General features: G+C 36.3%; 1 long non-coding RNA gene across 3 annotated transcripts; it reads left to right on the plus strand.

The window, feature by feature from the left end:
- The first annotated feature begins 26,277 nt into the window (after window positions 1–26,277).
- Window positions 26,278–52,919, plus strand: LOC149804424 (uncharacterized). 3 transcript variants are annotated; one of them, XR_016415662.1, is made up of 9 exons: window positions 26,278–27,371; window positions 27,871–27,992; window positions 32,896–33,010; window positions 49,787–49,912; window positions 50,231–50,347; window positions 51,200–51,396; window positions 51,897–52,054; window positions 52,250–52,356; window positions 52,809–52,919. It is a non-coding gene; the product is annotated as an uncharacterized LOC149804424 (long non-coding RNA). The 3 variants fall into 3 exon arrangements; XR_016415661.1 differs by having other exon boundaries at window positions 50,258–50,347; XR_016415663.1 differs by lacking the exon at window positions 50,231–50,347.
- Window positions 52,920–118,055: the final 65,136 nt, after the last annotated feature.

Below are 118,055 nucleotides of genomic sequence, written 5' to 3' on the forward strand. Positions count from 1 at the left end.
CAGACAAATAAAGACGTGCTTATTAAAATATATACACACATTTTATAATATTGTATAGTTTTAATTCTATACTTCAGATCTCTAATATTAGCATCGAAGTATGTGCTACAATCACAAAACGGGAAGGGTGTATTAAAGTAGCAAGGATATGAAGACCGGTAAAGTCGCACCCGATATTCCGTAAAAAGTGGAACTTTTTTATTTTGTATTTTCACACACGTCTATTGGCACAAATCGATGTAGGTAGATGAGAACCTATATATTAATATGAAATTTGTCAAAAGCTGTGTTTGTTTACTATTGGTATAAATTATTCACCTATATGGAAACCGTTCGGATAGGAAGGCATCGGGTGCACAAACAGACATATGAAACCGTACTTAATAATATACATACACATATTATTTAATGTTGTACATCTTTAGTTATATCATTCAAATCTATAGTATTAGTATCCAAGTATGTGATACTATGGCTAAACGGGAAGGGTAGATGCACATATCAAGGATATGAAGATCGGTAAAGTCGCAAGCCATAATGAGTCATAAATACCAACTTTTTTATTATTAATTTTCTCGACTTTTTGGGGGGACAGATCGATTTAAACTGATGAGAAACCTATACATTGATATTATATATGTCGAAATATATGGTTGTTTAAGATTGGTACAACTAATTTACCTATATGGAAAATGTTTGTGTTGGAAGGCATTTGGCGCACGGAAAGCCAAATGAAGACGTACTTAATAATATATGTAAACATGTTATATACTGTTGTTTAGCTTAAATTTTATGCTTCATCATCATCATCATCATCATCATCTTTATTTCCTTCCATGGAAGATTACATGATATAAGAATAAATCATCTGAATACAATCAATAAATATAAAAAAAAAAAAAAAAAAAAAAAAAAAATATTCTATATTGGAATACAAATTCTTACACAATATCAATCAACAAAGTGTTCGTCAACTCATAAGTTGCAAGTTTCAGTACCTTATTTACAGAAGATAGCTGCACACTGCATGACAAAGTATGCTGCATACAGGACGAATAGCTTGGAGTTTTCTTTGTCGATTACTCCTGATGGTAACCTTTTACCTAAAAGATATTGTAGTTGCAGTTCATCTTCTGCATTAAATAACGTAATGTGCAGGCTCAGGGGAAATTTATCAGTAAGGAAATCCCAGAAAGAATTTCGAAAGTTCGACATATAAGGACAACTAACACAACAATGAAGTATCAAGTCTGTATAAACATTCCCACATCTAATACACATATCAAGCTGTGTTTGTGGAACAGCAGCCCATAGTTTAGCTACATATGTAAATACCTTAGTGTGTTGTCTAGTTTTAGCCGACTGCCACACTGAGGCAGGTCGTAAGTATTCGTGTATCGAAGAGAATCTATCAAAATCTGCTTGATTAGACATACGAACTCTCCAGAGGCTATTTTCAAGACCAACAATTTTTGACCTTACAATTTCTTTCCAATTATGTTTATCTGGAATTTCAGAATAATGTAAATAATCAGTTAGATACCCGAGCAAGTCAAACTTCTTTGAGGTATAATATAAATTTGAAATTAACCCGCAGCTTGACATGCATCCGCTCAGAATGAAGTGAAATAACGCAACGTTAAACACACGTTTAGTATGTACATTGTTAGGCATCAAACACAATCTGTGTAAAAACATCAATTTTCTTCTATCAATTTCGGACTGCGCTGATGTCCATCCTAGCATTCCCAGGGCAATGTCTGATCTTGTATGTATTGGAAAACCTTGTAAATGTTTGGCAAAATACCTCAGAGTTTTATCCAATAAAGCGAGGTCACTTTTTGAAATGTTACACCATAATTCACTTCCATAAAACATTGAAGGGAAAATTACCTTTTTAATTACATTTGCAGCAACCAAAGGATTTAAACCATTCGGTTTAATGCCAATACCAAACAGACCGTGAAAAGATTTTTTCCCTTTCTTGCATGCATCGAGTATTGCGTCATGCGACGTCAGCTTTGAGTTAATCCGGTGACCCAGGTGTGTTGCCGAATCGGTGACCGGCAAACATGACGGGCCAAGATACCATTTCATATTGATAAAATTCTTGTATTGGGGTCCGAAAATGATAATGTATGACTTTGTAACACTAAGCTCGAATCGCCACTTATTACTGTAGTCGTATGCTATATCTAACAGCTTTTGTAGATTGCTAGGATATATAGCCAAAAGTGAAATATCATCAGCTAGGGTTGGATTTCCCACAGCTAAGGATCCAATCTTTGCTCCAAATCCACTATTTTCTAACTGTAGCAGCAAGTCATTTATAAATATTGTGTACATCAAGGTTGACAAAACACCCCCTTGTCTCACTCCTTGGCCAATTGAGAACCAATCTGAAAATTGCCCATTTACAAGAACTTTACTCTGTAAATTTGTATACATGTTAAAAAATATCAAAAGGGATTTACCCGTAATTCCCAACGTGAATAATTTAAAAAGCAGTCCTTCGTGCCACACGGCATCAAATGCCTTTTTTGTATCAAGAAAAGCAGCAAAAACCCGTGAACCCATGTTTACATTATATTGTACTGATTGCAACAGCACAAAACTCGCTGTTGTGCAGCCTAAACCTTTTTGGTAACCATGTTGTTGTGAACTGGGTATACTAGAATTAGTATCTTTGAGCCAAGTTACCAAACGTTCATGAATAATTTTCTCAAAGGTTTTGTAGATAACAGGCAGTAAAGTAACAGGCCTGTAACTTTCGAGGGAGTTCTTTGATTTTCTGTTACCTTTGTACAGTGGTATTACTAACCCTTTTTTGCAATCTACAGGTATGTAAGATTGATCAATCATCCGAGTAAATAAAATTGTCATACACTCGATGAGGTAGTCGCTGCCATAGATCAAATGTTCATTGCAAATTTGATCATGGCCCGATGCTTTTGATTTCTTTAGACCTTTAATGATTTCTCTTACTTCATTTAAACTGATACTGGTCTGTAAGGCCTCGATATGGCGTACTTCGTCCTGTAGACCCCGATTTAATTCTCTCTCTATAAATTCATAAAAGTTTCCGTCAAAACTATGGTTTAAATTCGGCGTGTGAATGTCCTCATAGTATCTAGCAAAGCCATTTGCGATGGAATCATCATCACGGACACAAACTCCATCAGTTGATAGTTCCTGACAAAAATTTGTATTGTTCCCTCTCTTAATGTTGATCATTTTCCAAAAGTGTCTTACATCGCATTCATGTGCTTTTTCAATTTCTTCATACACCTCCCCCATATATTTTTCCACAGCCAGTTTTTGAACGTTTCTAAAGTCTCTCTTCTTATCTTTATATTCTCTGTAAGAATTAAATTGACTACCCCTCGGTCTTCCCTCATTTATCCAAGTATACCTAGCTTGTCTTTGAAGTTTATGTGCTTCTTTGAGTTCATTTGACCAATATGGTTTGGCATGATAATTGAATTTAGACTTTGGAAGCGCGATGTCGCTTGACTGCTGTATTGCATTAACAATGTGCTGGTAAAAGCTATCAACATTGTCCGAAATAGTATCTATATCTAAAGTTTTCAGGCGAAGGTCCAGCTCAGATTGATAGTTTTTCAAGATATCAGCGTTTAATTTATTCCAGGCTATGTTGTTTCTCTTCATAGACTGTCTGAAGTCTCTCCCACAGGTCACTGTACGAAGGGAAGTAAGGATAGGGAGGTGGTCAGATATCGCGTGCTCTTCGTGATCTGAAACAATGTGCACACTTCGTAATCTACCTATGCATTGATCCGACAGTACAAAATGATCAATCATCGTTCTTGCTGGGGTGAACGTATAGCGGGAACCAGTGCATATTATTAAATGTCCAGCACTCACTAGATTATTATATCGCAAGAACTCATGAAATACTCTATCTTTGTAATCTCTGAAAGTGGCTGGTTCAGCTACTGCATTGAAATCACCAGTAAAATACACGTCCCCCAGCTGTGAGTACTGATCATAGAGATTTTGAATCAACTCAATTTGCGCTTTGTAACAATCTATGCCATATAATAGGGTCGGCATATATACACAAAAAATATATACATTTTGCATATCAGGAAATTTGAATTCTATGCCAACAACTCTGTCACTATTAACTTCATCTATAAAGTTAGCATATCTCATGAGAGAAGTTTTGCAGAAGATTGCAACTCCTCCTTTACCACATTTTATTAACATACAATTAGAGGAAATATCCTCTGCCTTAGCAGTGCATTTATAATCAGAACGAATAGTATCGCAAAATGGAAGTATGTGCTGTAATAGTTTATGTTCAGTTACGCAAGCTACGTCAACATTATATTTATCCAGCATTGCACTAAAGCTAAGAGCAGAGGACATAATTCCTCTAACATTCCAGGTCAGTATATTAAGATTCATATTAACTTGCAATATAGGCATATTAATACTTATGCATCGTGAAAGCAGGACTAAAATGACAAAGATGACAAAACACATTAACTTACGACAGAACATAATGGCAAATTTATGAACAATTAACTGTCACCCTAGTCACAGAATATCGCATCCTGCACCTTCATTTGCCTCCTGATCGCGATTGCTAAACCTGTCTCGCCAAGATTGATTCCCATACCACCTTCTTACATAAGCACCTTTTGGCCATGTTACATCATTTTCAACAGTGTCGCAGTCTGAATTATATACAGTCAGCTTGGCCGATAGACAATTACGTCTACTGTGGATAAACTTTATGGATAACGGATCTATATCGTATTCTTTCAAGAATTTACCGAGGCCTTCAGCAGTAGATTTGACGCCAATGCCACTCACATAAAAGCGCCTTGTTCTACGTCTAACTACACCTTCAAATACAACATTCTCATTTTTGTCATCAACATCCTCATGTCCAAATTTTATGCTTGAAATCAGTAGTATTAGCATCGAAGTATGTTGTAACCCCCCTCCCCTTAGTACGCTACTGCAAGCAGACTTTGTCAAATGCTAAGAGACACTAACTTGCTGGAAAATTATAATTTTAATAATTTTGTGGACTCGTATATTATAACCTTATAATGCGCCTTCATTTTCCATCAGGTAGGTCTCCAGGTCGAGTTGTCATGAAAAACAGGAACCAGTATCGTACATTCTTTTCTAAGCGACTTCTCCGATGGTGCAATGTGTCTATAGAGCGTCCGCCTCGGATGCGAGTGGTCGCGTATTCAAACCCCGGCCGAATCATACTAAAGACATAAAAAATGGTACTAGCAGCTGCCACTTTTGGTGCCGATCATTAAGAGGTTAGTGTTCGGATTAGCCGGCCTGTTGTCAGGATAGTGTGACTGGGTGGGACAAGTTTGTCTTGTGTCCGCTAAAATGCAAAAGCCTACTGAACCAAGTCGAACAGGATACGTATTATACAACTTATTTTCGACGTTTCAGCGCCCCCCCCCCTTAAATGCGTACATTTATTATCAGCATACCTCCATACGCAAGCCTATGCATTTGGGTTACCCCCCTCCCCCCTCTATGCGTACATACTAAATGGACGGCCCGTAACCATTCATGAGATGGTATTGATTCAAATTTATGAGTGCGATTGTGATGTACGCATTGTCCTACACAAACACGGGATGGTATTATTCAACCGTACATGTCCACAAAACTATATATATTTATAGATATATGTATACAACCATGGTACAACAATTAGGTATCTAATTACATAATGACAGTGTAGTGGTTAGCAAATTTGAGAAATATACTTTTTTATTCAGACACCATGCCAAAAGGAAAGAACTAACTTACAGTTTACTCTAAACTAAATTAAATTTACTATTTTTGTTTCCATCATGGTCGGAATATGTTTAAATGTTTCATATTATGAAACAATTTGCATTATGGCTAAGTATATCTTAGAAGGAAATAAGATGTTCTTACGAACTCTTATTTTGTTGGTGTATTGGTTACCTCTCAACATATGAACCATTCTTTGCCATCTCACGATTATAATCCGTATGTACTTATGTGTTGTCTCATTTGTAGTATTAATTTTTAAATGTATACTTTGCTTGTAAAATGATCCCACTTTATATAAATGTACAAACACCGCAATCGTGATGTGCTTACAGGAATACATTCTTCTGAGTTCTACTGAAGTCAATTATTCAGTATAATTTGTAAAACGATATGGACTGATTGATAAAAGTGACTGTTTTCTTTACTTTGGTTTGTCGCAATATTTTTCTAACACAATACTAATATACACTGGTCACACATGACGCCCCAAAGAAGCAGTTGTAGTTAATTCTTTTTTCCCTGTAGTAATGGGATTTTTACAATATATGGCAGTGGCAGATGTACGTCGATTATCAGACAATGGTCGGCTTTTGCATTATTCACTTATTTCCCTACTGCGAGTGCGGACTGATTGACCGTTAAGCAAAATCTCAGTTAATCTCTGCGATTTATGTGTTATCATTTTGATGCAACGTACGATATTGTCCCCAGTGTTTATTTAATTCCATCATCGTTTAACAAGACTTCTTTTCTTATCCACTCTAAATCAACTTTTGTTGACCAAAGACAATACATTTTATAAGCAAGGCAGAACGCAAAATCACATTGCCCATTCACGAGTACAATGAAAATATATAAACAAAAATAGTTAATAAAATTCCAAAGTATGTATAATATTGTAATATATTTTGGAGTATGCGCATTTGTTTACAGCTCTCCATTTTAAGGATTCATTATATACTTGCTTGAATATGGGAAGTCGGTGCTGGGATTATAGTCTTTAGACCGAAATAATTAGCCAGTTACTAGGGGCAAACGTTACGGAGTGAAGTGTAAGTGAGTTTCAAGATGACATGGTTTACTTTTTGGTGAATTCAGGTCAGAGCCGCATGAGTGTCCCTGTCACTCAGTAGTCCCTATTCAAATCTAGTTGCGTGAATTGATCGTGTGACTCCAGGTGCAGTATTTATGACTGGAGATTGGTAAATTATACAATGGAATCAACAGGAAAGGACTGTTCCGCCGTCGGCAGGCGCCATTTATTGTTGCTATGGTGGTAAATATATTACAAAGTTACAGGCGTAATTAAGCAAAACAATCATGATTTAAATGGCCTAAGGTGGCGTAGTAAAAACGGTTACATTATTGATAGAATGGACGCGTTGGACTTTCCAGTTTGCAGAAGTAGTTGTACAGGATTCCTTTGAATCAGGGGAAACTTATGACTCGTAGCGGGATTCGCGCAAGGGCTTGACATCGCTCGGTCAAGAAACCCCTTTGGTTGATACAATATTTCTTGCGTGAGCATAATGCAAATATGTATACTGGCTTGCACTGTTTTCAGCTATGATGTACGATGTTGAGATCTCAGTCGGTCAGAATATTCTTTAACAATGGTATCTTTTATCCTAACACGTCTTTCAATACGGTTCCATTTCAATAGGGTACCATTTACCCCTTGCAATAAAGTATATCAGTTGGAGGTTGAGGATGAACTAATCGATATTGAATTTCTCTAAGTACTGTTTGGTCAATGTTCGGATCTCATTATCTTGTTATTGCAAAAAATATATATTGGTTATAATCAATTACACCTTTAGTTTTATGATCATTTAGACATTCTATTTAAATCCAGCATGGTATTAGTTAATATTTCGACGATATTATTATATGTGACCAGTACATCTGAACAGGTATGATTATAAACAGTAAATATAGGCATTTAAACTGTAGGATAAAAAATTCTACTGAAAAATGTTTCATCAGCATAAAAAAATAAGGATTGTCAAATCCGAGACTAGACAACATTTTATAGTACCTATATTTGCTCTTTTCAGGCCAAGTTCTCACATAATGGCTTGTTTTAGTAGATGTTTGCATTCACTTGCTTGTTTTTGTGTGGGGTTTTTTGTGCTCCCACACAAAATGCGCATGCGCGGAATTTAATTTCCGTTGCCATGACGAATAAAAGTTACCGGCCATGCACCAACATTTTTCTTTTTGCATCAGATTTGCATAACATGATTAAAAGTAGTTATACTTGAACAAAAAGAACCAAAAAAAAAAACTATCAAGTGTACAGAAAAAATAATTTAATTTCTCGAAATAAAAGTATACATCACTGTTACTTAGCTACGATTTTCCACCTATAGAGGACGCCAGCAGGAAATGACGTACATTTATCCCCACAAGACGAAGTACTGGGGTGGGTGGGGGGTGAGGGGCACCAGACAGATCCCCCCCACTTTTCCAAAAAATTATGGTGTTTTATGTGTATTTATTCCCCCCCCCCCCATGTGTTGTATGTTTTATATTATACAAAAGAATTTAGGTAAAAAACAATTAATTCTAATTTTTAACGGGGTATTTTTTTTTAAACTTAGTTTTATCTATAGGGTTGTTTTTCCGAGTAGGTTTCCATCTTTCCATCACCTGACTTGAAATCCCTTCCCTATACTCTTGGTTGACCTTGGCTAGAGGTCGCCTATATCCCGTGTGTGCTATATGTATATATGCTATAGTTTGTGTATGCTATATTTTGCTTCCATGTTGGGATATCCTATATTTTTTTTTTCCCAAATCTCCCCAGTAATCTTAGGACCTTATAATCGGATCAAGAAAAGGTTTATTTTTATTTATTTAATATATTTTGGAATTTTGGCGAAGTAACGGTGTATTATAATTTAATTAAGAAAAAAAAACCTTAATGTGTTCTGTGTGCAAATATATTGTGTCATTATTCACATATTGAATTTGTAAATTGAAATCCGCTGTACTCGAGTTGGAGTCCATACACGTTTTTATTTGCTTGTATTTCTCCCACCTAGAGTTAGGCCGTCTCAAATTATTCATTGGATTTCTGCCAAAATCTCTAAAAATGGTTGTTCTTCCCCCCCCCCCCCACACACACACACAGTGGGGATTTACCGTGCAGTGCGAGAGCTGCACATTTAGAGCGAATAGAATTAGAAGAGAGACTTATTAGATCCTTTGTTTTCGTGTTTGTATGTAAAGTTTCCTATATGGGGTGTTTTCCCCGACTCTTTCATAGCCCATGACGTCATTATCTCGTACTTTTCCCATATAGTTTCTCTGTCCCGATAATTAAGATTTGTGATAGGTTGCGTAATATAATTAAAGTCTATTTAATTATTTAATTTTAATTTTAATGGATAATAAAAAGAAACTGAAGCTTTTTAGGAAAATTTATAAGAAATTAAAAGGGTGGCGGCTACAGCAGATTCCAATCCGGGGTGGGGGTATGGGGGCAAGGGTTCACTTTGTGGTGGTCCCCTTTAAGGGGAGACTATCCATTGCCCCATCTCCCTCCCCTTCTTTTCACCCTTTGCAGCCCCGTCCCTCCCATTCACAAATCTTCCTAGAAGGTCTTTTTTCTAATTAATTTGAAAGGATTACAAAAAAATTGGCCTATTCATTTTTTTATGTTTATGACTTGGTCACATGCCATCATGGTTTTAGTTATGTAATCTGTTATTTTTCCTATTAAATTTTTGTTAAAGTTGCCATCTTGATATAAAATTTGGTTTCTTCTGTATTCTTATTTCTTGGATATCTCCATAATAATTGTATCCTGTCTTGTTTCCTAAACTCGCACTGTGCTATCGCATGATATTTTGTGGAGTTCGCACATTTGCACATGAGATATTTTACATGTATGCGTATCATTCTCCTTCGGAGTGCCACTTTACCAGTCAGCCATATGTCGTGTAGATATTTGAATATCAAGCTTTGTATTTTTGGAGAGCCGATGTTGGTCCAGTACCTCCAAGGTCTGTCCCAATTAACCGAGATATTTCCTCCTCTACTTTATTTTTAATTTTAGAGGTTAAGTTTTCCCTTATCCAATTATATGTTTCCTTAGTTTCAATTCCCCAAAGTTCCTCATTTTCCCTATATTTACATAAAAGTTCCTTTATACTTCTAAAGGTCCTTGGTTTTTTTGTCTTTTTACCAGTTTATTATTTTTGTAGATGTCACTTACGTTTTTCATGCTAAAACCAAACCCGTAAATGTATAAAGCTTCCTAAGGGGTTTTGGGTTGGATATTTACTTCTTTTACATTATAAATGAAATACTAGAGAGGAGGCCTAACTCGAATTGGGAGAAACACAAATAATTAAAGAAAGTGCGGACCCTGACTCGAATACAACCTGCCTCATTTTGAAAATAGACTTTAATGTGAGAAACGCCACACCATAGTCACTCACATAAAACAATAGGTTTTATTTTAATTTCAACTGGTAGTATACCGTTCATCTCGCCGGAATTCTAAATTGAAATTAATTCAAAAGCAACTAAATTTATACCAGGACAAACAAATAAATTTGAAAAGTCCATAGAAAAATATATATTAAGACAACAGGGACAAATTTGACATAGTATTGCTGTCCCTATACACAGACTATGTAGCAAACACACACCATAGCATTGATACACATAGCATACACGGAACATAGGAAATCCTTGGCAAAGATCACTAAAAATAAAGGATATGAAATCTGAAAATGGGAATAAGACCCATGTTTCAGACTACTACCCTTTAGAAAACACTGGGACTAATTATAAACTAAACGTTTGATCAAAATTCCTTTTTTAAAACTTTAAACAAGCACACACATCTTGGGGTATACAAGAGTACATGAAAACACTTTATTTTTTGTGGTGGGGGGTGCATCTGTCTGGTGCGTCCCCCCCAAAAAAAAAAAAATAAATAAATAATAATACTTTCGTAACCCATACTAGCGAAAGATTATCATTTGCAGTCACATTGTATGTTCTTTAAAATAATGATTTTTTTTTTATTTGCGAGATATCGTCGTATAGTTAACCTGGATACAATACAATCTTGGTCCGTTTGCACCTTGTAACTTATCATGCGTGAATGGCAGGCGCCTTCAAGCAATCTGGTGATATTTTCGTTTCTTTTGCGATATTTTTTTTTTATTTGACATTAGCGATACACACACAGTAAGGATGCATACGCATGCCGGCATCCGCTACATTTACGGAGTTCGTTGATATATTTTGTTCTCTAAATTTCGCATGATGAAAAAAGAAGGAATACATTATAACAATGCAAGGTTAGTTTCTTTTATTTTATTTTCAATCAAGTGTTTGTTTATTGTACCGTGCCGGGGTGGGGTGGGGGGTGGGGGCACAAATTCAACACAAAATTAGTTCCTTTCTTATCTGCATGGAATAATGGAGCAAATATGATTGACGATATTGACTAGTAATAACAAGCTTTCAATTTACACACACGAAGACAACTTGAAAAATAGAAACAAACAATAAAATTAACTGGTAACTTCGCACTTGTTCAAGGTTTTGTAGTTACAATGGGGGGGGGGGGGATTTTCTTTGCTATTCTTTGGTTAGGCATGACTATTTCGCAGAAATACAAACAAATCTTTTGAGATGAGCATAAAAGACAATTTCTTTTCCTCCATACATTTACGATGCTCTCAAAGGACCCACATATTTAGGTAAAATTATGACCGTTACCAGGCGTTACTGAGTTGAAAAGATGCCGAGTAAACTTACGAATTACGCCACGTACAATGTATAAACAACACTTGGCAACTTTTAATGATAAAAGTTGGTGTTTTTATTTATCTACTTTTTTATTTAGTTATCAGAACTCTTTCAGAATAACAATGTAATTGCCGATTATACAGCTCGCCTCTAAGAAGATTTTCGTAGTTTCCAACTGCCATGCATAAAATAAGTTTATGCCAAAGTGATCGTGACCTGCATAATGTTGGCCATTGTCACAGGGCATAACATTCATAAAACAATAAAGAGCATTCCTTTTTGTTCTATCAAAGCAGCGGAACCATAATGAGTTGATAAAACACAAGGATATTTGTTGTTGTTTTGCAAACCATTGCTAATAAAATCAGCTTCAGAAACTATTATTATTGTCCGCCCTAGAGGAAAGATTTTACAAGGTGGAAATCACTGACTGTCAGTATCCCTGGAATGACAACCAGTATGACAACTCTAACTAGTTTGTGCATCAGTAAATAATCTTGAGTAGCCACTGCACCTGAAATGCATGCAGTCCATTCATCGAATACCTCCTATTCATTTATTGTATAATACACATTTTACTTACTAAGAATACCCTATCACAGTATAAATGTTTAGTCATAAATCGGGAAAGTTTACAACTGGATATGCATATTTATTTCTATTTTAACCGTACTGTCATAAAAGTACTTCTGTGGAGGCTAGTGTGTATATGTCATGATGAAAGGTTATGTCATCAATAGTTTTCTTTCTTTGCTCTTTACAAAAAATCAAAATAATAAGACTTTCGTTCATCTTTTGTTAGATTTCATATTTTCTTGAGAAATTTTTTTAAAATGTATCTGGAAAGTAAACATAAAAAAATACGATAATTTAAAAAATGAAATTTGGGTCTCCATCTAAAGAATTTATATATTCTTAGTTACTACTCAGTAATTTTTAATTATTCATAAATGATTGTAAGAGAAATTAGTTTTACAATGTAAAAGTGCGAGTTTGCTCCGTTTACAGAAGGGTTTACTTGCTTTTCTCTTTGTATAATTCTCCCAGCTTTAAACTGCAGAGACAGAACATTACATAAGACAACGAATTTCAGTCTTAACCTAAAGCTCGATGCTGGAGAAGAGGTCACTAAATTACCGTTTCCATAGTTACACACTGATCAGATAGAGCAGTCTCCCGCAGGTATCATTCCCTATAGATGAATTAGAGGCCAAGTAAACTGCCTTCATTTCATGAGCTATACTAGTGTAGTATAGATGAAATAAGTTTTAAATTGCAAAAGTTGTCTCTTTTGTAACAAAGTTGTCTCTTTTGTAACAAAGTTGTCTCTTTTGTATAACCAAAGTGCAAATCAATAAAGGAATATAATGACATGTAAAATTACATGAACAACAATGAAGGATCTTTTACGAGAGTCGCAAAAGATTGAAACTATTTAATGAATTTCTTAAATTTCATTTTAAATAATCTTAAATGTAAGATTATGTTATGTGTATCACATAACAGAAATGATATTCAATAAAAAGCATAAAAATAGGTTACATAATTGACTTTAAATTACATTCGTCATTACACCTTCAATTCATATGTCGTCATGCCGGCATTTGCTGAGTTATTGGGTGTTATTAAACGTATCATATAGTTACGTATGATACTGGAAAATATCATATGGGTATATTAATCTTAAGAGGAGCCACATTGGCTCAGTGGTTAGCGTCTCAGACCTGCGACCGAAAGGATGCAGGTTCAACCCCTGCCATCGGATCAAATCCTCGACCTTATTGGAAAATAATGAGATAACAAGTACATTCTACAAAGACATGGAACCTATTACTTCCACTGAAACGTACGAAATGATCATCTAAATTTGCAAAAAGTGATCAGGAGAAGTGCGATCTGTTGAACTCGCAAGTTTGATATGTTACACGTTTAAAAAATTATGATAAACAGTTACCGCATTTTGAAGTTAGAAATCAAACTTTTATTTCTGCCATCATTATATATAAACAAGAAATTATTGATGTAATAACTAGTCTTGACCTAAACAAAACCGCTGGAACCAATCCAATAAGTAATAAACTTGTACAAGTATAGTTGAAGAAATGTATGTTCCATTGCAAATACTTTTAAATAAATCACTCCCAGCCAGCGTGTTCCTAACATAGTGCAAGCTAGCGTATGACATACCGATGTATAAGAAAGGAGATAAAACACTACCGTCTAAATACAGACTAATTGTTGACTTCGGCTAAATTATATACACTATTCATAAGTCCAACCTTAGAATATACTTCTGGAGTCTGGGATAATTGCTCTATTGAAGATTCGGAAAGATCAGAATAAAGGGGGGAAAATCAGATGGAAGATGCACGGATCGTTCCAGATCTATACCCATTAATTCTTCTAGATAGTCTCTTTATGCGGAAACTCTTTGGTTTGCACAACGAAGGAAAAGGAAGAGATTATGCATTATGTATTCGATTATAAATACTCAAGTACCTAACTATTTAAGCGAACTTCTTCCACAAAGGAGATATGAGGCATCTAATTATCGTCTACGTTACTCTCAAAGTATCACACCAATCTCTACCAAACTTTATATTTTCACACGACCTTTTACCATATACGATTCGTCTTTAGAACTCTCTCCCTGATGCTATCCGAAATCCTCCAAATCTTTCTATTTTTAAGAAACGTTTCTCTAATTTAACTAACGGATCATCACACAAGCAGAAAGACATCTTATTGTAGCTGGGTAGTCACGTCACTTTTCAATGATAAATCTAGACTTAACCAAGAAGTGTGTTGAAAGGTAGAGCGAAAGAGCTGGGATCTTTGGCATTAGGTAAGGGGCAATAGACAAAGTGCTCAACTTCTTCATTATCATAAGCACATGCACACGTGAAAGAGTTAACTAAATTCACCATGTAAAGGTCGGAATTCAGGAGACTACCTGCTTATCTAAGTTTAGTATGTAGGATATTAAGATGACATTTGTCAGTAGCATAATTTTAGCGTGATGACCCGTTAGTTGAATTAGAAAAACGTTTCTTAAAAACAGAAAGATTTGGAGGATGAGAAACCTATAAATTGATATCAAATGTGTTAACATCGGTGGTTCTTTACAATTGGCATGACTTATTTGATTATATACAAACCATCAAAAAACGGCAAGGGTAGAAGCGAGTGGCAAAGATATGAAGATCGGTAAGTCTCAAGCAATACCGAGACAAAAAAGGCAACTTTCAAGGTAGCATTTTCACACATTTATATTGACACGGGTCGTTTTAGACTAATGAGAAACCAATAAATGGATATCAAATATGTCCAAATCTTTGGGGTTTTTTTACGATTAACATGACATATTTAGCCTTATAGAAAACGATCATGTTGCAAGGATATAGGCGCACGGACAGAGAAATGAAGATGTACTTAAGATACATACACATAACTTTTACTGTTTTATTGCTTAAGTATATGCTTCATATCATTAGTATCAGCATCGAGATATGTGATACCATCGCAAAACATCAATGGTAGAGGCACGTAACAAGAATATAAGATTGGTAATAGTAAAGTCGCAAAGGATAATGGGTAAAATATATTAACTTTTCTAGGTTGCATTTTCACACATTTCTGTAGGCATATATCAATTTAGACTGATGAGAAACCTATCAAATAATACCAGATTTGTCAAACTCTTTGTGTGCTTACGATTGGTATGACTTATTCGACTCTAAGATAAACGTTCGTGTTGTAAAGATCTAGGAGCACTAACATTCAAATGATTATCATCGAACTATATGGTACCATCTCAAAGCGGCAAGGGTAGAGGCACGTAGGTAGAATATGATGATCCGTTGATGATCCGTAATATCGCAAGCGACACCGAGTAAAAAATATCAACTTTTTTTACTTGCATTTTCACACATTTATATATTTCACAGATCAATTTAGATTGATGAGAAACTTATCAATTGATATCAAATTCTTCTAAATCGCGTTTTTAAAAAAATTACTAATGTTGTAACTTATTTGCTTATATGGACAACGCACATTGAGAAAGACATTGAGCTGACATACAGACACATAAAGATGTACTTTATAAGATGCATACACATATTATATACTGTTGTATAGCTTTCCCTATATGCTTCAAATCTATACTATTAACATTGAAGTAGGTGGTACCGTGGCAAACGGCAATGGTTGATGGACGTATCAAGGATATGAAGATGGTTAAAGTCGCAACCGATACCGAGCCAAAAATATAAACTTTTTTATTTTGCATTTTCGCACATTTATGTTGGCACAAATCGATTTAGACTGATGAGAAAATATCAACAGATTTGTCTAAATCCGGGTTTATTTACTATTGTTATGACTTATTCACCTATATGGAAAACGATCGTATAGGAAGAGAGGGCGAAAGGACAGACAAATGAAGACGTACTTAATAAGATACATGCACATATTATTTACTGTTGTACAGCTGTAATTACATGCTTCAAATATATAGTATTAGCAACGAAATATGTGGTACGATCGCAAAACGGCAATGGTAGATTCACGTACCAAGGATATGAAGATCGGTAATGTCGCATCCAATATTCAGTAAAAAGAACAAAACGATTGATTTTGCATTTTCACACATGTCTATTGGCAGATCGACTTAGTCTCATGAGAAACCTATCAATTGATATCAAACTTGTCAACATCGCTGGTTGTTTGCGATTGGTATGACTTATTCACCTATATGGAAAATATTTGGTTAGGAAGGCACTAAACGCAAGGACGTACAAATCAAGACGTACTTCATAAGATGCATACACACATATTATTTACCGTTGTGCAGCTTTTATTATATGTTTCAGATTTATAGAATTAGCATCGTAAAAATGTGATACGATCGCAAAACGGGAATGGCAGATGGACGTAGCAAGGAATCGATGATCGGTAACGTTGCAAGCGATACTGAGTGAAAAATATTAACTTTTCTATTTTGCATTTTCACCCATTTATATTGGCACAGATCTATTTAGACTCATGAAAAACTTGTCAACTGATATCACTGGACAACAAATTTTTACAAAAGTCATGTTACTGAAATAAAATTAGTCAATTCTTATCAATTTTTATGTGCTGAACACGAATATGACAGTCAAATTGCAAAATTGGCTCTAGTTTTTTTGTAATCTGCAAGAAATTAATGTTTACATAACGAAATGCATTCCAACAGTAAAAGGTCAACTATAATAGCCTACCTATAAAAAATCAAGTCATTGACTACATCTTAGATTTCTTCGCCTGTCTCTTGTACAGCTGTTCGGGAGCATCTCTGAGGAGTGTCCAGCAGTAGTCAGCCAGCATTGTAGTGGACCATTTTCCCTGGTATCTTTGTTCCATTGTTGCGATATCTTGATGAAAACGTTCGCCGTGTTCATCACTAACAATACCACAGTTGCTAGGAAAGAAATCCAAATGGGAATGAAGGAAGTGAATCTTTAGAGACATATTGCAGCCAAGTTTCTTATACTTCATCAACATGTCTTCTACTAGTTCCTTATAGTTTTCTGCCCTAACATTTCCGAGGAAGTTTGTAGAAACTAGGCGAAAAGCATTCCATGCTTGTTTCGCGTCACCTTCCAGCAAGTTGTTGAACCGGTCATCTTTGAAAAGCTCTCGAATCTGAGGACCCACAAAAACTCCCTCTTTAATCTTTGCTTCGCTGAGTCGAGGGAATTTTTCATGCAGGTATCGGAATGCTGGCAAAGTCCGGTCAATGGCTTTCACGAAGTTCTTCATCAAACCTAGTTTGATGTGAAGGGGTGGTAGCAAGATTTTCTGAGCCTCAACCAGAGCTGGGTGTTGGATATTCTTCTCTCCAATGGCTACATTCTGCCTGTGAGTCCATTCCTTCCTCATGTAGTGCATTTCCCTTGCTCGGCTATCCCACTCGCATAAGAAACACATGTATTTTGTATATCCTTGCTGCAGTCCCATTAAAAGGGCAACTACCTTCAAATCACCACAGAGGTGCCAGCTGTACTTGTTATACTCAATGGAATTCAGTAGCTGCCTTAAGTTATCGTATGTCTCTTTCATGTAGACAGCATACGCTACTGGAATAGATGGAAGAATGTTTCCATTGTGCAAAAGCACAGCCTTGAGACTCAGTTTCGAAGAGTCCACAAATAGTCTCCATTCTTGTGGGTCATGAGTGATTTTTAAAGCATTCATGAGGCCCTCAATATCGGAACAGAATATCAGATTACTTTCCTTTCTGAAGAAAGGCTCCAATTGCTGGTGGCGCTTTCGATATGCAGTAATTGTGACATCTTCTTCTAGAAGATTCCATTGTTGGAGTCTTGATCCTAGCAGTTCTGCCTTGTTCTTTGATAAGTCCAAATCACGAATCAGGTCATTTAGTTCTTCCTGTGTTATTCTGTGTGGGGTTGATGATGCACCACAGTGAAAATCTGGATCACTGCATGCTGATGGACCAGGAGAAGAACAGGTCGACTCACCTTTGTCTTCGTCAGATGAATCAAGAGAATATTCTGCTGGAGGTTCTGGAATAGGAAGTCCCTCACCATGTGGAACTGGTCTCAATGCAGACGGAATGTTTGGGTAGACTATTCTCGACTTCTTTCGCTTCGTTATTCCGCCGGAAAGAGGAGGAACCAAGCAGAAGTAACAGTCATTTAGGTGGTTGCTTGGCTCTCTCCACACCATTGGGACTGCAAACGGCATTGATGACCTTTTGCAATTCAACCACTGTGAAAGCTGTGTTGTACATGTAGCACAGCATATATGCGGAGCCCAAGGCTTGTCTTGGTCACCAACCTTGCATCCGAAGTAAAGATGATATGCCTTCTTCACTTGAGAATTGATACTTTTCTTCTGGTTGGCAAATGTCACTTCCCCACAAATATAGCAAAAATTGTCGGCGGTATTAACACACTTTCGAGGCATTACTGTTCTTTATTGTACGTAAATGGATAAAATAATAAGTTTTATGTAACAGTAGCTTGAACTGTCTCGCACAACGTCTAAAATATTTTAAATGCTGAACCTATCTGATTGGGCTTTATATAGTACACTGCTTACGTCAGCTTCAGCAGCCGCCTGGCATTAGTATAATAGGCCTACACATGTATAGTACACTGCTGACGTCAACTTACTTCAGCAGCCGCATGGCATTAGTATTGCATTGCATCAGAAAATGATGCAATCAACTGTGGATGATGTGAGCATGATGGTATTATGCAATGTTACATCATTATTCCGGATGTTGCTGCAGTCCTACTGGAGAAATTTACACAGTGAAACATAGAAAATGAGGTATATGAATATCTTCAAAACGAGAGCCAATACAAATTTTTCACGGTTATATTCGTGTTCGGCACACCAAAATACTACAGATTAGGGCCTTTTCAAGTCAGTAATGATTTCACTGTTGACCAGTGTATCAAACGTATTAAAATCGTTCTTTGTTTGCGATTGGTATGACTTATTCGCCCATATGGAAAACGTTCGTATAGGTCAGATGTAGGCACACGGAAAGGCAGATAAAGACGTGCTTAATAAGATACATACACATATTTTATAATTATGTACAGCTTTAATTCTATGCTTCAGATCTATAGTATTAGCATGGAAGTATGTGCGACCATCGCAGAACGGGAACGCTGTATGAACGTAGCAAGGATATGAAGATCAGTAAAGTCGAACCCAATATTCAGTAAAAAGTACACTTTTTTGTATTTTGCATGTTAACACATGTCTATTGGCACAGATAGAGTTAGACTGATGAGAAACCTATATAATAATATGAAATTTGTCAAAATTGGTGTTTGTTTACTATTGGTATAACTTATTCGTTTATATCGAAACCGTTCGTATAGGAAGGCATTGGGCGCACGAACATATATATGAAGACTTACTTAATAAGATACATACACATATTATTTACTGTTATACAGCTTTAATTATATGCTTCAAATCTATAGTATTAGCATCCAATTATGTGCTACCATCCTAAACGGCAAGGATGGAAGCATCAAGGATACGAAGATCGGTAAAGTCGCAAGCGACAATGAGTCACAAATAGCAACTTTTTATTATTCATTTTCGCCATATTTTTTTATTGTGTGTGTGTGTGTGTGTGGCATAGATCGATTTAAACTGATGAGAAACCTATAAATCGATATCAAATATGTCGAAATCGGTGGTCGTTTACGATTGGTACAACTTATTTACCTATGTGGAACATGTTCGTGTAGGAAGGCATTTGGCGCACGGTAAGACAAATGAAGACGTACTTAATAAAATATATTAACATGTTATGCTGTTGTTTAGCTTTAATTTTATGCTTGAAATCAGTAGTGTCAGCATCGAAGTATGTTGTAAACTCCCCCTCCCCTTAGTACGCTACTGCAAGCACACTTTGTCAAATTCTAACAGGCACTAACTTTCTTGAAAATTATAATTATCAAAAAAATTCTGGATTCGTATATTATAACCTTATAATGCGCCTTCATTTTCCCTCAGGTAGGTCTCCAGGTCGAGTTGTCAAGAACAACAGGAACCAATATCGTACATTCTTTGTTAAGCGATCGCTCCGGTGGTGCAGTGTCTCTACAGAGCGTCCGCCTTGGATGCGAGAGGTCGCGGATTTAAACCCCGGCCGAATCATACTAAAGATTTGTAAAAATGGCACTAGCAGCTGCCTCTTTTGGCGCCCATCATTAAGAGGTTAGTGTTCGGATTGGTCGGACAGGTGTCAGGATAATGGGATTGGGTGGGACAAAATGCTGTATGTTTGTGGCATGATGCCACATTGCTACACATCATTATAAACTGTCACAATGCAGACATGGTAGCGATATGATTGCATTTTTTTAAAGCTACGTAAAAAATTACACACACACACACTTTACTAGGGTATTTGCTATTTAAAGAGATGGAATCTTGTTCATATTTCAACCGCTTTTTATTAATGATCATAGCTGTGACCAACATATACGATAATAATAATCCCGATGATGATGATGATGGTTGCTGTTCATGATTTGTTTTATTACTACTGCTCCATGGTTTTATTATATATCGAACTTGAAAACAGAAGCACTACCAGCAATAAAGTAACTTTGAAAACAAATCGCACTTAGTCGATATAAATAATATTGACATCAAAATGAACGTCAAATGCTCTTGTGCAAATGTATCGAAATGAACTATCACAAGCCGGGTTTTTATTTTATTTTTATAATTTTTTTTTTTTTTTTTTTTTTTTAATTTACATTTCTAAACCGAAATAAGTAGTACTTCAAGGCTCTGTCTATGGTATAAATATGTTCATGTACACTTTTCCATTGTAACTTTAAGTGTATAGACTGCAAATACGATGAAGCACAAATCGAGGACGTCGAGTGGTAACATTGGAACAATATTACTACTTCGGTCCAGAAGGATAGCGACCTATATATATATTCCTGCCCACTACCATGTAGGATGTATCAAACTGTATATTACTCAAGCGCTCTTTGTCGAGCGTGCTGGTGTGTGTGTAAATATAATAACTTTAACTGAAATATATACAATTAAATTATATTTAAAAGTGATGCGGCACCTGGGAGTAAAGCAAAAATGGAAGAAACAAACTTCCGGATCGCTACTATCAACAGCAAGGGGATATACAAAGCGAAAGCAGACAAAATAGCCAAAGAAACAAACTTTGAGATAATAATGATACAAGAAACACACTATGGAATTAAGCCAGAATTCAAAATTTTAGTAGAAGACAAACTTAACGCAATAAAGATATGCAACAATTTTACAAACAATGATATTAGAGTGGGTTGCAACAATAATATTTTTTTAATAAAACAGGCAGTAAGCTAGTAAAGGTTTGAGGTGGGGGAATTTTTTTAAGGGACGGTTGCTACATGTTAAAATGTTGAATTGCCATATTATAAATGTGTACATGCCAGCTAATAAAAATAAGAAACTAATTTTAAAGAAAACTTACATACCTACCTACAACAATATTCGATGGAAAATCTAATCATAGGGGAAGATTTCAACTGGGTAGGGGACGAAATTGACAGAACGGCTGACCTAACAAGTAACAAAATATACCGAACTGAAATGGTAAATTTATTAAATAAACACAATTTACATGACATTCATAGAAAACTGAACATTTTAAGAAGAGAATTTACCTTTAACTATAAATAAAACCAGTCTAGCAGGTTTTATAAATTTTACGGGAATTTTTATGATCCATTAATATATATTAATGCTGCAATAACCAACCAAAAACTATCAGACCATTTCATGTTCACTATTGACCTAAAAATGAAAAAAAAAATAATAGAAAAATATGGGCCAAATAATAAAATAAAAAAAGAAATTGAAACCTTCAAAAATGAAGAAAATATTAATATAATAATTGATTGGGATGTTTTTGAAAAACATAATGAAAAGAATATATATTCAGTACTCAAATAGAGGGCGGAAAAACAGAAAAAAGACAAACACGAACTCAAATTTGAACTAAGCAAAACAACAAACGACGATGGAGAAAAAAAACGATTGACAGACAAAATTATAATCGTTGAAGAAGACGAAAATCAGGGGGGAATAATAAGGGCGGGAAAATTTATAGAGATCTACAACAAGGCAAAAAACTTATATAAACGAGAAGAATTTAGAAAAGGGGGTGATACAATTTTAAACAAAATCAAAATAAACAATGTAACCCATACTGTAAAAGAAGATATCCTAAATAATATTTCCCAATATTATAAAGAACTATACACCACACAGAACATATACTTCAGCACAATCGACAGCTACTTAAAAAATGTCGACTGTGAGATGACATCAACAGAACATAGAGACCAATGTGATGACGTCATCTCAGATCAAGAAATCACAAAAAGTATATCTACACTCACAACAATCGCCAGGGAACGATGGACTCACCGTGGAATTCTATCAAAAGTTCCACGGTGAACTGACCCCGATCTTAAACGCTTTGTATAACAATATATTTTTAAGTAAAAATAAAATGACTAAATCTATGAGGGAGGGAGTTATCACACTTATATACAAAGGGAAAGGGGATAGAGACGAGATTAAAAACTGGAGGCCCATATCACTTTTAAACACGGACTATAAGATTTTAAGTAGTATTTTAACAAATAGAGTAACGGGTAGGATAAACAAAATAATTATTGTAAATCAAACTTGTGGGGGAGGGATATACAAAACAAAATTTTAAACATTAAAACTATAATTAACTACATAAATGAAACATGTATGATGAGTGTTATGGTACTCTTAGACCAGGAGAAAGCTTTCGACCGATTTGAACAAAACTATATAAAGAATGTTTTTAAAAAATTTGGTTTCAGACCCAGTTTCTGAAATGGACCAAAATCCTACAAACTGGGATAATTTCATGTGTACAATTAAACGGGAAATGCACGAAATAATTTGAAATAAAACGATCAGTGAGACAAGGATGTCCACTATCAATGCTACAATACGTAATGGCAATAGAAATCCTAAGTCACACGATAAGAAACAACCCAGAAATACAAGCAGGGGCGTATTAACCATTAGGCAGACTAAGCACTTGCTTAGGGCACCAGGGCCAAAGGAGGCACCACAAAGTTGAGAAAAGGGTGAAAAGAAAAAAAAAAGCGAATGAAGATTTGTAAAAACAAATTGATAAAACTAGTGCCAATTGATCATAATGTTCTGTTTCTTGATCATGGTACACCCTAGGGTTATCTTCCCAGGTGTACGTTGAAAGGAGGGGGTCACCAAGATTTGTCAGTGCTTAGGGCACCAGTGAGCCTTAATCCGCCCCTGAATGCAAGGCATACAAATACCAAACCTAAAAAAGAATAAAAAATGCTCTAACATGCATATGATTGCACCAACTTTATAAGAGAGGGGAAATGCTATATGCATCTAGTAGAAGAATTTGAAAAATTTGGTAAAGCGTCGGGTTCCAAAATAAACCACAACAAGCACGAAATCTTAAAAATAGTTAACTGGCGGGGCAACCACCCTGGATTGCCCCCCCCCCCCAACACACACACACACACACACCTACTGAGAGACACGGTAAAGGCTCTAAGGGTTTACTTTGGTAAAAAAGAAAAGAAGCTGTAGAAAACTATGAACATATTATCAACAAAATAAGAGAAAATATGAAAATCTGGCCATGGCGCCATTACGTATCATGGAGCGGGCCCAAGTGGCCAAGACTTATTTATACTCAAATATTAACTACATAATTAAATCCATATATACGGATAATACTATTTTAAACAAAACAGACAAGGAAATAATAGATTATATATGGAATCATAAAATGCATTATGTAAAAAAAAGAGACATTATATAGGGCCAAAAGTAAAGGGGACTTGGGGTTGCCGAGCCCCTTACTACTATAATTAACTAACATAATCAATAGATTAAAAAATTGCAATCAGACCCGGTTACAGCGTGGGAAGCACTGTACATCTACTGGTTCGGCTTCACCTTGAGAAACCGACCAGAGATATACAAAAATAACAAATTAATATAAAAAATTGAAGTGCCACGCAAATTTAAATATATAAGAGAACTAATTTTAAAATATAGAGACAAAACAGATTTATGGAAAATAGAAATAAGTAAAAGTGACGCTTGGATTAGGGAGGAGGTAACCAAAAATATAAAATGTAGATTAGAGCAGGACAACTGGGGGGTAAATTGGACAAACACTTGGAAAAATTGGTGAAAATAAGATCTGTCAAACACAAAGTATAATTTTTTAAATACCTGCACAACACCTGGCTAACAGACGAAGAAGCAATCAAACGTCGTATGCTCAGGATAATGCCGAAATGCCCTTTATGTAAAACAGCGAACTTCACCAAACTACATACGATTGCCCAATGTAAAAAAAACTAAACATAATAGGATAAAGTTAATAATGGAAATTTGCAAAAAAAATATAAGTATAACAAAAATAACATTTTATTCATAGATGTAGACTACGAAAACAAAATCGTTCTAAAAATGTATAGACTATATAGTAACTACGATGATATCCTGTGAACAGGTGATAAAGATTTTTAAATAGGATACGCCGTAAAAATAAGAATATTAACCACAATACGAACTCAGTACGTCTTACGACGAACAGATACTTACCGTCAGGCTGATATAACGCAATTTATGTTGGAATTGGGGGAGAGAGGAATAGGTATGACAGACCGAAGGGTCGCGTAGCGCAATTGCGAGCTGATGCCATACCCATACCCCCTCCTCGCACCCCACAACAGCCATATTTTAAAGAAAATTTCAAATTATATTTCAAATATTTCAAAGAAACCCATATAACTTTTTTTTTAAAAGAGAAAAGGGAAGAAAGGAAGAAAGAAAACAATAAAAGAATTTTGTAATTTATTTTTTTTTTTCTTTCTATGAAAAAAAAATTCTAAAGACATATATAGTAAGGGATACAGGGAAAATATAAGGGGGAAGTAAATAGCGATGACATCATGGGGCTAAGTCACATGGCGCTAAGCGAAGTGGACAGGCCCATCAAAAGTCTTTGAAAACACGCCATGTAGAACATAAACAGACAAAACAGAGACACAAATACATACTGTATAACACTCAGTTTAAAACCCTACTAACTTCTATATCTTAAAATCCATACAGCTCCCGCACTGCATGGTTGACCACTGCACAATAATGTGGTCTCATACATACGTTTGGATCTTTCAATAAAGCATAATCAGATAAACTAAATGAAGGAAGCCTAATGCGACCCAGGAGAAACACATAAAGAATAAAGAAGCGTGAACCTTGGATCGAGCGTAACCTACCTATCAACATCTTTAAAACCTATTATGAGGAACGATCATATTATCACTCGAATAATAAAATGAGAAATTATTTTTTTTTTAAACAAAATCTAAATAGTACACCATTCCATCGTCAAAATTAGAAAACCATAAAACAAATTAAAAGATACAATATAACATCATAAAGGAAGAAATACAACTGGGAAAGATAGTTGATCTATACTTGCTCTCTCAAACATAAAGAAAATATAACATACATACAATATAGCACCATTACATATAGCAAACACTGAGACCTAGGCGACATATAGCAAAGGTCACAAAATATTTCAAGGGAAGGAACTTCGAGCAAGGTGAGGGAACCAGACTCGGACGAACAACCCTTTAGATAACACTATGGAAACATAAATACCCCATCAAAATATCTACAAACTAAATTTTTTTATATAAAATTTTGTTTTAAATAAAACATACAACACATCTGAGGGGGAAAGACACAAACATAAAATACTTTTTAATTTTTTGGAAATGGGGGGGGGGGCATATTTCCGGCGCCCCCCCCCCCCAAAAAAAAGTGTGTTTGTGTGTGCGTGTGTGTGTTACTATACCCATTACATTACTTGCAAAATATATATGGTGCTGACATTTTCGGCAAGAGGGAGACATACCGATATTCTGCATATAATTATTTTAATGTTTGTCAGAGCGAGAGTATTGGGGCCTGATCAGTTCAATATATTTCTCAACTGATATAGCGGGTATAATAGAGCCCCCCCCCCCCCCCCCCCCCCCGCCGAGTTCGCCACAGAGCGCTCGTGTAATATACGGTTTAATACAAAATACATGATCGTGGGCAGGAATATACAAATTTTGGTCGATATACATGATCGTTGTTATCTATTCAAACGAGGGCCATGAAATACATTAGCAAATCCCTACATTATTTAAGGCAGGCGATTACGAATTATTTAAACCACATTCTTCATCTGTCACAGATTTTATAATCATTTTGAAGTGGCTGCTTTATCTCGAGGAAAACGAGCGGTAAGTGTTATATAAAACAAAATCTTAATAGGAATTTGATCACTTTTGCGTCATTTTACAGTAAGAATAGTAACAAATAGAGGATAATTTCTTTTCCTACGTTAGGCCTAATACCTGGTATGTTTCTTAGTGTGATACACACACACAAAAACCAAAACAACACCAACAACATTTTAAAAAACCCACAAAAACGAGTGGCGCGCCGAAGCCACGGGCTAAAATGTTTTTTTAAATATTTATTTATAGTATCAATCACAAATTGAAATATATCCAGTATTAGCGTTGGAAAAGAAAGTTTTATTTTTGATATATTTTTTTTAAAATTATCTCATCCTAGCGAAACACTTTCTGCAAATGACCTTAATAAAGGAAAATAATAAATTAACCTAAACCACTTTGAATGTCGACCGTAACTTGTATTTACACGGCATCATGCGCGGAAGAAAATACCAACTGAACCGGGATTTCAGACAGCAGATGAACTTGATTCATTGAACTTCATGAGCACAATCAAACAAATGCAACAGTGAAAAAGTGGAACTATGAAAAATCGAGAATGTTAGATTTGCGGAGGATTTATTCCGAATTATTGTCTGCTAATAAAGGATTCATGTCAGTTGCTGTGTCAGGGATGCCCACACAGCACGCCCTCCAAATGTGAAGTTGCGTCGTGCTGAAAGACATAACACTGTGCCATAATTTATCTTATGTCATGTAAAGAAGCTGCTTAAATTATAGTATTTAAAATTTTCTTCATTTTGTAAGAGCTCAAGAAATTAATTCTGGTTTGAAAGACAAGATGACGGTAAAACTCAGAAGACGTAGCTGTACAGTACCGTTGGTGTTTGAGACATCATAAAAAAGGTAACTGCGTTAACTTCGCTTTTTGTTTGGTAATATGTTGGAGATCATCTTTTGCAGATCTTCTTTGAGCTTGGAGTAGCTTTTACATTCTAAACATTTTTATTTGCACTTATCTGCTTAACATGTATTGCTGGGATATCATATAGAATATGAAGTCAGTATAATGGTACTATATTTTAAATATTTGAATGATAAATTACTGATAAATGATATAATGATAAACTACAAAATAAATAATTTGCCCATTATCCAAAATATGTTAATTAAAACAAACATTGAATGTAAATTCAGATATAATGAGCAGTTGTAAGAAGTCAGAAATAACATTTTATCAATTGAACCAGTTATGTGTTATCATCATCAATTGTAAAATAAACACATGGAGACAAGTATGCTTAAATTCTAAAATGAACACACACACACACACATATGGTATTTTAATTTAATACAGAAAAGGTGACATTGATATATGCAGACCAATAATTTTTTTCTTTTTCAGATACAAATTAAAAAGCCTAATTCTGAGAGTTTCACCTGCAACATTCATGATGGAAAAGGGCCACTAATTAAGAGCTGACATATGTGGAAGAAAAATACCATCCATGTTGAAAAGGGCTAGAGGTAATGTGAGAAAACATAATTTATCAATCTGAATTAACATTATTGTTGCTATTTTATCTCAACTGGTCAAAAGGCTAAGTGGGTTTATGTAATGGTCCAGAGTGTGTTATTTATTTCACATCCCTTCTGTCTTTCAACAGTAAGAAATTAGCTACTTTGGAGTCCATAGTTCTGATCAATTTGTTTATATAAAACTTGGTTTTGGGCTTAAATCAACATCTTGGATAAATCTAATAATGAGCAAAATCCAAGTTTTTTTTTTTTTTTTTTTTTTTTTTTTATTAACCCCGTAATAGGTTGACCACTGGGTCGGGGAACCATCCCAGGATCACCTTACAATCAAACATTTCTGGTTATCAGATAATCTAGGGATAATAAATATAATCTACAGAGAAAGTAAAAAAGAAAAACACACACACACACACACGCATATACACATGCATATGGCCAAAATCTAGGTGACATGGCTTTTGTGATATTACAGTATTTTGTTCCTGTTTACCCTCAAGTCAGAGACAAGTTAAATGTTCATTGTTGAGGTCCATTTTTGAAGAAATTGGTCCTCTTTTTTATTTACCTTGGCAGTGTAATTTTCAATGTTCTTATGCATTGCAACTATTTGCTTAAAAGCAAAAATAGAAGGATTTTTCATATTAAATCTGCAAGTATAAATATAATATTTTGCCAAAATAAGCAGAAAATTATCCAAACTGTCCAGTTGTTCACTTCCTAAAAATGTTTCTTTTTTGGACAGATGTACAATATTTGGGCAAAAAGGTGCAAAAACTTCATTAAAACGGTACCAAAACTGTGAAGTAATACTGCAGTCATAAAAGAGATGCTCAATACTTTCAGTTTCACTCTTACAGAAAGTACATTTGTTGTCATCAAATATGTTAATTCTTTTAAGAATATCATTAGTAGCGATTATTCTATGGATTAATTTAAAGTTAAAAGAGATCAACTTGGTATCCTTGGTACAGCATTTTGCCCGGCTATATATATCAGACCACTCCTCACTACTTATATTTTTATTTAATACTTGCATCCAAGTTTCTTGCTTCGCAGTGTGTTGCCTTTTAGCTTCCTGTCAAAGATCTTTGTAAATAAACTTGAGTGAATCTTGTTTTCGCAAGTTCGTTATTTTATCATCCTGCTTATCAAAATTATTATGTACTAGGTGGTTTTTTATGGCATCTTTCCATGCTTTAGGAATTCAGCAAAATCCAAGTATATACACGAGGTGATCATGTATAAGATTAGTTGAGTTCTTTTAACCAACCTAAAAGCCATACTTCCACAATATAGACTAAAATCATTAAGTTGTCCTCCAAGTTTGATGAGTGTTAACCATTAATAATAATAAAGTGATCTTTCACCTGACTGAGCATGTTACCACCGCATGCAGTATTTATGCATATAGTGCAGTTTTTACTAAATTTAGAATACATGCTTATATAAATGAGATCTAGATTGAAGAAGTGAAGATGCATACAAATACACGAGGTTATAACCACTACTGCTGATTCAAGTTTGATCATACTTGGCCATTGGGCTTCTATAGTCAAGCTTCACAATGATGCTTATTATGAGTGTGATAAAGGTATGTTAATGAAGTGACCTTGCATCTGATTGGCAGAGTTTCTTACGACTTGCACAACAGTGTTTATGGTCAAATTTAGATCTGACTTGTTTAATTATTTGCTTGTATGTCTGAGGCTGTAAGCAAATTCTATGCAAATAATGTGGTGGTTCTACATCTCACTCGCCATTCTTGCTACTGCTCTTAAAACTATTTCTCATTAATTTTATCAGACTTGGTAAATAGATTTATCTCATCAAGATATAGCAAAGGAGCAATTTTGTAAAAAAAATATTCATTCATATTAAACTCAAATTCTGCATCTGATTGGTTGACCTTGCAAATACTATAAGGGCTCTATTTCTGACAAAAAGATTATTTTGATCTAATGTAGCAGAAATGCTTATATGATCAAAACATCTAACATATTTGATAACAAATAAGAAATAGTTTTTCATGTAAATTTGATAAACATTGATAAATCGGTTCATATCATTAAAAGCTTGGAAGAGTTTGATTACATGCGAGACCTTCACATATTAATCATGCTTTATTTAGAGAATTATTTTTGTCAGGATTTAGTAAAATAGGTAAAATCAATATGGACTGGTTTTGTTATGTACAGCAACACTAGTTGTTTACTGAGTACTGAGGGAATTGGAGTAAGGCAAGGGTACATTGTAGTAGGTAACCTGGTTGACTTGATAACAGGATTGTAACACAAACATTTTTATCAGGAGTCTATCATACATACCATTGATTCACTGCAGATCCTGCCCCCATTAGTTACCTTTTAATACATAAAGCATTTGGGTTTTTTATGTCACAAATCCCATAGGGATTAAAATTAACATCATAGGTCTCACTGGATAATTTTGTATTTTGACATACACCTAATTTTTAAGGTAGAAGGCATGAACCTAATTATCACAAGCCTAGCATTTCTAAATTCACACATAAGCTAAATCTATAATGTGGTTTAGATTTACTTTGAGTTAGGCATGGAAATAGGTTGGCTTGTTAGTGACTGCCTGTCACAGTTAGATGAGCATTGGAGATCAAATGCTTGATCTGCAAATGAGCTGCTGACCTTGATGTGTGTCTGCTACAGAGGCAAATATAAAAAAATCTAGATGGTTGAGGGTTGATGAAAAAAGTATGCTAATTTGTTATAGTACTAGTGAACTTTATTCATGCATAAGCCACATACTGATTCTTTTAGCTGCCTTGTCACAGAAAAATATTGAAAATAGCTATTTCTTGTCAAAAATGAATGTAAAATTTAGGAGATGGTGGCAGTGATGGTTCAGTATAGAAATCAATAGCTGCATCAGGAATTAACCTGATTACTGCAGTCAAAATCTCACATGTATGCTTTCTACAAAAATCATTAGTTTGTTTTTGTTAGTATCTTCAGTGTAAAATTGTTCTCATTTTTCTGTAATTGGTCATTGTCGGATAAAAATTCACCAGATAAACTGTCCAGTGAGACCATAAAATACACAATTAGAAAATAAAATAAATTTATTCTAGAAAGAAATATTGCATGCAACTCTGTGACACAAATGAAATTAATGAGAAAACACTTAAACAACTGGCTAACATTACTCATCTGGCTTATATAACTTAACAGTTGGCCATTTCACTGTGGAGTAGTCAGGTATATCTAGTATTGTAAGAACAGAGCCTAAACAGTAATCTCAAAACTTTTATCAGATCAATTGCATACTTAGGTTTGGAAAGTATTACATGGGAATTATGTTAATTTTTAAAGATCAGAATGTACCTGCATGTTTTGACCCTACCAGAACCAAACTAAAAGCTCAGATGTGTGCAGTGCTTTTTGCTCGTCACAACATAATTGGGATTATAACTGCTAACCCTACCCTCTAACACACATTTAAGATCTTTAGAGTTTTTAAATACAGCCTTCTAATTATATAAGTTTCATTACATTGGTTAATAATTAGTCACATGTGATGATACTTGTAACTAATCAAACCACAGCCACTGAGAGCAGACTAAGCACTGATATTTATGTGGTACAGTGGCAATATACAGTCCGTCTGCTGCACATTTAGTTACCTGCCCATTAAACTGACAACACATGAAACAAACTGGACAATTCTGAAAGCCTTGAATTTGACTTTATTTATCTGTATGGTAGAACAGAACATGAGTTGAAAAGCTTTTAATGAAAGACCTTGATATCAAACCTAATAATAACTGCAGGAGTTATATTATGGATAATTAACCATTCTCTCAGTTTCAAACTGGGCATTCCATCCCATGGGGTTCTAAATGTAAACCAAGTGTAACTGATATCCTAATGAACTGTAAAGACCATAGCAGCACAACAGCAGGGGGCCAGATATGTCCAGATCCAGGAATCATAGACCAGTTTCAAACTGATAATGAGCCACATAAAAATGACACATCTGCTAGAACTTATGTGATGAAGATAACTTAAACTGCATTATTATTAATCCTCCTCCTCCACATCATCATAATTGAGATGCATCATATATGTTTTATTGTAAAATAGTTTATGCAACATAATTCAGTGAAGACCTTTACTGCCAATTTACCAGTGAACCATTTGTTTCAATGAACATATTTTATGTTGTAACAAGGAGCGTCATTTAAACATTATGATACACTTATCATACCTGTATATGAAATCTTAATACTAACACTTATACTTGCAATACTACTACTAATAAAAACACCTGCACTGATAATTTGATTATGTTCAATTGGACTTGTATCTAAATGATCACCAGCTGTATGAAAAGACATATTTTAATATATAGATATTGGATGGAATACTAGTTACCACAATTGAATAGTCATATGATAAATGATATATTATTATTTTAAACAATTTATATTTGCAGTGAAACATACTTTTACATTATCTTCCCATAAATTTCATTTATAGAGCAGTATACTCTGCATTCATTAAATTACTGAAATGGTTAATAATACAACAACAAATACTGCAACTTCCAGAACCACAAAAATCAAAAGATATAAACAAAAACTTCCCTACATGTATCAACAGTTGTCACTTTATAGACAGAACCATGAAGATTTAGGACAGGATGTTAACAAATTAGGTATTCAAGTTAAAAAGAAAAAAATACCAAGTAAGCTTACTACCAAAAAAATCAAACATTAACAGTGAATTTTAGTACATTCCCAGGAAACAGAATATATAATTTTTCTTAACTTGATCTGATACATCTTAAATCTATAGAAAATGATTCATATTGTATGACTAAAATATTATGTAAACAAAAATTCCATCACTTTTTTCAGATGCAACATGCATACCCCAACCCATCCTTCTTGATCATAAAGTATACCAGCATTCCACTATAAGATGGGGAGCTGTAGTTGCTCAGTGGTTAGCTTTCTGGACCTGTGAAATAAGGTAGGTTCAAATTCTACCATCGGACCAACCTGGGTTAGCTACCATGGTGCGTCCTTGGGCAAGGCACTATACTTAAAGTGCCTTGGCACTAAATAACTTACTTGTGTTGCTTTACCATAAAAAGCCAAACCAAACACAAAACAACAACTTTAAAATATGAGTTGTGTCACTACCAAGTAAAGGAAAATCATACTGAAGAAATGTTTTTGTTAATACAATTTAATGGATCTAAAAATCTCTTTCTTCTGCAGGAGTTTAAAATGTTAAATTAAAAAGGTCATGGTACACATTGCTTTGTTCGTACACATCAGGCTCCGTATCCCATATCCAGCTAAAATTTTCAGTAGAGTCTGAATAAAAAATATTTTAATCTGGATGATAATATTCTTTCTCCATTCATATATTACACCAGCAAGATTGATCCAGATAAGATTACATTTTACTATAACACTGATGATGAGTATGCCTCATAACAACTGACAAATGTGGAGAGAATGGAGTTAAAATGAACTCTGATTTCTTTTCAGCCATAACACAAGATGATCATTTATTATGAAAAAACCTGAATAAAGTTGGAGTTCATAACCATGACAGTCTTGATATAATATAAATTCAATATATTATTGTTGTCTTGAGGTATAGTTCTGTATATTACAATCTCACACAAGATCAGGGTATATTTTAGTACCATACAGTTAGTTCAGGATTGTATTAATACCTATTCTGGTGAATGAAAACTGAATAAGTTTTACTATTTTGGAACCAGTTGCAATAAAGTTCACTACACAAGAGAAAATATGACTTTACTGTAATATCTAAAATGTAAAATCTGCAAACAGAATACTCGCTTGACTTTACACTTCAACTATATCATAATATTTATTTGAAATGAATTTATACAAATGGCATTAAATTGGGTTTCAGGCTGGTAATGACAATGGTCACACTGACTTAGACCCAGGGTGGGCAACCTTGTGACCAATTGCCACAAGTGGCAAATTGGCCATGTAAGTTTGGCTCAGTTGTGGCATCGTATGATGTTTTTCACTTCTCATTCGCCACACCTGTGGCTACATTGAAAAATAGTTTGCCCACCTCAGACTTAGACAACTAGTAAATTATGAAAGAAAAATGTCATTAAATTATGCTTTTCTGGATTGCTAGATTAATAAGTTATTGTTGACTTGAAGTTAGAATATTATGTCAGTGAAGATAACACTCACAGTGACTTTGACATTTTGAGCTTTTTGTGAAGACATTGGAATTATGTGTGTGAAGTGCTAGATTAAGTGTGTGTGTGTGATTTGGATTTGTTACATTACAAAAAAATGTAATGTAATTTAAAAAATTACTAGTTTAAAAAAACCTCAATCATATCATGGATTAAGTAATGATTAAATTGTATTGCAAAGATCAAATCAGCAAGGATAACACTCACAATGACTTGGGTATTCTATATCCCTAAGAACATTTTTGGACCTATACTGTATAAGAAATTGAATCATGTATTGCAGCATAAGAAAAATTTCTCAGGCATGGAATTAGAGTCTTAAATACAGAAAATCAGTACATACACGTGTTGGTATGTGAAGATAACACTCACTTGACAATATAGCCAAGTTCTTATAACAAATGATATAACTATATGTAGTTTGCTTGTAAAATAAGTTAGGAATGAATATTAATTATATAATTTAGAATAGAGAAAAGCACATTAAATTCCATCAATAAATATTTTGTGCTTAAATAAAATCTTAAACAAAAATGTACAAGTCCAAAATATTTTGTTTTAGTGCTATGTCTTACTACCCAAATAACGGCCATGTATATGTGTTCCAATGTCAATTGTCATCGGAATGAGTAGTCCAAGTTTCAGGAATAGCTCACACACTTGGCAGCCTATATCGACACTCTTCCACTAATTTATGTGTAATTAATATACTTAAAGTGCTGTCTTTATCCTGGTGGAGTGAAAATATGACACTAGCAAATGGACACATTTTCATGTTCCATTGACATACATTTGAATTTGTTGCAATGCAATGGTAGTCGAGGTACGCCAAAGTTTGTTTAAGTAGGTTCATGTGGGGAATATGTTTCTTGAATGAAACAAAACATTGCTTACAGTTCCAATAGGCAAAACATATTTTTATTTGTTTCCTTAAAGAATAATGTTTCAGCTTAACCCGATTTTGGCATTCCTGACTTTCATCGCTTTCCAGCCAACTGAAATGTGGGCCAACAAAACTTGAAAACGGGTCCGGTTCTTTTGTGAGAATTTGAATTTATTAGAGAAAAGACATCAGGATAAGTGAAGTCTGACAAAAACATTTTAACTTTACTTTGTAGAAATGCATTGTTATTGGTTACCAGTTGTGTGTGATATTTCAGAAAATTTGACTTTCATTACACTGTTAGTTGACATCAAAACGCTCCACACAGCACCCTTCGTTAGGCAGTAAGACCCATCAGCCCCCCAACAAATATATTGGGTGATGTGTCTTATGTTATCGGACTAGTCCAAAATATTGCTTAAAGTTTCTAAACTATATACAGAACAGTAAGAAACAACTTAAAAAAAATAAATAACTTTTAAAAAAGCTCATAGTAATTGCAATATTAGTTAGAAAGCTGCTGAGCTGTCTTCATACATGCAGCCCACAACACCTTATATACTTATGACATATTGCATAAAAACCCCAGCTTGTTAGAACCTTTAAACAAACATGGGACTTAGTATCGCAAAAGTACATTTAGTAAATCTGCACAATAATTATATTTAAAAAATTACCAACTTAATAGTTTACACATTAGTACCTAATGATTTTATAGCCAAGAAGAAAAAAAGTTGATTTCTAGTGGTACATGCCATGTTTACTGCTGCTGCTCATAGCAAGAGTTCGAAACCTGTGTTAAGCTATGCACTTTTACAGTATGATCGAGATACACCACATGACAAGATTAGTCAGCATGTGTTTGTATCAAGTGAAATAAAACAGAGAAAATCAAAACTTAAACACAGTGACATACAGAAACTTAATATTGGTATAAACACATTGAGAGTAGTGAAGTGGGATGATATAGCGTCAATGGGACTTACCATTAAAAACCACCCTGGGACGATATAGCGTCAATGGGAAATTTAACATTGTGGAAACCCCTGGGATGATATAGCATCAAGGGGAATTTAACATGGGAATATGGGACTGTTTAGCGTCAAGGGGAATTGAACAGGGTGGGACTGTATAGCGTCAAGGGGAATTTAACATGGGCAAAAAAAAAAAAAAAATCTTGGGCCTGTTGAGCGTCAAGGGGAAATGGAGCAGGGTCGGGACCCTATTTTAATAAGGTCCCGACCTGATGGGTCTATGGAAATGGAACAGGCGAATATTGAAACAGGGAGGGGTCTCTATTTTTTATTTTTTTTAAAACAAAAAAAAAAATAAAAAAAGGGTAGGCAGTGAAAGTCAAGATCTTTTCGAGACCTATGAGTGGCCCTGAAAAGGGCCTTTGGGTTTATGTTAATATGCCCTTAACATAAAGGGCATCTGTGACTTCTTCTTGTCCTTAGGCTTCGCCTGACTGCAGGACCATAGACTAAAACTCTTTTGAGACATCCTTGCCTCTCCACATAGATCCTACGTATCCATAGGCTGGTATCTGTCCTATGGACAACTGTCCACTTGGATCGGACGTACATCGGTATGTCTGTCCTGAACATCATCGAAGACACAAGCATAGAAGATTGAACGTTGGTCCACATGTTGAGGCGCCGAGAACAGGTGAAGGAATGCAGTGAACTACACTTATTTATAGGGAGAGGAAGGATTGAAACGGAGTTCACTGACCAATCCAAACACGCCCACATCCAATCCGAAGAGAGCAGTCTGTGACGTCATGTGGTCTATATAGATTTGCTAGCACCTGTGTGCAGTCAATTCATGCGACAGTTTTTCAACATGACGGAAACTCAGAAAACGATAAATTGGGGTGCACCAGCTGTGGAGACTACCCAAGGGAAACCGGACTTACTTTCAGAAGAGGTGAATTGGGATTTTGTGGATTTTCTTACCTCGCAAGAATTTGTTCCGGAACCTTCGTCACCTTCTCCTTCATTACCACACGTGGAGAAATTTAGACAGAGACAGAAAGAAGAATTGGAGAAATTTATACAACAGCAAAAGGAAGCGGAACAAGCTTTTCTCCTACAGCAACAGCAGCAAAAAGAAGAGGTAAGAAAAAAACAAGAAGAAGAAGAAGCAGCAGCAAAGAAACAAGGGTGTGAAAATCAAATGGTCACGGTACTGTTAGACATTTTAGCGGAGTTAAGAAGTCTGAAACAAATGTTATCAGACTTCTTTATTACGACCAAAGAGAATACGACCTTCCCGAGCTAAACACTCCAACCCTGTGACTAAGCCTCCCGTGCCACCCTTAGTGATTTCAACCAAATCATCATCATCAACACTACGCAGTCCAGAAGTAGGCCTTGGCCGTGGCAAAGGCTTAAGGCAGTTAAAGTTGATTGCTTAAACTCACCCCTACACCAAAAAAGGCCCTTTTCAGGGCCACCCACGTCTGTCGAAAAGAGATAGACTTTCAATTGCCAACATCCATTCAAACTATAAAAAAAAAACATTTTACCTCTGTAGTATGTGTGTATGAGTGTGTGAGTGTAGGTTCTTATTTTAAAATCAAAACCCAAAGACACTTTTAATACCTAATTTATTCTTTTATAAATATTTACAATCCAATTCACAATTCACAACAGAGCACTTTAAAAAGTTCATAAACTTCTTCTGTCTCATTGTTCACTCTCTGAGTTTTTTGAATTTCTTCACCACCACAGTCTTTTCCTCCTATTCCTCCTCACTTTCTTCTCTTCTTCTTTTCTTCTCCTGTTTCTTTTTCTTCACCTGTTTTCTTCCTCTTCTTCCTCTGAAGAATCCCTCTCTTCTTCTGACTCCTTGTTTCTTTTTTGGGCAATCTGGAGACCAGTGTCCTTTTTCTTGACAATAATAACAGGTATCTTGACTTTTGTCTTTTCTAGCCCCTTTTTTTCTTTTTTGACGGTCTGGACACTCTGAAGACCAATGCCCTTTCTTCTGACAGATATAGCAAGTATCTTGACTTTTATCTTGAAAGGAAGGAGAGTAGTCCCTCGGCTGGTCTGAAGAGAATTTTTGGATGACCCCTCGCAAAGCTCTGATGAAACGTTCGATCTGGGTAGTCTCTTCCATCGTTGTGCTCGGTTTGAGAGTGAAATGAATAGTGAAAGGACAAGACACATACCCTTTTATATACGCTGGTCTGCTATGACTATAAATTAGTCCATGGTGTTTAAACTTTAGTCATTTGACTTTTTGCTATCAAGATGAAACGATCCAATTCATTTGAGAAGAAGGAAGAAGAAAGTAAGAGGCAGAAACGTGCTTTATCGCCTCGTACCAGGGCTGAAGTCTTGGCACAAATTCATGCCAGTGATTTTGAAGAGGACATGAGTGAACCAGAATCCAAACCCTCTAAACAAAGTTCACCACCCTTAGTCAACCGTGAAAAGTACTATTCCATTCAAGAGACGGAAGAGCATCCCTCTAGAAAATTTAGAACTACAGCTTACAAATACACGGTGAAGTTTAAAGATTTCAAGTCCGAAGTACTGTTAGAGAAAGCAGAAGGGTTCATCACCGAGATGTGGATTGAAATGCTCAGCATGTTTGGCCTCTCCACCCTGTCTGAGCGAAGGACAAGAACGAGTGCATTGTTCAACTGGTCTGCGCACGTTTGTCAGCCCTGCCTGTTACCAACAACATTTGAAGATGCAAGTTCACAGAAGAAATGTGCTTGTCAGCTGCTGAGATTGTGCCCTACCTGTGGACAAGGCATACTTACCAATAATGCCAAGGCACACCTGTGTCGAGGAAAGAAAAAATGTCACATTTGCTGCCACATCGTGGACTTGGAACACGAATGCTATGTGCAAAAATACCAACCCCAACCAGAGAAAGAGATCGGTCACAAGAAGAAAGGCAATTTCATCTTTTTCGATTTTGAATGCATGCAAGAGACTGGTATTCACATTCCTAATTTCTGCGTGGCTCATCGAGCGTGCGAGAAGTGCATTCAAGAACCTATTTTCAGTCATTGCCTTCACTGCAGCAAGATTTCTGGAGGACGTGAAAAAATCTTTCGAGGACCGAACACGCTAGCTGATTTCGCTCGATGGGTCTTACACCCCATCGACAAGACGTGGATCCAAGAGGACATCGAACGTTACAGAGATTGTCATCGTCATGCCACAGTGATGGCTCACAATTTCTCCGGATACGATGGACAGTTTCTTCACAGATACTATACAGAACATGGCATCGAACGTCCTAAAGTCACTTTGAATGGAGCCAAAATCATTTTCATGCAAGTGGGACAAGTACAGTTTAAAGATTCGATGAGTTACTTAGCCATGCCTTTGAGTCGAATGCCTAAAACGTTTGGAATGACAGAAATGGCTAAAGGGTGCTTTCCACACTTTTTCAATACGGAAGCCAATCAACACACCGTTCTACCCCATTTGCCTGAGGCTCACTATTACGACCCTGACAACATGCGTACCGAACAACGAGAAGCTTTCTACGCTTGGTACCAGGCTCACGCCTCTGACCCTTTCGACTTTCAGGAAGAAATGCTAAAGTATTGTCGTTCCGACGTGGACATTTTACGGTGTTGCTGTGGAAAATTTCGAGAACTGTTCATGGAACACGGAGGGGTCGATCCTTTCAAAGAAGCTTGCACCATTGCCAAAGCATGTTCCTTAGTGTACCGGCAATGATTCATGCCTGAAAACACTGTGGCTGTCATCAGTCCTCAAATGACCAACTATGTCAAACGTCAATACTCGGTCAAAGCCCTACGCTGGTTACATTACTTGTGTGACAAGGAAGACAAATGGATTCAGCATGCCCGCAACGGAGGGGGTGAAAAGACCATCAGAATGCATTCGGTCGATGGTTGGGACTTAGAAAACCCCAAGATTGTGTACGAGTTTAAAGGTTGCTTATTTCACGGATGCCCCGTCTGTTACCCTGACCGTGGCACTAAAAATCAGTTTTTACAATGAACCATGGAAGACTTGTACCAGGCCACATGTCAGCAACGCCTAAAGTTAGAACAGGAAGGATACTAAGTGGTGGAAATGTGGGAACACGAGTACCATCACCGTTTGAAAACCGATCCAGAGTTTAAACACCTCGTGGAAAGTTACCAGTTCATGGACCCCCTGAACACGAGGGATAGTTTGTACGGAGGAAGGACCAATGCCACCAGTTTGCTGTACCAAGCCGACGAAGAGAAAGGAGAAGAAATCAAATACTTGGACGTGTGTTCACTGTATCCCTACGTGTGCAAATATTGTCGCTTTCCTGCAGGGCACCCACAATTGTTGACGGAACACATCGATTTGAAAAACATTCGACAATATGAAGGCTTGATCAAATGTAAAGTTTTGGCTCCCACTGACTTGTACCATCCCGTTCTACCTCACCATTGTCAAGACAAACTGATGTTTCCTTTGTGCCGTACTTGTGCTGAAACGTGCAACCAAGACCAGCCTTGTCAGCACACCCAGGAAGAACGGGCCTTGACGGGGACGTGGGTCAGCGTAGAATTGTTCAAAGCTCTGGACATGGGATACCAACTGTTAGAAGTGTATGAAATTTGTCACTTTCCCAAGACAGAACAATACAACAAGGGTGACCCCACTCAGAAAGGCATTTTGGCAGACTACGTGGATGCCTTTTTGAAACTAAAGCAAGAAGCCAGTGGTTATCTGTCCTGGTATCACACTCCCGAAGACCAAAAGACATTCAAAGAGAAATACTGGGCACAAGAAGGCATTACTTTAGATCACATCGAGAAAAACAAAGGCAGGCGATCGTTTGCCAAAGTGATGTTAAATTGCTTGTGGGGTGAAATGGCACAACGACCGTGTTTACCCAAGAATATTTGACAGAACCTTCCTGCTACTTCCAGATGATTCACAACAAAACTAAATTCATCAAACACGTGGACGTCGTTCGCGAAGATTTGATCTTAGTCAATTACGAAGAAGATCTGGACTTTGTAGACGCCGATCCTTTTGGAAATGTCATCATTGCAGCTTACGTGACAGCTCATGCTCGCTTAAAACTGTACGAAGCTTTAGAACTGTTAGGGGAACGCGTCCTGTACTTTGACACGGATAGTTGCGTCTACATCGATCACCCGAGTCAACAGCACTCTAACATCGAAGGAGACCGTTTAGGAGCCTGGACAGACGAGCATTCTGACGACAAGATTATAAGTTTTGCCAGTGGCGGTCTTAAAAATTACGGCTACGAATACTGGGACAAACAAGGAGAAGTGCACACGAAGTGTAAAGTGAAAGGATTGACTCTGAATTATCGTACCAGTCGAGTGGTGAACTTTGGCGTATTGAAAGAAGCTTTGCAGTCTAGAGAAGATGAACACTTTAAAGTGACCACCTATCAACCGAACAAGATTGTACGTTTACCCACTCACCACATCGTCAGTCGACCCTTGGAAAAAGTCTGTCAAATCGTGTATCAGAAGCGAGTGCGGCTTCCCAATCACTTTATATTGCCATATGGACATGTCGGTATAAAACATTGGTTGTAAGTGGATAGCCACTCACCAGAAGCATGACTACGCCACAGCAAGAATCAAGTGAGAAACCTGATGAGAACTCCAAGTTCAAACCCTACCATTTTCCAGTCTTCTTACCTGACTATTGTGATTGTGCCCGTCGATTGGACACATTTCAGAAATAGTTTACGGATAGGGAAGGATTACCTTCTTCGCATGTTTTAGCTAGAACAGGATTTGTCTACTTGGGACCTGAGTCAGGATTGGGATACGAAGTACAGTGTTTCGCTTGTGGACTGAAGTTACGAATGGATCTATGTATCTATAAAGGTTCAGCTATTCTGGAACACACTCGATGGTCTTTGCACTGCCCTTACCTTTCTATGGCCTTTCCACCCATTACACTACGGTACAATTATGACGGTACCTTAGAGACAGTACCTTCAAAAACTAGATATAAAAAAGGAACGATGTACAAGCTTGAGACTGCATTGTGACTAGTATAAAAAGGGGCTATGGTCAAGATCGATAGTTCATTGTGACTACCAAGACCAAGCGAACAAGATGAATCCTTTCAGAGAAACACAAAACAAGTTCAGAAAGGCACAATTCAAGTTTGGGGCTTCTGAAGTGGAATGTGATTGTGAGCCTTGCGATGGGAACGATGCTGTACGCTGTGACCTTAGCGATGCCGTAAAGCATCATGAGAACTTTGTTCTCACTACCCCTCTCATGGAAAGTGATGCTGTGCGTGTCAAACCTGAGGGATGCGAAAGCGATGCTGCTCGTCCTCTTGGACACTTTACTGGGTTTCATTTTAAATGTGGATGTTCACCTTCACGTCTACCCCCCTACGGATGTCATCCAGACTTGAGCAAACTCCTGTCCATGTCACCCAGCCCTCATCGAAACGAACCTGTGAAAGACGAATATTCGTTCCCTGTGTGTTTGTCGGAATACTGCGACTTTGAAAATCGTCTTCAATCATTCAAAGGAAAATGGCCTAAGTATCTGGGAGGACCGATCCCCAAAGAATTAGCCAGAGCCAGATTTTTCTACTTGCACGAAGGGGATAAAGTCAAGTGCTTCAGTTGCGGTGTGTCACTTCACCACTGGGAACCACAAGATTCGGCCTATCTAGAACATGCTCGTTGGTCACCGAATTGTCATTACTTACCCTTAGTGGGACCGAGAAATTGAAGTAACTTACCATGTCGTTAAAGAAGAAACCAGATTGGTTAGGAGTCAAATGTTGGACATCATCAAGACCAGTATTTAAACTTCATTTCAAAAACGATATTGAATCATTACCTAAAGAACTGCAAGAGAAGATTTACAAGGAAGTTTGGCAGGGGCTTGCCAGAGTGAAATCTCAATGGATAACTGTAGAACTTTTATTCCGAGAAATTCACAAGAGATAAGTGAAAAAAGTCAACCAGTGTGTTAGATTTCTCTGGGTCAAGGGTGCATTCATACTATTATATCGCTTTAGACCGTTTACATCAAAAGAGTTCAATGAGATTCTTGAACGTTACCCTGAATGGCAGTGGTCTGAAATTACTTACTATGTGGATTACTTTTGCTCTAGGAGAAGATTGTGAATTGTACGTTTTAAGTGATGATCTTGGTAATATAAGATTTTAGTCTTAGGGGGATGTTTTCCTTCAGGTCTGCGCTTTAACTATAAGAACCTACAGTATTCGTCATTCAGACCGTGTGATCGACGAGAGAATCTAATCCGAAACCGGCTAAGCAATGAAATTATCTAAATTACACTAATAAATACTTACATAAAATATATATATATCAAATTTGGACCAATGGCGAAGACAAGGATTCGGTCTCCCCGAACTCTCCATTTATGAGAGGCGAGTGTGATCGACGAGGGAATCTAATCCGAATCTAGCCAAAAGTATTACAAAATAAATACACTCACAAAACAAGTACCAAATTCTGAACAATAGAAAAACTCATTTTATCAAAACTAGCCCACTGACTGATAAAACTCTACAAACAAATATCATTAAATTAAAAAACACCTAGTTCAAATACCAGGAAGAAATATACAGGGGGTGGGTGGTGGGAAAAACAAAACAAACCTTCTCCACTTCTCCTAACTTAATACTCACCTAACACCCTAACTAACAGCTCCAAAAGTCTATCTTCTACATAGGTGACAGCTAAGACAAAAACTAGGTATAACCATATAGTCCCAAAATAGAACGTAAAAGGTGGTCGCAAGAATAGACCATCAGGGATCCCCCGTATTAAGACCCTAAACTTACACATATAAGGTAGTCAAAAAAACCCAACGACTATCGGGCCCGGCGGCACAATGCTGCAAATATAACAAATATATAGAATACCACCCCAAAAATTACTTGTATAAGGTAGTCAAAAAAAACCAGTGACTATAGGGCCAGCAGCACAAGGCTGCAACCAAAATTTACAACTAGATAATTAGGACCCAAAAACAATTACTCAGTAAGATGGAAAAAACACCAACTCCATCCAGGGCCAGCAGCACAAGGCTGCAAAACCAATCGACAAATACTGTCACCTAAAAGCTAACATCGACCTCAATAGACTCTATCTCTCTTAAAAACAGCACAGAGTTTTTATGATTCAAAATTCCAAAGACGGAAATTTAGAACAAAAATACCCTGGATCGGAAAAACCCTGCTAACCTGTGGCAAGACAACTCCGCCCGAGCCTGACCACTTTCGCCCTTTGCGACGGACAAACATCAAAACACATACGTGCAGTGCACGCATCATAAATTAAAAATACGGACTAGATCGGGTCCAATCCCACTAGTCGCTAATCAATGCAAATGAATGACAGAGTGTGTGCTGGGTCCAATCCCACTCAAACAAAACATAGGCCTTACAATCAGATCGATGTGTACACAAAAGTACCTTGACCTGACGGCCCAATCAATTAGTGTTCTGTGAACACAGATATGCCTGGAGGAAGTGGCTCCATTCCTTCCTCCAAGGAGTAATCAGTTAGGTGCCTGTGGCATCATAAACCAGTGGTACATGCTCAATGCGAAGCGCACGCCACTATAATTCAACTCAACAACAACAACAATCGTTCAGACCATTCCACGGAATAAACAAAGAAGATGGAGGTGACAAAATTATTCAATCTATTAAGAGATATCTATTTTTGGATAATGGATGTTGAATATGTTGTAGGAAGAATAGAAAAGGAATGGAGTGATGGAAATAGGCAAGACTTGTTAACTATTCAAGTCAAAGGACTAAAGGTGGCCGGAGATCTCATCGCAGGGATGATAGAAGAAGAAGTCAACAAGTCAAGCGGATTTACTGACCCACCTTATGTCAGAGTGGGAAGTTTGAAGGAAGCACTGGACCATGTCATCCAAGTCGGGTGCTTCCTGGAAAAAGTATTGTATTGGATGGAGTGGTGATACGTAAAATGGGGGTTCGACCAGTTGACAAAAATGGAAGAAGTAATGAGGAAAGTGCTGACGGAAGAGGTAAAGAACATCAAAGAAAAGTGGTCTAAGGAAAGAAAAGAAGAAGAAAATAGAAAGAGAAAAAAAAGCTTTGAGAAACTCAACAATAACTGGATAAGAATACAGGAGAAATTCCGAGTGATAGGTCATCCTGACTGGATGCCTGAGTCAGAAATAAAGAAGAAGATGACAGGAATATTGGTAAAAGTTAGAAGATGGTTGAAGAAGTGGAAGAGTTAGAAGAAGAAGAAACCCAAAGGCCCTTTTCAGGGCCACTCATAGGTCTCAAAAAGATCTTGACTTTCATTGCCTACCCTTTTTTTTTTCTTTTTTTTTTTGTTTAAAAAAAAATAAAAAATAGAGACCCCTCCCTGTTTCAATATTCGCCTGTTCCATTTCCATAGACCCATCAGGTCGGGACCTTATTAAAATAGGGTCCTGACCCTGTTCCATTTCCCCTTGATGCTCAACAGGCCCAAGATTTTTTTTTTTTTTTTTTTTGCCCATGTTAAATTCCCCTTGACGCTGTACAGTCCCACCCTGTTCAATTCCCCTTGACGCTAAACAGTCCCATATTCCCATGTTAAATTCCCCTTGACGCTATATCGTCCCAAGGGTTTCCATAATGTTAAATTTCCTATTGACGCTATATCGTCCCAGGGTGGTTTTTAATGGTAAGTCCCATTGATGCTATATCATCCCACTTCACTACTATTGAGTATATATTTATAAATCTGAAATGGTTAATTAAAAATAGTTATTAGTCAAATTAACAAGGATGCCAGTTACTAGCTTTGATACTCTGTTTTTGTTAACTGAAAACATGTAGACTCAAGCCACATCTATAATGATAATTTCTGGCACTTTCAAGGCTGATATAGCCCTTTCATTAAAACCTGCAAACATTTTTGACAATTTTATCTGCACACATTGCTGTACATTTTATACACATCTGACTTGCCAGTATTTCTCCCAGCCATTGAGCTACCATTGGCAGAAGAGATCTTTTTGCGAAAAATATTTCCAAATCAAATCCTGTTTGGTTACTTGTAAATCGACATGGAATAGCACAACCCTAGCACAAATATTACTATCCCTACTTCGTGGAGACATTGAGGCTATGACATTGTAGCTACTCAACCTTCTGTCCTATGACCATTTTGAATTTTGCGCTAGATATGGCTGTTACCAAATACCGGTGTCTAAACAGTACATAGGTGCTTTCTGGAAAGATTTGCATGCAGTAAGATTGCACATCAGATCCACAATATTTCCATCAATATCAACACAGATTGGAGGGGGGCCTTTGAAATTGTTTCTACATATTTAAACAGGTTTTCAATGAATTGTTGCTTTTTGTTTTTATTAGCAGGTATTTATACATTTATAAAATGAGTGTCCTGTATCACAATATGTATCAATCTTCCTGCAAAAAAGTTTCCCTTGTTTTTTTGCTCCCAAGTTACTCCCATTTTATTCTTGATAAAAGTAGCTACCCCTCCCCTTACATCTCCTTATAATCATTCACAATTATAACCCCATTTAATTTTTCCTCATATGAAGTTATTAGTTCTTTAGTCAACTTATTATGTGTTTCTTGTATGAAAATCATATCATAATTTGTCTTGTTGTTTAGTTTAATTATTTTTTCCCTATTTATTCAGTTTAAATTTGCTGAGGCTATATGGAAGTTTTTTATATCCATTTTCGCCTCTCCACCAGGTTGTCGCATTTTTGGTTATACATTAAGTATTATTAGTTTTAATTTAGAATTGAAATATCACCTAGGGGATCAAATAGTAATTTATTAGTCAACATGTAGACCCACTCCATGACCTTCTTGAATCTGTAACCCAGAAATTCCGATTAACTATGCATCTTTTAGAATCATACAATACATTATATAAAATATGGTAATGTATACCTTAAAACAATACTGCATTTTAATCCAAGTTTCCAATTTTGCAAGAAGTTGTCCCGCACATGCAAAATCATCTGCTACCCAATATGTAAACTTGTCGCCAGAACATAAATTCTCAAAAAATTCCCCAGCGTATAGTCTGTTTCTAAATTCTTTAGTAATTTTCCCCCATCAACAAGACGCAAACACATTGCATCCTATTTCATTGTTGTTTCTCTTCCACATAATAGCTTATTTTTTATAAAATGTTAAACTTTACTAATCTTTTTTCAAGATCACTTTAGTTTGCAAAAATATATCTTGTCATTTATTGGCATTCTACACTGAATTTTGTAAACTAGCTATAAACCTGACCTAATTACTCAACTTAACTGCTGACAGAAACAGTCTACAGTAAATGTATTTCATTTCTATAGCTCGATGGATAAACATTACATCTTTTAAAGCTGTGCACAGAATAGGCTGACATATCACGAGTCAGGAAAACATGGGGGTGGTATCCCCTGTGTCCAAAATTAATATCATTTTGAATAGAATATTCTAGTGACAATTGCCTCTTTTCAAATGGTAAGCATTGCTTTTTTTTATTTTCGTCAATCTGTCAAATTTGGTATGCATTTTGCTTTAATATTTGAGATGGAAACCTTAGGTGCATAGAAATGTCAGACAGCATTGTACATCATGGATGGTGTCCAACATACTTTTATGATCATAAAACAAAATCCCATTGTTTTAGTTATGGCCACTGATTTAAAAAATATTCATCCAAGCTAAATATAATAATAATAATAATGAGGACTTTGTATAGCGCCTAATCTTTAGAAGCTCTAAGCGCTTTGCAACATTAGACAACATAAAAACATACACAATGATATGATTACAAAAACAAACACCATGAAATTAGAAAACATAAAAAACATGCTGAGAATATTTAAGGTAGTTAACATTATTAAGTCATTAAGTTTGTTTTTGCAGTCAGAATAAGTAGTTTTGAGAGCACTCTTGAATGGGATCACTGCGTCTTTGTGTCTAAGTTCAGTGGGCAATTCATTCCATGTTGCTGGGCCCTGGTATGCAAAAGAATGCTGTCCATGTGACTCTGTTTTCATAGTGAGAATAATGAGTATATGATTGTCGGAAGAGGAGTGTAAGTATCTTGCTTGTGTGTACACATAGGTGAGGTCGGATAGGTATGTTGGACTAGAGTCTGTCAGTGAAACGTAGCACAGAGAACTAATGTTGTGTTTGATTCTGGATCGAATGGATAGCCAGTGTTGGGTACAGAGCAGCGACGAGGTGTGCTCTGATTGTGGTACTCTGAGTATGATCCAAGCAGCTATGTTTTGAACTTTTTGAAGTCTCTGCAGTAGATATTAAGATGAACCAGACAGAATTGAGTTACCATAGTCCAGTCTTGAAAGTAGTAATGAACACACAAGTGTTTTAGTGGCATCAACTGAAAGATATCTGAGAATGGAGCTGATGCGTCTCAGCTCAAGATATGCAGCCTTGCATATGTTCATGACATGTTGGTGCAATGTGAGAGTACTGTCCAGAGTAACACCTAGGTTTTGTACTGATTGTGTGAATTTAATGTTGGTGTTGCTGATATTTATTGTGTGAGGTAAAGGACGTGAATGAGAAAGTCTTTGTGTTGTAATCAGAATGGCCTCAGTTTTATCATCATTCATCTGCAGCTTGTTACAAGTCATCCATGATTTCACATCAGAAATGCACATCTCTACACCTTGGATGGTAGCATCAACTTCAGTTGGGTGGCTAGATTTGTATATTTGGGTGTCATCAGTGTACAACTGGTGAGACACTGGATGATGATCTATGACACTTGAGAGCAGCTGAGTGTATAGAGTGTAGAGAACAGGTCCAAGAACAGACCCCTGTGCAACACCACAACATAGATCAACTGGGCTGGAGTGTAATCTATTTGCAGACACAATTTGTGTCCTGTGGCAAGGGCGATATGCAGATTGTACATTGCTAAAAAGACTGTTTGAATTCAGACAAGATGCAAGCTGGGATTGAACAACCTTTTGTAAGATTTTTTATATGAATTGGAGATTAGAAACCGGGCAGTAGTTCTTTAAATCCTTATGGTGTAGTGTTAGTTTCTTCAGCAGAGGTTTTACAATGGGAGTTTTGAAAAATGATGGAAATTATGCTGATGAGAGAGAGGTATTAATAACATCAGTTAGTGAAGGCAATACTGGATCTAAGCACTCAAGCAGCAGTAATGTTGGAATTGGATCAAGTTCACATGACTTTGGTGCACTCTAGGATGATTACTTAAAAATGCATTTATTGGTGGTGAGAGACTAAATACATGACTTGATACTTGTGTTTAGCATTAATTGGAAAGCTGAAGATTAGTAATCTTTTGACATACATATCTTAATTGTACCATTTAATTTACAAAATTCAATGTAATTTGCATTGGTAAAATGTGTAGCACAAGAAAAGTCATTATGAATCAGAGATAAATCATATCTTTGTTTTGTCTGGAGCTTGACTAATTTATTGCACATTTCTGTACACTATTTTGTCTTTAATCCAGGATTATTCACTGCATTCGGATGCATTTCATGGTGAAAATTCACCAGCTGGATTTAAAAGTGGTGAATATTGCTAGCGATTGTTCTGCAAACCCTGTATGTCACAAGGAGTCAGTGTATTCAAGGACTCATACAGTATTTACAAGTTCTCATTGACATTTCAGATGAAAATGAAGAACTGAAAAAAGATGAAAATCTCAAGTGGAAACCTTTCTGGTCAGCCATCTCATCCAAAACCTCCTGAAATGGAGAGTATTTTGCAGACTCCAAGATTTCCTCTTATCCTGCTGGTATGTTCTATTTAGTTTATCTGGTCTCTTTTTATTTTTTATCAATTGCTTTTATACCATGCCACAATTGGAAATTCTTTATCAAAAGTATGTCTAAATTTCATCATTTTTCTGTCTGTTTAATAAGATGTGTTTAAGAGTACTTACTTACTCATGATGCTGTATATATGAGATTAGATGTTTTGTTAAAAAAGAATGCATTTTGTGATATATTGTATCACTGCTTTATATACAGTGGTCATTGCAACCAGTATGCATTTTGTTTACATGCCAAAAAATCCAGTCTGATTTCTTTGTTTCTTTTTTACTGCAATTAAGGAGTAGTGATAATCTTTATACTCTTAGCTGCATCCAGAAGGACAACACCATCACCATCCCCATCCACTCTGGAGTGGAGAATATAAAGATTTCTCTCTGCCAGTTCCTCTGCAAGTAGTAAGCATTGAGGATGGAAAAAAAATGTACATTATAGAATAATGAAACAAATACTACAGGTGTTGACTTTTATATAATCTCTTATTTCATTTACAGCTCTCTAAATACGAGTAGGTCAATTATACACTGTATTTATGAATTTAATTCTCATCTAAGGTAGTAGAACTGTTTTATGTTTGACAAAATGTTGGGTAATTTGTGGCCATACACTAAAAACACATTTTATAGCATTTAAAAATGCTTATGTTCAATGCACGTAAAACTCATTGGTTTGTTGTCACTTCAGTTGATAATAGTCTTGTCATCTTGTAGACATTTTGAATGTTAGTGTTCAATGCTAAGGTCATATACATTGATTCAACATCAAAATTTGTTTGCAAAATGGAAGATTATGACATGAAAGCACAAGCTCTTGTAGCTTAGATACTGTTATTTCAGAACATTGTGAGATGTTAATTAATTAAATTATAGGTCATAAAACATACTGTTCAAGACTTATTTGTGCAAATAAACAATGAATTGTTTTTCATTGATGTGTCGACTGTTCATCATTCCATTGGTTTTTTTTATTTTTCTTTCTGATGTATACCATTGTCTTGTGTAAGTCAGACGCCTAAACCATCTACATTGAATGCAGACTTTGCAGACACCAGCAGTGAAACAACATATCCAGGGAATAAAAAAATAAAGGATTATGGGAAAAGTTTTCATATAAACTGTACAAAAACCATGTATTTCATTCCATAAATATATTTCATTGTTAAACCCATGTTCACTGTACAGATCTTTTTAAGGAGTTTATAATAATGATCTTGATCTTTCAAAACTAATTTCATCACAAATCTGTTACAGATTTCCAGTTCAATGTACTTATGAAACTGGACACAAATATTGAGAATTTGTTGGAGCAGCTGGCCCTCCAAGTTCATACACAAGGCCCAGACACAGAATATAGAGAAGAAATTCTTGCAATGCCATGTGATTCAGTGGAGGAACTAGAGGGCCTTTGCCAGAGGTTGGAGGAGAATCCCAAACTCTCCAAGAAGATGGTAAATTGGGGCTTTATTTTCTATTTAAAAAAACTGTTATAACCTTTATTTGCTGTTGTGAACCTCAAAATAATTTATGCAAGTTCTGCAGTGCCTGTATAATTATTTTTGGGGGTGGGGTGAACATGTAGTGGTCGGCTGTTTTGTCTTACGGATGTAGGCCAAAACATGTTTAGAGATGAACATGTAACAGGTATTTTACTACATATACACTATTACATATTATGTGGCTACTTTAATTCAATCCTTGAGTGAATGTCATTTATGAAGTTAATAGATTCACGGTGGTTAATTTGGTTTATAATTGCTATTAGTACATTGTGTTGCATAGTTAATGTTATCAAATTTTTTTCAAGTTAGAGAAATTAAATTTGCTTGCAAAACCATGGCAAAAAATAACTATATACAAGCATATTTTGTTACATCGATCATGAAATACTACTACTAATAATAATATCAAAATCAAAAAATAGTAATATTATTATTATTATTATTTTCAGATATGCTACTTGAGCTCCCTTGGCAGGTTTACAATTGGGGATAGTGTCTGCAGGATGATGAAAAAGCTTAAAACAAAAAGACTGGCCAGAGTATAGTCCAAAGGGACATAAAGGGAAAAAAGCATTTCAAGAGCTTGTGATATGTCAGGTTTTGATAAGTAAGTATGGCTTGATTTAAATTGTGTTTTTCATGTGACTTGCCAGAGATTTTTAAATGAATTGATAAAGTAACTTGAGACCACATTTCAAAGTACATGTTTTAAAAATATTCCATTGATTATTGCTGGCATTTAGAAAAATGCAATGCATCCTTTGTTGTGAAACTTTTTTAAAACATTGTATTACTCTTGCAGAAGCCTGCTTGAAAACTAATGGCAAAGCAAAGGCAAATGGAATGGAAGAGACCATATCAGAGACCCTCAGATATGCACCCAACCAACGCAGAATGATAAAAAACAAGGTAATCCAAATGACTCTTATTTCATCAATATTGGATTCAGTTTCGTCTTTTAAAGCATAGTATTTGCAAAGCGGATGCATTTCTAAACTGATAACAAAATCAGCTTATCCTATTGCCCAGGACTATCAAAGCTAGAGTCCAGCTAACTACAATATGCATATATCTTGTCTGATCGGACAAGTGCCTCCATTTGGAATTTTTATTCACATGAAATATTTGGATGAAATAAATTCATCTTTGTGCAAATTGATTGCACCATCCACTTGCCAGAAATGATAAGTAAGTGCAAAGTTATCTTGTATCATGGCTTAACGATAGTAAGGGAAGCACAAGTGCAGTGAAGAAAATTTCATACATTTTTATAATGCTGATTAACATGACTTCTGCATATGTAACTAGTGCTGAGATGATATGACTTTATTTAAGCATTACAATTTTGTTTTAATTTGCAGGTGCCTGAGCAGAAGAAGTAATAGATAAACTTTACAGTGGAGTTGGAGACTGATTCTGATTCATAATCTTAATTAAATCTAGAAAATAAACATTAAAGTCATATTAAAATATCTGTTGTATTGTTTCCTTCTTTCATTTTTCTCTTAAAAACAAATGTCTGAACCTTTAGTCTGTAAATTCAGTGGATTCCTTATCAGCCCATCTACTTTTACTTTACACCATGCTACTTTAAAAAAAAAATGAATTATCCCCATTGGGGTAGGTCCCCCCAACCCCCCACCCTACTTTGTCAACTTACCTGCCACATTTAAATCTAATGGAAGGCCCTGCTGTAAAGCCTGTTAGTAAAACTACCCAACAAGAGGATTTCATACATTTGCAACTCCTAGGTGGATGGTAATGTTTTCATTTTTGTAATGTAGATTTGGACATTCTTGCCACCAGTATGGAATATGTGTTTCAGAAACACAAGCAGCTTTCATCAGATTTGCATAAAGGTTTTATATGTTGTGAGTATGTTGTAGGAAGTTTTTTTAAATAACATCATATGAGATGATGCCAGTGGAAATGGCAGAAAAGTGTCTGTATTGTTCACCAACTACACCTTGTTCTTACAAAATGTGGCTGTTACACATTCCCATGATGATGTCACTGACAGCCATCAGTGAGGAATGCCCCAACAAGCATAATACAAATTGCTTCCATTGTAATTGTTACAATTCCATTCTGACCACTCAAGTGTCCTAGTGGTTAGAGTGTCCGCCTCAGAAGCGGGAGGTCATGGGTTCAAACCCCAGCCAAGTCATACCAAAGACTTACAAAAATGGTATTAACAGCTACCTCGCTAGACGCTCAGCATTAAGAGGTTAGTGTTAGGACTGATCGGCCTGGTGTCAGGATAATGTGACTGGGTGCAACATCATACTACATGTTTGCAGCATGATGCCCCAGTGCTATACATCACTATAAACTGCCACACTGCAGACATCGTAGCAATATGACTGAAAAATTATTCAAGCTACGTTAAAAATCCAATCACACACACACAATTCCATTCTACGATCCAGAACCAACACTAATTCCGTACTACAGTTCTTGCATTTCAATCCAATTTTGCTTTTGAAATGTAGTGCCACTCAATTCATAATGAACCCATTCATTTCAAACACTCGCAAATACATATTATTCCTGTCTACAACTGAAAAATATCTATATAAAAAAACGTGTAACTGTGTTTTATGCAAGGGCATGGAGATGCACAAAAACTTGCACCTGAAGCTTGAATAAATCCCCGACTGTGGATAAGACTTTACCCATCGATTACCCCAGCTTGGGGATAAATTCCGACCGTGGCGATTTATTATATATCCTATGACTGCTCCAGCTTGAGGGCAAAATCCAAGCACATCCCTAAAAAGATAACAAGTATAGCGGCTCTTTACCTTCTGTAAATGCCACTTGAGCTTCCTGATGCTGTTGTATCTGCCATTTGACAGAATCACGAATGTGGATATATTTCTTAATTGCCTCTAGTTGTTGAGTTAGTTTAGCTGTATGAAATTCCTTTGTGCAGACTCGCTCATTATTAATATTACAACAGTGATTTAATTACACATTACCTGTCAGCACACCGATGATAAGTCAGTTATTTTATAACACACCAACAAGCTTGCCCCTTGCACCCCCCCCCCCCTTTTTTTTTATTTGGGCACCTGTGGACATGAATCTGCAAGGCTCAAATTGTCATTTTTAATATAAGATCTCAACATTTTTAAGGCCTTAATTTTAAAGACATCCTTAAAACCCCCAAAAGGTTATCAACTGGATCACCAGCCTTCGTTTAGAGTAACAGCAAGTATATATATATATATTTAGGTCTAAGGAAACACAATAAAAATGTTTGATTTAACAATGACATATTTGCCTCAGGTCTGTGATCCTGAAGTGAATATTAACTGTCCATTTATTTTCTTGGCTTTTCTTTACTAGGAAATTGATTATAGAGATTTCTGCGATGGTGAAGGCAATGTAAAACTTGGTTACTATAACATACTTTTTACGCCATGTTTGAAAAAATAAATCCAATGGAAAGGTTATAGTCTGAACATCTTCATTAAATTAAGTTAATATAGGGGAAAAAACTTTAAGAGTTCATAAATATTTTTCAGTGCTGAATAAAGATATAACATAACACTTTCTGCTGTGATTTTAATAGTTTCTGAGAGCATGAACAATTTCTAGAACTGTAATGTATAAATGTTTTCAAAAGATTATATTAATATGAGGGAAAAATCTGTTATGAAATAAACCGACAAGATCTTGTATGAATTCATGTTATCTTTAAATATGATATTTGTGTGAAAATATCTGGAAGAAAAAACAAGATGGTGCCACTCACACATACAATGTGGTTGCCACAGTAGCCATATTAAGAAACTTTTTATCGCTACTTCTGAATGGATAATTGTGTCAGCGTGTCAACATGTGTACAAAATACTTCTGTTGATGTCTAGCAGGTCCTGAATGAGAATTATGGTGCTGTACAGACATCCTATAAGGCCACCAATGTGGCCATCCTGAAAATCCTGTTATAACTACTTCTCCTGAATGAATCGTCATATCAGTGAAAGACTTCTTATGTCTAGTTGGACGTAAATGAAAATAGTGCCAATCTAACCTCCAATATGGCTGTTTTAATGGGCATCTGGAAAACCCCTTCCTTGCTACTTCTCCTAGATGGCTGGTCATTTTGACATTGTGCTTTCACTAGATGACCTATTTGATGTCTGGTTGGCCGTAAATGGAACTATGCATATGGTTTTGATGTCTAGTTGGTCCTAAATGTGGTTTTTGCTGCTCATAAACTTCTAATGGTATTATAGTTGGTTCCTTAATGAAACTGCTGTACAAAATTAAAAGGCCTTCTGACTTTCTATCAAGTTGGATACAATTATCTTTACTAGCTAGGATTTCTTGATCCTCTTTTTTATACATCAACCCTTCGCATATGTAGTTAGCTAAAACAGTATTTTGAACAATTAATTGCCCTCTTGCAAATAAAATCCCAACTGCATGCTTTTACCAGTGTGAGAGCTCCTTATATAAGTAGCTAAGTATTCAGTAACTGAATTTCCACATCCACATGCATCAACTCAGAATTAAAAGTTGCAAAACATATACAAATTTGAAAATCTTGAGACGTGTCACTTTGCATGGTGGGTGTTATGATTTAAATGCAACAAGGAAATTGAATTAGGGTTAATTTCTTTAAGCTGTATTCAATCATGGGGCCCTGGATTATAGAATGGTCTAGGCATACACATCACTAATCAACTCTCTCTAGTCCAACCAATGTGTGTATATGGGAAAGTTTGCCAGTAGCGTTATGTGTGTTGATTTCTTCCAATAAATATGTTGGCTGCCATGTAAAGTCTATGATGTCCTGAAAAATGGTGTTAAGCTCCATACAAGCAAGCTAAACAATCAATGATATAATGGAACAGTAGACACCATTTTAGCTAAATATGCCAAGAATTGATTTAGAGACTTGGTTAGTGATGATGATTTAAAATTGGCAAGGGATTAAAAAGATAAAAGAAATGACCTTTCATGGCACTGTAATATAACAAATGAGGAAAAACAAAAGTTTATTGCATTTGAACCTTTTGTTTTTTCACAGTTTCAATTTAAGTCATAAGGCCCCTTATTTTGCCTTACCAAACATATAGCAAGTTATTACCTCAAACCCTAGCACTAATAATGCCTCACAAGTAAGCAGTCTTTTATGAAGTCTCAGGTCTGAGTATATGTCTAGCAATACTTATGTCCAGTTTCTTTATAAAATTCTTTCTCACATGGTACAGTTTTCAGAGAGACACGATAAATTCAACAAGTGTGGTAATGAAGGAACAGGCATTCTTTATTTATGCACACATCCCAAAGGGACATTGCTATGTTTGAATCAACACTGAACTGAAGAATGGAGCATCAGTTGCATCAATTAAAATATTGTGGCCCATACAAAATACTGCAAGGACTATAATCAATTTATGAGTGCAATGGGCATGAATTACTGTAGCAGACTGGAGGAAGTAATCCGAATTTATTAATATCTTGAAGCTAAATATAGTAAAGTTTTCATCTATAATCTGTGGAATCGTTTTTGCACACAGTTTGCAGGATTTGTCTTTGGGTCATCGTTTTTCTTTTTCTTCATCTTTCTAGCTTATGGTATCTTGATAAGTCTTATGGTGCCGTGCAACTGCACTTGATGATTACCACAACCAGTGACATTGTATCAGATCTTCTGGGATCAGATGATTCAATGCAAATTCCACATAACCTATCACCATCCTCATGTTTGCCATCTGACTTACTAAGTTATTTTGCCTAAATAATAATAAAAACAATCTGGTCTGATGTATTGATAGCGTTCTGAATGACCATAATATATTCTCTGTATCTACCCTAGAAAATCCTGAGTGGATCGCTGTTTGGTTTTCATAAACCAAAGTAATCCAATGAAAGGCATTTTACAGACACAAGTGTCTGTTTCCTGTATGCAGTGATTAAATGATAGTATTATGTCTTTATTTTTTTAAAACTGATGATACATATGATCACCTTCAATGTGCAATATTAGTTATGTTAATTAACGAGTGGGCAATATTTGAATTTCAAAGATAAAAGTGTATGCCATGATCACTTTAGTAGGATGATTTGTCAAGTGAGGTTATCTTTTCTGTTTGAATAAATATTGTTAACTAAACTATTTTCGCAAGTTATGACATAAGAATGATTCAAAGAAAGAAAATTCATTAAATTGAACATATAAAATGTAATACTGCAACAGAGTCTAGATGAACTATTTCTTCAGAGACACAATCCAGACTCTGTGGCAGCAAAATTATCAAATAGGACACAACTAAGAGACAATCACATTTTCAGTCACAATGGTTTGACAATTATCAATGGCTTGAATTCATTGACTTTGAAGGCAAAGTGATTTGCAGTTACTGCAAAAAAAGTTCCCAAACTGTCACAGATTTTAAATTCTACCAGTGGACTTGTAAGTGTAACTGACAAATTCAGGATTTAATCAAGCAAGTCTCATGATAGTATTATACCTAATAAAGCAAAATGTAGCACAGTATATTCATGACACTTAGGCCAGCATGTACAAAATATTCCTCAAGTTACAGTTGCTAGCACTCCACTAAGAAATGTCATTTTATAATAAATAAAAATGTAATGGAAAAAAAAAATCGATAAAGTGATTGCACTCTTTAACATAGCCTACTACCTAACTCAATAATGAAAATGATTTGGTTCATTATATCTTTGTGTTTTATGGAATAAATGCATACATCTGATTGAATTTTAGGCAAGAGACTGAACTTTTGGGTTAAGTTAAAATGTATGTGGAACAAATGCATTTTCTAAAACTACTTGTATCAGTGTGCATTGTGACTTTTCTTTAAGATAACTCTAAATGGTACTGGGTATATATCATTTTCTTCAACTGCACACTGTTGTCTTCCATTTGATTTGATGACTTACAGCTATACTGTCTACACAGTAGGCCTCAGTATCAGGAAAAATTCTGTATACTTCAGTTACAGCTGAAATAAGTTTTGCATTAGTACCTGAATCAGACAAAAAAGGTTGTGTTCTGGTGTGTGAATAGAAATGGCTAAAAGTAATATAGACAAAAGCCATAAGAGTACACAAGTTACATATGAAAACCACCAATTCACTTGCATGTGTGGCATACAAGTTCAAAGATTTGCTTTATGTTTATTTGTGTACACACATTGTTCAACTCCTAAGATATTTTAAGAGCTATTTCTCTATTGTATGCATAATTCATTTACAAATGTGATTAGTGGGCCACACCGAAGGCCATACTATTAGTTCACTTGGCAATATGGTAACGTCAGCTGAAAAGCATAATCATCCATTAAAAGAGCATTATGATATGAACATTAGGTATTTAGAACATATAGATTTTTCTTTTCCAAATGGAGTCCAAGTAATTATTGCCCAATCCAGGTATAATTTTGTACACAAGTAAAGAACAAAATAAGATAAATCTTCATTTATTTGCAATTGACAATACACTTCTTAATGAATATACACTTTTACATTTATTTTGTATCACTTGAATAAACAATATTTCTTTCAGTTCATTTTAAACTTTTATCTTATATCACTTGAGTAAACAATATCTCTTTCATTTCATTTAACACTTAGAAACAGGTTCTTCAAGTTACAATAATCAACTCAGGAAACAATAAACAAACTGGAACTTTTGACCTAATTATATTACATTTACTAGGGTTAAAACAATAAATTCCTTAACATAATAAATTAACAGTTCCAGTTAATCAAACACAAAATCATCTTTTATACAGGGTGTGAACTGTTAATATTTACAGGATAAAGCTTATAGTTTCCAAATTGATTGAAGCTTACATGTTGCAGTTGCTGGCACATATCTATTTCCAGCATGGTTTGCATACATTCCACCTTTAATAATTTTGTTACTTCCCTACCCCACCCCATTCAGTAACAAGTATCAAAAATCAGGCTCATTCTAAGGCAAAGTCTGTAACTTGTGTACCACAGTCATCAGAGTGACAAAGATGCAAAACTTTATGATGCCTGTCAAAGGAAGAAAACAGTTTGTTGTTTACCCAAGTTTTGAACCAGTTAACTTGAATTCTCAGACCATCAATTGCTACAGCCCCACTAATTACAATTGTTAGGGAATAATGAGAACTCACCTTCAGTTATCTGTGTATATATATAATTTTAATAACCAAGAATACCGGATGTCTGGGAACATTATAGCATTCAATGGTAACATCAGAACTGAGATGAGAGAATTAAACAAGCATAGTACATGACATAATATATCCATAAACTATTGACTGGGAAAAATACTACAGAACACCATTTCTGCTGGCAGTAAGATGTTGAACCTATATGTCATAAATATCAGGTTGGACATCTAGGACCAGTAATATTCATAATGGGCAGTACCCACCCCCCACCCCCCAAGTGAGAAGGGCCTGATTTGTAATCTAAGCCACCCAACCTATCACAGCCTTTATAGTACTTGAAACAAATATTGATTAATAGTAAAACAAACTCTGAAAGTTATTAAAACCAATTTGTTATATTTCCATAACTCTGCATAGTTAACTGTGCAAGCAGACTTAAACATATCAGTGTATGACAGTTAAATTGAGCTATAACATCGATTAACAGAAGCTACGAATTCATCAACAAGCAGTGAACAATCATCTTCACAATAAATGTCAAACATTAGCATCCATAAGCTGTCAAGACAAGTTGTTACACTGGATATATAATCATCCATTTATTTCAAACAAGCTGTGAAAAACGAACCTCACGTCCGCTATATGTACGCTGGCCATTGCAAAGGATGCTTTAATAGATTAATGTTTATCGTCGTGTCTTGACAACCATTTTGCGCGCGCACACCGGAAAGTCATGCTATATATTTGTTACTTGTGAACGTATTCGTGGGCAGTACGCTATATATTGTTCCCGGGGCCGTATTCGCGGGCAGAATGCTATATGTTTGTTCTTCGTGAACGTATTTTTGGGCAGTTACTTTGTCATCTTCAACCTAAAGGTCAAAACTGCCCATGAAATTTATATATCTGCCCACGAACCGAAAACATGAATAGGACTATAACATAAGTGTATATACTTATTTTCAACATATACATAATTACTATGTAAGAAATACAACCTATGTATATGTATTTTGATTTGAAATGTAAACTATATCATGTCCTTCCCGTAAACCCACTTTCGGGATGACTGCCCACAACGCACCTAAAACGTGTATATATATATATATATATATATATATATATATATATATATATATATATATATATATATATTAGGATCCTCACGTTTTAATGCTTGCTCGTCAGTTTTAGGAAAGTATATTTAACAAATATTAATGAATCAAATCATAATAACAAAATGGAGATCTAGTATTTAATGTTGCTCCCCCTATTTCATCCTGAAATGAGACTAAGTAAATATGCATGTCGAAAATATGTTGCCTCTCACACTAGAATGCTGGAGAATAACTTGCAAGAGTGTTACAAGGCTTCCTACCACAAAACATTCAGGTAGGAGCATCTGATTCAGCTTTCAGTGACAATTTGTGAGTTTCAGGAACACATTACGTGTACATGCAAAGTAATATTTTAAATACAAAGCAATACAATAATCAAATTATAAACTTGCCAAAATTAAGAAGTATTTCCTCCTTAATATGTACACAATATATAAAAAACCTAAAATATGTTATTTTTTACATTGTTTTTTAAACTTATATATGTACATTTGATTTGTGTTGAAGTCAATTTCTTGAGTGCAAGGCGGTATCATGACTTCAGCCATTTCAATTCTTTTTCGTCGTATGAACTGTTTCTTGATTGTGAAGTGTCGAATTTTGAATTGCAGTAAACTTTAAAGCTGAATGCACTGAGCATTAAATTTTATCACATTTAAGCCAGAAAAGTCTTTGTGAAGTGTCATTTCGACCTTTCTTTGCTCATCTCCCCCCATGTCAGTGTAAACTTCAAAGGGGCAGCAATCCAACTCAGTGAAATTGACCGGGGTATCTTAACACGGTCCTTAGAAAGTAAACATTTGAGCTACCAACCCTAACCGCTTGGTAGGAACCTATGTCAACTTATCATTGTTTCAAAGGGAAATTGTTACGCACAGCCGTTCACAGATTCTGAGCTGTCGAAATCTGATGAAAGAAATTATTTCTTTGGGAAAAATTAGGGACCGCTTCCTACGATTGGGCAGAATAAATTAATGCGTACACTTTAGAAGCAATCAGAATTTAAAGTGACGACCTTAGTCGAAATTCTTTAGTCTGAAATTTCCTTAAAGATAAAAAGTAGTCTTGACGCCATGGAAACCTAAAAAGAATAGTGCTTTCCTCGTTAAACAAGAAAGGGAACAGGTAGCCGTCCTGTAAAAAGAAATCCATGTTTTAATGCTAGGACGCACAAGTTCTGAAAGAGAACAGCAATAAGGTACGCAATTTTAGTTTCAGGTACTATTTTATTATTTGATCGTTTGTTTTATGCAAATGTGTTTGCTATGACTAGGTTCCATATTATGTATAGTTTATTCAATTTCATGGAAATGTGTTGATGCTAGAGTTGTTATGCAATTTATTTTATTCAATTTCATGGAAAGTGTTGATGCTAGAGTTGTTATGCAATTAATTTTTATTCAATTTCATGGAAAGTGTTGATGTTAGAATTGTTATGCAATTTGCCGTTTAATTTTACAGTTATTAGTTCATTGGTAGAATTGATTGCATGCGATCCAAATGTTCATATGTGTAGGATTTCATAAGGGGTTATATGAAATAACTTCCTTTGATTGTTAGGACGATACAGATTAACGATAATTACCTAATTATATCTGACTTTGTAATGTTTGAATAATCTCGTAGGTTAAGGATTGCTGTGAGTTACAATTTGTGAATTTCATGCAATAGTAATCGAACATGTATTAGCATATGTAAGAGAATACGGTAATATTCAACAGACGCTCGCGTGTTAATTTAACACCGGCCACTGGATCGAGGTCAATATCCTACCGTACTAAGTCAGAATTTACGCAGTGTGTGGATAGCCAACATGCTCTGAGTAACGTGAGGGAATTTTGTGTACGTCTAGAGAGTGGGGTATACAGAAATTTAGGGATAATTTTGTCCTTTAAGGAACAGCTTTCTGGGAGAGAGACTGGACAGTCTGGAGACAGAAATCTGAGGAAAAAGAAGGACGAGGTCAGAATAAAAGGACCAGGAAGTCCATGAAGGGGCAAAGCATAGAGCTTAGAAAGTTGATGAACTAGGAGGACGTTGATATACGGTCAAGGAAGGAAGGTGATGAAAATCGGTCGTTGACACTGCGCTCTTTTCAATATGATTATGAAATAAATCCAAATTGGACACTCCTGTTAAATTCTATTGATATAATCTAACTTGAATTGGAATTGCCGTTCTCAGTTTCTTCTCATTAAATTTGTTATTTTCTTGTCAAAGGGGGCTCGTACTGCTTTATTTCTTCCCAGTATTCTCGCTCAGTTCTCTGTTGAAATTCTATTCTTATTTCACTCCCGCGTCGGAAAGTGGTAATCGTTATGTGTTAACGATTGTCGATCACGCTAATATCGAGGGAGGTCATCCACTAGATAATGCGAGCCATATCCAAGTAACCACCCCTCTTTCTAAGAGGTAGACGTTACAAAGTGGGGTCTATCGTCCGGGATTATTTTGAACGACGTGAGTGACAGAGCCTGAGTAGGATATTGGATAAAAAGTAGAGTACCATAGCAGTGATAAATTTGGTTATTGTTTAAGCGAGGAATTACGAGAGTGAATTGAGTCAATATGTATTTATGCATATCTGTAGTTAGTGCATGCCTTTGTTTGATATTTCTTTAATGTATGTTATGACATTGTAAGAAATTAGGATGGCGTACCTGAACTGCTTTGATAGCGTGATCGTTGTCTGAATTAAAGAAATTCAGAATGAAATATTGCCTTTAGTTACTCTTGCGAGAAGAGCTAATTAAGGAAGTCCCGAGGGAGCAATTGCACATTGTTGGTGCGAGAAAGCTGAATTTAGAGAGAAATTCAGAATTTGGTTCCGCCAAACGCTGTTAGGTTGTATTTGAGTAATTTAAGTAAGTACGTAGATTAAGACATTATTGGATTAGAATACGGGTAAGTATTCTTAAAGAAGATGTTTCTTGTAAGGCGGTAAGTGTTAGTAAATACTTAAGTAAATTGGTTGGTGATACAGTCGAGTATACTAGAATGTCAACTGATAGGCAGTTGGTCAATAAGTTTAAGTCTATTGTTAAAGACGAATTATGTTATGAAGGGACCCAGTTAGCGGAATTTGTAAAGCGGAGTCTCAGAGAATACAGAGAACAGCAGGCGGCAAAAAGGGAAAGAATCAGGCAGGCCGAAGAAAGAGCCAGGGATAGAGAACATGCGTTAGCCATGGAGAGACTAAGGATCGAAGCGGAATCTAGGAGGTATGAAGGACTGAATGAACATTCAGGACCCACAATATAGGATAGACGCATCGTCAAGATAACGATGTCGATGTTTAATGACAGAGACGAATTCATCGATAACTTTTTAACTCAGTTTGAAAAGTTAGCTTTAATCCATCATATACCTAAAGACCATTGGGCCATTAATATATCTGCATTTTTGCAAGGAGCTGCCAATGATGTCTATCATAATATGGCACCGACTGAAGTAGATGATTCCGACGCTCTCAAGAAAGCGCTGTTACGGTATTACGAGCTGTCGGCTGAAAGTTTTCGCAAACTTTTCAGAGAGTCGTCTAAGCGAACAACGGAGACTCACGCGCAATTTCATACTCGCGTACGCGTGCTTTTCGACAAATTTATTAAAATGACAGGCACCGCGCTCAGTTATGAAGGTATACGGGAGGAGATTTTGAAAGAACATGTCCTCAGCACGTATCGGAAAGACCTTATTGTATTTTTAGCGGAGAGCGATTTCGCGACCTCAGAAGATATCAGTGTGATGGCTGAGGAATATGAGAGTGTACACTCTCGTTCAATCACCTCGGGTGGCAGGGATTGACCCAGTGCCACTGACTTTAGAAGAGCTAACGGTTTGACACCTCAGAAGCAGAATGGTCAAAATGGTGGGAAGCCAGGGACTGATGATCCCAGCCGTGATTAGTTCCGTGGCCCAGGAAAGACCCAAAGGGTAGATAAGGGCATCCCTACTAAGAAAGCTGAAGTGGTATACTACGGCTTCAACAAACTTGGCCATATTCTCAAAGATTGCAGGAAATATCGTCCCACGATACATGCAGTGACATCAGGCCTGGTAGAAAGTGTAAACCAGTAGAATGGTCGAATACAGCAACAACTACGGTAAATGGAGAGAAGGCTACCGTGTTGTATGATACCGTATTATCCAGCCTTGGTGGATAGCAAATTTGTCAAATCTGCAGATTATACAGGTGAGACAGTTTAAGTCCAATTTGCTAATAGGACTAAAGATTCTCTCCCGGTTGTCTACATCGACCTTGATTCGCCGTATGTGAAAGGACGAATTCAAGCAGCGTGCTTGTCCGGATTGTCGCACTACGTAATTCTAGGATGTAGGTATGTGTTGTCACAGCCTAATCCTATGACGTGTACACATGTACACGTGATGGCCATACAGACGAGGTCTATGAAGCGAAGGTCAGGGTCTAAGCCGCTGAACCCCTCGACTTCACCCATAGGCAATTTGCTACCTGGTGAATTAAGGAGACTTCAAAAGGAAGATTCTACCCTTAACAGGATACGCGGGTATGCACAGGAGGAGTCCTTAAGAACTTGCCAGACGGTGAGCTAGAGTTTGTGCTGAAACGGGGTATCTTGTATCGATACACCCGGAAGGGATCCGAGAGGTATAAGCAAGTGATTGTACCTCGATCCAAGAGAGAAGTGCTTAGGCTAGCACATGAGATTCTACTTGGTAGTCACATGGGCGTAGCAAAGACGAGAGATAGGTTAGTGAGGGAGTTCTACTGACCAGGTGTGTATGGGGATGTAAGCAGGTTTTGTCTGTCGTGTGACAAGTGTCAGCGGGTGGCACATAAGACCTCACATCGCCCAGTGCCACTAGTAACCACCTCTCTGATTGATGAACCTTTCTCGAGGGTGGCGATGGACTCGATAGGTCCGATAAAGCCTGCGTCGGAAAGTGGTAATCGTTATGTGTTAACGATTGTCGATCACGCTAATATCGAGGGATTTCATCCTCTAGATAACGCCAGCCAAATCCAATTAACCACTCCTCTTACTAAGAGGGAGACGTTACAATGATATAGATTCACAACAAGTAGATCTCCCAGAGTAAACTTTGATCTTGACTGTCGCACACAGCTGAAACTTTCTTCACGGTGTGCTGAGGGGGCAGGGGCCAGTTTTATGTACAAATTTAATGCCGCAATCAGCGACCTAGTGTAAAAAATTATAAAATACATGTGAGGTCGAAAAGGTCCATATTTTTAGATACCTATATTAAAACAAAGCATAAGAATAGTATCCACTTGACCAGAGAAGTCAATGGCAGTTCAGAGCAGAAGAAGTTTATGCACCCCAATCCCAAATTTATACGTGCAATTTTCATGTCCGAAGGTCATTTTTGACACCATGTGGTGCTCACAGCGCAAGCACAAGCCCTTTTCCTAGATGACAATTCTGCAAAACAGTGTGTACTAAACAAGCTGATGCAGTTGAAAATAATTGTCATCCAAGCCGTTTTTGAGATATTCTACTTGTCCCAAACCCATGTGTTTACTGCTAAAGGTGGCTGTCTCTTTCCTCCTACCCGACTATTGGTATTTCACTATCAACATACTGTAGAGTAACTATGGAAGGTGTATATGCCTGACATCAATTTCAAGAACAACACAAGCCCGAAACACCTAGTTCACAAATATATCCATATATTTAATTAGGAAAGAATAATAATTGAAAAAGTCGCACCATCGGGGCCAATTTACGAAACTGTACTCTACCACCTGAGCTGTGTGGAATTGTTAACAGACTTAGCAATAGGAGTGGCAAATTTTGTACCAAAGCCTTCCCTTCTGCAGCCTTTAACTACAGCATAGCTTCCCATGTTCCATGTACAATTGCTCCTAAATGCAGAAATGTTTGATCCTTTGTAAATTTGGAACACTTCCATCCATTTCTCTCTTGTCACCTCTTATATCAGACTAGGGAATCTATTTATGAAATACTGTAGAGTTTGACTCAGCTTGTCGTTGAAGACCTTGTTCTGCTATCTCAATGTGCTTCAACAATGGGTCTTTGTGTGGTGTTTCCTTTAGCAGATACTGACCGCTTGAGATGAAAAAAATTACAATATTTTGATAGAATTTCCCAGTTTCTTGCTTGATATTGTACCGTCTCTAAGGCACTTGTTAAAACTCAGCTGCGCTGTCTTCTATGAGCAGACTTTTCACTTAGCTCCGATTTTCAGACAGTGCAAACTGAACCTCAGTCATTTCTTTGCCTAGAATGGCAGACGACTTAATAAACCGCATGAAAAGCATTTGCTAAAACTTCAACATTTCTTCCTATATGAATGTTTTTGTGGAGCTTCACATAGCTGTTCAACACTAACCTGAGTAAACAGGGGCAAAGAGTTTTTGAAACCAAAGCAGGTATGTTTTATTAACTGGTGAACTTAACATACGTTTCATCCCGGTCACACGTTCACATTTTGACGTCAAAAAATAACCTGATAGTTTGGATTGTGCCGACTTAGAATGAGTTGAGCTAGATGATGGTGATGCCGTGACTGACTTTGACGAACCTCTTAACAATTGCATTAGACTTCGATCTTCCTCACTGCATCCTCTTGGATCGAGTCAGGAAACATTTCTTTAACGTCTCTACTGCAACTTATGGGCAAGTTATAGTCTGCCAAAATCGTTACTAAAATTACATCCGCTCTGATAACAACAATATCCATGTTGGAAAACGATGGCAAAAAGATGTTTTAAAAAGACTGAAGAATCTTTATGCCTTGCTAGATCCGTGTGCCTTTGTGATGTGCCATGCCTTCTGCAATCATCTAAGCCGCCATACGAAATCGAATTATCAACTGAACACACATCGCAAAATGAAAAAATTTCACCCTTCTGTGAATTTTTGAAAAATGGTCAAATTGCAGAATACTCCCGTCTCAATCATTTTAAGCGGCGCTTCTTTGCAGAATGCTGATTGTCACTGCGTATTTTGACGTATCATTACTCACAGTCACTAGATCTAGAAATGCCGGGAGAATCGGTAATCGCTTGCGATCTAACCTATTGTGCTGTTTTAAATACAAATCCAATGAACATTAAGGAACCTAAAATTATGGTCTCTGGTCGATAGTCACCAAGATATAAAGACTAAAAACAGAACATGCCTAACGGAGCCGAAATTTTAAATGTAGGTATCGTTAGCTGTATAAAATATAAAAGATGTGATTCTTTTGTCTGGTTTATATTAACTGACCATCTCAACATACCGCATTATTTCTTAAATTAATTGCAGTCAATGGCTTCTCTTGAAAAGTCGATGGTACTATTTTAACTGAGTAAAATGTGTATCCTCTATCCAGTATTTTTCGTTGATTGGTCAAATATCACGACGGAATTTCTCGTCTTTGTGATACATTCTTTTCAAAATTAGCAAAACAAGCCGTATCGATATTTTAAAACTGTCCTGTCTTTGTCGAAACACCCTAATTCGGAAAGCAATTTCGGAACAATTCCGGCGAAATCGGAACGTAAGGCAGCTTGGTATTACAATAATTATTAAAGTCACCATTGACATGCTGGGGAATAACTTGTGAGAGTGTTGCAAAAGTTCTTACCGTCACTATTGACATGCTGGAGAATAACTTGTAAGAGTGTTGCAAAAGTTCTTACCGTCACCATTGACATGCTGGAGAATAACTTTTAAGAGCGTTACAAAAGTTCTTACCGTCACTATTGACATGCCGGAGAATAACTTTTAAGAGTGTTACAAAAGTTCTTACCGTCACCATTGACATGCTGGAGAATAACTTTTAAGAGTGTTGCAAAAGTTCTTACCGTCACCATTGACATGCTGGAGAATAACTTGTAAGAGTGTTGCAAAAGTTCTTACCGTCACCATTGACATGCTGGAGAATAACTTGTAAGAGTGTTGCAATAGTTCTTACCGTCACCATTGACATGCTGGAGAATAACTTTTAAGAGTGTTACAAACGTTCTTACCGCCACCACTGACATGCTGGAGAATAACTTGTAAAAATATTGCAAGAGTGTTACAAACGTTCTTACCGTCACCATTGAGCTGCTGAAGAATAACTTGTCAGAATTTTACAATAGTTGTTGCCGTCACCATTAACCTGCTAAACGTGTGATTCGTTATCAAAATAAAACCCGTTTACCTTCAGAACTAACATCTGTTGAATTCAGCTTTGTGTACTTTAGCGATTTTGTTATGTTCACTGGGTGCTGCAGAACTAAACCTTTGGACGAGAAAGATATGATACAGGAACATGTTGATGTTGGATATGAATTAGACTTGGACTCAAGCATCACCAGAAGAAGGTGTAGGCTGGATATACGTCATATTGTGAAATAGCAATAGAACTTACAGATTAAGGAATATCTAGGATAAATCAAAGTAAAATATTGTATTTCATATGTATTTTAAGCACCTTTATACAACATAACGCTACATCCATTGTATAAGATATTGTAAAAAAAAAGTTACCTGAAAATTTAATTTTAGGCCAGTATACATATTTTCCTAATGAAAATATTACAATAAAACACTAACAATGCTTTTCAGATTCAAACGTAAGATCAAAGTATGCAGTTGGTGATGATGGAATATTTCTTATACTATGTGATTTGATGATGGGGTATTTCTGATACTAACTAATATTATGTTGGGATATTTCTTATACTAAGTTGTTTGATGATGAGGTATTTCTGATACTAACTAATATAATGTTTTGATATTTTTTATACTAAGTTATTTGATGATGAGGTATTTCTGATACTAACGAATATGATGTTGGGATATTTCTTATACTAAGTGATTTGATGATGGGGTATTTCTGATACTAACTTATATTATGTTGGGATATTTCCTATACTAAGTGATTTGATGATGGGGTATTTCTAAAACCAAGTGATATTATGTTGGGATATTTCCTATACTAAGTGTTTTGATGATGGGGTATTTCTGATACTAACTTATATTATGATGATATATTTCTTCTACTTATAGGTTACTGCATTTATATGGGAAAATATAAACGAGTTTTTATCCGGATGAATACTGCACGACCTTGGGAGTGACGTATCCATCCGAGAAAACGAGTTCATACTATGAATAAAGGAAGTATAATATGACACAGTGACAATTTACAAACGTCAAACAAAATATTTAATTTAAGAATGAATATTAATGCAAATACTGAAGATGCAAATTTTGTATTACAAGCGGCTGATAATCAGACTTTACAAATTAGATAAAAGATCGAAGAAGACGTTTAAGTCCACCATAAATGTACTGATAAGTAAGATGCACTAAAAATATTGAAAATAAAGATTTATAAAAAGTGACCTAATTAATATAGTCTAAGAGAATCAGTCCTAGTAATCAAAGTGATAAATCCACTAGTTCAATAGTAATTGATAATAATCAGTCACAGTAATCAAGGCGATAAATCAACTAGTTCAATAGCAATTGATAGTAATCAGTACTTCTAATCAAAGATATAAACCCATTAGTTCAATAGTAATTGATGGCAATCAGTCCTGGTAATCAAAGCTATAGATCTACTTGTTCAATAGTAATCGATGGCAATCAGTCCTAGTAATCAAAGCGATAAATCCACTAGTTCAATAGTAATTGATAGTAATCAGTCCCATATAATCAAATGGATAAATTCACTAGTTCAATAGTAATTGATGGTAATCAGTCCCAGTAATCAAAGCGATAAATCCACTAGTTCAATAGTAATTGATTATAACCAGTCCTAGTAATCAAAGCGATAGATCCACTAGTTCAATAGTATTTGATGGTAATCAGTCCCAGTAATCAAAGCGATAAATCCACTAGTTCAATAGTAATTGATTATAACCAGTTCTAGCAATCAAAGCGATAGATCCACTAGTTCAATAGTATTTTATGGTAATCAGGCCTATGTAATCAAAGCGATAAATCCACTAGTTCAATAGTAATTGATTATAATCAGTCCTAGTAATCAAAGCGATAAATCGATGGTAATTGATAGCAATCAAATATATTAAATTTTGACATTAGATATGATTCATAATGAAGTCTTGAAACTAATTTATTTTCGTGGAAACTCTGCAACACATTGTTTCATGCTAAATAAGTGACTGGAGAAATAACATTAAGGATTCCTGGTAATTTTGTATTTGAACCAGTTCACGAAGAGAACCATTTGTCACTGTAAACGTTTTATCTTGGAGGATACATACGCACTGAATCCCTTGCCGACAGTATCATTCCATCTTCTTATTTGTTATCATTTTTTTTATTAAACTTCGTACATCAACCATTCGATCACTTTAACACAGTAAAACAATAATTGGTAGATTTGCTTTAATTCATTTTGTTGCTTTTCAGACTTACCAGTACCAAGCCATCGTCAATAAGATTATTCCTGGTGAATACTATATATTTTGGGTATTAGAAAACGTTTTACTCCAGGTGAATGATATCTTTGGGGTATTAGAAAAAGTTTTACTCCATGTAAATGATATCTTTTGGGTATTTGAAAAAGTTTTACTCCAGGTAAATGATATCTTTTGGATATTTGAAAAAGTTTTACTCCAGGTGAATGATATCTTTTGGGTATTTGAAAAAGTTTTACTCCAGGTGAATGATATCTTTTGGGTATTTGAAAAAGGTTTATTCCAGGTGAATGATATCTTTTGGGTATTTGAAAAAGTTTTACTCCGGGTGAATGATATCTTTTGGATATTTGAAAAAGTTTTACTCCGGGTGTGAATGATATCTTTTGGGTATTTGAAAAAGTTTTACTCCGGGTGAATGATATCTTTTGGGCATTTGAAAAAGTTTTACTCCAGGTGAATGATATCTTTTGGGTATTCGAAAACGTTTTACTCCAGGTGAATGATATCTTCTGGGTATTTGAAAATGTTTTACTCCAGGTGAATGATATCTTCTAGGTATTTGAAAACGTTCTTTTCATCTGGATGTGCTGTTACTAAGAGAATAGAATTGTTAATTGACGTAGTTTGCTAATATTTCACATAAAGCTTTAAATGTATGTAATGTGTGTCATTTTATTTTATTTTTGTTTTGTTTTGTTGATGTTGTAGTTGTCGCTTTTTTATCAATTAGTTTTGTACCATTGTAATCATTTATCATTTTTAAGTGAGGTATATCATCTTCATCTCGTAAAAGGTTTCTGGTACTAATAAAGTAGTACTGGACATAGTCGTGTAGATGTTTTGGAATCTCGAAATCAACTTATAGTATTACCTAATGTCACTATTGTTATTATTTGCATATTTTCTTCTACCCATCTAACATGTTCATCGTTTGACCATCTAATTTTTTTTTCCTGCCGGCATGTATTGGCTCATATCGCTGACATAGAGGTTATATGCATCAGGGTACATAATGATGGACTTAGGTGCTGAGTCATCACATATTATCTTTAAACCTGTGTTACAATTTGTTACAAACTGTACCACGAATTCCACTGCAAAGTTTATAGCATTACTAAATTCTTAGACGTTGTCATACACCAATAAAGTATTTTTCAAATAACAGTTGTGAAGATCACGTGATGTTTGGTTGTTGATATGCGACATCAGACTGTTAATCGTCATTTCATATCTGTGAATCAATCAGACAATAGTTCGTACGGGTGAATGTCTTTCCTCAAATATGTTGGTTTCGTTGGACAGAAATATTTCGACGTCTTAACGAACTTGTCACCGTTTAAATTCTAAAGCATTTCTTTTAGAAACATGAACCTAAAAGACTATTTAAATATCTAATAATTCTTTTATCTAAACTTTCTAAGTAGCTTTCCTGCCGCACCTCTGGTGCTAAGATATTTTTAACAATCAAAAAGTCCTTTCTGATTACTCTATATTTCTCTGAGGTATTCGGTATGACTTTGGCTTCATTTCTTGGATTTTCTTTTCCGTCACTTTAATTAGCAGGTTTAACGTAGCCTGACAAATTATATAAAGCACGACTTATCTGTTTTGAAAGGATAGTTCTATCGATTACAGCATCGACTGTTTACTCTCACACGGGTGGGAAATCGTCACCAAGTCAAGTCCTAATTTGTTTTTTAAAAAAACAATTTAATTAAAAGCAAACTTGATTCGAATTTGTAAGCGGTTAAAATTTGACTGTAACAAATATTTCAATCGTACAACGTTCTTAGCTGCGGTATAACTTACCCTGCAGTGATCACCAGTGGAGGATCCATGAATATCGTGGGGAGGGGAACGTAAGCAAGTAGACGATGGACATGTGTGATGAAACCCTAATTTACCAAATGTTTAGATTGTTTCGCGCCCATTGATTGGGGGAGGAGGGGCGGTTTCACCTCCACCCCCTCCGATCTGCCCTGAACACAAACCGACATTGTGACTCAACGAATCACTCGGAATTTCTATGATGCTTTCATATCAGTCAAGCATATATCTCTGCAGTTTTGAGTTGCCAATCACACAGTAAATACGCTAGATTTTTAAAAGTTTGAACCAAACTATTTATCCAGCATGTGTTTTTAGATATTTTACATTAATTTTTTATTTATTTTAATGTCTGTCAAATAAGCGAGGGTACATGATTTCATTAGTTCCTTCAGTTATTTTGGTATTAGCTTGAAAATGTTCTTTTACCACAAAATAGCAATTAATGAGATGACCCGGTTCATGTTTTGACATGTAGTACAATAAAGTCAGTATGTTGTTCATTTCGTAAAGATAACAATATCGAAGGAGACCAACACATTTCTTCTTTGAAGCTGAAAAATGTGCCTTTAACGCTTTGATATCAAATGGTTTATCGTTAATTTGGCCTAAAAGAACTTGATAAGAAGACGTGCTGTTAAATGAGTTAAAAGATTTCATACATCAAAGAGGTTTACTTTCTGATCTCAAATGAACAAGGTTACTGATGGAAAGTCATTAATTAAACTTTCAAAGCTCTGGAAAAAAAGCTTCGAAGTATCAACATCAAACACATATTCATACATTACATTGACGAGTCCCACATACTTTTCACAAATATAGACTTGAAAACTATTAGAAGTTGAATATCAGATTAACATATCTAGACTGGGATAGGGTTTTGCTTTGTGTTTCATCATTTATTCTCGTTACGATCGCGAACAGATGCTCGTGGGAGAAAAAAGATAATTTGGAAGAATCAAACTGTTACCATGAAAATGAATTCATCATTTTCAAGGTGTCGATTCAATTTACAAAAATCTCAACAAGAAAAGAAAAAGTTAAAAGCAAATTTGAATATAAAAAATTAAAAGTTAGAAAATACCCATAAAGGATAGCTGTGGATGCAGATTTCTGCCTAACACTTATACCCTTAAATAAGACGACTTGTTCTTTCAAATACGTTGATATAATTATAAACATGTCATTAAACAATTTTCACTTTTATTGAACTCTACCGCAAGTGATCCTGCGAAATATCAAGAAGTACTTGGTCTTTGAATTAGCTGATCAAACTCCTAAGCCATTCTACTATATTTTATTTCCTGATGAGGCTATTATCCTAATAAAATAACGCTGGTTCCGCATTTAATCAAATATTTCTTGTCTTTAAAATATTGCCATGGGTGTGCTGACGTGCCCATACTTGTCATTAAATACATAATTTATTAAAATAAAATCAGATTGCCCGTCATCAACATGGAACTACTGCAGACTATTTAAACCTACATTCGGATATTTAGGTTTTAGAATATTTCTTAAGCTTGCAAAGAACCGGTCGCAAGACCAGATGGCAGGAGGCTAATAGCAGACCTATATATGTACTCTCCCACAAAATTATTTTTGTCAGAGGATGAGACCCCGTGCGTTGAGTCAGTTAAAAAGCTGATATATTGCAAATCAGAACGCTTGGTCTTTGTCTCAGCAGGAAACATCACACGAAATAAGAGCCAACAAGGAATGAGGTAGTTGACATCTATATAGATGATGATCCGTATTGCATGGCTGGGAGCATGGAATCATATTGTATCTCTTTCCAATTATGTATTTTTCATTTTGAATTCAGGAGTTTGTCCTAGTGTTTCTTTCACTTTGTTCTTGTTCAGTTAAGACATCATGGTCTCAGTGGTATTTGTTCCTTGCAGAGTGGAGACCAACAGTTGACGCAATGTAAAAAAAATTTTTGAAAATACTACATTTCCGACGATGTAGTGTTTCAGGTAATGTAAAATAGAAATATTACTTTTAATAAACCACACACACACACACACACACACACACACACACACACACACACACGCTGGTCCACATCCAGATTGAGCTACAAATAATGTCGTACACACAACGTGAGTTTGTCTTGATGATTTTGTTTCTGCCATATTTAAGTTAAGTAATATATTTCGGCTTGGAAAGGATTAATGACGAGTCATATAAATGAGAAACAAGAAAATAAATGCTGGTGTGAAATTACAATTCGTGATGTGTGGTCATTAGGCGATTAAAGACTATTATTGAAGTTTGTGCGCGAATCAGAACCCTTCACTTGACTATCCTACGTATACAAATGGACCCTAACAACTGCTAAAAATTTTAGATGGATCCTTCAATGAGATTGTATCTCTAGGGATATTTTGGACCACCTAAGAAGTGTTGATGAGAGTAATCTGCGAATTAATGGGCAACTAATGGGTATCGGGTATGAAATGTTGGTACAGTGTTGATCGATTCCTTTAATATTTTGCACTAAGTGAACCTTTACTTAGAGGATTTAGATCTCAACGCCTTTAGAGAGTATCTAGTTAGGGATCTGTTCTAACAGTAGGAAACGTTTCCCCAAAAAATTCTGAAAAAGCAGATCAATGTTGGTAGGTATGATAAAGCACATAATCCGTTAAGTCCATAAATGGTCCCATCCACTCCATCCATAGAAATTATTTTACATGGATCGTTCTTTGATATTTTGTTCCCAGAGTAATGTTCGACAAAAGAAGAAGTGACGCTTTTCGTCGAGAGCAATCTGAGAAAGAGAAAGGTTCATATGGATACCAACAGTATTAAAAAATTTCAGTTTGACCTTCAACCTCGGGGATGTTTTTCTTAAGGGAGTTTTGGGGTTGTCGAGATGCCGGTGCATACCTACAGTTATAGCTCATCGACGAGCAAAATAAAGTGGAACTTTGATTTTCAGCAGTGAACCAAGGCAATGGCGACGAAATTGAATTAGATTAAGTGCATCTCTTGATTGTGATGGGCCCTAATGTGACACGATCATTGTCTATCATTCGATCAGGAGTCTTAGCGATTGGGCGTGTTATTTTGCAGGTCACTGTCTTTTCATAAAAGAATTTCTCTGTCGCTGGTGGGCTTTTCGTACCACAATGGCAAGAGAACTGGCGCGAGCTCGTCGCGGAACTCCTCACAGTGGAGTTAGTAATAACCGTGCATGGGCCTCCCCAAATATATACTTTTTGCTCCAACAAAGCGCGATTAACCCCAGCTGGAAGCGGATAGACTTCGGGCGATCCGAGTGGACCCACTGCTCAATGTGTTTGGGTTTTTGTTTCTGGCCCGCACCCTCGTCCTACCCCAGCCACAACTAGTACTTACTGACCCCGTTTTGGCAAAGTTAATATAACACCAACAGCTTTTATCCCTTGGATGGTTCTTTGCTTGTGTCCATAGATATCTACAGGCATAGCTCTGACTGCCATTTTGATAGCGCCGATTCTTTTACTTGAAGTGTTGTAGGGGTGTCACTTCAATCCGTGGCTGGAGAGGCATGTTTACGTCACGTATGACAGTATTTCAAGTAGTAAAGAAAGGGTGGTTCTTGCGTGGTTAAGTCAGGGTTTCGTCAACTTTGATGTAATGAAAAGTATCCGAGATTAGGGAATTAATGCTGCCATATGTAAAAGAAACTGTTGTCATTGACCTTAGCCAGCTCTTGGAATATTTTTTGGGTGAACTACATGATGCCGTCATAGTCTCTTACAATATCAAGAGGCATAATTGAAATGCTAAGTTCGTTGTCAGTAGAAGAATCCGGCATCCCATATCCACTGACTGAAAAACGGTAGACCACAGGCTCGGATCCATTTCTCGTGTCTTAAATAATGTAACGGTACTTTACTCTCGCCAAGGGAGAAATCGCCCTGGAGGATATCACGTGACTTACTTTCCATCAACGAAAGTATTTTGTCTATTGTAGAGAACATTGCGAAGTTGAAGCATCTGTAACTCTGTCGGCATATGCTTTTGTAACCTCATCTTGCGGGCTGCGGAGTGAGTCAAATTTACTGTCTTGTTCCAGGCCATGCCTTTGGTAGCTTGGAGTGCATCTTCGCTTTTCACATACCCTTCCATGGTCACAACCGCGGCGTCGACGTATGGCTTTCTGATTCCTGCCAAGTGATTTTTATTGCCGCCATATTTAGGCCCATAAACATGACATCGCCGGCCTTGGGGACTTATTCGCTGACACACTTTGTTGCTATTGCTGCTGACTTCTCTATCCTTCTATCCCGCTATCAAGGTTTAGTTTTCTTGACACATCTTGGTTGTCGACATATATTTTGTTGGCGGGCTAAATATCTTTTTGCGTCGACGTTTCCTAATCAACCAGGATCGGCCACGTTGCGATGGACCTTCCAGACAGCCTTCTCTTATTCCATCCATATATTTCACCCCCAATTGCTCGAAATCGGCTCAACGAATTTAATTCGAACTTTCCCCATATAGGGACATAAGGGGTAGTCTCCTTTTGGGATTTGCTATACGTTACCATATATTTAGTTTCTAGTTGAAATTTTCTTACTGTTGAAACAGATCCCTACATAGAAAATCTAAAGAAGGCATGCATTGAAACCAAAATCATCTAAACAGAGTTCAGTTAGTGCAAATTGTTCTTAGAGTTGATCATGCATTTTATATCCGGTACCCATAAGTTCCCCCTTACTTCGCTGATTCCTCTCGATGAATTTCGCCAAGACATCTTTAACGGGTCAAAAATTGTGCTATATATCTAAATCTCCAAAGAATTGTCTTCTCCAAACTCTCTACGGAGCGGATGTACACGTAAGATTTAATCGCCTTATGGCTTGTGTTATGCCTACACCCTCTCCACCCGATCCCACCGTTTATCTCTTTGGCTCTGAGAATTTTCTTCTTTTGTTTTGCCTTGAACAGATTAATGACTACGAATTGTCAAACATGGCTGGAGTTCAAAATTCTCTGACTATGGGTTTACGCATTGCAAAGTTTGGATATAATATAATCTATCCACGCTATTGCAGTTTACTATAGCCGGTCTCCATAAACACACTCCTCAACTACCTCAATACTTCTTTCTGGGGTCAAACATATCCCATATTGCAAATTTCAAAGAACTCTCCATGGTAAACTCTTTCTTATGTGTGTACTGTGGAGTTCACACATATAATTTCCTTGTGGAATTTGTTATACCTACCATACATTTAGCTTCCTATTTCTTGAAATCGGCTCGCCGAAAATTCTTGAACTGTTTGAGCAAGTCCCGGCTTAAAACTGTCAATGATGCGTTAGAATCAAAATCCCCTTAATAGGGGTTCGGTTACTAAAAATTGTTGCTAAAGTTGATCCACAATGACTAGCAGTCATACCAAATACCCATAAGTTTCCGTTATTTAGCTTTTTTCTTTCGACCATGTTAGCTCTATCTTCTTGACAGAGTAGTCGAAAATATTGCAAGAGACAACATATCAAAACGGGGTCCAAGTCAAAATTCATTAAGGAGGGGATGCTGGAGCTCGTATGGATGCATACTATATAATCACTTTGCGGCGCGTTTTATAGTTCCACGCCACGGCCATCCCGGCATATATTTATCTAGCTGTATCTCAAAATTGACTGCACGAAATTTCCATAAATTTATGCAGCTGCTGGAACAGGTGTCTAGCTGGAAACTGTCAAAAATGGGTTGAACTAAATTGTCTTTAAGTAGAGGATCACGTATTACATTGATTGGATATCGTCGGATCTCACTGTATCGGTTTTCTGTTGCCGTTGTCCATGAGGACCATTCTATTTCTCAGATTTCTCTTTACGAACTTCGTCAGTACTTGTTTTGGGGGTCGTACATATCTATAGGCACATACCATTAAGTGGAGGATTCATGTCAAGATGATTTCTGGAAGAGCTGTTTCGATTCAATCATGGACTTAAGATTATATTCCTTTTACTTGTTTTGTTAAGTCTTAAATGAATGTAGCCTCCTATTTCTCGAAATCGGCTCAGCGAATTTTCTCCAAACTTTTCTTACAGCTGGAGCAGATCCCAAGCAAAAAATCATTCAAAAAGGGTTGAAATAAAAGTAGAGGGTTGAAAGTCCTTTCAGTAGAGGGTTGGTTGTAAGCATTCTTGATAGCGTATCCGGCATCTCAACAGATCCTCTTCATCCCTTTATCGCTGTCTAGAATTTCTTCTACGTGTTTTGACTTATTTTGGGGGTTGAAAATAACCCTAACGAGACAGTCTCAAAGATGGGTCAATGTCAAAATCGTTTGAGGAGAGGAGATCCATATATCGACTTGAGATGTATAATTTTATAGCTATATCTCACAATTGGGTTGTCTTATGTAGCTGATCCTTAAAAAGAAACTAACTATCAAAGAGGGATTAAGATGAAAATGCGATAATGATCGGTTTTATGTCATTGAACATTTAAACAGTATTGGTCATCTCTCTTTTAATTCAGCTTTATATCGCTGGTACCAATAAGAACACCCATAGTTTTCTGAATCAGCTGGTCTCAGTATTGTATATGGGTCGACGTGGACCAGCAGCTATGAATATCCTAAAGAGCGTTTAAATTTGCAACACGTTTAATCGGCAATAATTAAGTATTAATTCAGGAATAATAAGGTATAAGTAATCAATTCGATGTAAAAAAAAATCTGATCAGGAGTAAGTAACGTATTGAATTGGTAATGGGTTACTTATTCATTTTTGATTCGGCAATAAAGAAGAAATATCCACCTCGATTTCAGCAGTCTAGATCTGTTAAAAACAACAACAACAACAACAACAGTAAATATACTATACTGTGAAGCAGAACACGTACTGATTCATATTTCTATGATCTGGGGATATGTCTGTATGACACTATGGAGAAAGTGAATAAGACGGCGGAAACCTGAACACTATACTACAAGGTAGTCGATCAGCAATTTATTCAGAAGCAATGCATTTGTATGGTTATTTATGAGGCATTGCAAAATGAAATAAAATGTATCCCAATGTATTTCATGAACATATACCCAATCCGAACTTATGCATACTCCTAACAATAATGGAAGACGTGATTTTGTTTTCAGCATTAGATAAATGACACTTCTAAAAATGACATTTTTCACAAAAACATTTAAAGTAGCATTTCAATCATTATTGGGCAAAACAAAACCTCTTTTTGAAGGTATACCTAGAGATATAATGAGCGTACCAAAAGAATATGGATGTTAAGTGGTGGCTTGGTTATAATTATCTAAGGATGATCGACCACTGTGTCAATGCCCGGATCGAGTAAATAATAAAATAAAATATGATAGAATAAATGGAGACCTGGCCAGAGATCATCCTCCATGTCGAACCACTACAAGTCATATTTTCTTGACATGACAAGGATAAAATGCAGGTTGATTCTCGACGAAAAAGTACAGAAAACTGTTTTATGGTAATATGCGGACTGTTTCGCTACGAAAAAGAACAGAATGAGAGTTTTGCCAACAGCACGTTGATAGAGAGCCATTTCATTAATTTGTTTTACAGCACGTGTACAGAGAGCCATTTCATGAATTTGTCTAACAGCACGTCGATAGAGAGCCATTTCATGAATTTGTCTAACAGCACTTGGACAGAGAGCCATTTCATTAATTTATCTAACAGCACGTCGATAGAGAGCCATTTCATGAATTTGTCTGACAGCACTTGGACAGACAGCCATTTCATGAATTTGTCTAACAGCATGTCGACAGAGAGCCATTTCATGAGAGGTTTGCTAAAAGCACGTTGATAGAGAGCCATTTCATGAATTTGTCTAACAGCACGTGGACAGAGAGCCATTTCATGAATTTGTCTAATTGCACGTCGATAGAGAGCCATTTCATGAATTTGTCTAACAGCACTTGGACAGACAGCCATTTCATGAATTTGTCTAACAGCACGTCGATAGAGAGCCATTTCATGAGAGTTTTGCTAAAAGCACGTTGATAGAGAGCCATTTCATGAAAGTTTTGCAGCACGTTGATAGAGAGCCATTTCATGAGAGGTTTGCTAACAGCACGTCGATATAGAGCCTTTAATGCATTTCTAAAATCTTTAATATAATTTTCGCTATCTGAAATTATTCGTTTTAACCACCGGAGAGTGTGTGTCATGAAGAATTTTTATCCAACTCTTTTTTTCGACAGAAATATATTCAGATGAAATTTCAAAGTAGCCATATTTGCTTAGGAAGACGCTTGCATCTGCAGCCTGTACTCGCAATATTGACATGAGTTATACCCCCACCATCGTTTATTACCAACAAATTGTCCATGATGGATTTCCCAACACTTCTGATCCCTTGTCATGCTGCCACCCTCTCTTACGGCGATCCGACAGTCTAACATTTGTACAGTGAGTTTTAGCTGTTATAACGGTAATGGCACTTGTTGCGATGAACTTAAAGGTTGTTATCTCTCCAAGAATCACCGGACTGCTGCGAATAGATGATAAAAGCAGGTCGTTGAACTATTTTAGGTTCCAACCGAAAGATAGACAACAATATGTTATCTCAAATTTTGATTTTATGTGTAAGCCATTTGTGGAAGCATTAGTCAGACCGGAAATGAGTAAGCCATATGTATAAGCATCAGTCAGACCGGAAATAGGTAAGTAAAAGAACCCTTCATTTAAACCCTACTTACACAACATTAAATTCTGCCTCTGCCGGTTTAATGGATGTGTATAAGATATTGTTCTCAGCTTATAACTTTTTCAAGGTCATATATACGTACTTATTCGAGGGAATCTCTAATAATTCGAGCTCCTCTTCACTTCTTATGTTCGTGAATTATGTACCGAGTTCAACAGCAGGTGTTACGTAGATCATGTCTAGTGTTCGGGCATTATGCGTTAAGTTCCTATGCTGGGTTTCCATAGACACTCCGAACTTCCAAACCTCGAAGCCAGCTTCTCACTATGGTCAAGGTACCATTGTTGTTTTTGTTTTTATTATTGGGGGGAGGGTATGTTTGAAAGGTGGTGGAGGATTGCTTCTAAATACACAGAGATTATCCGTGCAAACATTGACAACGTATACGTAAAAAAATTGAACCATAAACTTATTCAAACTTAAAATGAATAACGGATACTAATATTGAATAGAAATGTAATTTTTATAATTCAAGATTTCTAGTCACAGCTCACCTCTGTCCGCGTGGGTTTGAGTCTCGGTTCAACCAATGTGGTATGTAATAAACATTGCCAGTAGCGTTCCGTGGGTCTGTGTGGTACTTGTCGGGGTCTTCTCCTGGTCTCCCTCCACCACAATATACTGACTACCATGTATAACCTATCGTCCTATATTGTGCTGTGAAATGGAGTTAATTCTGACACAAACAAACAAATGTGGACTCTCTACCTCTCTCCTCGGATGCGTGCGGGAGGTCGTGGGTTCATTCCCCGGCCGAGTCTAACAAAGACTTACAAAAATGGTACTAACAGTTGTCTCGCTAGACGCTCAGCATTAAGATGTTAGTGTTAGGACTGGTCGGCCTGGTGTCAGGATAATGTGACTGGGTGGGACATAATGCCCAGTGCTAGACATCACTATAAACTGTCACACTGCAGACATCGTAGCGATATGACTGAAAAATTGTTAAAGCTACGTTAAAAATCCAAATCACACACACACACATATGTATGTATGTATGTATGTATGTATGTATGTATGTATGTATGTATGTATGTATTATGGAACAGTAGAAATATCAATATTTATGGTGTTCATATGTGCAATATTTAAAATTCCTATGATTACAATATTTATGGTTGCCAACGATGGCAATATTCAGTGTGCCCATAATTGCAATATTTAAAGTACCTATGACTGCATCCTGCTAATCCTCGAACAGACTGTAATGGTGCCAAATTTTGTAGAGATGATTTCAATGCACATTCTATCATGGTCAGCGTGACAAGTAACCATTTAGGTTGATGCAAGGGCTAGACTCGCCACAAATTGCTGACTGCTAAGGATGGGTTCAACTCTGTTTTGGACATTAACTGAATTTTAATTAGAGTCTGATAATGGTCAGCGACACGAAGGAAGCCAATGTTAACGTAAGGTGAATAGTGGAAAATGACAGGAGTTCTTACAAAACCAGAGAAATTTTTATGAAAACTTGGGTCATTAGAAACAGGTGTCTCATCTGAAACAGGTGTCATAAAATGATATTTTTCAGAATAGTTATTAATAAAGGCAGGCTACAGAGGATTATTCTGACTTCGATGGTGTCATAACATTTTCGGCGGGTGAAGAAAGTAATACTGAATGGCTAAGCTAAAAGAGGGTGTATGTGTTCCCAGTCGGAATTCAGTCTTTTTAGAAATTTTCTTCTCTAAATCAATCATTCTAAGTTTCTTACACAAATCAGAATTTAGCTCCGAGAATTAGTAATGAGTACTGTTCTCGTTCAAATGTCTAAGAGACGCGTGCCGGAAAGCGAGGGACACGAAAGAAGAGAGATTCAACTTCATAGGAAGGTGAGCGTCTCGAATAAAGTACAAGGTTAGTCTCAGATGCATACAGAATATGTCAATTAATGTATGTTTGTAATTAGTTTTTTGAATTTATTCATTTTATATTCATACATTAATTTTTCCTTTAGTTCATAAGTAACTGATTGAATGCATTTTGTCTCAAATGTTATATGATTTATGTATTATATGAATGAGTTCTGAATAAGCTGTTTAGTATGTATTATAAATCATGTAGTTCAAATATTTCATGCGTTTCTTCTGATACTCATTGTGAGATTTAATTTATTTGTCTTAAATGATCTGCATCATCTATACTGAAAATGTATTATTCTTTTGTCTGGAAATGTATGTCAATGAATGGCTAATTAGCAAAGTAACGTAGTTGGGGCAAGTGGTTAAATCCATGAATTCATTTGTGTAATTATGCTCTGAGTTCTTTTCAACCAAGAATCGATAATGTTAGCATTAGGGACGTGTGTCAACAGGTATAGATCAGCTGGTGATTTTAACCACAGCGGGGTGTAATGGTTTATCGAAGAGGTCTAATTATGTCAGGTTCTCAGCTAGGAATGTGAGTAGTGGCCAGAAAGACATTAATTTTCTGATAATATGCTAAGTGTGTATCAGGTTGCGAACTGACCGTAGCTTAGTTTTGTTGAATTACGATAGACGATATGTGACGTTAATAGAGTGCGAATATTGCTTGATTCCAGGAGAGAGAGAGAAAAAAAACATGACACGTATTTAGGTTGGGTATTATATTTGTATTCTTGTTCTATTCTATATCTCTCAGATCCCTATAGATTTATTCATATTTTATTGTATTATTTGACCAAACCGGGTAATAACACCGTTGTCGATCTTCTAGAACACGATAACCAAAACCCACAAGGAATGGGGATCACACATCTCTCCCACTTCGTGACATAAACTCTGCCGTAAATGCTGCGCGAGTGAAGAAAGCAAAAACAACTTCGAATTTATATGACTCTGAAATATAATGCTGAAACATGATTCAATCATGAATGTAGAAATCCGCTGTGTGTGTGTGTGTGTGTGTGTGTGAGAGAGAGAGAGAGAGAGAGAGAGAGAGAGAGAGAGAGATTCGTGAGTCCTGTTTAAACTGCAGCTTTATATTTGTTTATTTACTTTTACCCTTATTTCTCTAATTTCGAAATTTGGGAGTTACGCCTACTTTACCGAGTTAGTGTACAAAATTCTCTATTAAACAAAATTTGTTTTCATTGCAAACCTTTTGCAGTATAATATATAGTATACTAAAAATGACAAATATGTTTGCCGAGTGATGTTTTAGAGGAGGAAAAGAGCCCCTCAAGCTCTTGATTATCAGAAAATGTAAAGCATATCAGAAAACAATATTAACTAAAACTTAAGAAAATTAAGTGTCAAGCTATGTCGTATTCATCCTAAAAATAGATGCTGAATATTATTCCATAAATTTATTAAACGATTCAATAAGTGCATGTTTAGGTTATTAACTGATTTTTGAAAAGTACTGGAGCGTGAGCTATCTTGGCCACATAAACAAGGGCCCAATATTTTTAATACCTAGCTAATAACATGTTTATTACATAAGTAAAATGAGCATATTAATCGCTCTGATATGTTATATGAGTAACACTGTTGGAATTTTTTTTTATTTTACACGTAGATGATTGAATGAATAAACATGAGCACAGCGCAAGTAGTACAAGCTTGTTTACTGCTGTGGAAGATCAGGAGTACATAGGGCGAGTCTCACTAGTTTTAACGAAACTAAGCTGAAAGGTCATGCAGCCAACAAACTCAATGAAATATGGGCATTATGAAAACATGACGCAATACGTCAATGAAGCTGCACAATTAAAAGATGAACAGAACAATTCCGTTATAGTTTGGTTGTTATGATGATCCTTACTCGATGTTGCTGCTATGGTGGCGGGTAATGTACAACATTGTGGTTCAACGAATGCGGTCAAGTGTTTATCATATAAGGAAGTGGTGAATATTTTTACTTAATTTGGATCAATACCGATCGATATTGACAAATACGTTAAGCTTATGGAATTGTTTCTAAAGTACATTATAACATAATTTAATCAATATGTTAAAAAGTCAGAATCCTCCCCCTCCCCCAAGAAAAGAAAATGTAGGTTACAGACAACTCTAAAACCTAACTCGGAGTCTATTGGCCCTTTTCACACATCATAGTTATGATGTTGTAGTGTTTTTGCCACCCAAGAGAACAAAAAGTTTGTTATTCTTTGGCAACAAAAGTTCGTTGATAATGAACTGGACTGAATGCTTGATTTGTAATATTTCATGGGAAACTGAATGCACAAAATACAACTATAACGTGCTTATGGCTGATGGTGAGTCTGGTTTTCAAATGGTTAATGGAAGTTTTCTCGTAATAAACGATTTTTTCCTGGGAAAACCAGTCTTTTCTATTATTATAAATGGTTCGTCCAATTTTTTTAATTATACATTTGACGAAGAAAGCCCGGCTTTTCTTCTTGATGCAGGTGGTATGGTCCATAAACTAAATATATAAAAGGAAATGCTTAGAAAGCCAGAATATTTTAAGAAAAAGAAGGTTCCATTCCTCGTATATCAGAGGGAATTTTTCTTGCAATCTTAGAGTCTATTGCAAAACTTGATACTTCAGGATTAAAACTAAAAACTGCTCAGCAAGCAGACTAAATATGTTTACCATTTTGTTATTATAGGATTTCAAATACTCCCCCCCCCCATGATGTATAAAAAGCAAAAGGCGCAATTATTAGGAAAGTTTAGTTTGGAGGATAAAAACCACTAGGTTTTATTTTGATATCCAAGGTTTTTTTGTTGAGATAAACCGTTTTTTTTTTCTCCCTGAAAATCAAGGTTTCTCTGATGAAGCATGTGATAAAATCGATAACATTAGTTTCGGGGAGAAAAGCCGGGGTCACAAGATATCGTTTACCTGGCTTATTGTTGAAATCCTTAAAAACTGTGATATAATGGGGTTGCAAATCTGGTACTGCTCTCTCTCTCTCTCTCTCTCTCTCTCTCTCTCGTTTACTCACTCAGTTTTAGAGATAGGAGTAATGCGACTGGCAGTAATATCACCTGTCACTCGTTTAGTAATTTACTAACTTTGCGTTTCTTCTCGTTGAACTCTTCATTTGAGATTTATGCATTTAGTCAGTATATTTTTTATCTTACAAAGTATAAGTAAATTCGGTGCATGCCAGTAAATGAGTTTTCAGGCTAAAAAATGGCAGAGACTTTTAGTAAGTGGCATATTTTTAAAATTAAATTGTGGTTCATTATCGGTAGCTAAATAATGGTAGTTTAAGCAAACATATCTTTCTTTCAGATCAGAAAACCGTCATCAGAAAGAATTGAAAATTTGCACCATAAAATGTGCAAAGAAATAAAAACAAATAAATGTAATCATTCACTTAATTTCTACAGTTGTCGCAAGAAATGTCGAGTACTACAGAAGTTGATGAGATTTTAGCATGCACGAACTCTGTAATTCACTAAATTCTAATAATTAGCGTTTATGCGGTGAAAATGTAAATACATACTGACAGGTAGCATTAAACCTCGGCTACGGCAACAGTCATGGTGTAATCTCTCAACTTTGGAGCAATCCGCTACAGGTAAACCACCAATTTTCTGGCACTCTTGGTTCCAAAGCTTTGCCGGATTAAGTTTTGCCGGACCAACCGAGGTCACGCATCGCCAGTATAATACAGTTTCATCTTTATTATACACCTGCTTAGGACTGCAGTGCTCATCAACTACAAGCTTCTGAAATTTGTCCACATACTCGGCAGCTCCTTCGTGGTCTGCACTCTGCAGACCGTTTTTCTCAACACAATTTATGCGTGCAAATTCTATGACGCTTCTTGAACCTTTGAAGCCATCCTTCACTGTTGTCACAATTATGTTCTAATTTAAGTTCTCTATGAAACAACTGAGCCTGGTCCATTACCATCCTGCCCTACAAGTCCACTCCGTCACTCCGACGTTGTCGAAACCATTCCCTCATCACTCAGTCATCTTTCAGAGTTTTTTCTAATATTAATTCGCTTCTTGGAATCACTGTCTGAATAGAATTTCAATACTTTGTTATGGAACGCCTCTGTTTCTTTATATCATAAACAGTTGATCAACGAAAACCATGTGTCACACAGCTTCCGCACGGAAACATCACGGTCCAGTTTTATCAACAGTTCTACTTTATCTTGTATCGATATTGACTTGTGTTTACGCTTGACACCACCACTGACACTTGCATCTTTCTTAGAAGTCATAGCTAGGGTCAAATGTAAGTAAAATAAGCTAAGAATGGCACAAAATACAAGTATCATCACGAACAATTGCAGTGTAAACAATCTAAGCGAGTGAGCGCCCAGTAAACTAATTTGGCGGAGTCGGGAATTTCAAGTGCTCTCTCGTAATTTTGTCTGGTCTAAATAGGTGCCGGACCATCCGTTGCTGGAAAATCGGTGGTTTACCTGTATCAATGTACCGTCTGTACTCGCTGGTAAGTCGAGTCTAGCTGCTAACTGCACAGACACAGATCTGCCTTCGCATAATGTCCGGCAGGTCTGGGTCTGTCCCGCTTGTTAGAAGTAATCAGTGGAACAAACAACATAGACCCCTGATCTGCAAGCTCATTTTGTTAAGGCAGATAGGGATTCCTGTTCTTTGCAGTTTGACTCGGTTTATAAGCTAGTACAGACGGCAAAGCTCTGTGACCTTCAACATTTTCGAGCTGATTTCAGAGTAACGGATTCAGTAAAAGACTGGTACTACAGCTGCTCTGTCATTATCCCCATTATAATGACACCAACTTTAATCTTCTCAATGCTTGAAAAACCCTCAAATTAACGGTTTCCTCTTCATAGCTTGAAAACCCCTCAAACTAGCGGTTTCCTCTTCATAGCTTGAAAAATCCTCAAATTAACGGTTTCCTCTTCATAGCTTGAAAAACCCTCTAACTAGTGGTTTCCTCTTCATAGCTTGAAAAACCCTCAATGCTGGCAGAATTGTTTTTGTCTGTACTCTTCGCACTGTGCAAAACTGTATAAAATCTTAAATTCTTTACTACAGTACAATTTTTTTAATTCCATTCCAATAACATTGCTATAGTGAAAAATGAGCATAGTGAAAATTGCTAAAATGAAAAATGAGCATGGTGAAAATAAATTGCTAAAGTGAAAAATGAGCATAGTGAAAATGGCATTTTCCTGTAGATCCATACATAGCAAAATGGAACGAGTCATATTTCATAAGATTTTATTTCTTTAATCGTATTTTTTTCCCTAGGAATTCGGGATTAGATTAATATGAATTTCAAGTCTGAAATTAAACTCTGTAACAGTAAGCCTGAAAAGTAAGCTCGGGCTGGTTGTAATTTTTTTTAGGTTTCGCAAATAAATCTCAATAATCATCACTCTGTACACATTTCCCGCTCGCCAGAAAATGGAGAACCCGACTCAGTAAAATGACTGTCACAAAACTGGTTCTTCTATGTTGAAAATCACTCAAACTCGCAATGTTCCAATAAAAAAAAACAAAATAGGCGATATTTAATATATTAAGAGGTAGCAATTTTTCCCAGATGCGACTTTAAATAAGATGGAAAGTGAACCATAAACAGACCTATCTCCTACAGTATCACTCATCAAAAAACGTTTGGTAAACGCTTTTATTGAATACATACCGTATATATTCGCTATCAAAGGAGTCCAAATACAAACTGCACAGACCCAGATCTGCTATCGCATTAGCGCCAGCAGATCTGGGTCTGTGTAGTTTGTTAGGAGTAATCTTTATAACAAACAAAAGTTACCCTGATCGTCAGGCACATTATGCTATGGCAGATCAGGATCGTTGTTTTGTTTTAGTTTGATTCGTCTTATAGGCGACTACATACAGTATAAAACCGCTGGGAACAAAGCGTAGGAACATTCAAAGCCAAAACTTGATCTAAAATCTGATTAGCAGAACTCCTTTTGTGCACACGACAGCGCAATCATGCATTCTTGACACCACTTTGAATAACGAAGTAAAAACATGATGCAGTGTGGATGTCTCATGAAATAAATCATACAAAAATTACCTCTCGGCTAATCATGCAAAACTGTTTATCAAATGTTTAGCGAAAGCAAGGCATCTGCAAAGTCTCCTTTTCAATAGATGATCTCTCACTGCGATATTTTTTTCCTTCTAATTCAGTGCTTGCCCCTGCTACATTTGTAATGTCTCTTCAGTAACATTAGTTGTTATTAATGATTTACAGAAATACAAATAGAACACATGAAGTTGACACATAAAATTGTTAGAGAAACTTGACTGTAAAGTAGGATTGATGCGGGTCTAGGTGAAATCGAGACCAGGCGCAGAACATGAGTTTCTGGCCGGTGATAACGTAAGCTTAAAGCTTCGGCCGCTTGATCAAAGAATTTAATTGTGTGCCACACAGCTAATTGTCTTCTAGGCGGGCAACTTTAGCAACTGATTGCAGCCCAGGGTATTTTCCTTTTCAGTCATATTGGAATGAATACACGAATCTACCATCGCAAATTGATCAAACTCTGTTAAGGATACCATACCCTATAATTGGTTTAGCGAAACCTGTGACAACAGAAATAGCTTGTTAAAAATTGATTCTTTTCTGATAGTCCATGGTTTCTTCAGAAAATCTGGGATAGTTGTATATGTTGTTGTTGTTTTGGGTTTAACGCCATTTTTCAACACGTGACAGGCTATTCATGACGGCCAGGTTAGAGAAATATATTAGTCCGAGACGAAAACCTGGTTTATTTACCAGAGCAAAACTAAGTTTGTTTGAAATCTATATCAAGCCCAATGCATATTACTTGGAAATGCTTGGTTTATCGGAGAAAAACTTGGTGTTTCAAATCGTTAAAACTAGAAACTAATTCGAACCTTTGTTTTTCTTTTTAATTTTTTTTTTATTTGATACGCCATGTCTTGTTTCTAATTATTGAGCATTTGGCGAAAGAAAACCAGGCATGTCAGATGAATACTTGGTTTTTTAAAGAAGAAAACAGAATGACAGAAGAAAATCCAGATTTAGTAGGTAATTGTTGTCCATTTGACAACCAGTTACTAGAATTTACTCCAGCTGTACCAAGTTTTACACAAAATCCTAGTTTCTCTTGTCATGTTTCATGCTTTGATATTGAAACCTTTTTTTTCCCTCTGATATCATAAGTTTTACAAAGAAACCAAGCCTTTCTTTTCTTCTAATAGGTTTATATTTGAAATATTAGATAGGCTGAGAAACGCCTGATTTGTCCTAGCAATGTACGTGAATATCATAATAAAGCATTTCCCTTCCTTTGTTAGCTTTTGAGAGAAACTCTTGCACTCTGTCTGGTATTACAGGAATAAGCTTGATAGAAGGATTTGTATTTGTGCAAGAAGCTGAATTTCTAATTTTAATAGGAATGCTGTTCCATAAATATGGACCTAAAATAAAGAAATTCATCGGAAAACAAATAGGCAGATAGTGGGGGGAAAAGATGCTGGCATAGAAAGGAGCGAAGGTCAGGGTTTTTCTGCGAGATGAAATATGTTGAGTTTAGATATCCTAAATTCACATCGACGTCCTAAGTAATTAATTCTTCACGTAAAAAAATTATATAAATATTAAGATTTAATTCTTTCTTTACTAAAATGTTCAGCGATTCGCATCGTTGTTACTGGACAGCATACCGATAATAAGTGGAGCATGGTAACGTTGTTTTTGTTTTAAAGAGTTGTAAGAAAACGTATTACTCTTGAAATGGAAATCTGTTGAATTATCACGAGTGGCTTTGCCTATCGTGAAAATACAAGATGCTTATCTATTCCAATAAACGTAGATTTTCTTTATTTGTTGTATATATTTTCAAATGCATAAACCTTCGTTTTGCATGAAATTTTAATCAATTGTTTGACAATACAATTCGAGCTGCATTACTGCATAGAAAATAGCTGTACCAAAATCTAAAAATAATCTTAGAACAATGACTTTTGACAAATTTAGCTTCTATAGAGTTTGCTTCAAATTGTGTACTTTTTCAAATTATTGGGGTGAGGATACCATAGAAACATCACAGAGCGATCGTATCCGTCAGATTTCAGAGAGTAACGTATTTAACAACTATTTTGATGACTCAGCACTTGCCTCTAACGACTGTGATTTTATATTTTGTTTATTTCTGCATTCAGACGTTAATTGTGTGGCCTTGCCAAGCTTTCTGTCTAGATCGGTAACAGACGTTGCACTCAAGTTTCGAATTTCAGCACTCATCTATCCCTGATTTCTCTTTCATTTTCAAACATGATTAGGATTGTTATGAAAGTTAAAATCTTGACTAAAATAATGTTTTAACTATGTTTAATCAAGAGATTTTTTCTTCTTCAGGAAAGCTTTTATCTTCTGTCGTAGAGTGTAACAGATACTGTATTGGTGTCACTGAATATTGAATAGAAACATGTCATATAAGTTCAGTCATTGACATGCACAGTTCATATGGAAAACAATAGTAATATTTAAAAATTACATTTTCTTGTTTTTTCTTCTTCGTATTTTGGCATTTTTATGACAACTTTTCATGGATTACATAAACTGACATTTTAAGATCCATTCAAAGAACTAGGGTTGTCTACGTATAGTAGATTTGTTTTGAAGAAAAAAACTAGATTTGATCTTGAAATGCCTGAGTTTGTCTTCTGTGGTTCTACAAACCTGGTATATTAAGAAAAACACTATTTGTGCTAGTGCAATTATACATATGATGAGGTGTGAAAAGGTAATTTTAAGCACCGTAGTCAAACCTTTATAACTTAATAATGTAAGAATATATTGGCTAATCATTGTTAGCGTCACTTGCAAAATAATTCTAGAGCTCATAACTTTTAATTTTACTTTTCTTCCTTGCGATCGTTTCACCTGTTCTCGTTTCTTTGCAACTATTTGTCCTTGTACTCGTACGTATCAGTTTCTTCCACGCACTCTGAAAAGAAGCAGATGAGTAGAAAGTTTCTTCCTTCCTACTGGTCCATTGTTTCCAGGAACAGCCTTATAGTTTGCTAGGCCCAAGTCGCCATGCTGGCAGCGGGACCGGCCGATAGAATTACTGTTGTAGGCCAAATGATTTTGTCAACTAGAGTTCAGGGCTCCGAAGGCGCGGAGTTTAAAGCAACCGCCTTACCTTAAGAACGATCATGATTGTCTAGTTCGCAAACAATTACCCAAATCCACTAGCACACCAGAGGAAAGTAATAATCAAGCCACCAAATTAAATAGGTACTCTACAAATGTTGTCCTCAGGTTCATTAGTGAATTTGCTAATAGCATTGAACAAAATACAAAGAATGATCATGTTCCAATCGACATGACTCATCAAGTGCTAACCAAATTAATAAACAAATTCTTTCCCAATCAAAACTCGAGATCATAGTAAACCATACCCAAATCATAACAATAGTAAATATCAATAACCAATATGTATCCCACTCAACGTAAATGCTTGATACTGTGGCAGTGAGCTAATCCAAACAATAAACTCAAACAAACCTAAACCTGACATTATCTGCTTACAAGACACCCATCTAACTCAGGCCTTTAAGATCACCCCCAGGATACTCAACTGTATATACTAAAATTAGAACAAACGGTAAATTAAAAGGGGGGCTAGCAACGTATATTACTGACTCACTTCCAAACACCTCAGAAGTTACTCCAGATCAAAACCAAGACGCACCTGAACAAATAGAAATTCAAACCATCTTGATTAACGCTGGCCAGCATACTATATAACTGCTAAACGTATATGACCCAGGGGGAGATAATCCAACAGCAATCAATCACTATACGAAAATGACCAGTGGAAAATCTTATCATATGCGGAGATTTTAACGCCCATAACGTAAGATGGGAAGGAATAACGCAAAACCTAAGGGGAAAACTACTTGAAAAATGGACAACCGAATCCAATCTAGTTATTCTTAACAATGGAACAGGAACAAGATTAAACCCCATCAAAGGTGCACTATCAGCAATCGACCTCACCATAGTCACTTCTAAATTGGCCCAAATCTCAGATTGGGAAGTTGATCAAAGCAGCACCCTTGGAGCGATCACTTTCTTATCCTACTCACCCTCAATATAATGACACAAACGTATCCAACTAACAACATACCAAGGTGGAGGTGTGACAAAGCCGATTTGGATAAATTTAAAATCGCCCTCTCTACAATAACTCTAGCAGATCTTTATAATGATAACATCGATCAATACAATCTAAATGTAATGAACGCCCTAATGAGGCAGCTAAAATAAGTATACCCAGAACAGGAGGTCAACAACTTAAACCCACTGTCCCATGGTGGAACGAAGAATGTAAAGTAGCTCAAAAAACTATAATAAAAAAATGGCCCTTAATCGATTTAAACACACAGGGAACTCCAATGACTTTAGGACTTACAAAAATAGGGGAAAAAAAATGAAAACAATAATACAAAATGCAAAAGAAAAATCGTGTCAAGCCTTCTGCTCAAACATAAACTTCAAAACCAACGCAAAACAGGTTTGGGACAAGATAAAAGCAATAAAGGGGAAAAGCAAGCAACCATCTCCCAAACTGACTGAAAATCTTACCAACAAAGAAAAGGCAAACTGCTTTGCATCACATTTTGCAATTATGAACAGCAACTCCAACCATACTGAAAAATTCCAAGAGCACCGCCAAAATGTAGAACAAAAAAAATCCAAACCTCTTCTCCGACCTAGGATCCAAACAATCTAAATTAAATGAGGACTTCACAATAGCAGAATTAATATCTGCACTTGCTAAGAAAGAGGCAACCGCACCCGGAGAAGACCAACTTGGCTATGAAATATACAAACACATCCCGGAAAACATATCCAAAATCATACTAGATCTACTTAATAATAGCCGGCGGAAGGGCCAACTACCCACAAGTTGGAAAAAAGCTATCGTTATTCCAATACCCAAACCTGGAAAAATCCAAATGACATCAATGCATACAGACCCATATCTCTAACTGGTAACATATGCAAAATAATGGAAACAATGATTAATGACAGACTAAAATGCCATCTAGAAAGCACTAACTATATTGCATAAACACAAAGCTGCTTTCTTAACAAAAGATCCACCCTGGACAAATTGTTCAGACTCGAAGTAAGCATCAAGCTAGCATTTAATGCAAAACGCAAATGCAAAAGAAATCTAATCGCAGTATTTCTCGTTCTAGATAAAGCATTCGATTTGGTCTGGACAAAAGGTCTTTTTGCGAAACTTAATCTATACGAAATAATTGGCCGCATACATAACAGATCGGAAGATACTGACAAAAGTAGGGGATCAATATTCAGATATATATAACCTATAAAACGGTACGCCACAAGGTAGCGTGCTTAGCCCCACTTTATTCAGCATCATGGTAAACGACCTTGACACTATAATTAACAAAACTAAGGTAGATCTATCCCAGTTTGCTGACGATAGTGGGATTTGGAAAGCAGGCAATCCAAACAGCAAAACAGTCATAGGGCAAATACAAATAGGTCGGTGGGCAGATAAATGGGGTTTTAAAATATCCAACACTAAAAAAGGCCATTATGTTCTCGCCGCACAATATAAATACCATAGAATACCCTAAACTGCACATACAAAGGAAAATAATAAAATTTGTCAAAGTAGACAAATTCCTAGGAATGCTCCTTGACGAAAACGTAACACGGAAACACCACATTAAAGAGCTCACACAAAAATGTAAAGCTGATCTAAGTCTATTAAGAAACCTCAAGGGACTATATGGGGGCCAACCAAGAAACGCGTTTAACAATATATAAGCACTTATAAGAGCAAAAATAGATTACGGATGCCAAGTCTATGCATCATCTAACTAAATATCACTTAGTAAACTAGATTCCATACAACATAAGGCACTAATCATTTGCACTGGAGCACGAAACTCAACCTCCGTAGAAGAACTCCAAATACTGAGAGGAGAACTACCGCTGCAACTAAGAAGAAACGAAAGCATTTTAAGATATGCCACACGAGTTTCGATCCACAAAACAAACCACCCCACCAGGAAAATTATCCAACAAAGTAATATCCCTTTCATTAAAAAGACTGAAACCATAACCACCCGGTGCAAAAACAAAATCGTGAACTAACTAATGATCTTATCCTACCCACTCTACAAGCTGAACAATGCAGTTATCCCGACCCAACACCATGGACGGGAGGTATCCCTAATTGTAACACAATAGCCCTTACTTATGGCAACAAACAAGACCAGGTACATGATATAAGGACAAAAATATTAGCCGAGCTAGAAGAAAAATACATAGGGTACACCAAGATATATTCCGATGGCCCAGAACTGCTGCAGCAATAGTAATCCTTGAAACCAACACATAATTCGGAGCTAGATTACCCGACACCTGCTTCATTTACACAGCCGAATTCTGGGCCATTATTGAAGCTCTAAAATGGATCCAAGTAATAAAAACTAGACAAGCAGTTATCATTAGTGGCTCCCTTAGCGTCATCAACTCGATTAAATCAAACCACTCTATTACAATAGCAAACTTCCTGAAGGAAACCAACCACTTAATTAAACAACTGCTAAATACGAAACATATAATAGAGTTCATGTGGGTGCCCTCCCATATCGGACTAGCAGGTAACGATAAAGCAGACGAAGTAGCTAAACAATATCTCCATGAACCTGACTCCACAGCATTATACTACAGCGTCCAAGAATTGTATGGCATCATCAGAATTAAAATAGACAATAAGTGGCAACAATAATGGGATAGCAGCAAAATGGGACGCAAGCTATACTCCATACCAAATAAGGTCATAAGGCATACCACGACTCGTCAGGATCAAAAACTTATCAATAGGATACTAATAGGCAAAACTAAATTAGCCAGCAGCTTTGGGAAACATTTGACAATCAACATAAACTCAAATGGCAAATGTCCACACTGTCCACTTCAAGAAGATTTAGAACATGTTTTATTACCTGCCATAAGTATGGAACCCAAAGAACTAGGACTAGGACTAAACAACATAAAATTGGGTCCCCAACGACCTATCCAGATTCCCTCAAAGAACAAAACTTAAATAAGGACACTAATTACAAAATTATTATAAACTTTCTCACCGATATTGGGGAAAAAGTGGGGATTTAAACAAAAGTGTATGACCCGCTAAACAATAAATAAATACCATTCAATTAATGACAACTAGGGGACAGGCTAACAAACTAAATGAAAGGAACAACAAGACCAGATGTCTTTGACATGTCTTAGCGACCCGAGTATTCGGCAAAGATATATGTCTTATCAAAATAGATTTAGCCTGAAAATATCATCACATGAATAACTCTATCCACAAGCTAGGATAATAATCAAAACAATCAAAACAAAATAAGTCCAAACCTACCAAAACTAGTAGACAGGCTAACAAACTTAAAATTTGGGAATAAATAACAGATGTCTTTGACAAAACTGAGCGACCCGAGTATTTGGCAAAGATATCTGTCTTAATAAAATAGATTTAGCCTGAAAATAAAATAGCAACATACTAATAGCTTCATCCCAAAAAACAAGGAAAATAAATCAGACACTATCATCTTTTTCTACCGCAAGGTGACCGCAGATCATATGTAGCAAAACAAACCCAACTGCACTAAGGCACAGCCTCTCCTCGAGGCAATAAAAACAATTAGAACACCAAGATAATACCCCAAAAACTAGAATATATAAGGTAGAATAAAAAGCCCAAGACCATCTGGCCCCGCTGCACAAGGCGTCAAAAGTCTATCAAGATAGGAAAACTTACTATAACCCCAAAAATTAATACCTGTAAGGTGGTCCAAACCCAAAGGACCATCAGGCCGGCTGAACAATGCGGCAACCAAATACCTAGCGAAACTAGTTAGGACCCTAAACTTAAGAAAATATGAGGTGATCCAAACCCCAAGGAACATCAGGCCCAGCTGCACAAAGCGACGCACCATTAAGACTAGGAAAGTTTACGTAACCATACACAAAAGGTGAACCCAAACCAAGAACCACCCCACCCAAATCTGACTCAATAGATAAAGTTTAAATAACCTTACAGACTGTCACTAAGCGGTCACTGGTGCGGTACTATCTTTATAAAATAATAAAAACTGCACAGAATATATCTCCAAAAATCCATCAATTCATTAACCTTTTGGCAAGGGAGTCAAAAACGTTATACCCTGGATAAACCAAGGTGCCTTCCTAGTGAACAGGCTCCTCCCTTACTGAACCTTCCTTCTCGCCACCGCCGGACATTAAATTAATAATTAGCACATATTTTAAATACATGAAGGGAGAGGCACCTTTTCCTCTCGTTATGAACAATTAATTAACCCTCCACATGGGTATAAAATCCTAGGTGTCCCTGTGTGACGTAATAGTGGCGACCAATCGCTATTGGCGTCACATACTGCTTGGTTGACACCTAGCACAGCTAATGCAGACTGAATTGCTACCTTTAACTCTTGAGTGTGTGCTTGGCCTATCCCCATTCGGGTATAACCTTACATTCAGGTCGCTAGTGTCTATGAAGCCATCATATTGACCCAAGACCTGACGGCTCAATTAAATAGTGCATTTTATGCACAGTAATGCCTGGGGGGTGGTGAGGCTCTAATTCCTTCACCCTGGATCACTTAAATAGTCCGCTTATGGACATTAATCAGGGATAATAGAACATAAGATGGCTGCATTTACTACGTTTTCACACAGAAAATACGGTATTAAACATGTTGTTCTTTGTAATCTCGTGTCTGGATTCCCTGCAACTTTACACCATTTACGAGTAGCTGGATAACTGACCATACGAAAGACACGGGCGATAGAACCTACGCAGAAATGTACTTTCACTTGGCCAAGGAAGTGAATGCCATCTTGCGATCAGAAGTTGCTGCCAACCAGTATTTAACATGTTGGGACCATTCTGGCAAATTTTGCTCTGATAAATCGCATGTCTGGAAGAAATTTCATTCAGAAAGTATTCATTTGTATGTTAAAGGTTAGTAGCACCTTTATAAATCACTTTGTGGATCACTGCTCAATGTATATAATAAAATAACATAGAAACATTAAAACGGTAACCTTGGCTGTTTAGTTTTTTCAGCAGTCTAGCTAGCGTGCGTGAAGCAGAATTTCACTTGGGTGCATCGCACTGAGATCCTAGTATTTGTCGAAATGTGTTACCTACCCTTTTGGGATAACAGGCCAGGTATTGTGCCAGTTCCGCTTTTCAATTTCAGTTGTATCTGCCAAGAAAAGGATATATCGGGTCAGCTCCTGTACCTGTCCTTTTTGCTTAAACATTCTAAGTATCTGCCATTGTGGAGATACTGGTTCAGGTCCCGTGCCTGATCCTGTTTTTATTTTAAACCTGTTCCAGGCATCCACTAAGCCCACATAGCATGAGGTCCTGTAATATTTTGCATTTTTCTACCATTCCATTAACTTACACGTATCAATGTATCTTTATTATTACGTATGATACACAAGTGATTCTAATGATTTGTGTTATCTGCCCACCTTCGGAGATAACGGTCCAGGACCTATACTCTCCTTCAGAACGTTACGTTACTTTGGGAGATAACGGTCCTATATCTTCCATTAAGGTCCAAGGTCCAGTCCAGGTGCAACAGACATACATAGCGCAGGCTACCTTACCCTTGACAGGACGTTTTCATACAAGTATAAATACTCGGAATGATTTGTTAACACAGATTACAGTGCCCTGATACACAGAATCAATCCAGTGCTGTCAGCGCATCCATTGTCTATTTGGGTTGGGCCTTACATAAATCGTCATTGGAACTCCTCGTCCACAGACAATATATACAGCTTGCACTTCGATGTTACATCTAACTCACCTGAATTGAACTTAGTCCCCATGGCGAAGAAGTCCCCACTCTCCATCAATCTTTGGTTCACAGCATGGAACAGATTTGTTTAGCATAATATGCATGAAATTTCCACATGAACATGTTATGAAGTTGGCTGAGCGCAGAGCTCCTTGGCGATATTACGATAAGCAGGTTTGACGCATGATAAAAACTAAGTGGGGCTCCACTCATCATGAACTTTACTTACGATCTAATCTGGATAGCATGGGTGAGAAGGCTGCTTCCAGCGCTGCCTCAGCACCATCTTCAATCTCCAAACTGAAACTTCCAAAATTGGGGTCTGTTTTAACCAGCACAAAAACTGCAGCGTTTTGCTGACTAGCATCTAAATAACAACATAATTGTTTCACTTGTTGTGAAGCTCATCCCTTTGTGAAATGCCAATTGCCGGTTAGCCATCCGTTCAAATTATTACCCAAATATGCTCCGAAACAGCTGAGACCTGGCAACATGCAGCTCTATTGTGGTGGCTTCAAAAACCCACTCATTCACAGGGACCAATATAAAACTCTCAAAAACGCAGTCTGCAAGGGAATTTGGTCCATCTAATCAGCAAGACCCATTCTCCTGTTAAAGTTGAAAGGTTCAAATATTGGTTGATGGAGTATGACGCTTCAAAACTTCAAATCTTTATTGAAGGATGTCATTTTGGGGCCGCACGAGCCCCATGCAAAATGGGCGACTTGCATGTCTCCTGTGTTATAGCAGTATCAGGATTGGTTTCGGTTTCATGGTTGGTAAAACCTCGTAAATTACCAATATTTCAGAAGTTGAGTAGTTTTATCACATACTCTACAAAAGTCATTTTGTAAACACCTTTGCACAGTTCATATCAACAAATCATCGTTATTCCTTATGCTGAGATTCCTACTTTCTGCCTTACTGTCCTCAGCCTACATTTTGCAAAATGTTAATTTCATAATCTTATTGCTCACGTACATCGTACCGATATTTCTTGCTATCATTTAATACGTACTTCATCTCAAAACTAGTTACTCTAACGCAAGGATGTTTATCAAGAAGCGTGAAAAGGTCTTGTTGGGCGTCGTAGACAAAGCGTCACAAACCTTTTGGGGCCAAAAAGGCCCCGAAATGGGGTCATTTGCTCTTTCGGTGAATGGGATGTAGCATTATGTCGTTAAAAATTGAATAATTCAAAAGACCTTGTATATTAATAGATTAATCCGCTTTTCAGAAGATAAACTTAGTTTGAAGGAAACAAAACAAACTTCAACTGGTTTATCAGTATAAAAAAATATGATCTCGGGTAAAGCAGGTTTGTCTAATTATTGTGCATTTGGCTTGCCATGTGATCTTTCAAAAGGATTGCTCAGTGTACTACGGTATGTATATGCGTTCGTCCCAATTTGATTGGACAAGAAACTTTTCTACGCCGGAAGACGATCGTTGAAGTTTTATTACTACAAGACAATTAGCCGTGTTACCTACAGTTACATAATTCGACCCAGTGACCCAAAATCAGTACGGAAACAATTCTAATGAAAGAGTGCCTCATGGATATATATCTCTCGTTTATCGACCGCTCTGGTGACCTAGTGGTAAGAGCGTCCGCCTCGGATGCCGGAAGTCGAGGGTTCCAACTCCGGTTGGTCATACCAAATACTTATACAAATGGTACTAACAGCTGCCTCGATAGGCGCTCAGTATTAAGAGGTTAGTGTAAGGACTGGTCGGCCTGGTGTCAGGATAATGTGACTGGGTGGGACATGATGTCACTTGTCTGCGCCATGATGCCCCAGTGCTAAACATCACTATAAACTACCACACTGCAGACATCGTAGCGATATAACTGAAAATACTTTAAAGCTATGTTAAAATTCCGAAACTCTCCCCCACCGCCCTCTCTCTCTCTCTCTCTCTCTCTCTCTCTCTCTCTCTCTCTCTCTCTCTCTCTCTTTAATATTAAGACACCATAAAATTCCAAGCGACGTTTATATTAATTAATACTTCCTGTACAATATGTGGAAATTCTATGAATAGTTAGGCTGCATTTTTTCCTGTACCATAATGTTCTGATATTTAGTTAGATAACAGAGGAAATGAAGACGTAACGCTGGATAAGAGTGGTAAGACTTTGATTGCCATCGATGCATTAAAAAGATATCTATGGAGATTTCATTGTCATGGATGCATTAAAAAGATATATATGGGGATTTCATTGTCATGGATGCATTACAACGAGATCTATGGGGATTTCATTGTCATGGATGCATTACAAAGATATATATGGGGATTTCAGTGTCATATATGCATTACAAAGAGACCAATGGAGATTTCAGTGTCATCGATGCATTACAGAATGACTAATGAGTAGTTCATTGTCATCGATACGCTGCAAAGAGACCTATGGGGATTTGATTGCCATCGATGCATTAAAAGGAGACCAATGGGGATTTCACTGTCATCGATACGTTACAGACACTCCAATGGGGATTTCATGGTGATGGATATTTTTACAAAGAGACCTAGGGATTTCATTGTCATCAATGCATTAAAGGAGAGCTATGGAGATTTGCATTTCCATTGATACATCACAAAGATACCTATGTGGATTTCATTGTCATCGATACATTACAAGGAGAACTATGGGGATTTCATTGTCATCGATACATTACAAGGAGAACTATGGGGATTTCATTGTCATCGATACATTACAAGGAGAACTATGGGGATTTCATTGTCATCGATACATTACAAGGAGAACTATGGGGATTTGCATTTCCATTGATACATCACAAAGATACCTATGGGGATTTCATTGTCATCGATACATTACAAGGAGAACTATGGGGATTTCATTGTCATCGATACATTACAAGGAGAACTATGGGGATTTCATTGTCATCAATACATTACAAGGAGAACTATGGGGATTTCATTGTCATCGATACATTACAAGGAGAACTATGGGGATTTCATTGTCATCGATACATTACAAGGAGAACTATGGGGATTTTGTTGGTATAGATACATTACAAAGAGAATAATGGGGAAATGATTGTCATCGAAAAAAAGAGAATTATAAGGATTTGATTTTCATCAGATCATTAGAGAATTATGGTGATTTGATTTTTTTAATATGTATTGCAGATTTAAATTCCCGTCTGATAATGACATTTTATGCCAATGAAACATTCTTTTGTGTAATATTGTAATTTTCTGCAGATTATAATTAAATGAATGATTACTTCTGTCGAGTGACATTTTGAAACGTTGCCACGCACCGTATTCATCTTAGAATTATTACAGCACTAAGATACATAATTAGTTACCAAAGGAGAGACGTGGAAAAGTAAATCAGAAAAAAATATCATGGTTCTGGGTTCATGCCCGTCTCCTTGCCGTGATTTTCTGGAAATGTGGTCCCTCACAACATTACGAAATTCTCCTGACTTCATCTTCTATTAAATTTATGCCATCGGTGCCATCTTTATGCCGTGGATAGACCACTGCTTTTCTTGTTCTACTGACAATGTTTTATTCAATCATCTGACGTTCTCATCTTGTAGGACAACATACCTAATTGTCATTTAGTTTGTGCGTTTTCTGTGTAGGAATTTTGTAGCAATAATCGCTCACCATTCAGCTAAATAAAGGCCACAATTCCCCGATGCGTGCTCCATTTGCAATTCATAGAAGAAAAATTTCTCACGCTATATTTAGTATGACAAATTCCTTTTGATACGGAGGTATTGTAGCAAATCAGTCTGGTTTATCGTTGAAAGACATGAATATTAAAATCATTAAATCAATCTGGTTTATCGTAGAAAGACATGAATATTCAACTTCTATAACCATGTTTCTCACCTTAAGTTTTGGTGTTCCTTCATTAACCAGATTTTTATACTTATATCCCAGGTTTTTCTAATTAATGTGCGCTTGGCTAAGAAAAACCGAATATAGTAAGGATAGGAAAAATATGATTGGCAGAAGTGGCACCTATCATTCGTCTACTCATGACTTGACTATATCAAGAAAAAATGTTTATCCGTAGGGATGGGGGTGGGGGGATAAAATTGGGTAGTTTATCCATGGGGATGGGGGTGTGTGAATAAAACTGAGTAAAACAGTATGATTATGGACAACTTATATGTACCAAGGTCGGATGTAGAGAAATGGCCGAGTAGTTTCTCAGCTTCACATTTTCAACTTAGTATTACTGATTTATATTTTGCAATAAATTTGATATATAAAAAATAATGTGCTTGTATGCATCCAATGTGGAGATGGAAAAAAAAACATCGGATATCAATAGGTTTTAAACTTCCATATGGAAATCCTGTTACCACACAATGCAAAGATTGTTGTCACACAATGGACACGAAGATATAATTTTAAAAAAAAAAAAAAAACATGATCACTTGTGGAGAATATGGTAAAGGTAAAAGCTATAACTTACAAATTATAGAGTAAATCGGAATACTGTGAGTGCATCATTGCAGTCAAACCTCATCGGCATTGACCAGTATATTGACTTACTCAAGATTAGTAATCAAGCAGATACTATAAAGAGAGCAGAAATAACAGAGAAAAAAATTAATTAGGCAAGTTGGAAATTGGGCAGGTAAATAATATAAAATGAAATTTAACAAATACTAACCCATGGAGAGGATCTTTAACCAAATGATGTCTGTTGAAGTGAACGTTTACCTGGATATTACAATAATGCAAGTACAACATATACAGTAAATGAAATAGACGGTAAATAGCGATTTACGCCTTGTCGATTTACGCGCTTTAATTTTAACATCATTTGTAATGAAGAAATGATACTGAATTTGTTCCACTATGCTGTTTTTACGAGATTGCTATCGTCATGTGATAAGACTCGCGCTCAGCTTAAGTACGGTGCATTTACATTACTTTCGATTTATGCCAATTTCGATTTATGCCATGATCTCTGGAGCGCATCTATGGCGTAAACCGAATCTTCACCATGTATAATATTGTGACAACATAAATTTCAAAAACTATTCCCGTCCTCTTAACGCTAAATCTTCATTCATTGCCTACAAAGTAACATATTGCAGCAACTGACTTATCGCAACCCGTGAACGCATTAGAGAATGTGCTTCGTCGGTTTCAATCATATGCTTTTGTCGAACCTTGTAGTGATAGTTTCCTATTAAGTTCAAACAAATTTGCTTTTTGCGATAAGGACTGAGCCTTGTTTCTCTCTTTGTCCACTTTAAACGGCAGATAAACAATATGTAAACTAAAATGCTGTTGTATCCCACCTATAAAAAAACAACGTGTACTGAACATTAATTCATGTCCGGGGTGATATGCATGCAAAGTGTCTTGTATTGAGTAGAGATACCGTTGAAGCACAATGGAGAACTGTATTATTAACGATAAATTTTGTCCCCCATGGACCAGCGTTATGTTGTGCCTACCACACATTACCATTTAGGCGTTTTTCCTTATACAAATATTGTTTAGAAATGCCATTTGCACAAAATTAAGTTTTAGGTACGCAAAATAAATTTCTCATACCAAATAATTGGTGAAGATAATTAGTTTGAGTCATAGGCGAAGAAATGATTATCTTGGGGAAACAAATTAGGAGCCGCTGCATACGATTGGTCAGAGTAAATCAAGGCGTACACTTTGGATGTAATGTGAATTTAAAGTGACAATTTTAGTCGAAATTCTTTAGTCCTAAAATTTCTGAGAGTGGAGAAGTTTTGGTCCGAGGGAGCCTAAAATGAATAGTGCTTTCCTCGTTAAGCAAGAAAAGGGGACCAGGTGGCTGTGTTGCAAGAAAGGACACGTTTTGGTGCTAGGACGCACAATTTCTGAAAGAGAACAGCAACAAAAAAAACCAGCTTTCTTAGAGAGACGGGACAGTCAGAAGACGGAAGTCCGGAAAGATGTGTTCAGAATAATAGAAAGTCCAGAAAGAGATGAAGCATTCAGAATAGAAAGACTAGAATGAATAGGAAGACGTATGATACAGGGCCGAGAGAGGAAGGTGATGCATTCATTAGTGGACATTGCGCTCTTTTCACCACTCGTTATTATGATGAAATAAATCCAAATTGGACACTGCTATTAAATTATGTTGACATAACTTAGGCTGAATTGGAGTGGCCGCTATTAATTGTTATTTATTCAAATTTGTTATTTTTCTCGTCCAAGGGGGCTCGTATTACATTATTTCTTCCCAATAGTCTTGCTTAGTTCTATGTTGATGTTCTGTCTATCCACTCACACCGGGCCACAAAATCGAGGTAGGTCATCCCCTAGATAACGCCAGTCAAATCCAATTAATCACCCCTCTTATTAAGATGGCGACGTTACAATAAGTTAACAGGATATAACTAACATACATTTAGGCGAGCCGGTACGTTTTTTTTCCCCATCATGATCATACATATATTTCTGGCTGTAGGTAATTATTGCTGTGAAGTATCCATCAGCTGATTACCAGTTCTTAATTACGCTAAAGTAAAGAGAAGAATTAATAAATTTAGCTTCGTGTTGATCTAATACCGTATTTGTTACACCGCACCATTTTCAAGCGTATGAAGAATGTGATTGTAATTCTGTTGGACGTATTATGTGCTGTAGAAAAAGCTCTTCTTTCGTCCTTGATATTTTATTTTTATATTTGGCATTATTTTGTGCTGTAGCAAAGTTCTTCTCTCATCATCGACATTTTATTTTTATATTTGACATTATTATATGCTGTGGCGAAAGTTCTTCGCTCGTCTTTGATAATCAATTTTTATTTTTGACATTATTTTTTTCTGAAGCAAATTGTCTTCTCTCGTCCTTGACGTTTTTATTTTTATATAGACTTGACCCTTACATATTTTTTAAAGGCAGACGATTTGCTCTGCATCTCATCCACGTCCATGTGTCTAAAATTTAATTTTACATTCGCACCTTCATCTGAAAAGACTGGAGGGAATATATTTTAATCGTTGTTTCGAATGAATGCCAGATTCAACGAAAAGTGTGTAAACCGATGTAGAACTATATATGATGACAAAACATGCAACTTGCATACACAAACTATGAAATCAAATATGACACAAGTCCTTGATTCTGTCATTTAAGTATTATGATCTGGAACACTCTATTCCCAGACGCTTTCTGATAGAACGTGACAGTTTGGGTCAACATTGCGATGCTCTGCGAAAGGAGATAATATATTCTTTTGAAGAGAAGAAACATATCACATGTACGAAGTACAATATAAGGTTTCAACAATAACAGCCCGATGGAAAGCTCAAAAAGATTATCACATATTATTGTACGGGTTCGGAGGCATGAATGACTTCATACATTAATATGTACCGTACTTTGACCATGTAACTGCATACTTATTGTAGTCTAAGTTGCACACGTAGATGACATATTCCGACTGCGGCTGAAGGAAGAAAGCCATGTTTCCGCCGTTCAATTACTCGTATACTGACAAAGTCACTCTCAGTTTCAAACAGTAATGACCAGGATGTCTTGTTCTGGAAACTAAATCGTCCTTACCAAATTAAACAATATATAAATCTGCTTGTTGACCTCAAACCTTTCAATTTACCTGTTTTATTGTTTTGCCCTGGAGTACCCTTTTAGTTTTACCTTTCCATTGTCGATAGCTTGCACTAATCGAACAAAAACTACCTTAATACAACCGTGCTTTCATAGTCTATACGCTTCAGAATTTAAATAAATATGAGTGAAATTAGGATACAATACCCAGAATGTTCCACCTTTAGAATATATCTGATTTCAAATTAACCTAATTTTCAGTCAGCACTAAAAACTAGAGTTTGGTCTTTATTCAAACACAGGTCTATTCAAACAACACCTTGACTAAATTTACTCCGCGATCTTTAACCTAAGGTGGTTACAAGATAGATTCACAGTTATGCACGCACTCATATTCTCTGTCAAATCAATCGAAAATTTTCAGGATATGGGAAAACAAGTATTTTTTTCAGATGCAATTTCAATCTTGAGTATCATGATAGATTACAAGCAGAAACTTTAAAAATTCCATGCGTGTTTTATACCAGCCCTTCGAACCATTAAAGATATTTGTAAGCTACATGATCTCCTCAATCCACTTTACACGGGTCATAATGAAGTGTTCCAGTTGTTTTCCTTAGCTTTCTATGTCTACGTCTCAGTTGAATCTCCCTAGCAAAAGATCAAAACCCTCAGATAGCTCTTTCATGACTGACACTTAAATAGGTCTCTCACTTTTGTAAAGCATCTTGACCAGAATACGTCTACCAATTATTTAGGCATCATCTCGGTCTCGTTTATGGATGACATGCCTCATCTCGGACTCGTTTATGGATGACATGCCTCATCTCGGTCTCGTTTATGGATGACATGCCTCATCTCGGTCTCGTTTATGGATGACATGCCTCATCTCGGTCTCGTTTATCTATGACATGCCTCATCTCGGACTCGTTTATGGATGACATGCCTCATCTCGGTCTCGTTTATGGATGACATGCCTCATCTCGGTCTCATTTATCTATGGCATGCCTCACCTCGGTCTCGTTTATCGATGACATTCTCAAGCAACAGGGATTCTTCTACAATTATGCATAAATACACGTCCTTGATATTAACTCTATTAACTTAAATTATGAGAGAAAAGAAAAGGCGCATGTTGGAATTGCTAAATGAAATGTGAACTCTGTACATGATGTCCCGCTTTGTCTTTCGTGCATCAAGGTATTTGCGTCACTAATACGGTTTGTTGTAAACAATTATGACCATCGATCATTTCCATATTTTCAATTTTAGGAACTTTAACAATAAGATTGTTTGAAGTTGAACCAACAAAGAAAACATATTTGCAAAGATTTTCGTTTCTCAAAGTTTAAACAATAAAGAAAACACAATATTTGCAAAGATATTCGTTTCAAAACCAAAAGTATTTTTGCGCTTTTCGTGGCCATCGTATAGTCACAATCGTCAACGAAAAGCCGGCCAGATAATACTGAGAAGATCTGGTATCGTAACCTATTATTGCAAATAATGACGAACAAAACAAACTGTAGTTTAATGAAGCCTAAGATCAAAGCAAACAGTCAAATAGTAAATCGCCACCTACCTCTCCTAATGAGTTGTTAGCATTTGCGTAAACATCGAATTAGCTATTGCTTAAAAATTTAATTAATATAATTTTAACCCAGAAATTTTTATTTGTGAAATATTGGTGAACACTTTGTGTTATCCTTCTCAAAAAGAATATGTTCCTTTTCTACACATCAGTGGCGAGGTATTTGTAAATCATCATGGTTCCATAAATTAGCAGATTTTTAACGCAAAAAATTGGATCCATCTTTCCATAGATGAGTAGACGCTGAACTGAAAATACATCGAAGGTCTTGGGGAGCATAAACCTCATTGGGCCTTCATCGTCGCCCGGGGCGCCATTTACCCTTAGTAAGCCACTGATGTATTATGGTATGGTTCAAGTTCGTATGAAGCTACCTCATTTAAGTGATCTTCCTTCATTGCTGTCATTGAATCAGGAAGTATCCAAACTATGATCTTCCTTCATTGCTGCCATTGAATCAGGAAGTGTATTAACGATGAGCTGAAAAAGAGAGTTTCTAGTTACTAGTAATTCAAACAGTCACATTTTTTGGGTAAAATTAAGAGATGTCAGGGCATTTTCCAGAAACTGAAAGTTGCATTAAATGCAAGTTTCCTGTTTTTCCCTTCTGTTGACAACAATTGTTTTCTTTAGCAGATAGTCGAGATATTAATGTTTGGCTGAAAAATTTCAGAACAACTTCTATTATGCCTGATTATTCGAAGTGTTTCTTGATCATTTTACTTCAAGTCAGGATTTCTTTTCTTAAGGACAGGAATGAAAGTTTGCAAAATATTTATTTTCTATCACAAGAAGTGTTTGTAGCAAGTCTTAAGGACTAATTTTTTTACGGTTATAAATGCCTGTGAAAGTGTCAGCTGTGTGTAGACACGGTATTATGTATACTAAAACTCAATTGTTTTCAATAATCTCTCGTCACTGAGACGAAAACATCCCTATGTTTTTTCTCCAATAGTTTTTTTTTAAACTTTGGATAGAAATGAGCCTTCTGCCCAAAAGTTGCTTTTGGTATTAATTTATTCATAAGCCTTTTTTATCATGATTTTTTTTATAGTTCTCTTCTCATTCGTAATCAAGTCAGTGATAACAGAAGGAAGTCTTTACCAGCATTTTAACATCTTTTATACGTCTTTTATCACTGCATGAATGCACGCTTTGTGTCGTTAAAGCCAACCTTTCTCTCGCGTGACTTGGAAAGAGAGGTTGGGGATCTATTCTTTGTTTTATGTTTGTGTCTGCATCAGTTTTGTTTATAGTATCGTTGTATTAATAAAACATCTGCTCGTATCTGAAACGCCACGGCACGTCTTTATTTAGCCGTTTCGTATTTGATGTCTCGCAAAAAGCATGACTGTTTGTGCAACTGATTACATCAGTCTGCAATCGAGTCAATCCTAAGATTGAAAAGCAGACTTCTGTGGCTGACTGTAATGCACCTCGTATCAACTTCTAAGGGTATCGGACCTAGAAAAAAAAATGTAATGAATGGAAAACTCTAGAGATAATGCTTTTTCTGTTATCAATGTTAACCTTACCCCGGGGAGTCGTTGAACCCGAAGGGCGAATGTTTCAACACACCAGAGGGATTTGGCGAATTTAACTCTGAGGGAAAAAAAAAACACCTCAACCCCAACCCCCAACAATACAACAAAAATAGGTTTGATCCATATTATCACTTACAAATGAAACCAGGACACTTTAGGTGTAATTTGAAGTGTTCTTTCTGATGAGGCATTTCGGTACATTGATGTAAACAGGTCAGTTTTGAAGATCTATTGAGAAATAAACACTTCTGCAAAGCGTTCAGCAAAATATGTTATTTCTGAGTGAAGAAAACTACTATGTTTTTGCAAGTAAAGACAACTGCTAGATATAAACAGGTGAAATTAAACATTTTAGACTGTATTTTGACCCATACACAAATGAGAATACACACCGATTAATTGTGGAGCAGACCAGTCTTGTATCCATTTTTCGTACATCGTTATTTCAGTCGCTCTGTGTGAATAGGGCAAATGAACACATCTAATTTTTCTGTTCTGAAGATTTCTTCCTCCTAAGCCACTGGAGAACGTAACAGGACTGCATGTTTATGTCAGTGCACACACGTCGCGGGATGCAGTCGTTTGTTTTGAGTGCGGCTCGGAACAAGCATATGCATAACAACTCACCATGGCTTCAATAGGGGGTTTCACGTTTGCAACGGAGTTACTGATCGAAGCGCCTAAAATTACCTCCCTTAGCTCCAATGCGCATGCCCACAAACAATTTCCACTTCCGGATGGTCCGTTCTACTCTTGGTTAGCGAAACGTAAAGTCAACAAAGGAAGGAATCTTAGCTGTACTACAGATCATTATGGTTAAACCAATGAATGAATTATATATGTCAAACATCTTTTGTTCATACTAAGAGAATAATTATAGACATTAAATCAGATAATTAGATTCAGTGTCCATACTTACATTATATCAGATAATTAAATAATATTTTCTTTCCATACTTAAATTATATCAAATAATTAAATTAAATACACTGTCCATACCTGCTAATATAGATTCATTATCCATAATTTCAGATACATTTGTATCAACATTTCACTTTGCTCTCCGATTTTAAGCATTTATTGCACATTTTTGGCTATATAACTTTAACGAAAACAATCTCAACAAATTGCATTTTTCATATGTTGATATATCCTTCTTTCTCAGTTACTTTCGCAAGGCTAATAGCTCGTTTATAACACGAGTTAAGAAAGTTATAACATAAGTTCGATAAGAAAATTACAACACGAATTCGATACGTCACCTGATTTGTAATGCTGAATATTTTAAACCAGAAATGTTTTTTAAAAAAATGGAACACAATATTTTAATGTGTTCAGAGGAACTTAACAAAGCAATAATTACGTTAGCTATCATAACGATAAAGGAGTGTAATTAATGCTGATTGAATATTTATTCATATTTGGGTGTAACTATCATACAATATTCAGATTAAACAACATGCCCAATGACGTTTTTTTTTTTGTATTTCATTTTCTTTTTGACTTTTGAAACATCAAGTATCGGATGGTACATGCAATAACTTTCAGCATGATTTTTCTTTGCTTATGGTGACACGTAATAATTCTCAAATTTGCTGGGGTCTTTAGACAACATTTCTCATTGCCACTAGCAAATTCATATAGAACAGCCTTCTTAAAATTAGTTTAATTCTGTTTAACTTTTCTTGCATCAAATATGTAAGTTTAAAGATCCACTTATTTCACAGATTCCGTCCTATTATTTTGGTTAAACTTTTAAATCAATATTGATCCACGTGAACGGATGCAAATTGCAAACAGTATGATTTAAAAAGGAGACTGCTTGTAAGAACATGCTCTTCAAGTCAATAATAAATGGATACTCACAAATATTCATATTTGTTGTCTTTATCTTTCTGTCACTTTTTCTATCTTAGCATCATTTTATACTCGTTTTTAACCAGAAGTATGTTTATGTAATATACGTATGCAAACACACATTCATTCGAGGATATACATACCCCTGCACCAAATGAAATGAGACAGACATACATACAGACAGACAGGCAGATAGGTGAGAGCCACACATGTCCTATACATGCATAGTGTGTCTAACATCGATGTTTCTCCAAATTGTATACTCTAAAATTTCCAACCGTTCAAGGAAATTAAAATAATCACCAAGGAGACTCGTACGTGCGCCTGTCTGTTCAAGCGTGGTTGACATTTGTGCATTTTGAAAAATTTAATGAACATTAATAGAAAAGTAACAGTCTAAATCAATAATAAATGAACCTAAATAGGTTAGAATTTTTTCTCGTTGTCGTTCAACCTACATTAACTGCTATGATTGAAGCTGTAAAAACTAAACACATTTTCATTATTCTTCAAGCGAGATAAATTGCAAGAACTTTTTGCGCAGCGATACACTTTCGCACAATCAAATAATACAAACTAGAGCATAAAGTAGCAATGGAAAGATGATGAAGTTCTGAAATGGGCAGATAAATAATATTTATTTGAAAGCTGGGAGCAGCGCAAATTAGTGAAAAAAAATAATAAAAGATGTATAATCAATTGATCAAATATTGATAGAATTTCTTTTTAAGATAGTGAGATATCGAGCCTGCTTGCAGAATCTGAGCGGTCTGTCACATTTTCTTGATCTACATTTGCCATCTTAATTGATTGAACTATCCGGAAGTGAGTTACACCGAGATGCCCTCTGGTGTTTTCAAGGGGAGATGCTAACCGTGAAACCCCCTATACCGTGTAGAATCCATTGTTAATAAAATAGATACGCCCATTTTCATACACTTTGTCCAACAAAACTGCTACTTTTATGTCAGAATCTACTTTGAGTAGTGCAAATTACGACCTACATTTCATCTTGGCGTCATTTTAGTGTGTCATCCGTGTAGCAATGTCTGCTTGGAAAGGAAAACACAGACCCAAAAAATGAAGCTAACAAAATATAGTAAGAAATAGGGTAAGTCTATAGGTAAGTCGGAACAAATTAACAAGGAAATAAACAAACGATTTGTTAATATTATACTGTAGCCCTTGTTTGTACGCACCAAGAATATGCAAGTTTTTTCTTCCCCTTGCTTGTCTCTTGTTGAAAACAGATTACTTAAATTTGTCTTTATCAGAAGTCAAAGCCTTACGTAATTGTGTACTGTCCATCTTAGATTACATAAATATTTACCTGTTGTGTAAGATAATTGAATGCATACACATATGGATTATGAATAACTTTTCCTATTTGTTGTTTTGTTTTTCAGATTGGTGAACTAATAGTTACACTCTTTCGCAAACGGTTTGAAACCCCTAGTAATATCTGCGTTTGCATTGCAGATTAGATTTGTGCAGCTTCGTGGAAACAAAGGGGAGTGGCACACTAAAGGCCATACACACGTAAAAAGAATGGAACAAAAGGGGATTCGCCCACCTGGTCTAGGATGATGATTCACGCTTCCAAGTAAGCTAAGGGCTCACTCCCAAATGTGTGTAAGGAACATATTTCAATTAGGATCACGCTGATCAGTTAAAACATTTTCCTACCCTGTGTTATTTTTTATGTTTTTTACGGAATGTTACATACATTTCCCACAATATCAATACCAGGTCTGAGTGACCTATTCAATTTGTGTGGTCTTAATTAGATAACATTCAAGTACTCTTTTTGAATGGTGGACAAATGCATCATATTTGACTATTAAAATGGTCGTTATCAACTTTTAATTTTTAGCGGATTTGTAAACCCTTGGGCATACGAGAAAAGTTGGTTAGTAGCTCTTAAAGGGACTGAGGTCCGACCTTTGAAGATAAAAGCAGGAGCAGGTTATGATGTCAAGTTTTGTCTGGTCCGCAATTATATGCTGCTTGGAGTGATAAGGTCTGATATTACTAGTTAGTCCATTACTAGTAGTAACTGGATGGGTTCGGCCTGGATTTTGTGATATCCAATCAGCTCGTTGGTGGTCAGTGTCAGTAAGGGTACTGGGGATCGGCAATATTTACCCCCAGTGAACTGATTATTCCTAGCTGAGTACAAACATCTGGTTTTCATTCATCTGTTCATCCGGCCCTCGCATTTTAATTTTTTAGGTGGCAGCAACCACAGGTCTTGTATGTGTTGTTTTGCTACCATTCAAGGCTGGTGTCACACTAAAAAGGCATATTTGAATATGTTTCCCGACCTACACAAGATATATTTAGCTCTCAAAATGCTATCTAATGATAAGACGATAACGAGAATGTACACATTTTCGGTGAACGTGATATATTCTTGCTTCATCGAAGCTATAGCAGAATCCACTTTCAAAGTAATCACTCTCAGCGAAAGAGCGTATGTGCACTCGACGACATCAAAGCACACAAACAGCAAACTGAGTCCTTCGTTCAGTTCAATATGGCACAGGACATACTTGAAGAACAGATTGTTTTCGTTGATGATGTCTTTTGATTTCGGTGCTATGTTAATACTTCAACCAGGAATAACAAACTGGAAGAAAATGTGATGGGTAGCCTTTATCTGTTTGAAAAATCTAATCTGAAACGAAGAGACGGTATATCTTACTCGATCAGTTCTTGTACTTGTTCGTTGAGTGTTTCTACGAGGAAAGTATTTTCAATATTCAAGACTTGAGTGTGATAAGTGATTCCTACCAACCAAAATACCCAAAGTGATTTGTTGTCCAGTTGTATGGATTTAGGTAATTTTTATCATGAAAGAAAATAACTGTTGCTGGGAAATACATCCATATAATGGTCACTACGCAATTCAAAATAAAATTGGTTATTCATAGTTTGATGGTCTTACAACCCGAATAGTTGCTGTAACTGGAGTAGTTGTGACTGGCGCTGGGTTAGCTACTATGTCGATATATCTCAACGCGGATAATGAAGAAGATAGTGGATACAACCTTCAAATGGTCCATAGTAGTTTATTTCCTTCTTGCAAACTCAAGTTTCCAAATGTTCACAATCTCTGCTCCAATGACGCAACACCGCGAGCAAATCTGACAGAAAGAAAGAAAAAGAAAAGAATTTGGTTTTTAGGAACACTGTTGATGTTTTGTTTCTGTAGTACCTACAGAGATGAACTCAGAGAAGCTGCAGTGTTAAATGACATTCTCGTAACTTCTAGTTCTTTTCAGAGTTCCTGATTTAAGAAGATGTAATCCAAGAATCATAACTGGGAAGATGTTCTTTCGAAAGGATTTTGACTTCTAGGATACGACGATTTCCTACTGCACATAGTATTTGATCGCGAAGGCTTTCGAGATCATACTCGTCGTCTTCTTTCTAGGAAACCCGTTGTAAATCGGTCAAGTAAAAAGTTCATTTTAACATGTTTCCGTTCATATCATTCAATTTGTGGACAGATGGGTAACATTCAGGGACCTCTTTTGTGACATGAAACAGTTATGTCGACCAGTTTGTTAAATAGCCTTTGTCAAATTTGCGTTTTGTGTTTCAAATCCAAACCTATTTTCCTGTGTTTAACACTTCTTTCAGTTTCTTTGGAAATGTCACCCGACGTTTAAAAATGATTCAAACACGGCCACGTCGTTTTCAGGCATAACTTCTTCAGTACCGCATCAGATGCTGCGATGGCATTATTGATTGAAAGATATAGTAATGTGTAGATGTGTTGGAGAGTATATTGATGTGCAAAATCTATACACACATGATCTTTAAAGGTATTTAAAATGTTCCAAGGCATATGCTTTAATGTTGGATTTTTAACAGTGAAAACAAACGAATTCGTCGTGTTTTCAATTCCTTTTGAAAAGATTGATTGATAAGTACAGTCCCTGTTTTAGCGGCTCTTTAGGCTCGCACTAACGTTGAATTTGCTTTAGAAGTCAAAGGACCACCCAAGCCCCGTTTGAAAGCGCACCGGTGACACAAAACCAATTATCGCCTTGATTTTGGATTCTCCACGGCATGAAGTGATTGTTTCATGACAGCAGAATATTCAAGTTCGATTGAACTAGGGTTACGCTCTCTCCATATCTAGAACTCCTAAGTAACAGAACACTATCATTCGTTTCCACATTCCACTGATAAAGATGGAAGATCCTCCCAAAATGAAACTTTTGGTCAGATTTACAGAGAATGATTCGAAAACATATCCAAAAAGACGTATGGAGAGGGAATCACTTTTACTCCTCTCTAGAAAACGATGAAGATTCCCGTTATGTCTGTCACTAGAAAGAACACTGGGGTACCGAAGGTCAACAATTTCAAAGAAACAGAGTCAATAAAAAGTAGAAGCTCGGCTCGGAGACAAAAGGAAACAAACATGTTATCATTGTCCAGAAGGAGCATATTAGTCTTTCCGAGTGTTGTAATTTGTTTCCAGTTGCGTTAGAAGAATTGTAAATAAATTATGGACTTTTCAACGTCAATTGACTTACACCTTTTCCATGATTAAGTTCTATTGTAGCTATTGTAGTGGTGGTACATACAGCCTCTGCTGACGTCTCGGTGATAGTCAAAATAGTCGATCTCATGAGGGGTTTCGAATTCTTTGGTTGTGAATGTACGTTTTCTAGGGATTTATCAAAGAGTCTTTATACAATCCTATCAGTTATTTAAACTCAGTCAAAATGTCCTGCAACACTTACTGTTCTGAATTCACTCCCTGTATTATGTCTACCGTTTCCACATTTAGATTTCCTATTGTTAATTTATCTCATCTCCCTCTTGGTTTTGCACAAATGTGTATTATTCTTTGTGGAATGGTACAAATGTCTCCAGCTCTTCCATATTTTGTTTTAAATCGTCATAATCTAGAAGTGATATAGTGCTTTCCTCGTGAAACAATAAAGGGACCAGATGGTCGTCTTGTAAAAAGAAAGACATGTTTTAGTGCTAGAACGCACAAGTTCCGAAAGAGAACAGCAATAAGGAACAGCTTTTTTTAGAGAAAGACAGGACAGTCTGAAGACAGAAGTCCGGGGAAAAGAAGGACGAGGTCAGAATAAAAGGACCAGGAAGTCTATGAAGGGGTAAAGCATAGAGCTTAGGAAGGATAAACTATGATACGTTGATATACGGTCCAGAAAGGAAGACGATGCAAATCGGTCGTGGACATTGCGCTCTTTTCACCTCTCGTTATGATGATGAAATAAATGCAAATTAGACACAACTGTTAAACTCTATTGATATAATCTAACTTGAATGGGAATTGCCGTTATTAATTTGTTCTGATTAGACTTGTTATTTTCTTGTCAAAGGGGGTTCGTATTGCTTCATTTCTTCCCAGTATTCTCGCTCAGTTCTCTGTTGAAATTCCATTCTTCTTTCACTCCCGCCGGGTTATAATATCGATGGAGGTCATCCTCAAGATACCGCCAGCCAAACCCAAGTAACCACCCCTCTTACTAAGAGGGCGACGCTACACTCATATTTATTCGAGCACGGGAGCCAACAGAATAATTTTCCGGGTGGTGTGGTGATGGTGGAGGGACGTGTATTGAGTTTTACAAATGTAGGCCAAAATATGTTTAGAACTTACCACCCACCCCTTGCCCCTATGAGCGGAAGCTCGTTTATATCAATTAGTCTTCGTCATATTATTACAATAATTTTACAAATGTAAATTATCGTACCGAAGTATAGATGGAAATTATCTCTGAGAAAACGGATCAATTCAAAGAGGAAAACACACCAATCCAGCCAGAGAGAATACTAATCTTTGAATTTCATTTTATAGCAAGTTTCCAGTTTTCATCTCACTTGAACTTAACGTAAATCAAGATAAGCATCAGTTCTTAGCATGATACCAATCATCACGCCTGATCGTTTCAAAATAAGCTGTTGAAATATTGCACGCGTGATGATTCCACGACGAGAATTAAAGATATATTAGAGCCCACAAGTAAGATTTATGTGACAAGTACAATCTGATTACGCGGAGAT

The sequence above is a fragment of the Sinohyriopsis cumingii genome, chromosome 2, assembly GCF_028554795.1.
Source record: "Sinohyriopsis cumingii isolate HCF-2022 chromosome 2, ASM2855479v2, whole genome shotgun sequence".
Taxonomy (NCBI): Eukaryota; Metazoa; Mollusca; class Bivalvia; order Unionida; family Unionidae; genus Sinohyriopsis; species Sinohyriopsis cumingii.